Source organism: Trachypithecus francoisi, unplaced genomic scaffold (genome assembly GCF_009764315.1).
Source record: "Trachypithecus francoisi isolate TF-2019V2 unplaced genomic scaffold, Tfra_2.0 Lachesis_group7, whole genome shotgun sequence".
In the NCBI taxonomy this organism is placed as follows: Eukaryota; Metazoa; Chordata; class Mammalia; order Primates; family Cercopithecidae; genus Trachypithecus; species Trachypithecus francoisi.
The window spans coordinates 65,419,487-65,557,493 of NW_022681472.1; the positions used below are offsets into that span (position 1 = coordinate 65,419,487).

General features: G+C 36.7%; 2 protein-coding genes across 3 annotated transcripts; one reads left to right on the top strand and one right to left on the bottom strand.

Moving 5' to 3' along the window:
- Positions 1-17,505: 17,505 nt before the first annotated feature.
- NUDCD1 (NudC domain containing 1) lies at positions 17,506-112,058 on the bottom strand. The gene is made up of 10 exons (XM_033203680.1): positions 111,709-112,058; positions 99,772-99,926; positions 75,200-75,385; positions 72,206-72,386; positions 68,606-68,788; positions 59,551-59,755; positions 53,800-53,944; positions 49,514-49,639; positions 22,199-22,358; positions 17,506-19,888 (listed from the first exon to the last, which is right to left on the bottom strand). Exons 1-10 carry the CDS (start codon positions 111,824-111,826, stop codon positions 19,596-19,598), a joined length of 1,752 nt encoding a protein of 583 aa, XP_033059571.1. The 5' UTR covers positions 111,827-112,058; the 3' UTR covers positions 17,506-19,595.
- Positions 112,059-112,128: 70 nt separating this feature from the next.
- ENY2 (ENY2 transcription and export complex 2 subunit) lies at positions 112,129-121,398 on the top strand. 2 transcript variants are annotated; one of them, XM_033203682.1, is made up of 5 exons: positions 112,129-112,218; positions 113,937-114,013; positions 117,091-117,161; positions 118,290-118,364; positions 121,130-121,398. In XM_033203682.1, exons 2-5 carry the CDS (start codon positions 113,946-113,948, stop codon positions 121,204-121,206), a joined length of 291 nt encoding a protein of 96 aa, XP_033059573.1. In that variant the 5' UTR covers positions 112,129-112,218; positions 113,937-113,945; the 3' UTR covers positions 121,207-121,398. The 2 variants fall into 2 exon arrangements, with proteins under 2 accessions (XP_033059573.1, XP_033059572.1); XM_033203681.1 differs by having other exon boundaries at positions 112,139-112,290.
- The last annotated feature ends 16,609 nt before the right edge of the window (positions 121,399-138,007 follow it).

Genomic DNA, 138,007 nt, shown 5'->3' on the forward strand with positions numbered 1-138,007 from the left:
GAATCCCATCTTTAGCTAACTAAGAGGCCAGGGTTACACGCAGAAGTTGACATCATGGTGCACTTGGCCAGCAGTAACTGGGGCCACAAAGGAGACAGACTGCTGCAAGATATGCCACCTAAATTGGAGAAGACTGAGGATTGTGGAGATTTCTTGGCTTATCCTTCCCCTACACCCCTAATCCCCCACCAGTATCATTAATTGATGGAACCCAGCTAGGAGCTGGAAACCTGGGAAATGCAGCCTGCAAGGGGTCTCATTACTTGCAACAAAGAACAGAGAAAATGCATGGATCTGAGGTTGGAGATACTATAGCCTAGCAGAGTGGTTTACTCAGCATCTTACCGAATTTGTGCAACACTCAGTAAAGTCTTATCACCCATTATATACCTGAGGAAACTTAAGCTCATGGAGTTAGTTAAGTGACTTGTGCAAGGTCACAAAGTCCATAAGGGGCAGATCTAGAAGTTTTACCAAGTTCTATCCTGATCTAAAGCCCCTGCTGCTTCCTCAGTGGAGGCTTGAACATCACAGCTACGCTTTCTGGTTTATAAGTTTGGAAAAGCAACTCTAAGCAGGACTAGCATTCTCTTGGGAAACAAAATAGAAAGATGGTCTATGTAACAGAAAGATGCAAGTTTGCAAGAGCTCAGCATCTGGCTGCAGGCTGTGAACCTTTTTATTAAACAAAACAAAGATTCTGGTCTAACTTCTTACATAAATCATTATTGTTCTGCTTAATGGGGCTGCCATAAACCTAATAACCTGAGGATTTGCAAGCATTTTAATGAAAAATACACTGGTATTTCAGAGGAAAGTAATTGGACTCAGGGGGACAGAGTCTGGATATAAAGGAGATTTATCCTTGGTAGTCAACAATGAGCTCTTGTTACCTAGGAGATGTAACACATTAGCAGAGATGAATTTATGTGATAAGCTACTGCCAATGAAAAGCAGAGCCTGAAGACAAGTAGAAGGGCATAGGAGAAACAGTTTTTATGAAGGCTAATAAGAGGTGGTAGGTAAGGGTAAAGGAAGGAAGGTGAGTTGCCTTGCAAAGAGATAAAGGCTACCTCGAGAATGCTGGATTGACTAAGGAAGTGTATTGGATTTGCTGTTAGAAAACTGTTAATCTGTGACTAATATGTGTGGGTTTAAAAGGTTAAGTAACAAAATTCTTATTCTTTGGTGCTTGTAGAATAGGTATCCACACATTCTGATCTCCATAGCCTGACAGGTTAATAAAACCTCAGTTCAGCATTTTGGTTATTGTCCCTGGAGCCAAGTGAGAGTTTTTTAAATTCCTGATTTATGATTTTTTTGGTACTCTTTGTATTTGTGTTAGCTTTGGAGTTTGTACTGCTTGCTTGTTTGTGTTGTGGAGACAAGCTAGGCTCAGAATTCTCTGATGGGCTTTGTTTGGTCTCCTGTCATCTGGTAACAGGCCTAACCCCCACTCCACAGCTGAGTCATTGGAGAGCCTTGCTCCTTAAGGCACAATGACTGCAAAGATGGGCACACAAAGCAAATGCATCTGAGGGCTGTCACTAGGATTTTTCAGATTTAAGCAGATTATGAAGCTGTTACAAAGTAGCACTGTAGACTGTTGCTAGTCACATTACCAGCAGATAGAGATATCCAGTGAGCAGCAGGAGAGAATAAAGGTGATATACTAAGGAGAAAGGACCCAGTGACAATGGTGCTTAAGTTGTGGTTGAAACGTCGAGGTCCCAGACGGTCCACAGTTCATGCACCTCTGATCCTTTTAACAAGTGCTTCTGTCACTTATAACCCAATCCCTTAGTTTGTCATGCAGGTGTAACGCTGGTGATTCAAATATAGGGGAAACATCTTTAAACCCTCCTTCTCCAAATCCATTGCCTATAGAAATCAAAGCTGCACTCCTTCTCCTCACTTTCCACCTCTTCCGCCAAAGACGTTAGTTAACTCTTGGGAAGTTTGTGTTATCCTTGCCACTCTAGTGACTGGGACCCAGACTCTTTACATATTACCCGTATTACATGATGAACAGACCACACAACTGGACAACCTTGTCTGTGGATAGCCTACATAAAATTCACTCATTCAAGCACACAGGGTTTAGCAGGCTACGCCGAAGATTTGGTGGAGTCTTGCAATACAGCCATGCCACATACCACATGGCCTTTTCATTTTCTCCCATTCCCCCATAGCTTTTTCTCTCTCATATTTATGATTATATCAGCATTTTTTTCATTAAAAACCCAAGTAGTTTGTTGGGATTGCATTTCTTCCTCTGTGAGTACAATAGCTTGACCTAATGCCACTCAAAGGGAAAACTAAGGTTAACATGCTCAACTTCATGCTAGGTGCCCCCAAGCATGTACTGAACCATAGTTCATAGTACTGAACCATGCCTTTCTTCTCCAATAATTTCTTTCTCTCAGGGATTCTATCTGAAATTTATTCCTTTGCATTAATTTTATTTAGCATACTCTGAGTTTTTTATAAGCTCAAATATTGATTTTATTCTATAAAGTCTTCCTCTATCCTAAAGCTCTCCCTCTTAGAGCCCTCTGTACTTCTGTTCCTAACTGGACTGGTTGCTCTTTAATCCACTATACCACAATCTGCATGAGACACTTTTTACTTTTTGTTTGGGCTTACTGTTTTCAGTATTTCATGTGTGTCCCTCTCGTGGTTCATTTTCTCATTTTGTTGGACTATATCCTTATAATGATTCAACTTTCTGAAAATTTACATGTAGGAAAATATATGTATTCTGCCCCTACATTAAATTAATAATTTGTTGGAACAGAAATTTCTAGATTGGAAATAACTTTAAGACAGAATTTTGAATTTACTATGCCATTATTTTCCACTCTCCATTTGAAAAAATTTGTCAATATGATTCTTAATTCCTTGTAAATGACTTTTTGTCTTTGAACTTTTTAGAATCAGTATTTAATCTTGATATTGTGAAAGTTTATGACACTATCTAGGTGTGGTCTTTGACATAGTTTGGATGTGTGTCCCCTTCAAAGTTGACCTCCAATGTTGGACGCTGGCCTAGTGGGAGGTGTCTGGGCCATAAGGGTGGATCTCTTATGAATGGCTTGGTGCTGTCCCCATGATTATGAGTGAGTCCTTACTCTGGTAATTCACACCAAAGCTGTTTGTTTGAAGAAGGCCAGCACCTCCTCCTTTCTCTTGTTCCCTCTCTTGCCATGTGACAAGCCTGCTCCCCCTTCATCTTCTGTTACGAGTAAAAGCTTCATCAGAAGATGAGCAGATGTTGATGCCACGCTTGTACACCCTGCAGAACTGTGAGCCAAATAAACCTCTTTTCTTTATACATTACCCAGTTTCCAGTATTCCTTTACAGTAATGCAAAATGGACTAATATAATCTTTCTGTACTTATTTATGCTGGACTATAGGTGGGTCCTTTTAGCCTGAAGACTCTTCTTCAATTCTGGGAAATTCTTTTCTGTAATTGGTTGGCTAATCCTCACCACCACCTTCACTACCCCAAGTTATTCATTTTTGTTTAAAATAAATGGGAAGCTGCCACTGTTAATTTTCTGTGGTATAGGGTATCCTGGTCTTTCTTCTGACCAGGTCTCCCTCCAGCATAAAAAATTTGACCGGCAACTCCAGTGAGGAAATTCAGGGTATAGCCATTGGTATAATCTCCTTCATTATAAGCCAACAGAGAACCTATTGTGAAGCTACACATCTGCCCAAACTCTGGAACAAGAAATATTTTTCTTGGAAGCATCAAAATCTTTGGAAGCCTTAGTTGTCTGCAGATAGTCTTTTTTTTTTTTTTTAATTAATCATAAAGGCAACACAAGTCGTGCCTTGGAGAAATGCCATCTTCTTGTGATCCGTGAATAGGGTAGAGGAAAAAACGGGCACCCATATACAGGAGGTACAGCTGGCCCATATCGAGTTATTTAATCAATCCCTCTGATTTCAGCCTCATTAGCTTTCCCACCTGACTGAATCTGAGCCCAGAGTTTCCTTGAAGTTCCATTTTGGTAAATTGGCTCCTATCTCTTCAGTGGTCCTCTCCTAGTGTATTACAGCTATTTTTTTCTTTACTTGTTTCATCATCAACTGACTTCCAACTTCTGTCTTCCAGAAATTATTTTGAAAGATGCTTAATTTGCTATCTATTTATTTTGAGGGTGATCTTTAGGTTTTTACTGTCCATTTGTATGGTCATTTCATATTTGACTTTTTGTCATAATTGTAGCAAATATACATTTTTTATACATTGTCTTATTTCAAGCAGAATTTAAGGTAGAGAGTGCTTTTAAGATACATATACTTGGATAACAAAAATAATGAAATTAAGATGTATTTAAAAGCTCCATTCTATAACACTACTTTAGGAATCCATATATTCTAGATAGCAGGCAATCAGACAGCAGTAATAGACAGAATAATGCCTTCAATAAAGATGTTGACATCCTTATCTCCAGAATCTGTGAATAAGTTATATTACATGACAAAGAAACATTAAGGTTGGAGATGGAATTAAGGTTACTAATCTGATAACTTTAAGATACAGAGATTACCCTGGATTATCTGTGTGGGCCTAATGTCAGTGTAATCAAAATGGTCCTGAAAAGCAGACGATGGAGGCAGAAGAATCAGTGTCAGAAGAAAGATGCAGCATGAGAAAAATCTGACCAGCTAACTTTGAAGATGGAAGAGTGCCGTGACCCACATAAGCAACTTCTAGAAGCTGCAAAAGGCAAGGAAACAAATGCTCTTCTAGAGCTTCCCAAAGGAATGCTATCCTGCCAATACCTTGATTTTAGCCCAGTGAGGCTGATTTTCGACTTCTGACCTCCAGAATCTAAGATATTAAGTTTGTGTTGTTTAAAGTCATCAAGTTTGTGGTATATTGTTATTTCAGTAATTTGTTACATTCGGAAACTATCAATAAATATACCAAGTTAAAGAATCTCTCCAGGATTACTACTGAGATTAACATTCTGGAGTCTCGAATGTACAAAACCAGATATGGAGTACAATGTAGACAATGCTGTCTTTTGGCACTGGTGCTATCTTTAGATAGCACTTATTAACTTCGTCTGGGTGAAAACAGAAAAAAATGGCATCAATACATAATAGTTTTTATTTTTTAATGTGGTTTTTCAAATACAATTCTTGAAGAAAATTGAGAAGACAACTGCCAGAAGCTTCTCTTCAAGCAACCTTAAATGTGTATGGCAGTGTTGAGTTATCTCATTCGTTAAAAGTAACATTTCTAACCCAATCCATGGTATTTGGTGTGTGTCATGGACTACTGGAGTTTCTAATTCCACATAAGTTTGAAAAGCTTGCATCACTTGCCTTTAGACTGCTGCCAGACCTAGGATCAAAAATTGTTAACACCAAAGTGAGCACATTTGGTAGGAGACAGATGGCTTGCATTACTCCTTTCTCTAACTCTACACTGAGTCAATTCTTATGAATCATGATTCCAAAGTCCTAGCAGAACTGCAATGGAAAACACTGGTTAAACCCCTACTGGAGAAGTTCACTCATGTTTAAAAAAAAACAAAAAAACAAAAAAACAAAGTCTTCGCAACTGTCTCCACAGTAGGCAGACTCAGCAAATAGGTCAACAAACTTTCCTGCTTTGTTAATGACTCATGATGGACACCAGGTAGATCAGAGAGCTTAGCCCACTGCTATCTTTGTAAAACAAGATATTTGGGTAAGTAAACAAGTACTTTTAGCCTGGGATTGAACCAAAGTCAAAATGATACCTTAAGAAAAACACATTAAGGGAGGTTAAAACACACATTGCACCACTGCACTCCAGAGCCTGAGGGACAGAGCGACACTCCGTCTCAAAAAAAAAAAAAAAAATCACCAAGATACCAAGATTTGGAGAAAAGAGAGTAAAAAAAAATGAAAGAAGCGTAGTCTAAAGGAAGATTGCTCATGAACAGCTGAATGGCAGTTTTCCTTCTCTTTGTACCAAGTTATAATAACCCTTTTAGGCCTAATTAGGAATTATCACACAGCTGGGATGAGTCACTGTCGGTCAGGGGAAATTATTCAAAAGTATTCATTTGGAAGGAATTCAAAAACAGTGCCATGAAAATCACAGTAGAGATTATCTTGACCCACCCCACAAAGCACAGGTGAAAATCACCAGCTTCTAAAATCATACAAAGGTTTTCCTATTGATTTGAATATTTTTACTTATTTTCTTAAAACCTCTGTCTCTGAAGATACTAAATACTGACAATTGCAGAAAAAGTTAACCAAACAGCAAAAGAAAAGCAATAATTGAGAAATACATTTGTGCCCCAAACTCCATTTGCCTAAAATTCTAGAGACTTGGGACACATATTTAAGTCATCACCACTATTACCAAAAAGTACGTAAACAATTTACTACCTGTGTGTAAAGCAGATTTGTTTTTTTTGTTTTTTCTTTCGAGATGGGAGTCTTGCTCTGTCTCCCAGGCTGGAGTGCAGTGGTGCGATCTTCTCGGCTCATTTTAAGCTCCACCTCCCAGGTTCATGCCATTCTCCTGCCTCAGCCTCCAGAGCAGCTGGGACTACAGGCGCCTGCCACCACCCGGGGTAATTTTTGTATTTTTAGTAGAGACGGGGTTTCACCATGTTAGCCAAGATGGTCTCGATCTCCTGACCTCATGATCTACCCGCCTTGGCCTCCCAACAAAGCAGGTTTTAAAAGTGGCTGAGAGTTCAGCTGCCTTGGTTCAAATCCAGGTTCTGCCATTTACTGACTATGTAATTCAGACAGATCACTTAACTTCTCTGTGTCCCAATTTCCTCTTCTGTAAAATAGGGTTGGTTTGAAAAAATAGTTAATAAGTGCTAGAACAGTGGCTGATATATAGTAGCTACTATCCATGTATTAGCCGTAATTGTTATTAGGAAATAGAATTTTGAAGTATCTGTGGCTCTTTGCACATTAAGGCAAATATTTCAACCTGTCATTTAGATAAATGTGTAAATTTAAGATGGTATTGTCTATTTTATGTTTCAAGATCTCAAGGGTTTTTTGTTTTTGAAAGGAGAACTCTCTGTTCTTACCTTGCAGAAAATTTTCAAAGAAATTTGAAAGGCTGGAACTTTCAACACAAAATGTCCCAAATTAAAGAAAATGTTCCCCTTCTATAACTTGTTCCTAATCCTGAATGTATGATAAAAGATAAATCTGTACTGTATTTTCTTCCTTATTTTTGCTTATTTGCTACTATTGTCTATTTGTCCTCTTTTTGACTGTAAAGACTATTACCATGTTTCTTTTGTCTGCATACTTTTACAGATGAACACTTTTAAGCACCACTTTAATTTCACTACTCTCTAGCCCAAAACTTTCCACAGTTCCCTGTTGTCTTCAAGATAAACTCTGAGATCTTTAGCTTGTTTAAGGCTGTACTCAATACAGCCTCAATCTAATGTTCCAACCTTATTTTGTCCTACTCCTTTCTCATAAAGCCAATACGCTATTACAATGGGTTCTCAACTGTGGATGACTTTGCCTCCCAGGGAACATTTGGCAATGTCTGAAGACATTTCCTGGTTACAACTGAGGAAGTATGCTACTGGTATCTTGTAGGTAGAGGCCAGGATGCTGCTAAAGGTCATACAATGTCTAGGACAACCTCTGACAACCAAGAATTATCCAGTCAAAAATGTCAATAGGGCTGAGTGTGAGAAACCCTGCTCGAGCCAAATGTAAAAGCTATTTCATATACCTGCTTAAAATTTCCTGCTTCTGTGCTTTATTTTTCCGATGATACTCCTTCTGTCTGGAATTGATATATTCTTCAACATTACTTTATCATCTGTTCATTTATTGAGCATCTACCACATGACAGTCCCTGTAGATATAAAGGTGAACAAGCTATTCCCTATCCTAAAGCTCAGAATCTCAAAGACCCTAAATTACTCTTCTTGTACATGCATGTCCAAGTATTATAAATCTTTTTTTCAAGATTTATAATTATAATTTGATTAATAAGCTATCATTTGAGTGCTATGTGCCAAACATTGTTCCACGTATGAACTCATTTAGTTCCTACAATAATTCTATAGAGCAGGTACAATTATTACCTCCCTTTTACAGATGAGGAAACAAAGAGAAGCTACAAAGTCACCCAATCTTATGGTTAGTAAATGGCAAAGCTGGGACTTGAACCTATGCAGTAGCCTACGCAGTAGCTACGTGCTCAACCATTGTCAGTTTACTGCTGTCATCACTAACCCTTGATTACCTAGCTGCTTCATCCTGCCCTGCCTCATCCCTGAAACTTTCAGAATTGTGCTTTCTGCCTTTGACAGTTACCTTTGGGAGACTCAGCCACAAAGAGTAGCTTACTCCAATAGGGCAGCAACCTGCAGCTCCCCTCAGATGTAGTGCTTTATTCTTACACACTGTGGTGGCCCTTGGAGAGCCTCTGGCTCCAGTATCATCTACTGTCTTTATCCCCAACACTGGTACCTGTGGGCATGAAGAAAACCATCCCCATACCTCTCAGGCAAAAGGAACTCATTCCAGGTTCCTTACCCCACTTCCTCATTGTTGCCCCACTACCAAACCATCTGTCCACACTGCCCTTTACCCTGCTCCACTGGGTAGGTGGGAAAGCCTGACGGTTAAGCAGACATCCAACTAGGAAATAAATGCAGTCAACCCTTCTTAACATCCCCAAACTTTCTAAGAATCTCTCAGCATCTCTTGGCAGAAGAAAAATATTCAGGCACTTCCTCTCACCCTCATCAAATGGCAAATTCATCTCAGTCCTCTAAAATCATCTGGAGGGAGTAGGGGTATGAGTGATGTTACCATCACTGTAGGTTCCACTGAACAATGGCCTCTCAGCAAGCCCTGGTGCCTTCAATATCGGGTGGTTACCCAAGGCCACAGGGTAGTGTGCTTAGCAAACTTCTTTCTGTAAGCTTTAATGGTCAATTACAGGGCAAAAAACTCATTTAACACCCAGTATCATGCTGTTACAATTCACTGATCTAACACTTGTATATTCTTTAAGACATTATAAACTCCTCTGAGGAAACCACCATGTACTAAAAATTGGGCACACTATGTAACATATAACCCTCGTAACAACTATGAGGAATGTAGCTTTGTCCCCATTTTACATAGTCAGATTGGGAGAAGTCTGACTCCCTAAATCATGTTCATTTTAGAAAACAAAATTCCTTGAAGATTTGTGTTTACATTTTGATCCTCCTCTGCACTAGCAAAGTTACACAGGAGCATACAGTTGTTAAGAAGTAGTGATCATGAGCTGGGCATGGTAGCTCATGCCTGTAATCCCAGCACTTTGGGAGGCTGAGGCAGGCAGATCAGTTGAGCCCAAGAGTTCAAGACCAGCCTGGGCAACATCGCGAAACCTGTCTCTACAAAAAAATAAAAAAATTAGCCAGGAGTGGTGGCATGTGCCTGTAGTCCTAGATACTCAGGAGGCTGAGGTGGGAGGATAGATTGAGCCCTGGAGGTTGAGACTGCAGTGAGCCATGAAGCTGCGATTGTACCACTACACCACTGCACTCCAGCCTGGGTGACAGCAAGACCCTGTCTCCCCCTCCAGGGCACCCCCACCCCTCAAAAAAAAATAATGAAAGAAAAGAGAGAAAGAAAGAGTGATCACGGAGAAGGAACAGTTAGTGGATCAGTCGGAACATACACAGCCTTTATAGTTTAAATTCACTGTCTCATATGGGTGCAGTTCATGGTGTCCCAAAACAATTAGAATAGAAACATCAAAGACTGGGCTGGGCGTGGTGGCTCATGCCTATAATCCCAGCACTTTGCGAGGCCAAGGCGGGTGGATCATCTGAGATCAGGAGTTCAAGACCAGCCTGACCAAAATGGAGAAACTCCGTCTCTACTAAAAACACAAAAGTAGCCAGGTGTGGTGTCGCATGCCTGTAATCCCTGCTACTCGGGAGGCTGAGGCAGGAGAATTGCTTGAACCCAGGAGGCGGAGGTTGCAGTGAGCCAAGATCGTGCCATTACACTCCAGCCTGGGCAACAAGAGTGAAACTACGTCTCAAAAAAAAAAAGAGAAACATCAAAGATCACCAATCACTAGTCACTATAACATATAATGAAGTTTGAAATATCATGAGAACTACCAAAATATGACATAGAGACACAAAGTGAGTACATGCTATTGAAAAAATGGTTCCAAAGGACTTGCTTGACACAAGGTTGCCACAAACCTTCAATTTGCAAAAACTGCAATACCTGTGAAATGCAATACAAGGAAGCACTGCCTGTATTTTATTATTTTACTCTCTAATATGTTTTATACAAGGAGCTTAAAACACTTTGAGCTCTCCTTTGACCATGTAACATTCTGCTTTTCCTGTTTACAAAATCTGAAGTCTTTTTTTCTCTTCAAGATGTGTAAAATGTGCATACTGAAATCTAACAAAGCAATTCTTCAGCTAAAAAAAGAAATATGTAATCAAGGAAGGAACAGCCACTGTCTTTGAAGAAATTTTGGTTATTTTCCCACAAATAATAGCTATAATACTCAACATGACTCAGTTCCAGATTATATATATACACGTGTGTGTGTATATCTATATATATACATAGTTTATATATAGATACATATATAACTACATATAGTTATATAACTATAGTTATATATCTGTATAACTCCTACAAGGAGTTATACCACTCCTTGTATAGTTATATATACAAGGAGCCCAGGAGGTCTGAACTGCAGATTTTTGTTGTGCATAATTATGAATGTATATACATATATATGCACACACATACACATATGTACATAATTATGGATGTATATACACATATGTATGTGCATGTATATATACATCCATAATTATGCACAACAAGAATAATCTGAGTACAGTTTCCTCCCACACATACCGTAATACTGGCAATAAGGCCGACTAGGTAACTATGAGATCTGGCCCTTTGATGCCCAATCTCCTCTTTCAAACTGCTTCCCCATACTCTGCTCACATGTCAAGCATCTCTTATTATCTAAGACCTTCACCCTCAGTTACAGGAGTAACTTTTTTACAGTCGTTTTGCCATGTGATGTTGGTAACAAAGAATTCTCCCTGCTAACAATTCTCTATGCTAACACAAGTATGAACAGGTATATTTTGCCCTTTATGTAGTAAGGAGGTGATCTGAAAATATCAGCAGTCAAATGCATTCTCGTTACACTATTTTTCTGTTAGTGATGGTATCTTAGACCTTTCCTGGTAGGTATATGGCAGATGAGTGTCTGGGTTAAGGAAGGCGGAAAACTCTGCCAAGGCAGTAGCTGCCAGCGAGAAGTGGAGAGGAGAGAGAAAAAGGAGGAAGGGGAGAGATGAGAGTACAAAGGATGAAGAGGAGGAAGAGAGAGGGAGCAAAGAAGAGAAAGACAAAGAAAATTATAAGTTCTAGATCATGAGAAACTCGAGTACATGAATATTCTCGCTAATGCTTTCCCCCTATTCCAATGCCCTAACAGGCCTCATATCCTTAAGTATAATTTGTGATATTGCTCCCAGGCCCACTGCAATGATTTTCAACTAGACTGTGGACATTTAAGGACTCGTAATTTTTATTATTGGTTTAAATTATTCATTATGGAACATGTATAAATGATAAACTCAGAGGTGCTAATTTAAACTATAACATGTTCAGAAAAACTTTAAATATCAAAACGTACTCCAACACTAAAACCCCTTAGATGGCACATGTCTCATAGGGGTCCTGAAGTCAGTAGATACATTTTTCTAGGATCACTGCAATTTTGGTGAATGCGCTCCTAAACAAGATATGTAGAGTGTTTTCTGTGGTATTCATAGACTGTGCATGTTATCAAGAACAAAAATGCTGATAGCTTAAAATCATTTCCTACAGACTCACATAGTCTTAAATGACACATAAATATCAGAATAACAAAAACAAAAATCAAGAAAATGTTTTGCCCAAATAACTCCTCCTAATACTATAGGAAAAGTATTTCCTCTGAGAGTTTTTGGCAAGAGAGGGAATCACCACTTTATCTGGTTTCCCTAATAAAACCGTAGGAATAATTTCCTTACCATAAAATTCAAATTTCTTTAAAAATATGATGTTCCAACAGAGTTGAAGGCAAAAATACTAATACATTTTTAGAAACCCATTCATATTTAGCATGGAAGATGACCTACCTCAGTCTTTTTTTTTTTTAGCTCTTATCTCATGCTTTTGTTGTTTCTACATGGCTTCCTTGAAACAGAATCCACAAGTTAAACAACTTACCTATTGAAGCATATAATCCAAGCGTTTTTAATATAATCAGAGTTGTGCAGTCATCACCACAATCAATTTTTGTCACCCCCAAAATAAGCAGTCACTTTCCATTCCTCCCCCACTGTAGCCCCTAAGCCTTTGGCAAATACTAATCTACTTTGTCTCTACAGATATGGTTGGTTTTTTTTTTTTTTTTTTTAAGACAGTGTCTCACTTTGATACCCAGGCTGGAGTGCAGTGGTGCAATCACGGCTCACTTCAGCCTTGACCTCCTGGGGTCAGGTGATCCTCCCACCTCAGTTATGTGCCACCATACCTGGCTAATATTTGTTATTTTTGTGGTAGAAGTGGGGTTTTTGCCATGCTGCCCAGGCTGGTCTCTAATGATCTGCCCTCCTCAGCCTACCCAAGTGCTAGGATTATAGGTGTGAGCCACCATGCCCAGCGAGATCTGCCTTTTCATATAAATGGAATCCTACTATCTGTAGCCTATTATGATTGGCTTCTTTCACTCAGCATAATGTTTTCAAGGTTTATCCATGTTGTAGTATGTGTCAGTACTTCATTCATTTATTGCTATATAACATTCCACTGTACAGATATGCCACATTTTATTTATTCATTGGTCAGTTGATGGCTGTTTGGGTTGTTTATACTTTTTGGTTACTATGAATAATGTTACTATAAACATGTGTGTACAGGTTTTTATTACTCTTAGGTATATACCTAGGTGAGGAATTGCTGGGTTGTATTGTTAACTGTTAACCTTTCGAAAAACTGCCAGACTCTTACAAAGCAGCTTTCCATACTGTCTGAAATCTCAGTTATTTTTCCTCATACCTGATTTCAGCTGGGTTCCTGAGGCACCACTAATTAACTTCCTATTATATCAACCTACGTAGGGGTATGCTTTATGCTTATATTACCTTCTGCCTCCACTAAGATAATCTTCATCCTTCTCTTTTTCCTCTAAGTAAGCGTTTATTTGCAGATAAAAGAAAAACACAGAATGTTTATTTACTACTTAGTAAAGGACTTCAGAATAGTTTTTTGAGAGTTCTTCATTCCATAAATTTCAGCGACTGTACTAATTTTGTAGGTCAATCTACATTTTCTTTGTGAAAAACAGATGGCAGATAAGAGAACAATATTCTAATGTCAAGAGTATGTTTAATCTTCTTTAATATTCACCTGATATCATTTTTTCCTGCAGTAAGAGATTCATACTGGATATTTTGGCAAGCATTAAAAGTGAATCTCAAACACTTAAAAAAAGTCAGTTCAAGAAGTAGAAAAAATTTAAATGGCTTAAAAATGTAATATGTTACAGATTTTTTTTTCCTGTTTGGAGTAAAAAATTTGTAGACTGAATGCATGGAAAATACTGAAGTTAGAAAACACAGCTTCAGGATTGAAATATCTCATACATTTACTTTTATCTTCCCTCCCTGGTACCAAAAAAACAGATTCTAAATTTCTTTTCATTAATATACATTTTTGAGGAGTTGCTAAACTATTTTAAAGCGAAAAAGATTCCCCCATTTAAAAATCGTTTGTAACGTATCTATTGAACCCCTATGTGGATTAAAAATCAATAATTCTCATCCATAGACTGATATAAAAATCTAGAATAAAGTCTCAATGTGAAGAGTATAGTCATACATTAAAAGAATTTTCCACCATGGAATCAGGCCTTTTCTGAGAACAAGTAACAGAAAATCTGACCTAAACTGACTTAGGGAAAAAGAAAACTTAATGACTCCCATTATCCAAAATTCTAAGAACAGCTGGTTTTAAGAATTACTTGGTAGGACTAGATGACATTATCAAGGTCCATTTTCTCAGTCTCTTAGTGCCATCCTTTGCTGGCTCCCTATTTTGAGAAGCTCTCATCTTATTGCAGTGACAAATGTGGTTTTGTTTATATCCTTTTATTCTTACATCCAGTGGCAAGGCTTTGTCCCAGAAATCACTGCAAATTCTCACTCTGAATCACTGTTTCTAAATGGGTCAAGTGCCCATTTATGAACCAGTCACCATGACCAGTGATTCTGCATTCTCAGAAGTACTGATTGGTTTAGCCTTAATAATGTTCTCTGTACACGATGCCAAGGACGGAGTCAGTAACACACAAATATATGGGCTTAGAAAGAAATTATAGTACACTTCCAAAATAAGGGGAATGGGTATACTTCCAAGATAAAAGGGAAGGGATGCTGATCCCCATAATATAGGAAACATGCATTAAAATGCCATTGCAATACAAGAAAAAAAATTAAAAAGCAGAAATTAAATCAATAGGAAAATTTTGGTAAGATTCAATAATCTTTAAAAAAATTTAGAAAGCATTATTGAGGAGTTGATGTGCAAAACAGAATGCTTAAGGTATACTTTTTAATAAAATTTAACTTGTGTATACACTCATGAACTACGACAATTAACATAATGAAGGTATCTCTTTACCTAAAATGTTTCTCTGCCCATTTATAATCTTTCAAATCTCTCCCACTCAGGCAATCACTAATCTATTTTCTATGTGTTTGTACTTTCTAGAATTTTGAGTTGAAGCATACGGTATGTACTTTGGCTTCACTCGGCATAATTACTTTGCAATTCATCTATGTTGGTTATATTGATACTTTTTATTGCTGAGTAATAATCCATTGCATGGACATAGCACAATGTATTTAGCCCTTCATCTGTTGACGGATATTTGACTTATTCTGAGGTTTGACTGCTATGAATGCTGTTGCTCTGTTCAAATCTTTGAATAGACATATACTTCCATTTTTGTTAGGTAAAAGAATGGGTAAGTGGAACGGCTGGGTCACATGGAAGATGAATGTTTAACATTTAGAAAACCACTAAACTCTTTTCAAAAGTGATTCTACCATTTTACATTCCAAACAGCAGTGTTCGAGAGCTCCATTTGTTCCATATGTTTGCCAACATCTGGTATGGTCAGTCTTCAATTAAAGGATTTCAACAGCTATGTAGTGATATCGCATTGTGCTTTCAATCTGCACATTCCCAGTGACTAATAACGTTGAGTGCCTTTTCACATGCTTACTTGCCATTCATCTTGTATGATGTATCTGTTCAATATTTTGGCCCAATAAAAAATTTATGTATTTGATTATTTTATTATTGAGTTCTGAGGGTTCTTTATACATTCTGGATACTAGTCCTTTATCAAATAGTGATTTGTAAATGTTTTCTCCAAGTCTGTGGCTTTTCACTGTCACAACACTGCCTTTCTAAGAACATAATTTCTTAATTTTGATGAAGTATGATTTATCAGTTTTCTCTTTTGGTGTCACATGCAAGAAATCTTTGCCTAACCCAGCCTTACAAAATTTTTCCTTTATGTTATCTGCTAGAAGTTTCACAGTTTCAGGTTTTACATTTAGGTCCATGATCCATTTTAAGTGAATTCTGATACAAGGCTGTGTTAGTTTCCTATGGCTGCTGTAATGAAATTACCACAAATTTGGTGGTAATGCATTCTGTCACAGTTCTGAGGCCAGAAGACCAAACTCAAGGTGTCAGCAGGGCCATTCGCCATCCAGAGGCTCTGAGGGAGAACCTATTCTTTGCTTCTTCCAGCTTCTGGTGGCTGCCAGCATGCTCTAGCATTCCTCGGCTTGTGGCCTTTTAAACTCCATCTTCACATAAGCTTCTTCTCCTCTTTGTGCTTGTAACCGCACTCTGCCTCTCTCTTATAAGGGACACAGATTTAGGGTCCACCCCAGATAATTCAGGAAAATTTTTCCATGTAAAGATCCTCATTGTAATCACTTCTGCAAAGACTCTTTGTCTTCATAAGGTTATATTTTTATGTTCCAGGGACTGAAACTGGATATCTTTGGGTGGCCACTATTTAGGCTACCATAAAGGCAAAAATGAATACCCAACTGTTTTTGCTCCACTTGTTGAAAAGATATCTTTTCTCCATCAAATTATCTCTGCATTTTGTATTACCTCTTCATTGAAATATCTCTGACTAAAATTAACTGACCATATGTGTCTGAGTCTCTAACCGGACTCTTTATTCTGATCTATGGATCTATTTGTCAAAATTGGTGCCAATACCACATTGTCTTGATTACTGTAGCTTTACTGACCATCTTTCTTTTCTTTTCTGTGAATTAACTGTTCATATCTTTTGTCTGCTTTCCTTTTGTATAATTTGTTCGCTTTTTTATTAAATGATAGTTCTTTGTTCTAGATTTTAATATTCATGTATTATGCATGAGTCACATATCTTTTCTCCGTCTGTTGCTTTATCTTTTACCAAAAGTAGGTCATAAAGAAATTTCACATTTTGTAATGATCAAATTCATCGATCCTTTCTCTTATATTTCTGCCTTCTGGATCTTAAGAAGCCTTCTCAACCTTGAGAATATAGATATTTTCTTCTTGTAAGTATAGGATGATTAAATGTTTGTCTATTTTGTTTACTAATGCAATGATGCTACCTCTTTTTACTGCTTCATGATATATCTTGATATCCGGTTGGGTACCTTTTACCTTGGCTCTTTTTGTGCATTTATTCTTTCTTACCAATTCTAGAAGGTCTTCCTTCTCTTTATTACTTCTATACTTCCATCATTAGGCCTTTTTTTTTTTTTTTTTTTTACCAGCTCAACTATTATTACCTGTTCAGTAAGACACACTTACTACTAAGAAGTAACTAGAATATTCTTCCAATAATAATAATTGATGAGTAAAAGTTTTGCCTTCTTATATGACTTGCCATACATAAACTTACCATTTGTTCTTTCCTATAGTTAATAACACAAAATGTTTGAAATTCCTGTGTAATGATAGTTTAACTTGTTCTGTACAGTCATTCCCCTTTTATGTAGAAATGTGATGAATGTACTTTAAGAGTATTTTTTTTTAACACTGTTAACCATTCCTAATTTCTTGACACTGATTCTTTCTTCTAACTCTTCCCATTGGCAACTCCTCTACCTGACTCTTGTGGGTAGTCTCCAAGTTTCCAGCTTTGGTCAGACTTCTTTAGCAGGAAAGCAGCCACACTCTATGCTACCCTCTCTTCTTTTTTTCCCTAAAAAGAAATTTTACCTGAAAATAATTAGAATGTAAATTGTCTCTTTATCCTTAGTAATACATTATCCTTAATACTGAAACAATCATGCTAAGGTAAATAGTTGATGCTTAAATGTGTTAAAAGAGCAAATATTGTTAAATGACTCTTATATGCAAAACACATAAAATACTACTTTATTACTATCATACACATTTTATAAATTCCTATTTATAACATGATAAAAATCAACAAAAATACAAGGTACTACATTCTTAGCACTTGTAGTATATACCTCAATGTTCTAAGTATATGTACCTTAGAACACTGTTTAAGCTGAGTTAAATGTTTATGGAATCCCTGAAGCATTTCAAGAAAATGGCTTGAAATCACTGCTCTAGGCCTATTCATCTTTTAAAATACGTCAACATGCAACAATATTTAGGATTAATTATCCTGAGAGCTTTCAATTCAACATTAATCATGCAAAAAAATCACATGCACAAAGAATATTGATTACTAATATTTGCAATATATACATAGTCATGGTTAATTAAGCACCACATTTTTATTATACATTTTTCTTACATTCCCTAAGAAGATATTTATTATCTCTGGGGAAAATTTTAGAGAAAATTTAGATCTACTTTCCCATAATAAAGATTTTTAATAATTCACTATTTAAATGGTCTTTTGTTTCATGAAGTTTTACAACAATACTAAAAAGTTCTGGAAATACTACTGTTTGGTTTTTGGTTACTATACAGTTTTCTATGTCTATGATCTCATGACGTTTGGTACCTAGTCATAGAGTACTATTAGGACTCCAATTGTCAATACCAGTCCTCAGGACCTTTCCTAACTTTTTACCTAGCACCCCAATACTCTCTAGGAAACTGCACTCTGACAAAGGGTTTAGAACATGTATGTAATCCTCATCTCTTTTCCTCCTCTCGGTCTCTCAAACATTCATTCATTAAAATTTAGTTGAGTCAAATACTTGCCCAGACAGGCAAAAGATATGTTAGCAACAAATATTTTCTATCTTATATTTCTTATCTTAATCTTCTGCCTCTTAAATTAAGGTCTTAACTTCCTTACTAAAATATAAAATCCAACTGGAGGTTTATATAAGATACATATCTTGAAATGTTATAAAAAGTAATAAAACTTTCCAGGTACATACATACTAAAACAAACCTGGAAAGATAAGTTTGAAAAAACAAAATTTGTGGCAAAAAAGTGTAACATATAAACAGGATTATTTTGTTTAAATTGTTAGAAAAATAAAGAGAGCTACAAGGATAAATTATAATTTGTCCTTGTGTGGTAGATTGGTCCATCAATGGCCCTCAATGAATCATACCACCCGCTATCTGCCAGCTTGTGTAGTCCCCTCATACTGATTCTAGACTTGGCCATGTGATTTGCTTTGTCCAAGGGAACATTAGTAAATATGATAGATGTACAGGATCGATAAGCTCTTGCATATTGGAGCTTGCTCTCTTAGGATGTTTTCTCTACTATGGAAAGAACACCCGTCTAGCCTACTGGAGGCTGAGAGGCCCTGTAGAGCAGAGATAGCCAACTCACTGAATTGTGAAAAATAATAAATGTTCTTATTTTAAACCACTGAGTTTTGGTGTGGTTTGTTTCGCAGTGATGGACAATGTGAAATCTTATCACTCTCTGTCTATGTCTGTGGCAAAGCAACTGGCTGAAAGTTACATAAAGCTATACTTAATTTGAAAATAACAATTGACGTCTCTCAGTAAACTTAAAAAATATTAGGCCTGCTATCCTCTAACATTTCTCCCTCCATGTAGACTCAGTTATTCAATCCATTTAAATACATATGTACAATACTCAACATTTAACTATTATCCTGTACATTTTATAGGTATAAACTGTAGCAACTTATCAATGAACAGAGTACACAATAAATATTTTTATTTTTAAACACTGAATTGTACATCTTTCATATAAAACATGAGATCCTAGCCTATTTTAAAAAGTATACTTGCTAGTACTATCTTTACCTTTTTTTTTTTTACAGAAGCCAATGTTCTCTAAATCTGCAGTTTCATTCCATAGCTTTAGAGAATCATAATCTCTTGAATATATTTCCAATGTTATTTAAAAAATAAAAAATCATACAAGATATCTTTAGCACATTAAAACTTAAGAGGTTATAGTATATTGTCCAGACCTCCAGGTACCACTGAAAACTTTTCCAGTACAAAGAAGCCAGTATGTTAGAATAATTAATTCTCTGTATTGACTTTTATTAAAAAGAGGTTTCTGGTAGTAAGAACAAATAATCTCTCATTTGTTGCCTGAAATCCTAAAATAGGATCATTGGTTTCCAGGCTTGCTACTTGCTGCTTAGCAACCTGTCCTACTTGCCTGCCTTCCTTTCTGTTGTAAAGTACAGTGGACATGGGAGCAGGCTGACGATAGATGAATACTCGACGAAGGCACTCACAAAGGGCTGCATAGGAGTAATTTGGAGCACAGGCAAAAAATTTTTTGTCTCTCTTTGATGCTTGGACATAGCCTGCCAAGAATATGAGACAAACAAAAGAAAAACTATATATTAAACAGAAGGGGAAAAATCATGATTTAACATTTAATATTTTGCAATGTTTATTACAAATTAAAATGCCCAAGTAAAATAAGGTATATAATTCTGAATCATTAATGATTAGCCACAATCAGTCTCTCCCAACTGGTACAAAAATACAACTTTAATTCTTAAGGAACAAAACAGAGACGGCTTTCTCTCTTCAAGAAAAGCATAATATAGTTTCATTTAATTTCCATGAATTCGAACACCAAAATTCTAAAATCTAAAACACTAAATACACGACAAAATATCTTTAAGTGCCAATTTAATATTTAGCTTCATGAATTACGGATACGGCATCACAGAATCATTTTTTTCCTCTTAAATATATTGGAAAATGTGTATAGGATACCATCATAAAGGTATTTTAGGTTTCTGTTCATAATGTATCCCTGAATGTAGTAGTATTCATGATGCATTCTCTTATTATCCCTAAAATGTTAGTGATATTTTTAAATAACAATACCAACACTGTAACCGGATTTTGTTGTACTTTCAGCCCCCAGAAGTAGAATGTTGACCACTATAACCTAAAAAATAATTTCAAGTCTCTAAACTGAAAAAATCCTTAATCTTATCTTAATTCATGTACACATTTAAAAAGTATCTTTTTGGATTAAAATAACATTTATGTTCCGAAATATAAATTATGATTTTCAGATTGTGACATGGTTAGCACATGTTAGGTATTTAAGATCATGTAAAATAAAAATATAGGCCGGGCGCGGTGGCTCACGCCTGTAATCCCAGCACTTTGGGAGGCCGAGGCGGGCGGATCATAAGGTCAGGAGATCAAGACCATCCTGGCTAACACGGTGAAACCCCGTCTCTACTAAAAATACAAAAAAAATTAGCTGGGCGTGGTGGCGGGCATCTCTAGTCCCAGCTACTCCGGAGGCTGAGGCAGGAGAATGGTGTGAACCCGGAGGCAGAGCTTGCAGTGAGCGAAGATCGCGCCACTGCACTCCAGCCTGGGCGACAGAGCGAGACTCCGTCTCAAAAAATAAAATAAAATAAAAAAAAAACTAATTAAAATTGAGATCTCATCAAACAATGAATAAGCAAAGGAACTACTGAGCACATGCAGATCAATACTGTTTTTAATTAAGCAGGGTTTGAAGTGGGAAAAGTGAAGATTTAGATACCTATTTAAATAGTTTAAAGTAGCTATCCAGGCTAACCTTGACAGAATAATGTATATATTTCAAGAGTACATATCTAATGTAACGTTGATTTAACTTAGAATTAAGCATAGACTTCCTCTATAATAGGGGATCTGGGGATACAAATAGAAGATCTGAGCATCTAAAGATAATATGACAGAGCTTTCTTCTGACTAAAGGATAGATAATTAAAAAATAGCATTATAGTAGGGAGGCTAAAAATTATATGGTTAAATTAGTCAACCAAACTTTGTACTTCAGGTCATAAAAATCCATTTGGTGTCTGAACCAGTTTAGCAGCCTATATTATTAACTATAAGGGATAATTAATAAATTTCTTCTACTATTAGGGTTGTGCATATATAGCCATCAAAATACATACTTTCACTTCTTGGTGCCAGTTCAAAATAACCTTTCAATAAAGCAATAACTGTGGCTAATTCACATAAAAAATTTCTGTCACACACTACTAATGCATTTTGACAGAAAATCAATGATTGCATACATCTACAATTAAGTAGTTTAAACATTTTCAAGCCCTAATTTAAAAACTCATTCTTTTCCTTTTATCCTACCAAATAAATTTAATTTCTGCTTATCATTGCTTTCCATAAGTGTTTTCATTATAATGGCTCTCTTTTGTCTTAATTTTGACAAAAGATGTCTCCTAATGGGCATTACACCTTAGGGGAATTCTATGTTTTTGAAGATTACTCTGAAGAAACTTGAATACAAGTTCCATGTAGGGTATTACCAAGCTCCTTGTTCAGACTCCAGTATTATATGGCTTACAGAATTGGAAAAAGCAAATGACTTATTAGAATAATTCAAATGGTTAGATAACCACTTTCATTTCTATTCTGTGTTGATCTTCTGTATAAGCATAAAAACAGATTAGTCTAAATGTTCCAACAGTGCTAACACTCATCCACTAGTACAAGAAAACAAATCATAGCACAAATCAATCTAAATGTAATCAGGACAGCTCAAATTAAAAAGAAAAAAAAGAAATGAACTTTAAACGAATGATGACTGTAGTTTTGATTTCATGGAAAATGTCAAAGAGTTTGCTTTATACCTAAAGCATTGAAAGTTGCGATGTGCTCCCACATATCATCTTGTTTGCTGGAGTGTGGTTGCCAGAGTAGGGCATCAACATCATGGCGTAAACAGAAGCAGGGCATTTCTTTAGGATCCACTATGACAGAGAAAAGGTACTGGTTGCTTCCAAGATTCACCTAAAAAGTGATTTAAAAAAAAATTTTTTTACCCAACAACACTTTAATAATACAACAATAACAATGGCAGAAGCTGACAGCCAGCATTAAGTGTCAGCAACTGTTTCATACTTTTTATATACTTAATCTGATTGACTCCTCATAATATCCCTGAGATAAATTTGCTACTGTTATGTTCATTTTAAAGCTGAGGAAAGTGATGCACAAGGCATTTAGGTAACTTGTTGATGGTCAGCCTGGCAATAAGTCATGGAGCTGAAATTTGGATCCAGAGTCTAATATGTTCTTAATCACCATGTGATATACTACCTCTTACCTGTTAGTAAATAGTTTAAAACATGATATAAAGTAGGGGTCCCCAGCCACTGAGCCGCAGACTGGCACCAGTCAGTGGCCTTTTAGGAACTGGGCCACACAGCAGGAGATGAGCAGCAGGCAAGGGAGCATTACAGCCTGAGTCCCACCTCCTGTCAGATCAGCAGCAGAATTAGATTCTCATAGCAGCGTGAACACTATTGTGAAATGCACATGCAAGGGATCTAGGCTGTGTGCTCCTTATGAGAATCTAACTAATATCTGATGATCTGAGGTGGAACAGTTTCATCCTGAAACCATCCACCAAGCTCCCACAGGCCCATGGAAAAACTGTCTTCCACAAAACTGGTCCCTGGTGGCAAAAAGGTTGGGGATTGCTGATATAAAGCACCAATTTTATAAGCAGACTATTTTTAAACCATAGAATATACACATGAAGTTTACTAATGCTAACTTGTAATAATCACTAGGAATAATGACACTACCAGAATTTATAAGCACACTCTATATGCCAGGCATGTTATAAATATTAATCTTCTCAACAACACACAAGGCTATTATTATCTTCATTTAAGGGATGAAAGAACAGGCTTGGAGAGCTTGACTAACTTGTCCTAGGCTAAAGAGAAATATCACAATGCTGGAATTCACACTCACATCTGTTTATAAATTATTTACTTTAACATATTGCTTAATTAAGGTATCAATGTCAATATGTCAATAATGTCAACATTTGTTATTGTAACACATCAATAATTGTTATTGCAATATTGATGCCTACAGAAATTCATTTTAATACAAAATTATCAAATTGAAACTTACTGAATTTCATTTATAGAAATACTTTTTCTAAATGAAGATATGTTGTAAGGATAGTCTTCTTTATGAGAAATGTTATTATCAGAGTTGAAAATATGAAACAGAATACCAACGAAAATCACATCAAATGTAGAAAATATAAAATACGCGCAGTATTTAATAAATACTGAATTGATTCTAGGAGTTTGTAAGCGTACTGGAGAACAGTAAAATGTTGGGTTAAAGTAAAAGTGGACACCTGACCTGAATTCAATAGGGAAAGCTGTGAAGTGGCTCTCCAGCAAGAAGATCTATTATTGGTAAAGCTGTGACAACACAAGCTACTGATCACAGGAGAATACAGTGTCAGGGCAACCCACCTTCTGCTCCCCCAGCAACGCCAGGGAAATAGGGCTTTTGAGTAGAGACAGTGCTAGCTCTCTACAAAATAAGGGGAGAAGGCCAGCACACAGAGACCACAGACTATTTCTTTTCTTTCCTTACACCTGATGATCAGTGGATAGATGAGGTTTATTTTCAGAGTCACCACTACCTAACTGGCCTTTTGTTATTATAAGGTTTGATGGACCTTACACTGCTTCAGCTGTCTTCCCTGCACCCCAACTCTGACAGTCTTTTTTTTTTTTTTAACCAGGGGCTTTCACAGAAGAAAAATAACAGCTAAAATAAAAGTTGAAATAATATTTTCACAAAAACACATCTACTTTCATGAGCCAAGTGCCTAAAGAATGTACTGAATATTATGAGGATTGATATAATTGAATGATCTCTGGTCCATCCACACTTGAACAGACAGCAGTGAGAAAAGAACAGAGAACCTTGAGCCACCAAGTGAAAGTTGACCACCAAGAGAGATCAATCACGAAAATAAGAGGATGAGAATGAAGGTAGATGCCTTATTATGAGTCCCTTACTCTGACTTAGATGTTTGTTCACTTCAGCAGCCACTTACTTTACACGTATTTCCATTATGGCGATTGTGTCAAGTGATGTTAATTATGAAACTAGCAATTTCATATAGTTTGTCTTTGCCATACCTTTGACATGGCATTCTGTTTGGACTCCTTGTATTTTTTAACCTGATAAGATTCCCACTTATCCTCTAAGACTCAATTCAACCATCAGTTGCTCCCAGAATTCTCCCACTCTCATGGTTATATGAGCCGCTTGAATTCTGAGAACCTCAGCATCATGTATGTGACTCCTATCAAATTACTTATCATATTAGATTAGTATTTTTACATACCACCTGTGGCAGGCTGAATAATGTCCTCCAAAGATGTCCACATCTAAACCCCTTGGAACCTGTGAATAAGTTACCTATGGCAAAAGGGACTTTGTAGATGTGATTAAGTTCAAGGTCCTGGGAAGGAGAGATTATCCTGGAATATGTGGGTGGGCTCAATGTATTAAAAAGCGTTCTTAGGGAGGGAGGAGGGCCACAGACACACAAAATCAAGGAGATACACAGAGATTATAAGATGATATACTGCTGGTTTTGAAGATGGAGGATGGGGCCATAAGCCAAGTAATGGAGGCAGCCTCCAGAAGTTAGAAAAGGCAAGGAAATGGATTCTTCCCTAGAGCCTCCAGAATGAATGTAGTCCCTACAAATCATTTTAGGACTTCTGACCTCCTAAACTGTAAGAGAATAAATCTGTGTTGTTTTCAACCACTAAACTTGTAGCAATTTGTTGCAGCAACATCAGCAACCTAACATACCACCTATCTCACAACGCTAATTCTTGAGAACTTAGAAGTCTGCCTTTTTTTTCTCCATATTGTAGAGAAATTTTTTTTAATGAATGTTATGTAAAAAGTGATTATTTTTGTAATATATTCACCAAGGCTAATCTATCTTTAGATTTGGGACTTATCTATTTTATAGTTAGAATAATTGGCTGAAGATTCTGTAAGGCAAAAATCTCATAATTAGGTTCTTAACCTAACGGAGGGTAATTAGGGTCAAGAGCTTCTAGACTTAGTATATAGTTTTCTGTGCCTTTTAGTTCTCACTTACAGAAATCTTAGTTTCTCAACAATTTCCCCCTATACCTTTCCAATGTTTGAAAAAAAAAAAAGTCCAAATTGCCTTAAATGGCATTTTGAAAGCTTTTCAACAACTGACCCCAGCATACTTTTCAATATTCACTATTACTTTCCTTAAAACATAACATTTAGGAAAACTGGATCGCAATTTACAAAACTGTCTCCCTTATTTCCCCATTCCTTTATTCATGTTTTTTTTTAACCCGTTGCATATCCTGTCCATTATATACGTTATGCCATATGCGAATGGCATCTTCTCCTCCAAGAAGTTTTCCCTAATGCTAATAAAAAGAAATCATGTATTGCAACTAGTTATTTATACCTTTCCCATAGAGTCTGTCTCTTCATTTCACTTATATGCTCTTTGAGAATGATAGCTATCACTTTGGGTAGGATATTTAAACCATTTTATTCACCCTATAAATACAGTAATATTACTACTCACTTCACAATTGTTATGATGAGTAAACAATATATTTCAAAGCTTGGCACTTAGAAAGAACTTAGTAAGTGTTCATGTTGATTATTACCTGTCTAGGAAAGCCCTTAATAAGTATTAATGTTAATTACTACCCTTCCAGCATTCTTAAAATATTTTGTTTTGTATATTAATGGCATTTCAAATTTTAAGAATGAGATGAGTAACACTAACAGGAAAGCATAGCAGCTTTCAAGCAATATTCCTGTACCTTACAGTTCTTATACAATTTTATGTCTCAGAAATGTGTAAACAGCTATAAAAATAACATACAGTTATTCTGACTTAATCCCAGCATACTGGAGACAAATTTTTATACTCTTGCACCATTTCAAAAATGAGAAATACAGAATTCATTGTTCTACTTGTCATTTTGTCATATAAACTCTATTTTTATCAGTGGTTACAAATGTATGCTTATTGCTTTCAATTTTGTAACTTCCTATAATGCATATATTCCTCAGTAAATGGATCTGCCTCTGAAAAGTGACAAAGTTATGGTTCAAATAAGATTTGGATTTTTAACATATACTCAAAACCAAGCACCTTAAAGTTTAAAATCCAAAGTAAACAAACTAGTCAATTTTTTGATGGCGGTAACTACATATAATTTACAGTAAGACACAAGAATCCCATTAAAAAATGAGATATGTAAAGAATTGTTTTGGTTTTTTTTTGTTTTGAGACAGGGTCTCACTCTATCACCCAGGCTGGTGTCCAGTGGCACATTCATGGCTCACAGTAGCCTTGACCTCCTGGGCTCAAGCAATCCTCCACCCCCAGCCTCCTGAGTAGCTGGGACTATAGGCACACACCACCATGCCCAGGAAATTTTTTAATTTTTTTTTTTTTTGTAGAGATGAGAGGTCTTACTATGTTGCCCAGGTTGGTCCTGAACTCAACTCAAGCACTTCTCCTGCCTCAGCCTCCCAAACTGCTAGTATTACAGTGTGAGCCACTGGTGCCTGGCAAGAATTGCTGAATTCTTTACTTCTTTCTGTATGTAGTAAGAGACTATGTGATACTCACTTTACTTAATAAATTCTAGCTTCCCTATTTTTTACTTCAAAACTGAGTATTTCATACAGCTAAATAAAATAAAGATTATGCCACTGCCAGATGTTTGCTACTTCTTAAGTTGGACAGATGCCACAAAAGGAAAACAAGCTTACATTTCCGTTCAAAGAGTCCAAGCTAAGAGTGGATAAAGAAACTAAACATGAGCATTATTTTAAGACAATGCCTAAAAGGTATTTGGCTTCATTTTTTTCATGGTGGTATTAGAATCTCTTGATAACTGTTTATGCCTTTCACTACTATTTCCTGCCTCATTGCCTACCCGGGACTCCTAGCATGATGCTTAATAGGAGTACTGCGAGCAGACATCTTGGCCTGTCCCCAGTTGTTGCAGAAGCCTTCCGTCTTTTACCATGAAGTATGGTGTTAACTCCTGGGTTTCTGATGAGGCAGTTTCTTTCAATTCCTAGTTTGCAGAGCATTTTTATCATAAACGAACGATTTTTTTTTTTTCATATTCTTTTCCTGCAACTACTGGGATGATCAAATATTTTTCTTCAGTCTGTTGATACAGTGAATTATACTGATTGATATTTGAATAACAAAATCAGCTTTGAGTTCCCAGAATAAACCCTACCTGGTCATAATGTAACTTTCCTTTTTACTTATTGATGGATTTATTAAGAATTTTTGTGTCTGTATTCATGGAGGATATTAGTTTTTTTTTCTTCCTGTTTTCACATCTTTTAATGTCTTTGGTATCAGGGTAATGCTAGCCTCATAAAATAAGTTGGAAAGTGTTCGTTTCTAACTTTCTAGAAGTTTGTAGAGAATTGGTATTGTTTCTTCATTTGGTAAAATAAACCAGGGAAGCCATCTGGGGCTGGAGATTTCTTTGTTGGAAAGTTTTTAAAAATAAATTTAATCTTCTTCAACAGACATGACTAATAAGGTCTCACCTCTTTTTTTTTTGAGACGGAGTCTTGCTGTGTCGCCCAGGCTGGAGTGCAGTGGCACAATCTCAGCTCACTGCAACCTCCGCCTCCCAGGTTCAAGCAATTCTCTGCCTCAGCCTCCTGAGTAGCTGGGATTACAGGTGCCCACCACTATGCCTGGCTAATTTTTGTATTTTTAGTAGAGACGGGGTTTCACCATCTTGGCCAGGCTGGCTGGTCTTGAACCCCAGATCTCATGATCCACCCACTTCGGCCTCCCCTGGGATTACAGGCATGAGCCACCGCACCTGGCTAGGTCTCAACTATTTCTTAAGTGAACTTCAGTAATTTTGCAGTTTAAAAAATTTGTTCCATATAAATTGTCAAATACATGGAAACGCAGTTGTTCGTTAAGACTTCATGGGTTACACTTTAGTGTCTTTAGGATCTCTATTGACATTCTAAGTGCTATTCCTGATATTGATACTTTGTGTTTTCGTTTTCCTCAGTCTGGCTAGAGACTTATCAATCTTGATCTTTTCAGAGGACTAGCTTTTAGTTTATTAGTTTTCTCTATTATTTCCTGCTTTCAATTTAACTGGTTCCCACTTTTATCCTCACAGTGTCCTTCCTTCTGCTTGCTTTAGACTTAGTTTGCTCTTCTTTTCCTAGTTTCTTAATGTGAAAGCTTAAACTACTAAATTGGGGCACTTTTTTTGTTTTCTAGTATAATATGTAATGCTGTAAATATCCCCCTAAGCTTTAGCTGTACTCCACGTGTGCCATCACGTTTCATCTTCATTCAATACAAAATATGTTTTAACTTTCTTTTTGAGTTCCACTATAATTCATAGGTTACTCAGTTTTGCTTGAGTACTTTCCTCAATGGTATTGTTCCATCCCAAGCTTTAGGCCTTCACTGTGCATGTTCACCTCAGAGAGAGTCTATGCTCTTACTCCCTCTCTAGTGGTAGGCTGCGGTTACTTGTTGCTTGATGTGCTTCCTAGCCTGATGATGAGGGGGATGTGGGTTGGGGAGTCAAGGAAAAGCATTCTCTGCTGTCTGGTTCAGCCCCAGTACTCTGTGACCTCAGTTTCAGGGTTTGAGCTTTTTCAGTGATACTCCCCTCCCCTAGTGGTAGGAGACTTCTAATAACCAGAATGATTTTCTGCCCCTCCTCAAGGCATAGAGATGGTGTTTTGAGGTTTTTATTTTTTCCTCTAGCTGCAATGGGTCTTCTTCTGAACCCTTGGCAAGCTAAGATTTGATGCTCTTCCCTCAGCAGCTTAGGCTGCTGATATGTACAAAAAACAGTGCAGGCAAGACTTCATACTTTTCCCACAGCAGAGAACACTCCCCTCTAATCCAATTGTCCAATTGAACTAGCAAGATAGCTTTCTCTAATGTCCTTCCCTGTTTCAGTCTTTTTTGTTAGCACCTGGTCAAGGTCCATAAAGAAGATCCTGTAAGTGTGAGCAACATCCCTTATGTATGTGAATGCCAGGTGACTGTTACGAGTCACACCACGTCTCTGGCAACCTGTTAGTTGAATCCTTCTTATCCACTTACATGGCAGTCCTCCTGTCTCCCTCCAATGTTCAGGTGAACCAGTGTCCCTATCTCATCCCTCTTTGACGGCACTTACTTTTCCTTAGATTTTAAGCTGTTGGCTGCCCTGTAAGCTCAGCTTTCTGATGAGTCTTTAAAAAGTTACGATTTCATAGATAATCCAGCATTATTTTATTACAATGGACATGACAATCTTTCCAACTTTCTACATTCTAGGCAAAAGCAGGAATTTCCTTGATCACTATTTATTAACTTGCCTAAAACGCCTAGGATTTCAACTTATAATCAACAGACTGGTGACAATTCAATGTCTACAAGAGGTTCCAAATATACAAGTAGCCAACCCATGTACTATAGGAACCCACTTCCCTGGTTTCTGCTAACAGAATCAAGGGTTGGCATCTAATCCACAGTTAACCATTTTTAATCCACCGATTTATAAAATGGTTATGATGAAGTGTTTTCTCATACTGGATGGTGGTTACCCAAAACAATAAAGTCCTCTTGATCAGGAAGTTTAAATACCAAAAAATAAACAATTCAAGCTAAGAAGACAGGCAGACAACACAGCTAGGGAGTACAGTAAGCAGAAACCATGGTAAGATGTAGAAAGGAAGGGAGTGATCAATAAGTAGAAGTATGCTCAGCAGAAGCAAATGCAGAAGACAGCAATGTGATCATAATGGCACAGAACTGACTTAGAGAACAAGTTGATTATCAAGAGGCAAGTAGATCGCCTGGTCATCAGAACTTGTGCTATTTTCTAAACAATGTTTCACATCTCCTTTAGGCCTGACTTGCCAGTGCTTTGTTTCCAAAATGACCTTAGCTATCCATGAGATCTGAAGAGATTGTTTCCACTGTTCCTCATAGGCTCCATACATGCTCACATTGTGACTTGAGATAACCAAAGGCTTTCTCTGTTGCCTGCAACCTCTACAAGTTTAGGTAACAGGAATTCTTCCAAAACAACAGCAAAGTACAGTTAAGATTAAACAGTAAAGAGACTAAAATAACTACTTTTGCTAAGTGAATTAAGTGAATTAAAATGAAGTGTGATAAAAAGCACAATTAAAGTATACTTACTGCATAATCCTATAGACAGAAAATACCAATATGAGAAAAAGAAAAAACATATGAAGAACAAAAAGATATCGCATCATAATTTGAAGTGGATAAAACAGGGGAAGTAAAACATTATCCATTATCTAGCATGGGCCATTACCTGGAAGAAAAAAGTACAAGATGTTCAGAAGGTTCCTGAGTCAAGAACAGGTGAAACAAAACTCATTTTTCACTAGAGAACTATATATTCTGACTGTGAACAAAATTCCATCGAGTTTACAACTTGGTAGCCAAGAGCAAAACAGGACAGCAAATAAGAAAGAAAACGATGGTTGCTTTGGGTACATGCACTGCCAGAGGTGAGATGAAGCAGCCAATAGCTTATGAGCAGTGGAAACAAACACAAAAGACTTTTTTTTAAATGAAGTATGCAAAGACTCCCATTTAATTCAAATACCTCTAATGGTAATTACCTAGAAATACACAGTGTGGTAATTAATGTTCATCCTGATGATATGTAACCATCAACAAAATGTTACTTTCTCTTCAGAATGCTTTATGTAAGATGTTGGACAAATAATACATTTTAGTAAGATTTCAAGGGGAAAAAGAAGGCTTCAAATATTTTTGGTATTTGAACGGAAAAAAATAACTTATTTAGGCAATTTACTCATTTGGAAAATTCATTTCTTGTTAATACCAACTAAATATCTTATTGCATGAAAAAGAAAAACAGCTCTGAACTCCATAAATCCTTTGGGCAATAAAATATACTTCCACATTTCTTCTCTTATGTTTACTATAGAAAAGGTCATATTTACCTTTGAATTACCTTTGTAGTCTTTGAATGAAGACTACAATTAGAGTAAAATATTCTCTAGGGAAAATCTGACATGTATTTCAAATAGTCAATTCATTGTCTTATTATTCTCTTTGTAGAACACTTTGCAACTAAAGACTTCTGAAGATTAAATGTCAAAGTGAAGACATTTGGATGACTTTTAATCACTTCTAATACCAAATTAAATTAAAAATAATATTAATAAAAATGTTTTATCGACTCAGAAATAAAGTGTGTATTAGGATACCAGATTGAAACTTTAATTTCAAATTCATATTCTGTACATAGAATTGTTAGAATTATTTACTGCCTTCTTACTATGCATGAAGTATTTAGCTGATCTGTATTTACTACCTTATTTAATCTTCGTTACCTGAGAATTAAGAATATGATCCCATTTAACAGAAGAAGAAACTCAAACTTGAGAGGTTCAGAGATTTAAGTCAAGAAGCTAACAACTGGTAGCTAGAATTTAAATTCAGATGTATTTCCAAACTCATGTTCTTCACCACCACCTGCATGTTCTCACAAAGTCCTTTTTAAAGTGACTATTAACCACCAGAGTGTGTGTCCCTGGGTAGGCACTAGTTCAGATGTGGTAACTCACATACTATAAATATGCTTATAGTCTAGTTTCGTCAGTTAAGCTGTATAGATAAGTTTTCTGTGCATTTTGTGTATAAAAATTGATGTCTAAAAAAATATGGAAAAGAGGGCTTACAAAATCCTGGGTTGCATTTTTTTGTTTGAACACCCATTAAATTACCTATATACTTAAGTATCTCTTTACCTTGACTAGAGACTGAAGCATAGGAAGATGTCAGATCTTAGCTAGGTGGTATAAAACACAATTGGTGGAAATGCACTTAAATTTCTACTTTAAAAAGCCACAATAACTATTACTTAGAAATATTTTTACCTTGACTAGAGACTGAAGCATAGGAAGATGTCAGATCTTAGCTAAGTGGTATAAAATACAATTGGTGGAAATGCACTTAAATTTCTACTTTAAAAAGCCACAATAACTATTACTTACAAATATTTTTTAAAACCGATATTTTTCATTTTTTTTGAAAATTATCAAATTAGGTCTCAACTATGATGTATCATAACATTTTACTGACTACTCCAGTGGAGGATACATATAAATGTTACCAGATAAAAGAAATACACAGATACATATCAGAAAATAGAAAGTTCCATACAGAAAAAAAGAGAAAAAAAGCAGGTGAGAAGATAGATAATGTGGTTGTGTTTTAATAGGGGACAGAGGACAATGTAAGCAGAGGTAGATAAAGAGAATAAGAGGAATAAAGGAAACAGTGAGAAAAAAGTAGAACATTTCAGGCAAAGATAATAATAAATGCAAAGATTCTAAGGGAAAAGCATGTTTCAGTAGGAACAGCATAATGGCCAGTGCAGCTAAAGAAAAGTGAACTAGTTGCCGGGTGCTGTGACTCACACCTGTTATCCCAGCACTTGGGAGGTTGAAGTGGAAAGATCACTTGAAAGTTCAGGAGTTTGACACCAGCTTGGGCAACACAGTGAGACCCCATGTCTACAAAAAATCCAAAAACGAGCTAGGCATGGTGGGATGTGCCTGCGGTCCCAGCTACTCAGGAGGCTGGAAGTAGGAGGACTGCTTGAGTCTGGGAGGTCTAGGCTGCAGTGAGCATGCACTTCAGCCTTGTTGACACTTGTCTCAAAACACAAAGCAAAACACAATCCAGAAAAGTGAACTAGGAAAAAATGGTAAAAAATAAGATAATCGGGACTGGATGGCAGTGTTCTTTTAAACTATGTCTCCACACTGGTAGCAAAATCAAGTTGGAAGATCAAGAACTGGATTTTCTACTTGATTTCATTAAAATACCACAGAAGAATATTAGAGCGCATCTCATACAATAAGGATAGTACTGTTTTGTGAAACTTTCGCATCAGATGTGTGTGTGCATGTGTTGAGTCTCATTTAAACAAGCAGGAGTCGCAGAAACTTGGAAGGCTCTTTGTAGACCATGGTAAGGATACTGAAAATTATCCTAAATGTAACACATAGGAAGCCTACTATAGGGAGAACAAGAATAGAGAAATTACATAATCTACTAAATCCTTTAAAAAGATTACTTTGATCTTCACACAAAGTACTTATTAATTCAAAATGAAAGATAACTTTAGAATACAGAAACCTGGTAGACACCACATAATCACATATTCCACCACAAGAGTAGGAAAAAAATGACACCAAATTCCTCCTAATGTGATACACTAAAAGGGAAACATCTTTTATGTAGTATTCTTGACAAAACAAATGCAACATCTGAACCTGATGAGGATATATAATCCAATTCAAAGATAATCTATAAAAAAGGTACAAAATAAAGTAAAAAATGTTGGTTAACTTGCTATTCCAAATTACAGGAGATTAAAGACACACCATAACTAAGCACTTAAAAATTCAACACCTCTTCATGACAAAAAAATAAAACTCAGCAAACTAAGACGAAACATGACTCCTACTTAAATAAAAACTCCAGAACTAATGTCATATTTAATAATGGTAAACTACTCAATCTTTCTTCCTAAGATTATGAACAGGACAAGAATTCCTATTCTCACCAATGACATCTGCACTGCATCTAATATCCTAGCTAGTACAATACGGTAAGAAAAAGAAATAAAAGGTATGCAGATTGGAAAATAAGAAGTTATACTGTCTTTATTCGCAGATATTACCCTGTACGTTGAAATCTTGGAGTATCTACAAAAAAGTAACTGGAAAAAGATAATTTATTGAAGTTACAATATAAAGTCAAGTAACACTGTTGCTACATAACACACAAAATAAACTGGAAATTTAAAAAATACTCATTATATTAGAATCCCAAAATATAAAATATTGGGATTAAATATCACACTGAAAACTTCAAAAGGCTGCTAGGACACATTAAGGAAAATCTAAATAAATGAAGAGACAATGTTTATGGATCAGAAGATTCAATTATCATTAAAGTATCAATTCTCCTCAAGTGGACCTGCAGATCCAACACAATTCCAATTAAAAGCCCCACAGACATTTTTGTGCAAATTAAAAAGCTGATTGTAAAGTTTTTAGAAGAATTAAACTGATTTAGGAAAACAAAAATCTAACACCATCTGAAAGGAAACTCCCTGTAACACTACAGTAATCAAGCAAGTATAGTACTGTCTATAGAAGGAATCAGCAAACTTAAAGGGTCAGACAGTAAATATTTCAGGCTTAAAGGCCATAGTCTTTGTTAAAATCATTAAACTCTATTGTTGTAGTCTGTAAGTAGCTATAGAGAGCATATAAATACATGTCTATGACTGAGTTCTAACAAAACTTTACTTATAAAAACAGGTACCAATTCTCTCTCTCTATAGCTACTTACAGACTACAACAATAGAGTTTAATGATTTTAACAAAGACTATGGCCTTTAAGCCTGAAATATTTACTGTCTGACCCTTTAAGTTTGCTGATTCCTTAAAGTTCATATGGAACCAAAAAAGAGCCCGCATTGCCAAGACAATCCTAGGTCAAAAGGACAAAGCTGGAGGCGTCACGCTACCTGACTTCAAACTATACTACAAGGCTACAGTAACCAAAACAGCATGGTACTGGTACCACAACAGAGAAATAGACCAGTGGAACAGAACAGAGTCCTCAGAAATAATACCACACATCTACAGCCATCTGATCTTTGACAAACCTGACAAAAACAAGAAATGGGGAAAGGATTCCCTATTTAATAAATGGTGCTGGGAAAATTGGCCACAAGTAGAAAGCTGAAACTGGATCCTTTCCTTACCCCTTATACGAAAATTAATTCAAGATGGATTAGAGACTTAAATGTTAGACCTAATACCATAAAAACTCTAGAAGAAAATCTAGGTAGTACCATTCAGGACATAGGCATGGGCAAGGACTTCATGTCTAAAACACCAAAAGCAACGGCAGCAAAAGCCAAAATTGACAAATGGGATCTCATTAAACTAAAGAGCTTTTGCACAGCAAAAGAAACTACCATCAGAGTGAACAGGCAACCTACAGAATGGGAGAAAATTTTTGCAACCTACTCATCTGACAAAGGGCTAATATCCAGAATCTACAAAGAACTCAAACAATATACAAGAAAAAAACAAACAACCCCATCAAAAAGTGGGGAAAGGATATGAACAGACATTTCTCAAAAGAAGACATCCATACAGCCAACAGACACATGAAAAAATGCTCGTCATCACTCGCCATCAGAGAAATGCAAATCAAAACCACAATGAGATACCATCTCACACCAGTTAGAATGGCAATCATTAAGAAGTCAGGAAACAATAGATGTTGGAGAGGATGTGGAGAAATAGGAACACTTTTACACTGTTGGTGGGATTGTAAACTAGTTCAACCATTATGGAAAACAGTATGGCGATTCCTCAAGGATCTAGAACTAGATGTACCATATGACCCAGCCATCCCACTACTGGGTATATACCCAAAGGATTATAAATTACTCTACTACAAAGACACATGCACACGTATGTTTATTGCGGCACTATTCACAATAGCAAAGACTTGGAATCAACCCAAATGTCCATCTGTGACAGACTGGATTAAGAAAATGTGGCACATATACACCATGGAATACTATGCAGCCATCAAAAAGGATGAGTTTGCGTCCTTTGTAGGGACATGGATGCAGCTGGAAACCATCATTCTTAGCAAACTATCACAAGAAGAGAAAACCAAACACCGCATGTTCTCACTCATAGGTGGGAACTGAACAATGAGATCACTTGGACTCGGGAAGGGGAACATCACACACTGGGGCCTATCATGGGGAGGGGGGAGGAGGGAGGGATTGCATTGGGGAGTTATACATGATATAAACGTTATGCACATGTACCCTAGAACTTAAAGTATAAAAAAAAAAAAAAAAAAAGAAAAAAAAAAAAAAAAAAAAACAGGTACCTGGCCCACTGGGTCTTGCAGATACTGAATCATTTGTCAAACACATGTATTACAAATTCATTCCTCTCTCTGTAGCTTCTGTTTTACTCTCATAATGACATATTTTTGAAAAACAGATGTTAAATTTGATCCAATTGCTCACTTTGTTTTGGAGTGTTTTTACATGTCCTAATCAAGTAATCTTTGCCTACTCCAAGGCCACAAAGATGACTTTGTGTTTCCCTCTAAAAGCTTTATTAGTTTATTATTTCATGTTTATTATCATAGTTTATTATTTCATATGCAGCCCATGTGTAACTGATTTTTGCATATGGTGTGATGTAAAAGTCAAAATACTTTTTTTTCCTTACAGATACCTAACAGACGCAGTGCCATTTGTTGAAAAGACCATCCTTTTCCCACTGCACTGCTATGTCACTCTTGTCACAAATAAGGTAACTGTATTCATGTGTCAGGTTTACTATTTATATTACTGTCAAATCCACAAAATGTATAGCAAATGATAATAGTAATAAACAAACTGCATTTATTATCAACTATCTTTCAATCCCTCCAGCCAGGAACATAGAGCCTTCATCTCATCTAGTGTGTGATGGGCAGTCTCCCTAGGAAAAGGTTGGGGAAGAAAGAAAAGTTGTATGTTGATAAAAATTCTTCCAACTGGGATAGTAATTTATGATAGCTGGTAAAAATGGCTTTGCCCTTTAAGATTCTAGAAGGAAAATAATTAAGTATCCTAGCTAAAACAACAGCTTCTAGCAAGAGTATATTCCTGGAGAAAGGCTCAGTATTTATGAACACAGATTCTAAGAAAAAAACAAGTATCAGTTAAGCAAGCATTTCATTGCTATCCCAAGGAAAGGACTGAATTCTAGTGCACTGAGGGCTTGACACTGTACAGAATTTTAAGAATCAAAAAATACAAGATTTGCAACTAAAATTACATCTTTTCAGAGGAGAATGAAAGGTAAAAAAGGAATTGAAGACTTCTGCAAACAAGTCCATCATAGGTAATAATAACTGGCAACAAATAATTAACATTATTCATTATACTCTCACAATCCTGAAAGAGACTAAAATTCTCCAATAAAACTACACTCATTATGAGCTCAGCATTACTGTGGTACCTGAACTTTAAGGTGCTGGGAGACAATTATCCTAAACACTCACATTTTCTGCGTATCTCTGAAGCAGAGGCATGAAATATAAGTCCTTAATTCTGGACTACTATTTCAAGGATGTCTGTAAAGCAAATAACGCAAATAACCTAGGAAGATATAGTATCTCTTTCCAAAGTAAAAGACAGATTTGTTTAAAGTCCAGTAGAATAATGTCTCTTCTAAGCAAAGTACAGGAAGGCTTACTGGTCATCTCCATATTTCCCCGTGGAAATTGAGGGTCAGGGAATTGGTCCAATGCTGATACTCTGGGTTAATGATACTGCTGTCAGTGATAAACTATCCTTTGTGTCTGACACAGGAGTCTCATGTCTTTTTACCAGCATCTATGAAACTGTGATAGGCTAACTTGTTAGCTTGCAAGTAGGCTAAAAATCTCAGACCCACTGTCATTCTGGGGAAGAAGATGGAATGCTGACACAGAAAGGGCTCTCTGGAGGAGAAAAATGAGAGCTTTATAGGTTGATTAACAACATTAAAGATGTATCTGTGGGATTATCTGGTTAATGAGGCAATAAATGTCCTTCACTTCATGGCCTATTAATAAGGAGCTGGAAAGGTAGGCTGAGTACTGGGAAGATGGCTGACAGCTGCCTGAACAGTGCCCTGGTTGTTGCTCTTTTCCAGAAGAAAGTACCTTCTCACTGATTTGGTGGTAGTACTTTAATTAAAGCATAATGTGCTTTAATTTCTGTTTTGATATAAACTAAATATCACCATCTTTTTTTTAAAAGATTTTCATAAGTTTCACTTTCTCAAAAACAGGGGCAACACAAATTTACCTTATTTAATAAGTTTCTTCTGGGCAAATCAAGTACTTGCTAATTCATACTTTTAATAGTTTACTATTCAAAAGATTTTTCCATATACTAAAAGTAAACCTCAAAGAGTCACACAAAAGATTAGGACACAATAAAAATATCAAAAAACAGTATGAATATTTATCAGATTTTTATGAGGGCAATAATCTAAGTGCAAGAAGGCAAATATATAAACATTACTCAAAGATATAAACACTTAAGGCTGTCATTAAAGTGAGAAAAAGTAAGCAATATTAACCAAAAACAGTCAAAGTGAAATGTCCACAACAATTATGACCCAAAATCAAATCATATGCTATTTTTTCTTTTATTCGAGAGAAGGTCTCACTGTTATAGGTTGCCTAGGCTGGAGTGCAGGTACCATTATAGCTCACTGGAACCTCCAACTCCTGGGCTCAAGAGATCTTCGGGCCTCAGGCCCCCGAGTAGCTGGGACTAAATGTGTGCACCACCACGCCTCTTTTTTTTGTAGACAAGAGGTGTGGGTGGAGTCTCACTATGTTGCCCAGGCTGGTTCTAACCTCCTGACCTCAAGTGATCCTCCAGCCTTGGCCCCCTAAAGTCTGGGATTATTGGCATGAGCCACTGTGCCTGGCCCATATGTTATTCAAACAGCTAAAAAATAGATAATGGGTACAACAGGAGCAAACAGAATTTAAAACAAGCATAAAGAAATCAACTGCAATATGAGTCAAAGAAACTCAATGTATAATTTACATATCTCAGATATCAATTCATAACCATTAAGTTGGAAATAGTATTACGTAGTATTTTTACACATACACACACACACACACACACGTCTCTTTGAGACTCTATACTTCAGCAATGCTAAATTAGTGCTGATTCTTCAAAAGAGCCATCATCTCTGGGATATCACATAAACTGCAATATTTGTTTGATACAACTCTCTTTCCTCACTTTTGTACACTATAATTATTGTTATAAATACTTATTTACATGCTTGTTCCCCACTTGACTGTATGTTTTAAAAGTAGAGACTGTGTTGATTACCAATAGTCTCCAAAATTGAATGTAAGCACCGTATACATTTATTTGCTCAATGTTGGCATGGTTACATTAAAAGTGGTGACAGGTAACTTCTGCAATATTTGTAAAGCACTTTAATCCAAGCCCAAGACTCTAAGATAATGAAAAAAATACATGCAGGGGGGTATTTTAAATGATTGTATTTATATTTTTTAAAATCTAGGGGAAACAGAAATTCATTAGATAACTGATTAAATTGTGGTATAAGCCTATATGACAGCATGCAGCATATTAGTATTTCAAAAATATGGACTAATAGGTAAAATGCTTATGGCAATATTAATTTTTAAGCAGTAGGCTACAAATTGAAACTACAGTATTGTTATAGACCTAACAATTACACAAGGACAAGGTGAAAGTTTCAAAAAGGTTAACATTAGCACTGCTAGATCAAGAAAATGAAAAATCCACACTAGAATGAATAAATTACATATATATACATGATGAAAACTATGTAAGGGTCAAAACAAATGAAACTCAGCTATACATGACAATGTGGTTGACCCTCACAAACTTAAAGAAAAAAAGTCACAAAAGAATACCCAAGAGTATGATTCCATTCATAGAGTTCAAGAACATGAAATTAACCTATTATTGAGAGGTAAATGTGATAAGGGCTTTTAAACATATCAGTAATAAATATTAACAATGAAATATTAGACATTTAGGACAGCTCTCTTGGGCAAGAGGAAAAAGGCATAAGGAGAAGTAGTTAGGAGATGAGATCTAGAAAACATAAAACACAAAAACATGGATTGTTTATTTTGATTTACATTAATGCTATTTAAGCAATATGTATTTTTTATAAAAGACTTCTACTTAAATTTTATTACAATGATGCCTTCATACCAACATAATTTACATGGCTTAATTATTTTTCTAAATGTAAATTTTCTTCAAATAGGACTCACAGGCCTTCAGGATTCATAGGGCCTCACTATGTATGAGTGAGGGCTAGTACATACCATAAAGAAGTATAATATATACCTATACATACACATCTATACTAGTGCACATACACACACAGGTATGGAGCACTGCATTACATGGTGTTATGAACAGCAATTACTGTTGCAACAAGTATCTTTACAGTAAAAACTTCTTTCAGTTATCAAAATATAAGAGCAAGAAAATAGACTACTCACTTCCACCACTCTCTATGGGCCAAAGGAATCTACCAAGAAAAAAAAAATTCAAATATCTTTATATGTGGTTTTACTTCGTATTGTTGTAATTCTGCATGTCTCTTTAACTTCTGTATGTTTTGAAAGCAGACACACTGACTGCTCTTTACTCTCTACTACCTTTCCAAATGTTAATGCCCCCAGTTGACAGACAAATGGACTCCCATGGCTGAAGTGCTCAAAGTTAAAACAGAAGCAGGCAGCCATGGCTGGGTGAGGAAGTGGTCACCTATTGTGTTCTCAGAAAGACTTTGTAAAAGTATGACAGGACTTCCTTTTCTACAACCAAGCCAAACCAGTTCCTATTGTTGGTGCCAAAATAAACTGCAGCCAGAATCCCCTCACCCATCATTCACTATTAGAAAGAAACATTTGACAGAGACTTCTGGTTTTATGCTTGAAAACCAACCAATCAGAGCTCACCTGCCCCAGTCAATCAGGGCTCAGCTGTGGTTATTCAGCTCAAACTATGGTTACTAAGAATTGGGTATTTGGCAAACATTTTTCCAAAGTAAATCAATCAATCATGGCTCAGCTATATTGACCAAGGGGCTCAGCTGTGCTGATGGATCAGAACTAAGCTGCCATTCATTCATTTGCATAAACAGATCTGCTTGGGAACCTGGGCAGGAACTGTTGCTATAAAACCTGAACCCGGCCAGGTGCGGTAGCTCATGCCTGTAATCCCAGGACTTTGGGAGGCCAAGGTGGGCGAATCACGAGGTCACGAGTTTGGGACCAGCCTGGCCAACATGGTGACATCTTGTTCCTACTAAAAATACAAAAAATTAGCCGGGCATAGTGGTGGGCGCCTGTAATCCCAGCTACTTGGGAGGCTGAGGCAGGAGAATCGCTTGAATACGGGAGGCAAAGGTTGCAGTGAGCCGAGATCATGCCAACGCACTCTAGCCCGGGGGACAGAGTGAGACTCTGTCTCAAAGAAAAGAAACCCTGAACCCTCTCTTTGTTCTCTAGAACACACCTTCATTTTACACTGAAAGCTGCCTAAGGCTACATCTCCTTAGTCTGCAAACTGTTCGCTGGAATAGTCTCTTTCCTCCAAATTCCTTTTCAAAGAACTTTGTTCACACACGGATGTTTGCATAATGAATAGCCTTAGAAGATAGAGTGTCTCCCTCCAGTACTATGGGCAAAATGTTTATGACAATAAGCAGGTAGACATGCTAACTGATCATTATAGTAGACTCAAGTTCCCTAAGCTCAAGTATTCTCTCCTGTAATACAACCTATTGATGCAGGTGGGAATCCATCTGGACCCATCTGTTCTGTCCAGTGGGAATTTTAGACTTGAGAAATTGGTGTAAATATGCTAATACTTATGCTGTTTACTGTGCAAAGTAATAAAGTCTCCAATCCAGTAATTTCCTGTCTCCAACCAGAATCCATTAAACTGGCAGGTTAACTTGTTAGCCCGTAAATGGGGTAAAATCTCAGAACCTTCACAGTTCTTAAGTAACTTTCTAAGAATTAGTGCTGTTATTGTGTGAATGGCATATACACACAATCTCTGTTTTAGACAAGCCACTTTCAAAGTATGATATGCAGAACTCTATTGGGTTGGGGAAGGGGGTGCTGGGAGATACCTTCAGGGGGTCTATAGACTTAAAACTATGTTCATAATAATACTAGGAGGTAAATTGCTTTCTCCCTATTTTTAAATTTGTGTGGATGGTACAAAAGAAAAAGTTGGTAAAATTGCTGGAGTGATAGCATAAATTATTGCAAATAATAGCACCAGATACTAGTAATTACCTGAAGTTGCTACATTCTTCACTGCCATGTACTCACTGTAAAGAAAAGGCCAGTTTCACTTTAAAATGTCCTTGAGAGAGAAAAATGATTAATTTTATTACATCTTGACTCTTGAGTACATGTCTTTTTAGTATTCTGCATGATTAAATGGGAAGCACACATAAAGCAGTTCTGCTGCATACTAAAGTACCATGGTTGTCTCAAGGAAAAGCACTTGGGAATCGTTTGAGCTGCAAACACTGAAATGGCCATTTTTTCATGGAAGAGTATTTTTACCTGAAACAACAGTTGACAAACTATGGTTATTCTGAATTGAGATTCGGTAAACATTTTCCCAAAGTAAATGACTGAAGTCTATCACTTCAAGGAGAACACCCAAAAGTATTTGTTGCCAATGATAAAATTTCAGCTTTTGAACAAAACTTAGAATTTTGAAGAACTCGTATTTATCACCATGAGGATGACAGCCTGCCAATCCTTAAAACACTCTTCTGGTGAGATTAGTGGTATATTAACAAACGCTTATGTGTGTATCAGCTTATATTGAATAATGAAATAGATTAGCATTTGTAAAGTCTGAATAACTCAGAGAAGCAATATTTCCAAATTGTCGTCACGCGTAAAACATCCATTCAAAGTGTCTCAAAAACCAACTGATTTTAAAGTAACAGAGCATGAAAAGTTTACATTGAAACTAATATTTAAGAAATGGGCACGTCAAATTTTGGTGTAATATCAAAGGAAAAAAACTCACCATTAACTGCAAATGTTAATTAAATACCCCTCTCTTTCCAATTACATATCTATAGGAATCTGAATATATTTCAACCGCAGTATATTGCAAAAGACTGAATGCAGAAGCAGATGTAAGGATTCAACTATATTAATGCAGACATTAGAGAGAGCTGCAAAAATGTAAAACAACGACATTTCTTTTTTTTTATTATTCTGGAAAATGCCCTAATTTTCATTAGAAAATATTATTTATGTTAACAATAGGTTATTATTTTTAAATGAATATTTTTTAAATTTCTTAATTTTTAATGATACATTTTGATAAATATAATCCAAATATAAAAACTAAGTACACCAAAAAGCTGAAGGAGGTAAAGGTAGGCAAAGTAAACCCATCGCCAAAAAGCTGAAGGAGGTAAAGGTAGGCAAAGTAAACCCATTGGGTGGTTAAAAGGCTTGCTAAGAATACTAATTAATCAGTCAAACATAACTGCAAGGACAAAGTTTAACCTGATTAAAAAATAAATGTCAAATCCTCTAACATATTAATTTTAATTACAAATGAACTGTTTGTAATTAAACAATTTTGTTTCATAAAAATGCCGTTTACATGAAATTACTTGATTATTCATTACTTTGAATGACTTTTTTTGTAATAGATAATTCTGCTTTTTATAATAATTTAAAATTTCCATTTCCAAATAGTTTAATAAAATATGGAGGGGAAAAAAAGAATGTAAAGGGGTCCTGAGACCAAAAACCACTGGTTTAGATACTTTTTAAATGTTTTTTAAACTATTATAACTATTTACACTATTATAAAAGCTCTAATAACTTCTGATCCTATCCTTAATATCCTCTTGAAAGGATTAATAATATACAGCACTTGCTTTTCCTACTTCCTTTCATAATGACATTAACTTAAAAGAATTATTTTCTGTTTGTAACTCTTCTTCTTCCTGTCTTGATGAGTTTATTTAAAAGTTACAAATATTCTTTCAGGTGCTTCAATTTTATATCTTAAGCCAGTGGTCCCCAACTTTTTTAGCACCAGGGACTCGTTTCATGAAGACAAGTTTTTCACGGACAAAGGCGGGGGTGTGTGGGGGTTCCAGGATGAAACCTCAGATCATTGGACATTAGTCTCATAAGGACTGCATAACCTAGATCCTTTGCATGCACAGTTCACAATAGCACCACTATGAGAATCTAAGGCTGCTGCTGATCTGACAGGATGCGGAGCTCATCCACTGCTCACCTACTGCTGTGCAACTAGGTTCCTAACAGGCCAGGGACCTGTAAGGTCCATGGCCTGGGGGGTTGGGACCCCTGTCTTAAGCAATAGATGAATATCATCTGATCTAAGAAATTCACCATAATCTAATACTTAAAAATATCCTATCACCTTCTGGTCATTCAAGTCTATATAATTTGATTACTACAGATCAGTGTTGTCCAACAGAAATAAAATGGGAGCCACATACATAATTTTAAATTTTCTAGGAGCCATATTTAAGCATAAAAAGAAACTGGATAAATGAACTTGAATAATGTATTTTATTTAACCAAACATATCCAAATGATTATCATTTCAACATAAAAACTAATTAGTAATATTTTATGTTTTATGTATTTCATATTTTCAAAATCTGGTAGTGTATTTTACATTTATAGCACATTTCAATTCAGACTACCCACATTTCAATTGCTCAATAGTCACCATATGGCCAGAGGCTAACATTTTGACAGCTCTTAGATAGAAGTAAAAATAAATCATCTTCAATTCTATCTGAATTCTGATTTGCACTTTACACTTTAGTGACCAATTTAATATTTCAGAGAAATATTAAATACTCAGTTCTGATATTTAATATTTCTTTTATTGTGCTGCTTCATTTATTTATTTAACATTTTATTTTCCAAATGGTAATTCTAACCCTAATGTCCATGTCTTTAAAGGAAACATATTTTGGGATATTTGTCATTTAAAACATAGAGTTCTGACCTTTTTATTATAGCATTATTTTCTAAAACTCTTAGGGAATATACTAACCTTCCCATGTAAGGTAATTTCAAATTTCAAGCATTGTATGAGTATCCATTCTACATATATGTTTATGCATTTTTACTTCAGTGCATTTTTGTCTATATAAAAATTAATAATATAAAAATCAAAATGCCTATAATTTTTAACTTTTATGTTCGGGGTACATGTGCAAGTTTGCTACATAGGTAAATTGTGTGTCATGGGGGTTTGGTGTACAGATTATTTTGCCAACCAGGTAAAAAGCATAGTTCCCGACAGGTAGTTTTTCAATCCTCATCCTCCTCCCTCCCTCCACCCTCAAGTAGGCTCTGGTGTCTGTTGTTTTCATTTGTGCGTCCATATGTATTCAGTGTTTAGGATCTCACATGAGTCAGAATGGCCATTATTAAAAAGTAAAAAAAAAAAAACAGATGCTGGTGACATGGGGGAGAAAAGAGAATGCTTATACACTGCTAATGGGAATGTAAATTAGTTAGCTATTGTGGAAAGTAGTTCGGAGATTTCTCAAAGAACTCAGGGCAGAATTATCATTTGACTCAGCAATCCCATTATTGTGTATATACCCAAAGGAATAAAAATTGTTCCACCATAAAGGGCTTATACTTATAAAAAGAAAGTTTGGTTTCAAATCCAACTGAAACAAAGAATCTTTAGTTTAATTATACACTAATTGAAGTTAAACCAGCAATTAAACTTTGAAATGTGATTAGTTAAAAAGGTATGTACAAAATGCTGGAAATGTCTCATCAAATAAAAGCTATGGTACAATGAAGGATTGTTTGTTTATTTCTTAAGTTTCTGAGAATAGAAACTGCTTACCACAGAAATCTATTGTTCACATTCCTTAGGAACACAGAAGTAAGACTAACTGTATTTATTCAGAAGTAAGGACGAACTGTAATAGCTTAGGATCTCCAAAGAGAAATTTATGATCCTGTTGGTTTAGGGAAAATTATGGAAAGCATACTGGCAGCCCAAGAGATCTAGTTTCCACTACTGACTCTCTCTTTGATCCCATATAAACTCCATCTATCTCAGCTTGTCTTAATAAATCCGTAAAATGAAGAAGATGAAATATGGAATTTCTTTTTTTTTTTTTTGAGACAGAGTCTGGCTTTGTCTCCCAGGCTGGAGTGCAGTGGCCGGATCTCAGCTCACTGCAAGCTCCGCCTCCCGGGTTTACGCCATTCTCCTGCCTCAGCCTCCGGAGTAGCTGGGACTACAGGCGCCCGCCACCTCGCCCGGCTAGTTTTTTTTTTGTATCTTTTAGTAGAGACGGGGTTTCACCTTGTTAGCCAGGATGGTCTCGATCTCCTGACCTCGTGATCCGCCCATCTCGGCCTCCCAAAGTGCTGGGATTACAGGCTTGAGCCACCGCGCCCGGCCGAAATATGGAATTTCTTTGAAGTTGGAAAGATTGTCCCTGTTTATTATATATTAGACTTCTTCCCACTCTTGTTCTACGACACTGAGAAGATCCACTGCTATAACATTCTAGCTTTTATAAATTCCTGAGGAGTGAAGTCACATTTGATCATTAAATGTAAGAAAAATTGGTATATTTTTCTCAGTTCTATCACTTTTTCATATAAGGAGCTAGAGGACTCAGGAAATAAGAGTTTTCCACTGCCCCTCTAGGGGCAGCCAGAGCTGATTTAACATTGCCTGTGACTATAGTTAAATCTGCTAAATTCTAGGACTTAGTACGTAGATCCACTAAGCTTTTGTACTGTAATGTATCAGTAATAATGCTTTTATTTTGCCATTCCTTGGTTTTAATTAATATGCTCAAACATAAGAAATGAAGAAATGTATCATTAACTGGGGGTATCTCAGTGACCATCATTAAACTACTGATCAACACTATTTAGGAGTACTAAGATGAACCAAAATTTTCAGAGAAGCTAAGTTTAAACCACAGCATTTTATGACACCTAAGATACAGCTGCCTTCCCTGTAAAAGTTTGGCAGAAAACAGTATCTATCTAAGAGTTATAGCACCTAAAAGTATAACATTAAGAAGAACAACCAGATTCTTCATTATTAGAACAAATAATCTCCAGTTAGTCAAATTCAAGAGGCTTCTATCAGTCACACCTGAAACTGGTTCTTTGAAATTTAACCCAAGGTAACAAAGAGAAGAGTAGCTATGTGATGGCTCTTATTTATCACAAGTCAGGGAATCACCTATAAGATTATGTCAAAACTAAACAACAGCTAGGAAGTAAAACTCCTAAAAACTCGAAACAGCTCTGATAATCTGGGGTTTTGACCAGTACCCAGCCTGGATATAATAATCTGACTAAGAATACTGCTTACTCTTCAATTAGAAGATTAATTGAGGAGGAAGGGAAAAATGAAAGACAGTCATTTCTTGAGATCCAAGATGGACCTAAAACAATTTTTTTAAATTTAATGACTGTCACTAAAAGATAATTCTACAGAAATGTATTAAGCAACTATCATGAATCAGAACATTTGGTAGGTGTTGAGGACACTGGTAAAATGTCATCCATGTGCTTTTTAGAACTTACTAGTGTTAAAGCGTGGTAAAGAAGAGAGCAGTGAAGAGATAGAAATTAATTGTAAAAGCAAATATTTAATTTTGATACAGCTTCAAATGGTACTTCTGCCTAGCCATTGGTCCTATGCCATTCCACCTCGTTTATCCACATAGGTATAATCTAGAAATGTTCATTTTACAACTTCTTTGTGTGCTAATTAACATTCAGCCATTAAAGAAAGCTGGTAAGTATCCAAAAAGACCAGGAAGGGACAGCGAGTGAGAAGAACAGCTATATTTCCTTTCAGTCAGTAAGATGTTGGGCCAGAACTCAGACCTGGTAAACCAGCTTCCCATGACACTTTTAACTTCGGTTACTTGAATTCTGGTAGAATACACTTTCCCCCAAACCTCTACATAACAAAGAAACATCAGGGCAAACTTGGCAGAAATTTTTCAGGGTTTTCTTGAAAACAGAGCCTTTGAAACCTGTATCAAAGACTAACAAGTCTAAAAACAGAAACAAAAGACCAAGTTGTTCTCAATCTCCTCTGTTGCTTTTGCTTAGAATGAGTCTCCCAAATTTCCTTCTGGTTTCAGTAATAACACTAATTTCTATATGCACAGCTCTAAATTAGCCACCAACTGGCTGAGACACCCTGCTCACAGAAACAACTCCATGAAATACACACTTAGTAGTAATAACTAATGGTTAAGGATTCCCCTAAGAAGGAAGGTCTAATAAAGTTCTAAATTAAAAAAAAAAAAAAAAAAAAAATCTACATCTACTGCATCAAGTCACTCCAGGCAGTCTTCTCCAGTATCTTAATACAAATCTGTCAAAGCTTGTAAACACAGTGTAATTTTGGGGGTGGGGGGGCAGGGTGTGAAATATATATATGGCACACAAGAGAGAAAAGGAAAAACAAATTCCAGATGAATTAATGAGTTGAATAAAAATATTCCAAAATAGAAAAAGAAGAAAAAAATTAACTCACTTGATATAGAGGCATTATTCAAATTTAAAACATGTCATACCAATGGTAAGTAACACTAAGACAAATAAAAACTTCTTCACAAAAGAAATAGTTATTACATGAAACAGTTGACAGTAAAAAAAAAAAAAAAAAAAAGATTGCCACAAGTTTATTCTGCACACCAATTAGTAATGATCAAACAAAAAAGTGAAGGTGAAGATGCAGTGAATCAGGCAATAACTGCAATCATTACTAATAAAAATATAAGTGGTAATCAATTTGTCAGAGGCTTATGATTCATTAATTTGAATTCTGTAACTTGTTATTAGATAAATTTCCCTGGAAATAGAAAAGGCTTCAGATAACAGAGATTTTTAAAAATAGCATCATTATAATGTATTTTTAAAAAGCTATTACTTACCGTAATGGGTAGAATCACTACATGCAGACATGACCAACATCATAGTATAATCCAACCATTAAACCAGACATTTAAATAACATGAGGAAATGCTTAAGTTCATAATGTTGAATGAAAAAAAAAAAAAGTAAAGTTATTATACATTATAGGGTCACAATTATATATGAAAAACCCATCCAGAAAAGCGCAAATTGAAAGATATCAATATACAGTGATACCAAAACTATACAACACTGTTTTACTGAGTGTATGAAAAGATGCTACTTTATGGAGTGATGAGACTTATCAAAGCCAATAACTGCTAATCAAGTATCTTTGAAAAACATATACAGGCCAATCATCATCTGAGTTAACTATTGACAAAATTTTATAAAAATATTAATATCAGTAACTTACCACATGAGTAGTTTTTAATGTATTGCCATCAAATCTGCACAAACTGGAGCTCTCTTCAAAGAAAATATCACATTCTTCTAACTCTTGAGCATTGCAAGGTGGTTTTTCTTTATCTGGATTTGGATTCTTAGTCCAGAAAATAAAATAAGTGAATAAGTAAAACAAATAAGTAAAACAAATAAACAAGGGAATGGGTTTCTTCATCTTTAAAAATGTTAAGGTTACAGCAGTAATTAAAAATGAATTGCAAACCCATGACCAATAAAATCATAATCACACAAACAGAAGTAACAGAATGACGAAGTCAACAGAAAAGGATATGAAAACAGGTATTATAAAATGCTCCACATACTCAAAGATGTAAAGGAAAACATAAACATGAGAAAGTGAGAGATGAAAGAAAAGAACCATACTGAACTTCTAGATATAAAAACACAAATCTGAAATGAAAAGCAAAACAGATGTGACAGATAGCTGATTAGACACTGCAGGACAAAAGACCAGTGAGCTTGAAAAATAGTAACAGTGACTACAAAATGAAGCACAAAGACAAAACACAAAAACAGAGAAACTCAGTGATCTGTGGAACAATATCAAATGGTCTAGCATATGGGTAATTGGAGGAGGGCAAGAAGAATGGGGAAAAAATTGTGAATAAGTAATGGCCAACACTTTAGAATGTCAAAGAACTCCAAGCACAATGAAGATTTTTTTAAAAAATCAAAAACCACAGTAAGTCACATTATAAGTAAATTTCTGAAAAGCAGTAATAAACAAATTCCTAAAAGCAGACAGGGGAGGAAAAGATACATTATTTACAGAGGAACAAAGATGTCAAAGACAGCTGACTTCTCATCAGAAACTATGTAGGCCAGAATACAATGGTGTGTATTTGAAAGTGTAAGAGGAAAAAAAAAAAAAAAAAAACCTGTCAACGCTGAATTATATACATAACAAAAATAACTTTAGAAAAGAGAAGAAAAGAAAAATATTTTTGCAGAAAAAAGCTGAGAGAATTTACCACCAGCAAATCCACACTAGAAAAAAATGCTAAAAAAAGCTCTCCAGCCAGAAAAAAATAACATCAGATGAAAATGTCAATCAACACAAAGGAATACAGAATAGATGAAAAGGCAAATATAAGAGTAAATGAAAAACCTTTTTTTCATATTTTTCATCTCTTTTAAAAGAGAATTACTGACTATAGCTAAAATAGCAATGTAATATTAATTTTAATATAAAATGTAAGACAACAATAATACAAAGAACAGAAGAGAGGAAAATATAAATTTCTTAAATTATAGATGAAGTGATAAGTTTTTAAAGACAGTTGGTGATAAGTCAAAGATGTAACCTCTAGAATCACTAAAATACACACACACACACACACACACACACACACACACAAATATCTACCCAAACAGAAACACTGAAATATTGTTAATAAGCCTAAACTAGACATAAATAAATTCATAAAAGCAATTTTTAAATGTTCCCTTGTTTCAATGCAAGGGTCACTGTCTGGTCTTATATACCTCACAGAGTAACAGGATCACAATAATTAAGCAATAAATTATACAATATCTGCATATAGCAGAAATACAATTCTACAACTGACCAAATGTGTAAACATCTAGTTTGCTAAGATACAGAGTTATGTTAATTCTCATGTTATTAAACATTTAATGAAATGAACTGAGAGAATCTGAAACTAAATGGATGGAAGTTCTAGAAGATCTACACACTCAACGTGTGTCCATGTCCCAGCTGGAATATGGAATCGCCTAGTTGTGGCTGTTGCCTGTAGTCTAAATATCAATAGGAACAATCATGGTTGCTGTGACTGGTTGTAACAGCACCACCAGCAATCTCCTGGTCAGTTGATGCCATTCTGCACAGTGTCTCAAGGAGATAGCTATGTCCAACAGAATAGAGAAAGTACCCTACAGATTTCTCCTTCCCTTTACCTTCCAATTATCCATACTTTAGAAGCAGAAAAAATTAAAAGTTCAGGACGATCAAGATCACCAGTGCTTCACAGGACAAGATTAGAGAGAAAAGGAAATTGCAGAGAAAAGGGTCAAACTTCAACATAGCAAATGCTATGTTGCTTTCCAAGGACCATTTACTGATTTTTAAACTGAGTTGAAAAAGACAAGCGGAAAGCAGCAAATAAGGGGCTAAAAAGCTGAGTTTGGGGTATTAAAGTGCTCGGGAGTCAAAAATTAGACTTCAGAGTCCACACAGTAGGAGAAGCCCTGGTAAACATCCTAAGCTTTCAGTGGAGATAAAAGAAAAGTTTTGCCTTAGGTGTAAGAATAAACATGGAATAAATCAGCCATGTAAAAGACCGAAGCCCAGCATTGAATCAAATCAGTCCCTATGGAATTAAGGTAGGCTAAAAATTTAGAGAATGCAGTTACAGTAGTGCTTAGAAGGATGTGTACAACATTAAGTGCTCTCATTGGAACAGAAAGTTCAAAAATCAACTAAGCTATCACCTTCAAAAACAGAAAACAAAAAAGCAAAATAAATTCCTAGTAAACAAAAGGAAGAACGTAATACATGTAACATGGAAATTAAGAAATGGAAAACTGAAAAACAAAGGCAATGGAAACAGATGCTCACATGAGACCTATATCTGTTAAAAGAAATTAAAAACATTAAAAACTGAGGCACCATCATTAAGTGCCTTCCAAAAAAGCAAACTCAAGGTCCAGATTGTTTTACTGACAAATTCTACCCAACATTTTAAGACATAATACTAGTTCTATACATTCTCTTCTACAAATAGAACACGTCCCTAATCATTTTACAAAGTTATAACCCAGATATTCAAACTGGAAAAGGATGGTAAAAAACAACACAACACAAAACAAAAAACCTGACCAAAAAGGGCTTATCTCACCAATGCAGAAAATTCTATAATCATTCATGATAAAAACTCTCAGCACACTACAAACAGAAGAAAGTTTTTTCAATGTAATAAAAAGAATCTATTCTTCTTAATGATAAAATAGTCTATTATTTTCCCCAAGATCACAAATAAGGCAAGAATGTCTGCCTTTACCATATGAGAGTTCTATATAGCTGTGGAGAAGACATTCTAACCACTGCAGTAAGGCAAGTATGAATATTTGAAAAACAAAACTGCCTTCAGCTGCAGATAAGATTGTATGTTTGTCTTTTCAAAATGTAACAAACACACTGGTGTTCAGGCATAAATAACTTTCTCATAAACACTAATATTCAATTGAAACCATCAAGTTTAAAAAGTACTTAACTGCAATTATCTACAATCTCAAAACACATCTCCATTACTGTCACTGTTATATATCCCCAGAGCCTAACACAATAATACTTGCTTAATGAGTGAATATAAGGCAATGCAGTCTGTATGGTTTGTTGTACACAGGGCTATGAAATCAAAGTTTTGAAGTCCTATATATGAGTTTCAGTGATTCCTGAAATTTTCAATTACTACTGGCAAACATGAAACTTGGTTTCTCTATCTGGCCACGTTTCCTTTTGATAGAGACATTCACTTTCAATATTCTAATCCTTTTTTTCTATCTTAAGATGCAATTAACATTATAGTATAAACAATACTTTGTACAGTCTTCCTCATCTCTATAATTCAAGATGGCAATAAACCAGACATCTTTCATATGCTGATATCATTGTTAGAAAATGAACATATAATTTAAAATTCTGATGTACTGCTGTATTTGTTCACATTCCTAACATGATCATACACGTCATCAGAGTGGGAACATATTCAACCTCATGATTAAGTATTGTGGTGTCACTGTAATCATCACAATTAATTGCATTACAAAGAAAAAATTACTATATATGATACATATATCCTTGCAAAATTCTAAAATCACCTCAAAAATTTCAGTGATAAGTAGATTCTTAGTAAATAAATTTTAACATAATTTTTGTCCTACTAGCACTGGTCAGTTGATTCTTCTAAAGAATACATGGAGAGAGAGAGAGAGAGAGAGAGAGAGAGAGAAAGAACGCACAATATATACACACACATACACAGATGCAGGCAAACTCTCTATATAGTATGACCACACATATATGTATGTATTTACATAGTGTAAGAAATAAATATTAGAACTTAAGCCATATTCAAACATCACTCAGATCAGTAGTATCTGATATGTATCTTTTACATTAGGAAAAGCAAAATAATGTTTGAAAAGCATGGCATAATCTTCACATAACATATTTTTGGACCCTTGGAAAGTCACACTAGTATTTCAACTACTTACCAGTTCTTCAGAGGTCAAATGCATCAAACGTTCAGCTATTGCAGCACACTGGGCTGAATCTCTTATAAGTTCCCCTTGTTTATCTCCAACTACTAGCTCTGGCCAGGTTAGTCCTTCATTCTTCTTAATCAAGGAAATCTCCAAGCTAAAGTTTAAATGAGAAAAGTAAAGTTACATTAAGCAATTATACAAATTATACAATCAGTAACAAACATTGTTTGTTTCCATCTTCTATAGAAAAAACCCTCCAGTGTCCACAGGATGGTTTACCAAAAATCTTGCTCATTTAAATTCTGCATGTGATGGAAAACCTATAATCCAATGGCGAATAGTCCAGATTTTTTTTTTTTTTTTTTTTTTTTTTTTTGAGACGGAGTCTCGCACTGCTGCCCAGGCTGGAGTGCTGTGGCCTGATCTCAGCTCACTGCAAGCTCCGCCTCCCGGGTTCACGCCATTCTCCTGCCTCAGCCTCCCGAGTAGCTGGGACTACAGGCGCCCGCCACCTCGCCGGCTAGTTTTTTGTATTTTTTTTTTTTTTTAGTAGAGACGGGGTTTCACCGTGTTAGCCAGGATGGTCTCGATCTCCTGACCTCGTGATCCGCCTGTCTCGGCCTCCCAAAGTGCTGGGATTACAGGCTTGAGCCACCGCGCCCAGCCTAGTCCAGATTTAATAAACAAAGAAAGTACCACTGGAAATGGTACATCAAATGGCCTGAAGAGAGAACTGGCTGGAAAGAGTGAGGTCATCCAGAAAGTACTGGTGTGCAGTATGTTCCTGAACTTAATATTAACCTAAAGATCAAGCAGATTAAATGAATGCAAATCTTAATTTTAAAATACAGATGTTAAATAATTGAAAAGTAGAAATAAGGAAAAAAAATAACTTTGGTAATAGAGGGAAAAAAGATGTTAATGTGTTCTCTATTAACTTATGTAAAATCTAATTCTGTACATGTAAACAATTAAATAATTCCAAATGTACTAAAAATGGCCTGTCAGGGAACCCTGAGATCAAGGACTGATGCAGCAGGAAAGGGAAAGAGAGTAGAGTCAAGGCAGACTATGGACATAGGAGGAGAAGTAAGTTGGCCCATGTTCCTCTGGAATAGGAAGGAAAACACAAGTAAGATGCTTTGGGAGCACCCACTGCTATAACAGAAAAGGGGAGTGGTGATAGCTATTCCACAACAAAGCAACCTTTTCCATGTGCCATCTTTCATACATGTGTACCATATTAGCTCATGCCCTGGAACACAACTGCAAGAATACAATAATAACTATTATAATTATCAAATAGGACATGCAAACTTATCTGCCGTTCTTTTTCAAGACTGTTATAATCACTACCTTATGAATGACAGCATCTAACATTTTTCTGAAACTACCTATTTTAAGAGACTGTACAAAATAATAATATGAGTACTTATCATTAGCACTGAAAATTACTACCACAATAAAAGCCCAAATTTAGTTACATTTTTTTCTTTTTTTTGAGACAGAGTCTCACTCTCTTGCCCAAGCTGGAGTGCAGTGGCACAATCTCTCTTACTGCAACCTCCGACTCCCAGGTTCAAGTGACTCTTGTGCCTCAGCCTCCCAAGTAAGTAGCTGGGATTACAGGCCATGCCATCATGCCCACCTGGCTAATTTTTGTATTTTTAGTAGAGACAGGGTTTCGCCATGTTGGCCAGGCTGGTCTTGAACTCCTGGCCTCAAGTGAGCTGCCTGCCTTGGTCTCCCAAAGTGCTGGGATTACAGGTGTGAGCCACTGTGCCCGGTCCCGAGATTTAGTTACATTTTCTCAGGATAAAGGTAATCTTGATGATGATGATGACGATGATGATGATAGTAATAGTATTAATGACAATAGCTTATACTTACCTATATGTCAGGTGCTGTCTTAAGCACTTTACATGTTTTAACTCACTGGTTACAACAACCAAATAAAGTACTGGAAATATTTTTATCATCACCATTTTACAAGTAAGAAAAAAAAGTACTGAGGTTAAGCAACTTGCCAAGGTCACAAGCTATTTAAGCAGTCTGGCTCTAAGTCCATGTCCTTCACTACTGCACTATTCTGCAGTAGTGAAAAAATATATATAAATAACTATTAACATTTACCCAGTGAACTAGTTGCTACCTAAAGAGGTCTGAAAGAGTTGATACAATCTGTTATAATTTCCAAACCATCACTAATTTGCACAGCTAATCAGTGCACCCTTCTTGTAAGACTGCATTTATACGTTTTAAAACTAGTATTGTATGCTACCATCCAAGCAAAAAAAGTCCACACAATGCCAAACATAATAAATTACAGATTAGTTAAAAAGTGAGACAATAACTTTTGAAAATGAGAGGTACAAATAATTTACTCAAGTACAGAAAATCGTGTTTTTTAAACTAACGATACCACCTACACCACGTCGTAATTATCTTTTTTAAACACAAAGTAATAATCAAACACCTCAAATTTAATGGAAAAATAATACTGATCTATGTTGATGCACTGAATGCTGAACTACTTACATAAAGTCAAGCTATTCCCCTAGACCTTTGCTGGGTTACTGCGTGATGACTTACATTTAACAGTATGTTCTAGTTGGTTTGCCAATTTGTAAATGTGCTCACATACACATAAACATAATTAAATAGAGTATGTGGAGATACAAAATACTTTTAAAAGAACCTTTCAAGCAATTATTTTTGATGTATTAAAAAGTGTAACAAAATCACCAAATGTCTTCATTAATGAAAGATACTTGCTTTTACAACTCCAAACTTTCTATGAGCTAGATATATTTGTCTTAGACGCTCATGATTGAGACTTGTATCAGACTCACATGGATCATATACTACTAATTAAGAACTATACTTTGTGTAAAAACATCTAAGTTATCCTCTATGTAACATCAACTTAAAGCACAAGATTTAGGTCATATTTTAAATCAACCATTTCTCATTTCTGACCAAATCTGACGATTTAAAAAATTAACTGCCTAACTCTATTCATTAATCCATCACTGAATTTAATAATTACTAAGACTTGATTTAAATTAAAATAATTTTATTAATCCAAATAATTAGGGAATAAATTGCCTGGAATAGATTTGCAAAATGGCACAGTAATGGGGGGGCAAAGGGTTCTAGTTTTATAAGACACTTAACTTTATCTTTTTTAAAAAGATAGTTTTGCTCCTTTAATTGAGGTATAATTTATAAATAAAATTTACAGATTTTAAGTGTAGAATTTACTGAGTTTGACAAATGCATACACCTTTGTAATCCAGTGAGGATACTGAATTATTTCCACCATACGGGCAGTTCCCGTGACGTTTCTCCTGTCAATCTCCCTATACCCTAGAGATAACAAGTGTTTTGATTTGTATCACCATTGATTAGTTTTGCCAGTTCTAGAACTCCAGATGTGGAATCATACAGTACGATTTTTTGTCTTTGGTTTCTTTCACTCACATGTTTTTAATTCATTCATATTGCTTTTTACTTACTGCTAGCACTTTATGACAGAGTAGCATTTCATTGTATGAATATACCACACGTACTTATCCATTCACCTTTTCAGTAACACTAGAGATGTTTCCAGTTTCTGGCTTTTGAAAGTGTGCCTGCTCTGAATATATGTTTGCAAATTTGTTTTGGCTTTGTTTTGTTTTTTAATATATATTTTCAGCTGCGCATGGTGGCTCACACCTGCAATCCTAGCACTTTGGGAGGTCAAGGCAGGCAGATCCCTTGAGGTCAGGAGTTCGAGACCAGTCTGAGCAACATGGCAAAACCCCATCTCTACAAAACTCAAAAAAATTAGCTGAGTGACTGTGCCACTACACTCCAACCTGGACAACAGAGTGACACCCTGTCTCAGAAAAAACAAAAAATTATATACATTCATTTATTTTGGTTAAACATCAAGGAGTAGAATTGTTAGATTAAAAATCAGTATATGTTTAACTTGATAAGAAACTACTAAACAGTCTGCCAAAGTGATTGTATTATTATTTTACACTTGCACCAGATACGAATGAGTTGCTGGTGCCCCACATCCTTGCCAACGTTTGATACTGTCACTCTTCAAAGTTTTAGTTATGTATTGGTGTCTCACTCTAGTTTTAATTTTCCTAATGTCCAATGATAATTGCCTTTTGATGGGCTTACTAGCTGTTCAAGCTGTTCACATATCTTCTATTGTGACAGGTCTATTCAAATAATTTGACCATTAAAAAAAATTGGCTTCTTTTTATTATGAATTTGTAAGGCTTCCTTATACACTAAGAATGAAAACCCTTTGTTTAAGATGAGTACTGTTAATATTTTTTCCCAGTCCATGGCTTACCTTTTAGTTTTCTTAATGGTATCTTTAGAAGAACAAAAATTTTTAATTTTGCTATGCAGAAAATGCCTGTTTTGAGAAGTTTAACTTATGTATTTCTTTTTTTTTGAGATGGAGTTTCTCTCTTATTGCCCAGGATGGAGAGCAATGGCCCGGTCTCGGCAACCTCCGCCTCCCAAGTTCAAGCAATTCTCCTGTCTCAGCCTCTGAAGTAGTTGGGATTACAGGCACCCGCCACCACGCCCAGCTAACTTTTGTGTTTTTAGTAGAGACGGGGTTTCACCATGTTGGTCAGGCTGGTCTCGAATTCCTGACCTCAGGCAATCCACCTGTCTCAGCCTCCTAAAGTGCTGGGATTATAGGCATGAGCCACTGTGCCTGACCACTTATGTATTTCTTTTATGGCTTTGTGTACTGAACACACAATTCACAAAAGAAATGTAAATGGAGAATTTACATAAGAAAAAATTACAATTTACAAAGAAATATTAATTATTCCGCTTTTAGAAATTTATCCTTCATATATACTTCTACACATGTGAAATAATATGTATATACACAGACATTATTGAAAACAACCTAAATTAACACAATAGAGGATTCATTGTCTAAAATGATGGTGCAGTTGACAGAATAAAATACTATATCATAAAAGAGAATTTAATAATTTTTATATATTCATTATGGAAAGATCCCTAAGATTTATCATTGCAAATGAACAAAGCCAAGATGTTTAATTGTGTAAAATATGTGTTAAAAACTTTTTTGCTGTTGTTAGAGACAGGATTTTCTCTTTTTGCCTACGCTAGTCACAAACTCCTGGCCTCAAGCAATCCTCCTACCTCAGCATCCCAAATGTTGGGATTACAGGCATGAGCCACTGCAGCTAGCCGCCAAAAGTAGTTTTCCTTAAAGAAAAGAAAAACGTATGTGTGGTGCTTGAATGTATGCAAAAATGTAACAACACTGATTGTGAGTGGGAGGATGGGTGACCCATAGGCTTGTGTTGGAGGCAGACTTCTCACTCTATATCCTTTTGTATATTTTAAATTTTAAAGAATGGAAATATATTATCAAGCCAGCAAATTAAAGTTAAAAAAATTATTTCTATTAAAAAGTTTGAAAAAGTGCAATTTAAAATAAATAGCCATTTTCACCTATGATTATTATTGTTTCCAGAGCTGGTAAAACAAAGCACTACCATATTCTCCAAGTGATAATTATGCTGTTATCTTTAATTTCAATTAGAAACATGCTCTTTGACACAGTAATTATATTTTTAATATATCTTAAGAAAAGTAACCAGTAATACAGACAGAACTATTGTACTAATCTCTGATGTATCCAACTGTGGAAAGAGTAAAAAGAAAAAAGATAATAGAATATTAAAATTATAAAAATACCTATTACTCTCTTTAATTATCCATGTACTGCTTTCATGATCAATGGATGAATAGAGTTTTCCTTCTAAAAACTGGTGATCCTTCAGTACAATGTTGATGTGATCAGGCAAAAACTGTACTTGAATGTCCTCCTTAGTACTGTCTTCTGGAAGCCTTATCGTTACTGTCAAATCATCTTCAGTCTGTTGCCAGTAATACAGAGGTTCTATTCGGAAAAGAAAAATGCATCATGTAATAAGAAATTAGAGAAAACATACACACACACAAAACCCATCTAAAAGAATTTTAGTATATTTACTAGTCATTATCTCAAAAATGTAATTATAAACAAATATGCACAGATCTCTTTGAGGAATTTTCACTCACAGATTTGTAGTAATTAACATGGAAATTTCCCCTTCCAGACTTACCTAATGCTTCAGGAGATAAAGCACTCATAAAATACTAATGATAGCAACCCTTTATCCTCATTTCTTCCCTCTCTCCCTCCCTTCATCCCTCTTTCACTCCTTCCCTTAAACACACACACACACACACACACACACACACACACAGAGTGATTCCTTAGTTCAAAAGAACACAAAATATGTTACCCAGAAAAGCTAGCAAAGCAGTTACATAATAATATCTCAATGGATAGCTTCTGCCAGATCATGGGAATGGAAGGATGTGCAAAATCCCATGCACTTTTAGTATAAATTAAAGGCCATACTACCCCAACCCTTCCTGTGCATACATCACAGTGCAGCAGGGCCCTCTCCACTCCACATCTAAGTAGACCTCCAGACATTCAAAGCACCTCCTTGCCCAGATGGGCAGCCTGAACTGCCCCACATTTCCTATGCATAGATCTGGTGTAGGGGGGCCCTCTCTGCTTCACACTCAGGCAGACTTTCAGGCATTCAAAGCACCTGTTTGCCTGTTTCAACAGCCTGAGCTAACCTACATTTCCTGTGCAAAGATTTTCATACAGAGGGGCCCTCTCTGCTCCCTGCCCAGGCAGAGCTCCAGGCACCTGTAGCTCTCCTAGATTAGGAGTTCATGCCATCTCCCAAACTCTGTCCAGAGAATGTGGGGCTGGGGGTGTTTCTCAGCTCCACACTTAGGCACGTCTGTAGGCATTTAGTGGCTGCCAGGTAGATTCTCCCTCAGCGCTGGTGCCCACACCTGCCACAGGGGGATCTGTAGGCAGATCTGCCCAGTCTCATCCCGCCCATCTTGGCACCCAATCCCCAGGGCTGAGCAGGGAGCTCAGACAACTGTGCAATCCAAGAATCAGCCCATTGCCTGAGGCAACAGAGAGTTCTCCCAGTAAACAAGGACTAAGTATAAACCAGCTGCACTGGCTGCAACTGGCTGTTACTAATAAGCACCATCTACCGGTTTGTAGGTTAAACTGCATAGCCCAATATACAACCTGCCAACAGAAGTGCATAGGGCTATGGAAGCAAAGCCCAAAGACCCTACTCAGCATTCTCTACAGTCACACCCCCAAGAGAAGGAAAGAGAAAGAAAGAAAAAATATATATATATATATTATAAGCAAAGAAAGAAAAAAGAATCCTACCTGCACAAAAATATTATAAAAATTAGAAGTGCCAGGATCTCTAGATAAGAAACCAGAAAACCAAATACCACATGTTCTCACTCATAAGTGGGAGTTGAACAATGAGAACACATGGACACAGGGAGGGGAACATCACACACTGGTGTTGTCGGCGTGTGGGGGGCTAGGGGAGGGATAGCATTACAAGAAATACCTAATGTAGATGACGGGTTGATGAGTGCAGCAAATTACCATGGCAGGTGTATACCTATATAACAAACCTGCTCGTTCTGCACATGTATCCCAGAACTTAAAGTATAATTAAAAAAATTCAAAAAAAGAAACCTGTTCAAGAATTGTGGCACCATAAAAAAATCTGAATGTAATGACAGAACACAAAATATCACTAGCTCTCTAGAAATGGTCCTTAACCAAAATAGAAACTCAGAAATAAGAGACAAAGAATTCAAAGCATGGATTGCAAGGAAGCTCAACAAGATCTAAGACAAGGTTGAAAATCAATACAAAGAAACTTCTAAAGCAATCCAAGAAATGAAGGAAGAGATAAACATCTTTAAGATAAATCAATACAAACTTCTGGAATTGAAAAACTCACTATGGAATTTCCAAATACAATTGAAAGCTTTATCAACAGATTGGACCAAGCAGAAGAAAGAATTTCAGAACTTGAAGGCCAGTCTTTCAAACTAGCCTAGCTAGACAAAAATAAAGAAAAAAAGAATTTTAAAAAATGAACAAAGTCTCTTAGAAGTACGAAATTATGTAAAGTAACCAAACCTATGAACTACTGGCATTCCAGAGAATAAACACTAAACAAACTGAAAAACATATTTGAGGGGGTAATTCAGAAAATTTCCCTAATCCTGCTAGAGAGGTAGACATCCAGGTATAAGAAATCAAGAGAACACCTGAGAAATACTATACAAAATGAAGATCACCAAGGCATATAGCACGAGACTGTCCAAGGTCAACACTAAAGAAAAAACCTTAAAGTCACCTAGAGAAAAGAGATTACAAACAAGGGAACCCCATTAGGCTAACAGCAGACTTCTCAGCAGAAATCTCACAAGAGAGGAGAGATTGAGGGCCTATTTGCAGAATTTTAAAAGAAATTCCAACCAAGAATTTCATACTCACTAAACTAAGCTTCATGAGTGAAAGAGAAACAAAATCTTTTCCAGGCAAGCAAGCACTAAGAGAATTAGTTACCACTACACCAGCCTTAACAAGAGATCTTTAAGGAAGTTGTAAACAGGGAAACAGATGAACAATATCTGCTACCACAACAACACAAGGACAGAGCCACAGTCCCTGTAAAGCAACTGCATGATAGAAACTACGAAGCAACCAGTAACAACTTCATGATAGAATCAAAACTTCACATAAGAATATTAACCTTAAATGTAAATGTTCAAAACATCCTGCTTGAAAGGCACAGAGTAGAAAGTTGGATTTAAAAAAAAAAAAAAACAAGGCCCATCTGCATTCTACAAGAGACTTATCAGACACATAATGACACTCACAGGTTCAAAGTAAAGGGCTGGAGAAAAACCCGCTATGCAAATGGAAAACAAAAAGGGCAGGGGTCGCAATTCTTTTTTTTTTTTTTTTTTTTTTTTTGAGACGGAGTCTCGCTCTGTCACCCAGGCTGGAGTGCAGTGGCGCAATCTTGGCTCACTGCAAGCTCCGCCTCCAGGGTTCACGCCATTCTCCTGCCTCAGCCTCCTAAGTAGCTGGGACTACAGGCGCCCGCCGCCACGCCCGGCTAATTTTTTGCATTTTTAGCAGAGACGAGGTTTTACCGTGTTAGCCAGGATGGTCTGGATCTCCTGACCTCGTGATCCACCCGCCTCGGCCTCCCAAAGTGCTGGGATTACAGGCCTGAGTCACTGCGCCCGGCCGCAATTCGTACATCAGATAAAACATACTTTAAACCAACAAAGGTAAAAAAAGGACAAAGGGCATTACATAATAATAAAGGGTTTAATTCAATGAGAAGACTGAACTATCCCAAATATCTGGGTGCTCAACACTGGAGCACCCAGATACATAAAACAAGTACTTCTAGACCTATGGAAAGACTTAGCCACAAGACAATAGTGGGGAACTTCAACATAACCACTCACAGCATCCCACAGATCATCAAGGTAGAAAACTAAAGAAAAATTATGGACTTAAATTTGACATTTGATCTAACAGACATCTACAGAAGACCCCACCCATCAACCACAGAATATAAATCCTACTCATCTGTACACAGAACATACTCCAAGATCACTCACACGCTCAGCCATAAAGCAAGTCTCAATAAATTATAAAAAATGAAATCATACCAATCATACTCAAGATCACAGTGGAATAAAAATAGAAATCAATACCAAGAAGATCTCTCTAAAATCACACAATATCATGGAAATTATCTGGGATGCAGCAAAAGCAGTGTTAAGAGGAAAGTGCTATATATCTACTTCAAAAAGAAAAATCTCAAATTAATGATCTAGTATCACACCCAGAAGAATAAGAAAAAAACCAAATTAACACCAAAACTAGCAAAAGAAAAGAAATAACTAAAATCAAAGCAGAACAGGATGAAATTGAGACCCAAATATCCAAACAAAGAATCCATGAAACCAAAAGTTGTTTTTTTTTTTTGAAAGGATAAACAAGATCAATAGGCTATTAGCTAGATTAACAAAGAGAAGATGTAAATAAATGCAGTCAGAAATGAAAAGGTAATTATAACCAATTCCACAGAAATACAAAAAAAACCCAGAGACTATTATGAACCCCTGTATTACCCAAACTAGAAAATTCAGAGAAAATGGATAAATTCCTGGAAAACAATCTCCCAAGATTGAATCAGAAAGAAACTGAAACCTTGAACAGACCAATATCAAGTTCCAAAATTCAATCAGTCATAAAAAATCTATCAACCAAAGAAAGCCCTGGGCAGATGGATTCACATCCAAATTCTACGTTAGACATACAAGGAAAAGCCAGTACCAATTCAACTGACACTATTCCAAAAAAATCGAGGAGGAGGAACTCCTCCCTAACTCACTCTATGAAGGCAGCATCACCTTGATACCAAAACCAGGCAAAGACACACACAAATAAAAATTACAGGTCAATATCCCTGATGAACATAGATGCAAAAATGTTCATCAAAATACTAGCAAGCTGAATCCAACAGCACATCAAAAACTTAATTGACTATGATCAAGTAGGCTTCCTTCCTGGGGATGCAAGGTTAGTTTAACATATGCAAATCAATAAATGTGATTCACTACATAAACAGAATTAAAAACGAAAATCATAGGAACACTTCAATCGATGAAGAACAAGTGTTCAATAAAATCCAATATCCCTTCATTTTACAAATCCTCAAGAAACTAGGCATCAAAGGAACATACTTCAAAATAACAAGAGCCATCTACGACAAACTCACAGCCAACATCATACTGAAGAGGCGAAAACGAAGCATTCGTCTTGAGAACTGAATCAAAATAAGGACACCTACTCTCAACAGCTCTTATTCAACATAGTCCTGGAAGTACTAACCAGAGCAATCAGGCAAAAGAAATAAATAAAAGGTATCCAATTAGGAAAAGTCAAACTTTGCAGATGATATAATTCTATACCTAGAAAATCCTAAAGATTCCACCAAAAGCCTCCTGGAACTGACAAATGGCTTCAGTAAAGTTTCAGAATACAAAATCAATGTATGAAAACCAGTAGCATTTCTACAAACCAATAATGTTCAAGCTGAGAGCCAAATCAAGAACACAATCCCATTTACTGTAGCTGCCAATAATAATAATAATAATAATAATAATAATAAAATATCTAGGAATTCATCTAACAAGGAGATGAAAGATCTCTACAAGGAGAATTACAAAGCACTGCTGAAAGAAATAACCGATGATACAGATAACTGGAAAAACATTCCAAGTTAATGGGTTGGAAGAATCAATATCATTAAAATGTCCATACTGCTCAAAACAGTCTACAGATTAAATGCTATTCCTATCAAACTACCAATATTATTTCACAGAACTAGAAAAAACTATTCTGAAATTCACATGGATCCAAAAAAGAGCCCAAATAGCCAAAGCCATCCTAAGCAAAAAGAACAAATCCAGAGGCATCACACTAACTGACCTCAGAGTATACTACAGGGCTACAATAACCAAAAAAGGTACAAAAACAGATACACAGACCAGTGGACCAAGAAATAAAGCCACACACCTATACCCATCTGATAATCTCTGATAAAGGCAGCAAAAACAAGCAATAGGGAAAAGAGTCCCTATTCAATAAGGGTGCTGGGATAGCTGGCTAGCCATATGCAGAAAAATGAAACTGGTTCCCTACTTCTCACCATATACAAAAATTAACTCAAAATGAACTGAAGATTTAAATGTAAGACCTCAGACTGTAAGAATCTTAGAAGAAAACCTAGGAAACACCATTGTGGACACTGGCCTTGAAAATGAATTATGACTAAGTACTCAAAAGTAATTTCAACAGCAAAAAAACAGACAAATGGTACCTCATTAAATGAAAGACTTCCTCCACAGCAAAAAGAGTAAACAAACTATAGAATCACAGAAAACATTTGCAACTATGCACCCAACAAAAGTCTAGTATCAAGGTTCTATAAGGAACTTAAAAAACTTCACAAGCAAAAAACAAATAACTCCATTAAAAAATGGGCAAAAGACATGAACAGCACTTCACAAAACAAGACATACAAATGGCCAACATGCAAAAATACTCATCACTAATCATCAGCACTAATCAAAACTACAAGGACATCATCTCACACCAGTCAGAATGGTTATTAATAAAAAGTCAAAAAACAACACATGCTGATAAGGCTGTGGAGAAAAGGGAATGCTGATACACTATTGGTGGGAATGTCAATTAATTCAGCCCTTGTGGAAAGCAGTTTGAAGATCTCTCAAAGAACTTAAAACAGAACTACAATTCAACCCAGTAATCTCAACACTGGGTGTATATATATATAAATAAATAATTTTTTTGCCAAAAAGATACATGGGCTAGTATGTTCATCACAGCACTATTCACTACAGTAAAGACATGGAATCAACATAGGTGGCCATCAACAGTGGACTGAAAAAAACAATGTGGCACATATACACCACGGAATACTACACAGCCAGGTAAAAGAACAAAATCATGTCCTTTGCAGAAACATGAATATAGCAAGTTGCCGTAATCCTATGCAGATTAGTGCAGGAACAGAAAGCCAAATACCACATGATCTCACTTATAAGTGTGAGCTAAACACTGGGTACCCATGGACATAAAGATGGCAACAGCACACGCTATGGACTACTAGAGGGAGTAGAAAGGGTTGAAAAAATAACTGTTGGGTACTATGCTCAGTACCTGGGCAGAATCAATTGTACCCCAAATCTTAGCACCATGCAAATACACCCAGGTAAAACAACATTCACATGTACTCCCTGAATCTAAAATAAAAGTTGAAATTTTAAAAATGTATTAATTAAAGGCCATGGATGTAGACTAAAGGGAAAGTCACAATTTTTTAATCACCTCCCCATTGTATACATTGTTGAATGTATACAAACACCAAAATAATTTTCTCAATTATTGGTTTGAGTACCTTTCTATGCCTTTAGAGATTGTGTTTTAGGTCTTTAAAAACATATTATTAAAATGCCAAACAGCCAATAGATAATACTAGTCTTCCTGAAGTTAACAGAAAGGAAACCAGTATATATATTAATATTCAGAAAGTATTACACATGCCAATCAATGACCAAACAACCCATAATTTTTAGAAATTACAACACTTTTCCTTTATTACTGTGAAAATCCTATGACAAAATGAACAATGAATTTGGGGGGAAGTCAAGATATAGCATGAGATGTCATCAAGTAAAACAATACCTGTGGCAGTAATTTAAAGACATGATGTGTCCCACTTAGGCTTCAATCTCTCTGGGAACTACATGGTTCCAAGTTATCTGGGCAGAATGGCTCCAAAGATTAAGGCATTCATTCCACTCCCTCACAATTGCTTACCAAAGGAATTCTAAAGACACATGATCTAGTGAAATAAATAGCTATTCTGGCTAAGCTTTAGATGAGATTAGCATCCTAATTAGACAGAATAGTAACATTTATTCAAGAAAGGATCTTAGAGATAATCTAACAAAAAACGAATCCCATATGAGGAAACCAAGGTGTTAAAAGTCTAAAGGCCTACTAAGTTCAAGATTTGTATTCAAAGGTGCATATATTTATAAACTCTGTGGAAAATATTTTTCAATTATATACATTAATATTTTCAAATATTTTTCAAATAATTCATTTTTTAAGGCATCCAAAAATAGTAAACCTAGGTTGCTGTGCTTATGGAGTAGCCATTCTTTTATTTCCTTACTTTCTTAATCAACATGCTTTCACTTAAAAATAAAAAGGTAAAACTAATTTTTTAAAATAATTAACTTGTTTAACAAAAAAGGTAGATTCAAAGAAAAATATGTATAATTATTAAATATTGTAAAAATTTCTGTTAAGTAAAATACACTATTCTCTGGCTATGAACATCAGAAATATGAACAGTAATTATTACAGAGGAATGTTCTCTTGAACAGTTTTAAAAGAATGTCTGTTCTTTATTTACAAATATAAATTTCTTCTGAAATTTCTTGTTAGTCTTATCTTTTTTATTTTTTTGAGACAGAGTCTCACTGTCGCCCAAGCTGGAGTGCAGTGGCACAATCTCGGCTCACGGCAACCTCTGCCTCCTGGGTTCAAGCGATTCTCCTGCCTCAGCCTCCCAAGTAGCTGGCACTACAGTTGCCTGGGACCACGCCAGAATTTTTTTTTTTGTATTTTTAGTAGAGATGGGGTTTCATCGTATTAGCCAGAATGGTCTCGATCTCCCAACCTTGTGATCCGCCCGCCTAGGCCTCCCAAAGTGCTGGGATTACAGGCGTGAGCCACTGTGTATGGCCAGTCTTTTCATGCTAAAACATAACCTTCATTCATTCATTCAACATTGATAAAATTATGTGATTCTGCCCTCAAGGAACTTACTTTCAGTTTAGTATAAAAGGTAAGAACAGGTAGGTTAGCTTAATTTATTTTTAAAAATTAGTATCTTCTATATTACACTATTAATACCATCAATACTAATAGCAAATAGACATTATTTATTTATTTGATAACTATTTATTAAGCGTCTAATCAAGGAAGCTAACAAACGATTTTTAAAAGAAACATTTTGGTAATAACAAAATGATCAAATTAAACCAGTTCATTCACACTATTAGGGTGGTATACCTCACAAAAGACTTCTGGAAAATATATGAGAAAATAAAGAAAAAATTATGCATTTATCTTGCCCGTGTAGAACTATTAACTGGGAAAACAAAAGACAAATACATGTTTATGCAAATACAAACAAGCTCTTTTAAGAATAAAAATTACCTTTGATTTTCTCTGACATGTCTTCATCCATATTTTCTTCAAGATCTTGACCAGCCTGAACAAATGTGAAAGACTTGTAGGATACAATCATTAGACCATTTCCATCGGGCTCAATAGCAGCATAATGTGGCACTGACTTTCCACGGAGAATATCACGCTTAATAATTTCATATTTTTTCTTATCTGTAAGAAAAAGTATTTTAGAACAAAACATTACAAATAAAAACTATTATCAAAATATTCTGATACTTAAATATTGATTTTAATTATAATTAAATACTTTTAATGTACTATTAAAAGGTATACTATTAAGAGTCTTTTCATAAGGATAAACAATTTACAACCTAATTTTCTGTAAATAAGTCCCTATTTTAAAATGCTGGGTCTGGTGAAATTTCTTCATGATTGTCCTGTCCAATGTGGTAGTCACTGGCCACAAGTGGCTACTTAAAATTAAGTAAAATTTAAATTCCTCAGTCACACTAACCACATTTTAATTGCTCAGTAGCTACATATGGCTAGTAGTTACTGCAGTGAATGGTACACATATAAGACATGTCCATCTTGGAGAAATCTCTATTAGACAGCAGTGCCCCAGAACTCCAACATGACTGGCTTACTTGGAATAACAGCTTCTGTATGACCTACCTCTCCTTGACTAAAGCCTGTCTGCCTTCTCAGCAGGTATGTGATAAGCATCTTCTGAAAAGTCACAAATTGAGGACAAGGGGAAACATGCAGTGTGGACTATTTTTCTGCCTGCTCTAACTCCTGATAAGGGGCATTTTAACAATGAAATAAATTTATAGCAGAAATAATTTTTTTTACCCACTCAAGACATTTATCTATATGCTTATAATTAAACATAAATTAGTGCTACTTTTAAGATATAAACAATTAACTGTATTCCAAAAGTTTCTGACAAATTAAATTTATTTTCCTATAAAGACAGTAATTTTTTGCTTTAAAAAGTACTCAAATATTTTAGCTGACTCCATACTGTTACCTATACTGCTACTCTTCAAAGTGGGTTGTACTTGTAGGCTTCATACTGAGTAGCCAAAAATCACAACTCAATGTCATATTATTATGAGTTTTTACATAATACCATCTGTTCTAAAATATCTCATTGTTTTTACTCAAAATCCTCACCTACATTCACACATTCAATTCACACATATTTAAGGACAGGCTTGTAATTTAATGAATGAACAAAACTCCTTCACTTCCCCTACAGATACATGCAGGGCCAAAAGTCCTACTTGACTTTAAAGATCCAAACACAGACATTACATATTTCTAGGGTGGCCTTTCCCAACATGCATGGGACAGAAAGGAACAGGAAGTCTAAAAAACTGGATTCCATGGTTAAATATGTAGAGAAATGCTAGGTTAAAATTAAGTGTAAATTTTTTTGTTGTTTGAGATAGGGCCTTGCTCTGTTGCCCAAGCTAAAATGCAGTGGCACGATCACAGCTCACTGTAGCCTCAAACTCCCAGGCTCAAGCAATCCTCCCACCTCAGCATCCAGAGTAGCTGGGACTATAGGTGCACACCACCATGCCGAGCTAATGTTTTTGTAATTTTTGTACAGACAGAGCCTCACTATGTTGCCCAGACTGGTCTCAAACTCCTGGGCTCAAGTGATCCTCCTGCTTTGACCTCCCAAAGTGCTGAGATTACGGGTATGACCCACTGAATCTAGCCTAAATTTTTTTTACTCACAATTTTTAGAAACTTTAATATGCTTAATGTGTAATGGAGTTATTTTATGCCCATATTTTCAAACTTATGTGACCATAAATGTAATTTATGAAATGTTTCATTCAAAATAGTTTACAAAAACACAGTTCTGTTAATTAAAAAGAAAAAGAAAAAAATCATATTAGTAATAGTCTGGGAGAGAAGGAACAAGATATAAAAGAAAGATAAAGGAACAATAAAGAGAATTAATGATTCTACTACCACAATCTTGGGAGAAAAAAGGTTAGTCTCAATGTATCTGTCCAGTTGAGGCAAAGAAATGAAGACAAAGGGGATGGAGAAGATAGAGCTGGAGCAGAGTACTGCTATGTTCTGAGGCAATTTGATGAGTCACCACAGATTGAGAAAAAGATGTTACAGAAGCAAGTGTCTTGGAGAAAGGAGAAGGAATATGCATGACAGTGTCTCCTGTAAGATTTTGAATTATGTACCTTAAAAAAATTAAGGTTTCCATTATCTAAAGCAGGGGTTCTGCAAACTAGGACCCTTGAGTCAAAGCTAAATCTAGGTCTATTTTTGTATGGCCTGTGAGCTAAGCATGAAGTTTATATTTTTAAATTGTTAAAATGGTAATATTTAAAGCATATGTAAATATATGTCAAAAAAACATAAAATTCAAATTTCAATGTCCGTAAAGTATGACTGGAACACAGCTATACTCATTCATTTATATATTGTCTATGGCTGCTTTTGCACTGTGTCAGCATACTCAGATAGCTGTGACATAGATCTTACGGTTACCAACTGGGACTTCAAAAAAGTTTTCTAATATCTAATTTAAAGTTTAAAGTTACTGTGTTCCTCCAGAGATAAAACTACAACACCAAAAAGAACTAACAAATTATATTGAATATTTCAAAGAATAAATCTATGAGACTTATTCAGTTTATTTATAAACTATTTTGAGATATCTATTAGATAGATAGATGGACAGACAGACAGACAGTTGTTTGTTTTAGAATAAAAGGCAAAACTCTCTTAGGAAACAACTGCTAATGTCTTTATTGAATTGCAAACTAGTAGCTATGGTAAAGAAATATTTGCCTATAGTGATGAGTGATAATTTATATTAACTGACTCATAAATGAGTCAGTTAATAAAAACTACTGAGAAAAAGAGCATAGAGTCATTATGGAAACAAGCACTCTCAGTACTCAACTACAATTAAAAAGAAAACACTCGATGAGTCAGTAGGAACTAAGCAAAGGCAAAGAGCTTTCTTAATACCACTAAAGAAATCCTAATTAATTCATGAGATTGTAATTTTTAATGTCAAGTTAGAAGCTTGACAGACAGCTTCAAACAGACCAAGTTTCAGGACTATTCTAAACATGGGAGCAAAGTAACAGTTTTCTTAAATGTAGAAACAAATAATGAAGTTCAATTAGATTTGAAAGAAATCATACTTGTAATTTAATGAAATAAAGACATTCATTTCCAAGTAAGTATTTATATTTATTTACATTTAAATTATACTATAATTTATTAACCCACATTTAGTTTTAGGTATAAATTTTTGTGTATCACACATATATATGCATATATTTTTGTATATATTAAAAATATACCTGTTAAATTATTCAAAACTTATATAACAATGTCTTCTTTTATATAAAAGGCATAATTGGCTGTGGAAGCACACTGCATTTTTTTTTTCTATAAAATATACCTGAGGAAAAAACTACCTATACATATTCATTCCACCAGTGGTGGCAAGTGCCAGAATTGTAACACAATGCCCAAGAAAAAGCAAACAGCATTCACAGGGAGAGTTTTGCGTTTCAAAATCTACTAAATAATGGCAACCAGTAGAGAGAGATTCAGATTTTGTTTTACCTTTATTTTTCTTACTGATAGTGACCCACTCCAGAGAAACATAGAAACCACTTCCTTTCATATCCAATTCCTCTTTCTCTATTCGAAGAAGTAGGGTAGCTATAGAATGTTCTTCAGCATTTAGCAATGAGATACTGTGAATTATGATAAAAGGATCCCCAAGTTCTTCATTAAACATAATCTACAAAACAAAATTAGACACACAAAAATGTGTACATAATTACATGAACACAGATAGCATAGAGGGAATACATAAGATTCTGGTGATTCAACAGTTACTTTGGATACTATTTATTACAAGAAATTTAAAAAGAGAAAGGCCTTTACATAAAGACTGCGAGTTTAGATAATGTTCCCTGAGGACAGAACTTTTAAGAAAATACTTATTTGTGTAAGAAAAAAACTGATCATTAGTCTTGGCTACCTTGCTTCCTCTCAGTTTCCAGATACGGTATATGAGTGTGCCTGTTTGTTTATTCTCTAGAAGTTTACAAAGGCAAGAGTCAAAAACATTGAAGAATAAATCACCAAAACATGTTTTTTCTCAAAAAAAAAAAAGCCTATTAGCATTTAAGTTAATAAACTCTATTTAAAATATAATCCTAAAGTGTTTTTTGAAAAGCAAAAAAGCATCATATAAAAACACACAAAATCTTACCTAAGCATCATACAGAAACACACAAAATCTTATCAAATTCTTTCTTATACCACAAACAGAAGATCTCAACTACTATTATATTTTTAAGGGTAAATACAAAATAAAGAACGTTTTAAGGCTGCCTCCTAAACAAGATTTCCAAATAAAATATGGACAGTTGAGAAAAAGCCTAACTGAAAAAAAGGTTGCTTTAAAAAACAAAAACAAAAACAAAAAACCCTGTACCTGGAATCCCCACATATCTACTCCTACTTGAAAACTTACAAAGAAAAGTGTGCTTTAATGTCATCAACTTCCCTATGTATTTGAACATCTGCCAAAATCATTCAAGTAGTGGGTCTTCAGAATCCGTTCTTAAGATTTCCATAAACTGAAAAAGCAAAAACTTAAAAAAAAAATCCTTAAATACTCAAAACAGAGATGACAGATGAAGGTAGGTTTTTATTGGTTGATTGGATTTTGCTTTTGTTTGGGGAACAGTGGAAACAAAAGGGAAGAACAGAAAATAACAAGTTTTGGCAGGAACAAGTAGCTAGTTTATTGTTTCTTTTTTTCTTTCTAGTATGAGTGAAAGGAACTGGAATGAAACCAAAAGAGTAGATGGCATACTTTTAAAAATTGTTAGGCTGATGTTTCTAGTTTTCTGAACCAGCCCAGCATCTACATTGTGATACCGCAGATACACAGCGCTTCCATGGTATTAGAGGCAACACATTTGGAAAGCAAGCTGTCTCCTTTAATTTCTCTTTTTAAACTTCAGTAATCGCCACCACCACCCTTGGCCCCCTTACCCTTTACCATGCTCCATAATCACTTCCACTTTTAGCTTCTTCTCTTTTACACTAATTACCCTAAAGTTCTAAAACCCTCCTAAATTGTTTCTTAAAAGTGACCAATACAACACAGTATCCCTCTCACCTCCATTAATGCCCAAGTCTCCTCCCTCTCCTACCAGTACTTAGTCAAAATTATTATCAGCTGAAAACATCTCCTAAGGGAGCTTATTTCATTAGGGCAGTATACACTAAAGAAGCCACAGGTATATTTAAGTTTTTAATTTATTTAAAAGATATTATTGAAGGCCTAATACATGCCAAGGGGATATACAAAACAAAACCAAAAGAAGTATCAGTTTATATGAAATAATGTGTGGTATTATTTTTCAGTTGAAAGTGAGCCAAGTAGGTTTGTCTTGTTCAAAATCTACAGAATCCATACAGCTCAATACCATATAAATTCCCACTCTATCTCTCCTGTCCATTATTCTCAAAATACCTTCCAACTGTTTCAGGTAGCTGTGCTACATACCACATTACTTCTGTTTCTCAGAAAAATTAAAGTTGCTACTAAAGGCCAAAACAGAAATTGTCACAGTATCCAATGAATATTTGAAACTGTGAATGCAACAGGCTCTTGTAAATAGGCTACTGCTGTTCTGGTTATTTACTGTGTATTTTGAACATACTATAATTTGGTAGTATAACCTTTAGTATAACTTAGTAAGGTAGGTAAACTATTTGCTTCTAAGACCTCCCTGGTTTTTTTCAAGTAATTAAAGCCTAGTCTTTGCAGGCATCTATTGGTCAGATGAAATTATTTTGTAAGATATAAATATATTAAGCTGCATCTCTACCCAGAACTAAAGGCTACCTGCTGAGATTCAGACAGTAGCAATACTACAATACATTTATTAGCATAACTCAAAGGAGCTGAAGCAGTAAACTAAATCTTTTGATTATCTGCTTGGCATCATTTTCTTCTACTTTCAAAAACTGTAGTTCTAGAGAAATTAATTCCTTATTTATTACTATTAAAACCCCAACCTACCCTTTAGATTTATATCTAACTTTTTAAATTAAAGTAAAAATGTTGTCTTGGAAATTGGCATGTTAACTATGTATTTATATCATGTATTTTTCTAAATAGAGAATATTCTGGTAATTTGACCACTATTTGACCAATATAAACATCCCAGCAAATCTAACATAATGGTAGAGGAGAAAAACATCCTAACATAAGCTTTTGGTCAACTCTTCTTCAAAAAGGAAGAGGCAATGTCAACGCTTAGCGAAGTACTCTACGCATATAAAATATCTGCTGAAAAATGAATGCAATTCTTGACAACTGCACTGACTCCAGATCAAAACAGGAATGGTTAATGTAACAGTTTGTGAAAAATATACATTTTATAATTTAGTTAAAAAGAGATCCAAAACATTACATATCAAACAACAGATCACATGTAAACCATCCTTGAAAAGTGTCATTTTAAAATAAGTCGGGTGTAATTTACATATACTTTCTGGACTTTGCATAAGTCTCAAACAAACCCTCACCTCCCATTTTTCAGAAGCGCTATTTCCACGTTCACCTGTTCCAATGACATACAATCTTCCAGTTCCATCTGACAAGGTAACCCAGGTAGAAGATGTGAAATGGATAGATGCACAAAGACGGTTGTCACATGCTGTCAAATCTGTAGGAAGTCGAAACACCTCTCGTGGTTTTCCTAAGGCAGTGTCCTAAAAAGAAGACCAAACATTATACATTAATCTCTTCCTCTTCACTGATCCACACACACACAAATAAATACCTGCAGTGTGGTGGTTTCTCTCCTTTTTAAGAGTTGGAGTCTAATTCCTTTTCCTTTGAGTGTGAGCTGTCCTACTGATTCACTTTTAACAAAAATACATAGATGTGACAGATGGTATGTGACTTCAAGAACTAGGTCATAAAAGACTACATTTTCTACCTCCCTCTCTCTCTTGGATCGCACATTCTGAGGGAGGCTAGCTACCATGCTATGAATACGCTTAAGGTAGCCCCATGGACAGGCCCATATGGGGAGGAAATGACGGCTCTTGCCAACAATCAGCATTCCATGAGTTAATCATTTCGAAAATGTATGTTTTAGCCCTGGTCAAGGCTTCGGATGACTGCAGCCCTGGCTATCATTTTGGCTATAAACTCATGAAAAAAATCATGAGCCAGACCACCCACCTGAACTACTCCCTGATTTCTGACCATAGAAACTGATATGATAAGTGGTTATTGTTTCAAGTAACTAAGTTTTGAAGTTGTCGTATAATGACAGAAAACTAATACAATGCAGTAATCTAGTTTTCACTCTCTTTATTTTAGAGTTAAAGATCAGTATTTTTAACTTACTAGTTAGAAATACCACATCACGTTCAAAACAGCCAACAGTCTGCAGTATGAAAACACTACATTTAGCCTACTATGAATCTAGGTTTTTGTTAACAAATTTTAATTGGGTCTATGTACTTATAATGTAAAGCTATGATTGCTGCTAAGATTTGAATGTTGTATCCTCCCCAAAAGCTGAGTTAAAACCTAGTTACCAAAGTGACCTTACTAGAAGTTAGGGCCTCTAGTCATTAGGGCTCCACACTGGTAACTGGGAATAAGTAACCTTAGAGAAGGGACCGAAAGAGGGAGTTTGTCTCTTTTTCCCCCTCTGCCTTCTGTCATGTGAAGGCATATTATGCCTCCTTTCCGGAGAATGCAATGTTCAAGGCATCATCTTGGAAGCAGAGACTGAACCCTTACCAGATACCAAATCTGCCAGTACCCGGATCTTGGAATTCTCAGCTTCCAGAACTCAGAGAAATAAATTTCTGTTCTTTATAAATTACCAATTCTCAGGTATTTTGTTACAGCAGCACAAATGGACTACAACAGTTACATCATTAAAATGTTTCACAAGAGAATACATTTTTAAAGGTCTATAATTCAGAAAATAAACTTCCTCTCATATACCAAACTGCACTCAAATTCAACCATTTGTTTTTGTTGCTGAACTCTACAAGTTTTTCTATAGGAGAAAAGTAATCCTTTATATCCATATTCCATTCCCTGCTCCTAGAACTTAGATCTATATATGTTATAATATTTAAATAAACTGTATACAATGTCCTTACTAGCCACAAAATTTTTGGTGACTCATTTTTTCTTTCTAAAGCACCTAATTTAGCTTTCTCCAAAACACCACCTTTCCTTCCTTTCATATTTTACTGCTTTACATAAATTAAATTAATACACAATGGCAAGCAGAGTTCACAATGTTTGTAGAATGATCAAATTTGAGTATCAGTGATCTAAAACCACAAGCAAGAAACAGAATCATACCAGTATAGTACTAAGTAGCCTATTAGTAGTAAACATTAAGCTTACTGTGGTCTTCCATCAGTATGTTTGAGAGAGAGAACAGAGACTATCAATTAACCCATTCAGTATGTTAAGTGGAGGTCAATTAAGATAAATTTTACTGTAGGTCACACCATTTAGAGGATGATGGGGTATTCCCAGTTAGTGAAAAAAAAAAGAAAATAGACTAGTCCACAAATGCTACTGGGACACCAGAGAACTGGGAAAAATTAAACTTATTCTCTCCCTCATACCATAAACGAAAATACTCCATATTCCAGTAGATCAAGTGTCTAAATGTGGTAAAGGAAAAGGAAAATAATACTGTTTTTATAATCTCAGGATGGAAAAAGCCTTTCTACACATAAATAAAAGGCATGTAGAAGAAAGGGAGATAAATATAACTCAGGGCTAATATGTATAACATAAAAAGAGCCCTTAAAACTTAACAAGAAACATATGATTATTTAAAATGTTTAGGGGGATGGGCAGATCATGACAGACAGGAGGCAGGACTAGATTACAGCTCCAACTCTGATGGACAGAGCAGCCTGTGGAGCCTTGCATCATGATGTTTTACTCCAGAATGACTGCACGAATAAATCAGGAAAGCCGAGAGAACGCACAGACCCTCTGAAGGAAGTGGATTGCTCCTGCAGGACCCAAGAGACACCCCAAATACTGTTAGTACCCAAACTGTGGAAGTGGGAAACATAGATCCCTCAAACACACCGCCCCACTATGGAACCTGAAGGTCTAGGTTACGGGAGAAAATTCTGACCTTACCTGGAACTGAGTCAACTGAGAGAGCCGAGCAAAATACAGGGGTAGAGAAAGCAGCAGGGAAAGCCCTGTGAGCTTGCTGGGTTCCCTAATAAACCATTTCTGCTTGTCCTCACAGGGGTCCTTCGGGAGGGCGGCCAGAGGCACCGGGGAAAGGCCAACAGGGAAAAGGAATCGCCAACTGAATTTTGTAACATTTTGAACTGAAGGAGAAGTCTCCTGGAAAAGTATGCTTCCCAGAATTCAGGGAAAGGTGTGAATCTGGTGGGCAGACTCCACAGGCGGGTGAAGAAGGAAAGCCATATTTGCTTTAGCAGCTGGGAAACGGGTAGCCTGGAGCAAGTTCTCAGCCCTGCTTGCCCACTGCCTGGAAATAGACTTGATATTGTTGGTGGGGGCATGGTGGGAGTGAGACAGGCCCCTAGGATTGCATGGGAGTTTGGTGAGGCCTGTGACAGCCTGCTTTCCCCCACTTCCCTGACAATCTGCATGACTCAGCAGAGGCAGCCATAATCTTCCTAGGAGTGTAACTCCATTGACCTGGAAACCTCACCCCCTTTCCCCACTGGACACGCCCAAGAAGAGCCTGAGCTCAGACACACCTAGCCCTGCCCCCACCCAATGGTCCTTCCCTACAGGGAAGTTCTACAGTCCCCATCCACTGTTTGTTCCTCCTCATACTACCACAGCTGATGCTCTCTGGAAAGTACCACCTCCTGACAGGGAGTCAACCAGCACAAAAACAGTGCATTAAATAACCAAACCTAAGAACTCTCAGAGTCCATTTCACCCTGCTGACACCTCCAGGTGCTGGTATCCATGGCTGAGAGTCCCACAAATGGTACACAAAACAGGACTACGTGCAGACAACCCCAGTACCAGCCTGGAGCCTGGTAGACTTGCTGGGTGGCTAGAGCCAGAAGAGAGATAACCATCACTCCAGCTCAGCTCTCAGGAGGACACATCCATAGGAAAAGGGGGAGACTACTACATCAAGGGAACACCCCATGGGACAAAAGAATCTGACAACAGCCTTGAGCCCTTGACTTCCTTCTGATAGAGGCTACCAAAAGGAGAAGGAACCAGAAAATCAAGTCTGGTAATATGACAAAACAAGGTTCTTTCACACCCCCCGAAAATCACAGTAGGTCACCAGCAATGAATCCAAACCCAGAAGAAATCCCTGATTTACCTGAAAAAGAATTCAGGAGGTCAGTTATTAAGCTAATCAGGGAGGCACCAGAGAAAGGCAAAGCCCAACGTAAGGAAATAAAAAAAAAGATACAAGAAGTGAAAGGGGAAATATTGGATGAAATAGCATAAATAAAAAACAACCAAAACTTTAGGAAACAATGGACACACTTATAGAAATCCAAAATGCTCTAGAAAGTCTCAGCTATAGAATCAAACAAGTAGAAGAAATTAATTCAGAGCTCGAAGACAAGGTCTTTGAATTAACCCAATCCAACAAGGACAAAGGAAAAATAATAAGAAAATATGAACAAGGCCTCCAAGAAGTCTAGGATTATGTTAAATGACCAAACCTAAGAATAATTTGCATTCCTGTGAAAGAAGAGAAATCTGAAAGTCAGGTAAACATATTTGGGGGAATAATCAAGGAAAACTTCCCCGGCCTTGCTAGATACCTAGACATCCAAAAACAAGCAGCACAAAGAATATTTGGGAAATTCACTGCAAAAAGATCATTGCCTAGGCACACTGTCTTCAAGCTATCTAAAGCTAAGAGGAAGGAAAGAATTTTAAGAGCTGTGAGACAAAAGAACCAAGTAACCTATAAAGAAAAACCTGTCAGATTAACAGATTTGTCAGCAGAAGCCCTACAAGCTAGAAAGCATTAGCGCACTATCTTCAGTCTTCTCAAACAAAACAATTAACAGGCAAGAATTGTGTATCCAGCGAAACAAAGCTTCATATGTGAAGGAAAGATACAGTCTTTTTCAGACAAACAAATGCTGAGAGAATTCACCACTACCAAGCCACTGTCAGGCCTCTGACCCCAAGCCAAGCCATCATATCCCCAGTGACCTGCACGTATACATCCAGATGGCCTGAAGCAACTGAAGATCCACAAAAGAAGTGAAAATAGTCCTAACTGATGACCTTCCACCATTGTGATTTGTTCCTGCCCCACCCTAACTGATATTCTCCCCAGCCCTTAAGAAGGTACTTTGTAATATTCTCTCCGCCCTTAAGAATATACTTCCTATGCCTATCCCAAACTTACAAGAACTAATGATAATCCCACCACCCTTTGCTGACTCCTTTTTCGGACTCAGCCCGCCTGCACCCAGGTGAAATAAACACCTTTGTTGCTCACACAAAGCCTGTTTGGTGGTCTCTTTACAGATGCGTGTGACATTTGGTGTTGAAGACCCAGGACAGGAGGACTCCTTTGGGAGACGAGTCCCCTGTCCTCGCCCTCACTCCGTGAGGAGATCCACCTACGACCTCGGGTCCCCGGACCAATCAGCCCAAGGAATATCTCACCAATTTCAAATCAGGTAAGCGGTCTTTTCACTCTCTTCTCCAGTCTCTCTTGCCACCCGTCAATCTCCCTCTTTTGCTACCCTTCAATCTCCCTGTCCTTCCAATTCCAGCTCTTTTTCCTCTCTAGGAGAGACAAAGGAGACACATTTTATCCATGGACCCGAAACTCTGGCACCAGTCACAGACTCAGGAAGACAGCCTTCCCTTGGCGTTTAATCACTGCGGGACGCCTGCCTGATTATTCACCCACACTCCATTGGTGTCTGATCACTGCGGGGACACCTGCCTTGGTCATTCACACACATTCCCTTGGTGGCAAGTCAATTGCAGGGATGCCTGTGTTGGCTGCTCACCCACATTGCAGGCCAGGGCTGCTCACTCCCACCTCCCTTATCCGTGTCTCTACCTTCTCTTTTCTCTGGGCTTGCCTCCTTGACTATGGGCAACCTTCCACTCCCTCCTTCCCCCTTCTTCTCCCTTAGCCTGTGTTCTCAAAAACTTAAAACCTCTTCAACTCACACCTGACCTAAAACCTAAGCGTCTTATTTTCTTCTGCAACACCGCTTCGCCCCAGTACAAACTTGACAATGATTCTAAATAGCCAGAAAACAGTACTTTTGATTCCTCCATCCTACAAGATCTAGATAATTCTTGTCATAAAATGGGCAAATGGTCTGAGGTGCCTGACGTCCAGGGATTCTTTTACACATCGGTCCCTTCCTAATCTCTGCTGCCAATGAGACTCGCCCCAAATCTTTCTTCTTTCTCTCCTGTCTGTTCCTTCAGTCTCCACTCCAAGCTCTGAGTCCTGTGAATTCTTCTTTTCTACAGAGCCATCTGACCTCTCCCCTCCTTCCCAGGCTGCTCCTCGCCAGGCCGAGCCAGGTCCCAACTCTTCTTCAGTCTCTGCTCCCCTACCCTATAACCCTCCTATTACCTCCCCTCCTCACACCCAGTCTAGCTTACAGTTTCCTTCTGAGACTAGCCCTCCCCCACCTGCTCAACAATTTCCTCTTAGAGAGGTGGCTGGAGCCGAAGGCATAGCTAAGGTTAATAATGCTTCTCTTTCTTTATCAGAACTCTCCCAAATCAGTTAGCTTTTAGGCTCGTTTTCATCAAATATGAAAACTCAGTCCAGTCCATGGCCCGTCTGGCAACAACCCTTAGACGCTTTACCGCCCTGCGTCCAGAGGGGCCAGAGGGCTGTCTTATTCTCAATATGCATTTTATTACCCAACCCGCTCCCTACGTTAAAAAAAGCTCCAAAAATTAGATTCTGGCCATCAACCCCACAACAGGACTTAACTGACCTCGCTTTCAATGTGTACAATAATAGAGAAGAGTTGCAATTACTTGCCTCCGCTGTGAAGAAACCTCAGCCACATCTCCAGCACACAAGAACTTCAAAACACCTAAACCGCAGGGGCCAGGCATTCCTCCAGGATCGCCTCCCCAAGGATCTTGCTTCAAGTGCTGGAAATCTGGCCACTGGGCCAAGGAATGCCGGCAGCCTGGGATTACTCCTAAACCGTGTCCCATCTGTGCAGGACTCCACTGGAAATCGGACTGTCCAACTTGCCCAGCAGCCACTCCCAGAGCTTCCGGAACTCTGGACCAAGGCTCTCTGACTGACGGCTTCCCAGATCTTCTTGGCTTAGCGGCTGAAGACAGACACTGCCCGATCACCTTGGAAGCCTACAGGACCATCACAGATGCTTTGGGTAACTTTTACACTGGAGGGTAAGTCCGTCCCCTTCTTAATCAATACAGAGGGTACCCACTCCACATTACCTTCTTTTCAAGGGCATAAATTACCTCCATAACTGTTGTAGGTATTGATGGCCAGGCTTCTAAACCCCTTAAAACTCCCCAACTCTCATGCCAACTTGGACAACATTCTTTTATGCACTCCTTTTTAGTTATCCCCACCTGCTCAGCTCCCTTATTAGGTCGAGACATTTTAAGTAAATTATCTGCTTCCCTGACTATTCCTAGGCTACAGCCACACCTCATTGCTATCTTTTCCCCCAGTTCAAAGCCTCCTTCACATCCTCCCCTTGTATCTCCCCACCTCAATCCACAAGTATAGGACACCTCTACTCCCTCCTTGGCAACCGATCATGTACCCCTTACCATACCATTAAAATCTAATCACCCTTACCCGGCTCAATGCCAATATCCCATCCTACAGCACACTTTAAAAGGATTAAAGCCTGTTATCACTCGCCTGCTACAGCATGGCCTTTTAAAGCCTATAAACTCTCCTTACAATTCCCCCACTTTACCTGTCCAAAAACCAGACAAGTCTTACAGGTTAGTTCAGGATCTGCACCTTATCAACCTAATTGTCTTGCCTATCCACCCTATGGTGCCAAACTCATATACTCTCCTATCCTCAATACCTCCCTCCACAACCCATTATTCTGTTCTAGACAAACCTAGCTGACTCCATAAATCCTAAATCCTTTCCCCACTCCCCTTTCCATTCCTTAAAAAACAGCCCTAAAAGCTGCTCCGAAATTAGCTCTCCCTAACTCATCCCAACCTTTCTCATTACACACAGCTGAAGTGCAGGGCTGTGTGGTCAGAATGCTTACAAGAGAGCCAGGGCTGTACCACGTAGCCTTTCTTTTCAAACAACTTGACCTTACTGTTCTGGACTAGCCCCCACATTATTCCTGATACCACACCTGACCTCCATGACTGTATCTCTCTGATCCACCAGGCATTCACTCTGTTTCCTCATATTTCCTTCTTTTCTATTCCTCACTCTGATCACACTTGGTTTATTGATGACAGTTCCACCAGGCCTAATCGCCACTCACCAGCAAAGGCAGGCTATGCTATAGTATCTTCCACATCTATCCTTGAGGCTACCACTCTGCCCCACTCTACTACCTCTCAGCAAGCCAAACTCACTGCCTTAACTCAGACCCTCACTCTTGCAAAGGGACTACACGTCAATATTTATACTGACTCTAAATATGCCTTCCATCTCCTGCACCACCATGCTGTTATATGGGCTGAAAGAGGTTTCCTCTTTATGCAAGGGTCTTCCATCATTAATTCCTCTTTAATAAAAACTCTTCTCAAGGCTGCTTTACGTCCAAAGGAAGCTGGAGTCATTCACTGCAAGGGACATCAAAAGGCATCAGATCCCATCACTCAGGGCAACACTTATGCTGATAAGGTAGCTAAAGCAGCCAGCTTCCAACTTCTGTCCCTCAGCGTCAGTTTTTCTCCTTCTAATCGGTCACTCCCACCTACTCCCCCACTGAAACTTCCACCTATCAATCTCTTCCCACACAAGGCAAATGGGTCTTGGACCAAGGAAAATATCTCCTTCCAGCCTCACAGGCCCATTCTATTCTGTCGTCATTTCATAACCTCTTCCATGTAGGTTACCAGCCACCAGCCTGTCTCTTAGAACCTCTCATTTCCTTTCTATTGTGGAAATCTGTCCTCAAGGAAATCACTTCTCAGTGTTCCATCTGCTATTCTACTACTCCTCAGGGATTGTTCAGGCCCCCTCTCTTCCCTACACATCAAGCTCAGGGATTTGTCCCTGCCCAGGACTGGCAAATTGACTTCACTCACATGCTCCGAGTCAGGAAACTAAAATACCTTTTGATCTGGGTAGACACTTTCACCAGATGGGTAGAGGCCTTTCCTACAGGGTCTGAGAAGGCCACCGCGGTAATTTCTTCCCTTCTGTCAGACATAATTCCTTGGTTTGGCCTCCCTAGCTGTATACAGTCCGATAAGGGAATGGTCTTTATTAGTCAAATCACCCAAGCAGTTTCTCAGGCTCTTGGTAGTCGGTGGAACCTTCATACCCGTTACTGTCCTTAATCTTCAGGAAAAGTAGAATGGAATAATGGTCTTTTAAAGACACACCTCACCAAGCTCAGCCTCCAACTTAAAAAGGACTCGACAGTACTTTTACCTCTTGCCCTTCTTAAAATTAGAGCCTGCCCTCGAGATGCTACAGGGTACAATCCATTTGAACTTTTATAGGGACACACTTTCTTTTTCGGCGCCAACCTCACCCCAAACACTAGCCCTCTAGGCAACTATCTTCCAGTCCTCCAGCAGGCTAGACAGGAAATTCACCAGGCTGCAAATCTTATTAAAAAACTGACCCCTCAACCTCTACAACCTTGGTGGACCGGACCCCATTAGTCATCTATAGCATCCCAATGGCTGTTCATCTGCAGGACCCCCCCATTAGGTTCATAGTTCCAGAGTAAAACTGTGCCCATCAGACAGTCAGCCTGATTTCTCCTCTTCCTCCTGGAAGTCGCAAGTACTCTCCCCTACTTCCCTTAAACTCACTCGCATTTCTGAAGAACAGTAATAACCCTTATGAGCCTAATATATCCCTTCATTCTATTAGGTCTACTCGTCCTTACCCGACTTTTCGCAACAGGGCTTTACGGCTTTACGCAGTCACTCTCACTACTTGGACTGCACCCCGAAAACTTGTCATCCCTACTATCTTCTGTCCAGTCACACGCCTATTTACCATTCTCAACTACTCATAAATGCCCCGCCCTTGTTTACAATGCCAGTTTACACTTTTCTTCCAAACCATCATAGTGGACATCTTCTGGTACTATCCCCAATCCACCACTCTCAACTCCCTCTTGAAGTAGATGGATGATCTTTGCTGACAGGGTACACTCCAATACTTTCACCCTGATGAAGTCCTATTCTTTACTTTTATACTCACTCTTATTCTTCTTCCCGTTCTTATGCCACCATCTACCTCTCCCCCCAGCTATCTCCAGCACACTATCAATCTCACTCACTCTCTCCTAGCAGTTTCGAATCCTTCTTTAACAAACAATTGCTGGCTTTGCATTTCTCTTTCCTCCAAAATCTCCGAGGCCTCTATTTACTCACTGCTAAGAAGAGGAGACTCTGCACAATTTTTAAATGAAGAGTGTTGTTTTTACTTAAATCAATCTGGCCTGGTATATGACAACATAAAAAAAAAACTCAAGGATAGAGCCCAAAACCTCGCCAACCAAGAAAATAATTACATTGAACCCCCCACCAGACACTCTCTAATTGGATGTCCTGGGTCCTCCCAATTCTTAGTCCTTTAATACCTGTTTTCCTCCTTCTTTTATTCAGAGCTTGTGTCTTCCATTTAGTTTCTCAATTCCTACAAAACCACAACCAGGCCATTACCAATCATTCTATACGACAAATGCTCCTTCTGACAACCCCACAATATCACCCCTTACCCCAGGAAAATCTTTCTTCGGTTTAATCTCTCCCACTCTATGTTCCCACACTGCCCCTAACCCTGCTCGAAGCAGCCCTGAGAAACATCGCCCATTATCTCTCCATATCACCCCCCAAAAATTTCCACCACCCCAACACTTCACCACTATTATGTTTTGGTTTTCTTATTAATATAAAAAGACAGGAATGTCAGGCCTCTGAGCCCAAGTTAAGCCATCATATCCCCTGTGACCTGCATATACACATCCAGATGGCCTGAAACAACTGAAGATCCACAAAAGAATTGAAAATAGCCTTAACTGATGACACTCCACCATTGTGATTTGTTCCTGCCCCACCCTAACTGATAGGATATATTCTCCCCTGCCCTTAAGAAGGCATTTTGTAATATTCTTCCCATCCCCGCACTTAAATAGGTAATTTGTAATATTCTCTCCGTCCTTAAGAATATACTTTGTATGCCTATCTCAAACCTGTAAGACCTAATAATAATCCCACCACCCTTTGTTGACTCCTTTTTCGGACTCAGCCCAACTGCACCCAGGTAAAATAAACAGCATTGCTGCTCACACAAAGCCTGTTTGGTGGTCTCTTTACATGGATGCGTGTGACAGCCACCACTACAGAACTGCTAAAAGGAGCTCTACATCTTGAAACAAATCCTAGAAACACATCAAAACAGAACCTGTTTTAAGCATAAATCACTCACGACCTATAAAAAAAATACAATTAAAAAACAAAAACATGTATACAGGCAATAAAGAGCATGATGACTAGAATGGTACCTTACATCTCAATAGTAACATTGAATGTAAATGGTCTAAACGCTCCACTTAAAAGATACAGAATTGTAGAATGGGTAAGAATTCACCAACCATTTGCTGCCTTCAAGAGACTCACCTAATACATAAAGATTCACATACACTTAAGGTAAAAGGGTGGAAAAAGACATTTAATGCAAATAGCCCAAAAACGAGCAGGAGTAGCTATTCTTACATCAGACAAAACAAACTTTAAAGCAACAGCAGTTAAAAAAGGCAAAGAGGGACATTATACAATGATAAAAGGCCTTGTCCAATAGGAAACTATCATGATCCTAAACATATAACGACCTAACACTGGGGCTCCCAAATTTATAAAACAATTACTAATAGATCTAAGAAATGAGATAGACAGCAATGCAATAATAGTGGGGGACTTCAATACTCCTCTAATAGCCCTACACAGGTCAAGACACAAGGTCAACAAAGAAGCAATGGATTTAAACTATACCCTGGAACAAATGGACTTAACAGATATATACAGAACATTTCATCCAACAACCACAGAATATACATTCTATTCAAAACCATGTAAATACATGGAAATTAAAAACTTGCTCCTGAATTATCATTGGGTCAAAAAATGATATCAGGATGGAAATTAAAAAATTATTTGAACTGAAGACAACAGTGACACAACCTATCAAAACCTCTGGGACACAGCAAAGGCAGTACTAAGTGGAAAGTTCATAGCCCTGAACACCTATATCAGAAAGTCTGAAAGAGCACAAACAGACAGTCTCAGGTCACACCTCAAGGAACTGGAAAAACAAGAACAAACCAAACCCAAAACCAGCAGAAGAAAGGAAATAACCAAGATCAGAACAAAACTAAATGAAATTGAAACAAACAAAAAAATACAGAAGATAAAGGAAACAAAAAGTTGGTTCCTTGAAAAGATAAAAAAAAATGGATAGACCATTAGCAAGATTAATCAAGAAATGAAGAGAGAAAATCCAAATAAGATTAATAAGAAACAAAATGGGAGATGTTACAATTTAAAAATTACCAATAAAAAAAGCCCAGGACCAGGCCGGGCACGGTGGCTCAAGCCTGTAATCCCAGCACTTTGGGAGGCCAAGGCGGGCAAGTCACGAGATCAGGAGATTGAGAACATCCTGGCTAACAAGGTGAAACCCCGTCTCTACAAAAAATAAAAAAAATTAGCTGGGTGTGGTGGCTGACACCCATAGTCCCAGCTACTCGGGAGACTGAGGCAGGAGAATGGCGTGAACCCAGAAGGTGGAGCTTGCAACCAGCCGAGATAGCGCCACTGCACTCCAGCCTGGGTGACAGAGCGAGACTCCATCAAAAAAAAAAAAAAAATGTCCAGGACCAGACAGATTCACAGCAGAATTCTACCAGATGTTCAAAGAACTGGTACCAATCCTATTGACACTACTCCACAAGACAGAGAAAGAAGGAAGCCTCCCTAAATCATTCTATGAAGCCAGTATCACCCTAATACCAAAACCAGGAAAGGACATAACCAAAAAAAAAAAACTACAGATATCCTTGATGAACACAGATGCTAAAATCTTTAATAAAATACTAGCTAACCGAATCCAACAACATATCAAAAACATAATCCACCATGATCAAAAGGGTTTCATACCAGAGATGCAGAGATGGTTTAACATACACAAGTCAATAAATGTAATACACTGCATAAACAGAATTAAAAACAAAAATCACATGATCATCTCAATAGATGCAGAGAAAGCATTCAACAAAGTCCAGCATCGCTTTATGATTAACTCTCAGCAAAATCGGTATACAAGGGACATACCTCAATGTAATAAGAGCCATCTATGACAAACTCACAATCAACATAATACTGAATGGGGCAAAGTTGAAAGCATTCCCTCTGAAAATTGGAACAAGACAAGCACACCCACTCTTACTACTCCTCTTCCTGGCCAGAGCAATCAGACAAGAGAAAGAAATAAAGGGCATCCGAATCAGTAAAGAGAAAGTCAAAATGCCGCTGTCTGCTGATGATTATCTGTTTACCTAGAAAATCCCAAAGGATGCCCCCAGAAAGCTCCTAGAACTGATAAAAGAATTCAGCAAAAGTTTTCGAATACAAACTTAATGTACACAATTCAGTACCTCTTCTATATACCAATAGCCACCAAGCTGAGAACCAGATCAAGAACTCAACCCCTTTTACAATGGCTGCAAAAAACAAAAACAAAAAAAAAAAAAAACCACATAGGAATATACCTAAACAAAGGAGATGAAAGACCTATACAAGGAAAACAACAAAACACTGCTGAAAGAAATCAAAGATTACACAAACAAATGGAAACACATCCCACACTCATGGATGGGTAGAATTAATACTGTGAAAATGACTATACTGCCAAAACAATCTACAAATTCAAGGCAAAACCCATCAAAATACCACCATCATTCTTCACAGAATTAGAAAAAAAAAAAAAATGTAACCAAAAAACAGCCTGCATAACCCAAGCAAGACTAAGTTAAAAGAACAAATCTGGAGGCATCACATTACCTGATTTCAACCTATACTATAAGGCCATGTCATGGTACTGGTATAAAAACAGGCACACAGACCAATGGAAAAAAAGAGAGAATCCATAAACAAACCCAAATACTTATAGCCAATGAAGCAAACAAAAATATAAAGTGGGGAAATGATACCCTTTTCAACAAACAGTGCTGGAATAACTGGCCAGCCACATGTAGGAGAATGAAACGGGACCTTCATCTCTCACCTTATACAAAAATCAACTCAAGATGGATTAAGGACTTAAATCTAAGACCTGAAACTATACAAATTCCAGAAGATAACATTGGAAAAACCCTTCCAGACATTGGCTAAGGCAAGGATTTCATGACCAAGAACCCAAAAACAAATGAGATTAAAAACAAAGATAAATAGCTGGGACTTAATTAAACTATAAGAGCTTTTGCACAGCAAAAGGAACAGTCAGCAGAATAAACAGACAACCTACAGAGTGGGAAAAAATCTTCACAATCTATACATCCGATAAAGGACTAATATCCAGAATCTACAACGAACTCCAACAAATCAGCAAGGAAAAAAATCAACAATCTTATCAAAAAGTAGGCTAAGGACGTGAATAGACAATTATTCCTTTTTTTTTTTTTTGAGATGGAGCCTCGCTCTGTTGCCAGGCTGGAGTGCAATGGTGCGATCTTGACTCACTGAAACCTCTGCCTCCTGGGTTCAAGTGATTCCCCTGCCTCAGCCTCCCGAGTAGCTGGGACTACAGGCGTGTGTCACCATGCCCGGCTAATTTTTTATATTTTAGTAAAGATGGGGTTTCACCATGTTGGCCAGGATGGTCTCAATCTCCTGACCTTGTGATCCGCCCGCCTCGGCCTCCTTGCAATCCCAAAGTGCTGAGATTACAGGCGTGAGCCACAACACCTGGCCATGAATAGACAATTCTTAAAAGAAGATATACAAATAAATGGCCAAAACGCATATGAAAAAACACTCAACCTCACTAATGATCAGGGAAATGCAAATCAAAACTACAATATGATACCACCTTAGTCTTGCAAGAATGGCCATAATCAAAATATCAAAAATAGTAGATGTTGGTGTGAACAGGGAACACTTCCGTGCTGCTAGTGGGAATGTAAACTAGTACAACCACTATGCAAAACAGTATAAGGATTCCTTAAAGAACTAAAAGCAGAACCTCCGTTTGATCCAACAATCCCACTACTGGGTATCTACCCAGAAGAAAAGAAGTCATTATACAAAAAAGATACTTGCGCACGCATGTTTATAGCAGCACAATTTGCAACTCCAAAGAAGTGGAACCAACCCAAATGCCCATCAATCAACGAGTGGATAAAGAAACTGTGGTGTATATATATGTCAGAATACTGCTCAGCCATAAAAGGAATGAATTAATGGCATTCACAGTGACCTGGATGAGACTGGAGACTATTATTTTAAGTGAAGTAACTCAGGAATGAAAAACCAAACATTGTATGTTCTCACTCGTAAGTGGGAGCTAAGCTAGAGGATGCAAAACCATAAGAATGACACAACGGACTTTGAGGACTTGGGAAAAGAGTGGGAAGGGGTGAGGGATAAAATCCAACTACAAATAGGACTACAAATAGGGTATACTGTATACTGCTCAGGTGATGGCTGAACCAAAATCTCACAAATCACCATTAAAGAACTTACTCATGTAACCAAACGCCATCTGTTGTTCCCCAACAACCTAGGGAAATAAAAAAATTAAAAAGAAAAAATGAAAAAATGTTACATGGGGAAAATATTTGAACAGGAAAACTACAGTTTAAAAGAAGTAGGCGAGGCATGGTGGCTCATGCCTATAATCTCAGTATTTTGTGGGGCCAAGGCAGGTGAATCATCTGAGGCAAGAGTTCAAGACCAGCCTGGCCAACATGATGAAACCCCATCTCTACTAAAAATACAAAAATTAGACAGATGTGGTGGCAGGCACCTGTAATCCCAGCTACGCGGGAGGCTGAGGCAGGAGAATTGCTTGAACCCAGAGACAGAGTTTGCAGTGAGCTGAAATCGCAGCACTGCACTCTAGCCCAGGCAACAGAGCGAGACACTGTCAAAACAAAACAAAACAAAACAAAACAAAAAAAAACACCCAAATCACTATTATAAAATAACGGATTAATAGAATATGATTACCTCATTGACCAGAGAAAACAATCTTACACTAGTAATGACTATTCTTGGCTAAAGTGCCATGTCAGTGGGAGTAAAAATAACTATAGGCTTTTTGGAGATAATGTAAAGCTATGAGGTACTGCTATGTTTTTATTAAGTTTTATGTTTTATATGCCTTTTGACATGATTCCACTTACAGGAATTTATTCAATAAGAATACCTGCATATGTACATGAAGATCTATATAACAAAAATGTTTATTTTAATAACGAAAGGGAAAAACTGTGCCAATAAAAACTAGGAAAAACAACCTAGTTGTTTATCAATAAAGTAGGTAAGAAGAAAGCAGCCCCTGACATTAAGGAAAAGGCCTAGCAGTATCAGCCAGGCCTTCGTTTTGTTATGAGCTGGACTGGCACTAACAAGTGTTCTGTTGAACAGGAACAGTTTCACAAAACGTAAACATCAGATAGGGCCTCTGAATGACCGTGATGGAGCAGGACAAAAACAGCAGCACTTCACAGTGATATCTGAACACAGATACAACAGGAACACTGTCAAGGCTACAAACATGACCAGGCCAATATAAGCAGCTGCGGCTTCCTTACTAATTATAGTCTGAGCCTCAGTCTAGTCTTCTCTCCTTCTAGATAAGACTTATTAAGATACCCATTACATAAACAACCAGTTTCCTGACAGTATTCAATCCAGAATAAAGCCTCACTTTCTTTAACCCTTCCTCCAAAATCACCCAACAGAGAAGACCAACCTTATAACAGCATCCTGTTTCTAAATCCTTTTACTGAACAGTCTGTGGTTCCCATGGTATGTGTTCTCCCTTACTGCAAAAGTAACAAATCCAACTCATTCAACCACAGATGCTTGCCTGGTATCTTTGTCTGGAGAGCATTGGCAGGAATGGTTAACTATGGAACAGCCACCCTACAGAATACCAAGTAACTGTTAAACATACTGAGGTAGATTAATAATACTGACATAAAAAGATCTCCTAGATACTGATTTTTTTTTAAAGATGCAGAATACATACAATATGAATCCATATATGCCAAAACAAACATTATGATACGACAGCACAAAATATAGACAGACACATGCTGACCCGTTAAGAACGTTTACCATTAGGAAAATAAGACTGAAGTGTAGTGGTTGGGGAGATCAGGAGTATGAGAAAATTTTCCCTTTCTGCTTCAAATACATTACTTTTTTAAGACCAAGCAACTTGTGGGCGATAGACATAATTTTAAAGGTATTAGTAAGATAAAATGGGATGCTTTCCTCAAAACAGTTATTTCAAAGTAAAGGTTTCTAGTTGTCTCTACCACATGCCCCACACTGCATTTAATCTAATAAACCATTACTGGGAAGAATGTTGAGATAAACTTGTTAAATTACTATTCTTCATTTCATACACAATTATGAGCATTTTAAGCCATTTTCTTTAAAATACGTGGTTATACATGACGGAGGTTGCTAGAAGTCTAATTATCAACCAGATAAATGGGTACAATATCCAACAGAATGATTAAGATACTTGAGTATCTAAATGTGAAAATTAAATTAAAACACAAAAGGAAACACACAGTGGCTCTCTTACCTGCATTAATGACAGTTAAAGTAAAAGCAACCTAAATGTTTGATTGTTTAGATCTAATTTTTCAAAGTACAGATTAATTTTAACTGGACTATAAGCAATAAAATACCTTTTCCTGTAAATCCTAAAATATAGCATTTACTTATATCTGAATAACCTCTATTGACAATTTCACTACATGCCCTCATAACAACACTTTATAGGCTTACATCTATAATGTCCAGGTCTCACATAATCATTTTCTTTTTCCTCACAAAAAGTTAATGTAACTACGTTCAAGGGCTAACAATGAAAATCATTCTAAGGCAACATTTCACAGCTGATGCTGGATTAAAATTTCACTGATGAATGGAATACTTACTGAATCACTATAATATACAAGAATTGTATTAAATAAGTGCTTCGACTTTTTAACATGTCATGTATTTATCACCAAACTCTATGAGGTTAAAATTATTAACCACACTTAGAAGAGAGGTTCAAAAAGAATAAATAATTTGTCTGGAGCGCCACTGCTAGAAAATGACAGGACCAAGATTAAAATCCTGATAAACCCTACTCCAAAAGTTGGTTTTCTTTCCCCTACTCCACATTGCTTGAGAATAAACCACGTCTCAAGATTTTCTAAATAAATTAATACTTCAGCTCTCAATGCAATATCTAGTATACCCATCCACAACCCCCCAAACCAACCTTGAATGTAACTACTATATTCAGTTTTCTTCAGGCCTCTACACAGTATTTTTAATGCAGATCCCTGAGTCAATATAGATGTAAAATAAAAATTATAATGCCCATATATTATATATTATATATAATTATATATTATATATTATATATTATATATTATATATTATATATTATATATTATATATATATATATAATTATATAATATTATATATATAATTATATAAGCCTATATATAATATATATATAATACATGGGCATTATAATTTTTATATAGTTAATGTATTACTTGTTTACTGTAAACAGTAAACAAGTAATACATTAACTATATAAAAATTATAATATTAATTTAAAAAAATATTTATTAAAAAAATCTTTAAACAGATTTTGGGGCCCTCTTAGTTGCAGCTACAAGTAGAGAATCTTTGAAATAACAAAGTATTTTTCTAATAAATACAGATTTATAGAAAGGGCTACTCAAGTTTAAAGAAAGCAAGTGGGGATACCATTTACTAGTATTATTAGATACCATTTACTAGTATTATGAGACAATGACATTTAAAATTGCCCTTTTAAAAGGAAGTGATCTTTTTCTGGAGAAAGTCTTTTCATTATTAATAACCATTAACTTTATTTGGAAGAAAGAATATAAGTTCCTTTTTCCTTTTCTCTTTTTTTGTATTAAATGCACAACTCTAAGAATTGACCCCACTCTTTATTATTATTTTTTCTTTAATCAGGTATTGCAGCTCAGAAAATGTTACTCCGAAATAATGGCACTTCAATATGAAGCAGCCTCAAGGTCTTTCTGGCCTCCCCTCCCTTCCTGTCTCTCCCAAGCACAGGATGAAGTTATTCTCTGAAGTTCTTTCATCTACCTATAAACTGGACCTGCCAAAGAGAAACACAATTGCTTTCCCTGAAATTTCATTAACCAGAGAAGATTAAAACTTCTATCACAGAGGAAGAGGCTGAAAATTAAACACCCCACCTACAGCTCAGATGAACTGAACTTAGTCACAAACCATTGTCTGCTCTCCATCCCATTCAATTTCCAAAGAAAAGTATTAACTAATCATCGTCTGATCATTAGGCCCATTCATTCATTTCTTCCTAAAAATCATTTGCTATCCCGCATTTCCCCCATGTCCCTACTGATCAAGCACAAGAAGGGTATGGATAATGGTATATAAGCATCTGTACCCCACTGGGTTACAGGGTAGTCATTTTCCTGGATTCCGCCATGTATACATGTTAAAATATATTTATATATCTTTTTCTCATATTAATCTGCCTTTTGTCAAGAGATTTTCAGCAAACCTTCTAAGAATAAAGGGGACACTTTGCCTTTGTCTCTACACAGGTAAGTAAGCGGTCCCCTAATAATTAACTCAACTGTGAAAACAAGCTGACATTCAGGACTAGAGATGAACATACTGACATACAACTGCGTTCCTCTAACAAATGGTTGTAACCTGTCACTCCAAGATGCAGCCTCACACATACATTCTTACAAATGAAATCCAGTAACTGCCCCTTAGACCTTTAAGTACAAATTAAAGAGGCAATATAAGATGACACTCTTTTAGTAGCAGGAACAAATTAGCTTTTCAGGTAAATAGAAAACGAATTATGACATAATTTCCTAAATATTAAGAAACGTAACACATTACTTTAAAATGAGCCATAATATCATATAAAATAATGATATATTAAAAAACCAAATTTTAAACACTTTTTTGCTTTCCCAAGGCATTTTCTACTTCCTTAGCACACTTCCTCCCAAGGGACATTTCTCTAAAATTAACAACTGTAAACCTACAAGTTAAATTTTCTTGTAAGTAGTGTATTCTGTCTTTATAAACCAGTATGTAGACCTGCTGCCACCTGCTGGCTCCAGACAGTCTGAAGACCAAGCAACCCATGGTTTTCAAGTCTTGGGTCCCACAGCATTCACTTTGACTACAACAGTTCAGGTTTAACAAAGGTGGTCATTTGTACATCAGTTACAGAAAAGGAGCCTGTCTAGGATTTGTGCATGTGTGCCTCTGATGAAAACAAAAGAAAACAAAACAATGTATTAAACAATAAAATAGATATTGGAAGAGCTGTTTTCTGCTATAAGACAATAGTCTAGTCAGTGGTCAACATTCTCTACAGGCCTGCACCTGACAGAAACTCAGAGTAGGTTGATTTCATTTGTGCTGATGGGAAAAATAATAAGAAATAAGTGCAGTATTCTGTATCCCAGGCACAGAATTTCTTAATACCTGGTCATCCCTGGACCACAAGCAAAACCATCTGAGGTGCTTGATAAAATAATAAATTATAAAATACATACTACAAAATTACCCTAGAAACACACTTTGAGTAAATCCATTACTGCACAAAAAACTGAACATAGAGAACTAGCACTGAAAATGATAACAGAGGCCAGGAGCTGTTGCTCATGCCTGTAATCCTCCAGCACTTTGGGAGACTGAGGCAGGCGGATCTCTAGAGCCTAGGGGTTCAAAACTAGCTTGGGCAACATGGTGAAACTCTGTGTCTATTAACACATAATATCTGTCTCTATTAACAAGAAATAAGGAGAACTGGTAGAGCACTGTGGCATTCTGGAATAAATGAGTTTAAATCCAGACTCTTAGAAATATCCCTATGCGGCCGGGCGCGGTGGCTCAAGCCTGTAATCCCAGCACTTTGGGAGGCCGAGACGGGTGGATCACAAGGTCAGGAGATCGAGACCATCCTGGCTAACACGGTGAAACCCCGTCTCTACTAAAAAAATACAAAAAACTAGCCGGGCGAGGTGGCGGGCGCCTGTAGTCCCAGCTACTCGGGAGGCTGAGGCAGGAGAATGGCGTAAACCCGGGAGGCGGAGCTTGCAGTGAGCTGATATCCGGCCACTGCACTCCAGCCTGGGCGGCAGAGCAAGACTCCGTCTCAAAAAAAAAAAAAAAAAAAAAAAAGAAATATCCCTATGCCTCAGTTTCCTCAACTATAAGATAATAATAGTATCTTGTATATCAGGAAAATATGAGGATATTATTCTATGAGATAGGATCCACAGGATCCACGGTTCTGTTCATTAAACAGTATGTGTAAAGTGTTTAGAACTGTTCCTGATATGTAATAATCTCTACTCAATAAAAGTTACCTGACATTATGATTTATTCTTATCATACAGTTCTACTGCTCTCAAAGAAGGAATATGTGCAAAAAACCCAGCCAGTGTTTGTCTCCCATAAAGTGATACCCCAAGGCATATGCCAGTAATATCTCTTCATATTTGCATAATGCCTTCTACTTTTCAAAGCATTTTCACACATCTTGCTTTAACGTCTAAAAAACCTTATCGTTATTCTTATTTTCTACTAGAAAACTGAAGCCAAGGATATATGGAGACTGCTGTACCCTTTTTGTCAGCTATATATTACCATGTAATAGTTACCTGTACACTCATATTAGCACCTAAAAAGTATAACATGTAAGTTACCTGAACTTATATGTACAACTAAACATAACATATTAAAAGTAATGGCAAAACTATTATTTTTGCACCAACCTATACATTAGTGTCCTACACGGAGCAGGTTTTCAATAAACATGTTAAAATGAACTCATTTGGTAAGTCTGTCTTAAATGTCTACTTCCTTTTCAACTAACTACCCTACCTCCCTAACAAGTATTAGAGCTACATCACATGTGCCACAAGATACCTATGGAAAAGTAAAATAAATTATGAATATGGATGGTACTACAAAAATTAACACTTTCAGATCTACCATAATGTCATCCGACTTCTTGAGTCAGAAAATTGGGAGAATAAATGTTATTGGCAAACTTTATGGTACACCAAATGCTATGAACAAATGCCCTATTCATTAACACAAAAAGGATTAAGGAAAAACTTTCATACACATATACACAGAACCCTACATCAAAATCTATTTGATCATTAAAATCTATTTGATCAGAGAGATCAGAGCATAGCCACTCATAAAAATGCATGTCCTATCACTTTAGTTGGCATATACACATTGGGCCTAGATAGTAATTCTTGGTAGAACATGGGGCTAGCAAGAAAAAGCAACTAATACCTAAGAGAGTAAGAGGCCACACTGCATCTCCTCTGATCCAACAAGAAACAATCAGAATTTTATACTATCTGTTTTAGGAATCACCTGGAGGAAAATATTTATCATTACCAGGAAATGTCTAACTCCTTTCCGAACATTTTGAGATAAACACTACATTGCCAATACAGAACTCATATAAATACTTGGATTAGAAGTAACAGGAGGAAGGTCCTATTCAGAATGCAAAGCCAACTCCCAATAGTAATAACGAACTTCACACAGCTATTATCCATTCAACAAATATATTGATCAAGTCTTCTGCTGGGTGCTAGAACCCATGGCCTCGTCCAGGGGTTGGTAAACTACAGTCCACAAGCCAATTCTTGCCCATTTTGTTTTTGTAAATAAAGGTTAGTTAATTGGAACATGGCCACACTCATTTGCGTATGAACATCTATGGCTGATTTCACACTACAACAGCAAAAGCGAGCAACAAGAGACTGTCTGGCCCACAAAGCCTAAATTAGCTGGCCTTGTGCAAAAAAGCATATCAACCTCTAGACTAGATGAAATTCATAGCATATGTAGATTTGAGAGCCAATGGTGTGAATATTCCTAGGGGAATAGAGGTAAGATGTCAGGGCAAGCATGCTAGATGACAAAATGATTACAACCTGGGACTTAAGTAAAGATTGCAAAGTAGACTGACACTGAATTAAAAGTATGCTCCAGGTAGTTTATCGATGAGAAAAGGACCAGAAGAAATAGGATACAGCGCATGTCTCAGGAATTCCAAGAGTTTAGTATGGCTAGAATGCACTATACAAAGTGCTGTAAGGCAAGGTTGGAGAAAACTTGGCATATAAACGTATATGCAAAGATGAAAAGTTTATTTTAAGCATATATATCATTTTGTGTTTATACTTGCAAAAAACAACAAACAACCTACCACCTCTGGAAAGACACACAAAACCAGTCAAGAAATTGCAGGGGATAAAATGGACACTGGAGATAGGATAGATAAAAGATGGGATCAAGGAGGCGTCACTAAATACCTTTTAAAACTTTTTTGTTTTTTAAATTACATGAACATATTGCCTATTTTTAAATTACATATTAAAAACATGGATTTTGCCATGAAGGAAATATTAAAAGAATTTCAGCAAGTGATAGTATTAAACACGCAAATTAGACAGACTACTCTGTAGATGCAATGCACAGGAGGGCTAGACGGAACAGAGTACTTAGGAAGCTATTAACAGATTATTGGCTGTTTGAAGCAAATATATTAACAATGTACTGTGGAGTTTCCAACACATGAAGGTGTAAAACATACAATAAAATTAGCTCAAACAGTGAGAGGGTAAGTGAAAGGAATTATATTGTTGTAAGGTTTTCACATTGTTCTTAAAGTAAAAGAATACTAATTAGAGGCAGACTGTGGTAAGTCAAGGAAAACACTATAATCTCTGTATCAACCATTTAAAAAATAATAATACAAACAGGTTTAAATAAAAAGCCAAAGATATTAAATCGAATTCTAAAGACATTTTTTAAAAAAGAAAAACTGTGATTAATTCCTCCTGCAAAAAAGTAGGAACAGAGACACCAAGGAACAAAGAACAAACAGGGCATAATGAGAAGAGCAAGATGGTAATATCAACCCAAGAATATCAGGAACTAGATTAAATTAAGTATAAATGTAAGCCCTCCAATTAAGAGAGATTGTCATATGGAAAAAACAAGAGCCAACCAAATGCTCTTCATGATACATACTTTAAAAACAAGAGCACTGATAAATAGAAAAAGGATAGAAGAAAAATACTAACTTACAAAAAGCCAGAAATAACTGTATTAATACCAAAGAAGATTTCAAGACAAAAATTATTCACAGAACCTAGAGATAAACAGACACTTTATAATGCTAAAAGAATCAATTCAGTATAAACAAAACAATCCTAAATGTTTGTACAAATTAAGATAGTTAAAAATACATAAAGTAAAAACTAAAACAAAAGCAAATTCACCATTATAGTCGGGGACAATACCTCACATAGAAAAAGGAGACATGAACAGTTACATCAGTATTAATAATATATAAAATACATGACAGTCGTTGCCCAATGGTGAGAGTGGAGGTAAGTGTAAATAACAGGATCAAAGAGAAAAATTAAAATTGAAATAAGAAATGGAGTATTACATAGATAGGATTCCATATGCTACAACTATGTGCACCTCACTTCTCTGGATATTAGATTCAAAAGGGAAACTTCATTATCAAATTTGCTTGATATTACATACATATATTTATTATTACATACATGTTTCTCTTACCAGCATTACTGTTAAATTCATAATTCTTCCAAGGGTATCAATATAGTAGACACTGTCTTGATACCATGAATCACAGTGCAGGTAATTATACATTCCAAAAGCATGCATGTGTTCCAGTGTATATTGATCATCTCGAAGTTTTACCTCTGCCACAGCTGAAATACAAGGAAAGCAAACATAAACATCAAGAGTTTTGCCTCAGTTTCTTTCTGTAGAATGCCTACAAGGCAAAGAAACCACAGAATGCCAGTCACAAAGGCCTTCAGAACAATTCAGTATATGATTCTTTCAAAGATAATTTCTGGGTACTGTGTACAGAGGATAAACAGTAAGTAAAACTGATACGGTCCCACGTCCTTACAAGATTTACAATACAGTGGCCACAGGAAGTAGGGCATTTTATGTCATGACCCTCTTTTAGCACCTCTAATAATTATGAATAAAAAGAATAGAAATTCTAAAATGAAGAATCTCCCATTCCCAGGAAAATGTTAAGCCCAATTTATGAAATGTTTATATACTTTAAAAATGTTTTTATATACTATTATCTCATTCATTTTAATACACCTTAAGAAATTAACTTTTAAAATCTCATTTTACAGTTATATAAATAAATGTAAACACAAATAATGACTTCTCCAACATTATACTACATCTTTTCCAAGGGTACAGAGCAAAACAGTATCACAGTTGGACCAGAAACAAGATCTGCTTAGAGAACAGGGATTTCTTCACTTAAGCATTAGCTGCTTCCCTAAGTTTAAATCTAGCAAATGTGATCTCTTCCTCCCACTCCTCCTGCCCTTTCATGAAGATGGAAACTTTTATGGCTCAGAACTGCTCCTGATCGGGATTTAATTTCTGCCTCAACAGGAAACATATAAATGGATTATGCCGGGCCAATATCCTACCCTAATATAAAACTCATTTTACTGTATTCTGATTACAGCTGTTTTCTTCTTCTCTAATATAAAACTCATTTTACTGTATTCTGATTGCAACTGTTTTCTTCTTTCCCCAAATGCTCACCTGTTCCTACTTCCAATACCACTTTGAGTCCTGCCTGACTTATATTCATTTATATAGCAACTAATAAAAATTTAAAAATAATTAAATTTCAATAGACATTGATGACACAGTGATGAGCCAAGAATGGAATCTTGCCAATTAGCACTTATGATACAGTGAGGAAATGGGCATTAGTCAAATAATCATATAAATTGTATATATTTTTTATGAAATACATTTTATATAATTAAATTGTGATAAAGAATAATCACTGGGTAACATGAGAACACATAATGTAAGAGTTCTACTTGGGGAGATTAATGAAAGCTTTTCAAGGTTTGAGCCAAGATATAAAAGATAAGAAAGAATTAACTTAAGGAAAAGTATTTTAACCAAGAAAGTGGAAGACTTCTATAAGAAAACTACAAAACATTGATGAAAGAAATTGAAAAGGACACAAATAGACATCTCATGCTCATTGATTAGAAAAATTAGTATTGTTAAAATGACCATACTACTCGAAGCAATCTATACATTCAATGCAATCCCTATCAAAATACCAGTAACATTCTTCACAGGAAGGAGAAAAGCAATCCTAAAATTTGTATGGAACCACAAAAGACCCCAAATAGCCAAGGTAATACTGAGCAAAAAGAACAAATTTGGAGGCATCATACTAACTGATTTCAAAATATACTACAAAGCAATAATAACCAAAACAGCATAGTGCTGGTATAAAAACAAACATACAGGTCACTAGAACAGAATAGAGAATTCAGAAATAAATCCATGTACTTATAGCTAACTGATTTTTCCAAAGGTGCAAAGAACACACACTGGGAAAAGGATACCTTCTTCAATAAATGGTGTGAAAACTGGATATCCATAGCAGAAGAATAAAATTAAGACTCCTATCTCTCACCATATGCAAAAATCAACTCAAAAACTATAAAAATATCAAAAGAAAACAGAGAAGAAATGCTTCAGGATATAGGTCTATGCAGAGATTTTATGGTTAAGACCTCAAAAGCATAGGCAAGAAAAACAAAAAGACAAATGGGATTATACTTAACCAAAAAAATAAAACAAAACAAAAACCTTCGCACAGCAAAACAAACAACCTACCTAGTGAAGAGACAACCTATAGAATGGGAGAAAAGATTTGCAAACTATTCAATCATAAGGAATGAAAAACTTTTTTTGCTGTTGAAGCAAAAAAAAAAAAAACCGTCCCAGCATAAAGAGGGCAAAGATCTTAATAGACATTTCTCAAAAGAATATACGTGTGTGTGTGTGTATGTATATATATTATATATATATATATATATAGCCAACAGGTATACGCAAAAATGGTCAACATCACTAATTATTGAGGAAATGCAAATCGAAATCACAATGAGATATCATCTTCCTCTAGTTAGAATGGCTATTTTCAAAAAAATACAAAAAAAAAGTAACAAATGCTGGCAAGGACACAGAGAAAAGGGAATGCATAATCTGTCAGTGGGAATGTAAATTAGTACAGCAATTATGGAAAACAGTAAAGAGGTTTCTCAAAAAACTAAAACTATAACTACTATACCACAATTGGCACTCCCACAAATGAATATTTATCAAAACAAAAGATAGTGTATCAAAGGAATATCTGCACTTCCATGATTACTTCAGCACTATTTACAAAAGCCAAGACATGGAGGAAACCTAAGTGGCCATCAAAGGATGAAGAGAGAAAGAAAATGTAGTATATACGCACACTGAAATACCATTCAGCCATAAAAAAGAACGAAATTCTGTCATTTGCAGCAACACAGATGGAACTGGAAGTCATTAAATTAAATGAAATAAACCAGGCACAGGGCCAGGTGCCGTGGCTCAGGCCTGTAATCCCAGCACTTTGGGAGGTCAAGGCAGGTGGATCACGAGGTCAGGAGATCAAGACCATCCTGGCTAACATGGTGAAACCCCGTCTCTACTAAAATATGAAAAACATATTAGCTGGGTGTGACAGTGCATGCCTGTAATTCCAACTACTGGGGAGGCTGAGGCATGAGAATCGCTTGAACCTGGAAGGCGGAGATTCCAGTGAGCCGAGATCATGCCACTGCACTCCAGCCTGGGACACAGCGAGACTTCATCTCAAAAATAAATAAATAAATAAATAAATAAAATAAACCAGGTACAGAAAGGCATCATATACGCAGCTAAAAAAGTGGATTTCATGGATGGGGAGAGTAGAAAGATAGTCACCAGAGATTGGGAAAGATAGGGGTGGGGGGATGAAGGGAGGTTGCTTAATGGGTACGAACATACAATTAAAAGGATTAAGTTCTCACGTTTGACAGCTCAGTTGGGTGACTACAGTTAACAGCAATATATTGTATATTTCAAAACAGCGAGTACCAAAATAGCTAGAAGATTTCAAATGTTCCCAACACAAAGAAATGGTAAATACTGAAGGTGATGAACACCCTAAATACTGATTTGATCATTACACACTGTATGCATGTATCAAAATATAACACAAAATCCCATAATTATGTATCAATTTAACATATTTTTAAAATAAAAAATACGTGTATATACATGCACACCCACTACTCTACTTATTCCAGACAGAAGGAAAATCTGTAAAAAGTAGGAAGAAAAACTTGTGTTCAAAAAAAACAAAGAAGTCCACACTGTTCAAAGAAGGCCCCACTGGCTGAAATGCGGAGCAACAAGGGCACTTGTACAGGAAAGGTTGCAATAAACGAAAACTCGGCAAGAACTGGATTATGAACGGCCTGTATTTATTTTTGTTGACAAATTCAATTTAAAAGAATTCATTAATGGTTTTTAAGCAGGAGAGTAAAGTTCAGATTTGAGTTTATAAAGAAGTACTTATAACTATAATATGGAAAACAAAATGGAATAAAGCAGGGTAAATCCAGGAAGATCCACTAGAAAGCTACTGCAATCATCTGGTTGAGAGATGATGGAAACATTTCACAGGTAAAAATCCTAATTATGATAGATTTGGTAGAGGTTGAGGAAACATATAACACAACTCATTTACAAGGAACAGTTAGAAATATGTATTCTACTGATTAGAAGGAAAACAATGATCATTTCTTGGTTTTGTAGCACCACTGTGTGGATGAAACTAGATATTGCAGGAAATGTGCATGGTAACAAAAGGGCCTGAATAATATTAGACAATGATACAACAAATACATTTTCTTCATATCTGTGCAAAGACCTCTAGGCAATCCTGAACCACCTGGAGGCTTCTTAAACATCTGCCTTATTACACCACTTCATGATTGTTTCATTCCAACAAGATAATTTATATAAATTAAGACACAGATATGAGTCTAGGCCACATTACATGCTATTTTGTAAAAGCCCTGTAGGGTACAGAAAAAGGACACCTCTCTGGCCCCAAATGAGAAAGGAAAAGTTATCACATGATGATGACCATGTCAATTATCTTGCTTATAAAAGTTGGAGGCAAAGCAACTGAAAGTAGAAAAGCAGTCTTCAGAATGTGACAGTTCTTAGCTACTGGCAGAGCTCTTTTGCAGAGTTCTCCCCCAAAAAAAGAAGTAGTGCGCAGCGAGGCTTTAATCTCTGCATAGATCTTTGTAAGGGTTGAAGAAGAGGAACTTTTTACAGAGAAGCCAGTGTAGTAAATATTTTATTATTTAATGATATCTTGCATTGAAAATAAAAGAGCTGTGCTGAAAAATCCAATATAAATTAGTCTTCTAAAAAGAACTGAGGGCCTCACAACAAGAGCGTCTCCCTTAACATGTGCCCAAATCCTTACCGAACCTCAAAATCTAGTTTTTCACATGAAAACCACAAAGTCTCATGGGATCTCAAAGACCTATAGTTTTTCATTCATAAATTATTTATTGAATATCTACTACATGTATCAGGCACTGTGGTTGGCATTGGGCACACGCAAGTGAATAAAACAGATCTGTCTCCTGAATAAAACAGACCTGTCTCCTGCACTAATAGTGCTAACAATGATATTCATTACTGTTTCTTACTGTTTCTTGGATTCTCAAAATACTCTATTACTTGAACCACATGATATTGCTAATATTTAACTCTTTGACACCAATTAAATATGATGCAGTCTAATATTTACATAGGCAAAGTACAATAATTTTTAAAAAGGGAGAAGAGAGAGGCAAAGAACATTAACTTACAAAGGTCACTTCGTGGACCACTTATCTTCTAGAATCAATTCAATAAGTCTTCTTTTCACCTAGTTACTGAGCTTGCTATTTGTTTATGAAGGTGCAAAAAAGTAAAACTACAAGTCCACAAATTCTAAAGCGAGACTTAAAGAACACAGGAGGACTAGAGTTAAGAGCACTGCTCCCATAAAATTATTTTATGCAATACTTCTCTGATAACACATTCATGTGGCTATCTTCCCCATCTTTTCCTCCATAAGGGTAGAGATGAGTTTTATGGTCAACTCTACATAAATACAATGGTTACGTGGCTTTTCCCTCCCTTTACTCTAACTGTAATGCAAATCTTCACCAGCTTTTCTTCCCCCTGCTCTGAAGAAAGAAAAAGGCTAGAGTGACCACAAAGATCATTAGAAAAAGCATGAGCTTTAGGGTCAGCTTTGTCACTGATGAACAGCTTGGTTAAGTTAGCTCATCTTATTGCCCATTTCCTCATCTATAATAAAGGTTAGTAATCCTAATTGTACAAGAGCATTGACAAGCTTCAGTTGAAATATGCAAGGTATTTACTATCAATGCATGGCACATAAGATTAAGCATTGATTTCCCTGTTCCTTTTCTCCCATCCAAGGCTAATTCCCACACAGGTGTTTATGATTCAATTTCCTCCTGCCAGAAGTTATCTCCTCTCCACTGGTGTTTCCCTTCCACTTACATATGCTGAAACTTCCCCACTCACAAAATAAACGAATAAAAAAGGCTTCCTTTTCTCTGCCTGGCCACTAAAGCAGAGCTCTCCCCTACCCTGTTCTTCTCAAAGTTCTTTAAAAAGCCATCTATACATTCATTTTCTCACTATCCTCATCAGCCCTTTTCAATTGTTTCTAGCTCTATCATTCTACAGAAATCCTTATTTCACTTAAAAATATACATTGAACAACTTTTGTTCGCAGCCATGATGGAAGAATAGGAACCAGATTTATCTTTTCACCAGAAACATCCAATAAGATGAAATAAACCAAAGAAAGTTAAATGAAACAACAGTTTTCAAGACATAAGACATAAGCAACAACAGAGACTTAGGAGGTTAGCCCTACCACCAACCTAGTTCACTGCCTTGAGGAGTTTCCAGACCACAGCACAAAGAAGGGAAAGTGACGTATAGTCAACCTTACATAAATACAATGGTTACATGGCTTTCCCTGCCTTTAACTGTAGTGTAAATCTTCACTAGCTTTTCCTCCCACTTCTCTGAAGAAAGAAAAAGGACAGAGTACTTGTATGTAGAGTTGACTTCAACCTCCCTGAGTTTAAGAAACTGGGCTGCCTGGGGAGATCAAGGCAGCTATAGTTCATGAGACAGTGTAGCAGAGAAAAGACAGACGCAGAGAGAAGCCCAGAGATCTGAGAGTCTGCCTCAAGTACTCAAGAGTACTAATGGCATGTGTTTGAGGCGACTACCCCAGGCTAGAGAAAGAACCATCTGAAAGGGTTGATGAGAAATCCTGGGCACTCACACAAGGCTAGGAACCATAACTGCTCCCAATAAGCAGAATGGAGAAAACCCTTAATTTCTGTACACAGGAAAGTCTTGCCTCGGTAGTGGGAAATAACCCTAGACTGAGCACTGCTCCTGACCGGACTAACAAATCCTAAAGGCAAGAGCCAATGGAATTAATCTGTTTCCAAGTAACTCAACTACATCCCAGAAAAAAAAATCTCAAGAACATTGAAGAGAATTACCAACCAATAGAAGCCAATAAAAAACTGACATGGAAGCTACAATTCACAGAACAAGATGTAAAAATAATTACTGCCAAATGTACTCCATGTATGTTCAAAATAAATAAGTAGAAGCAAAAAAGATGCAAAAGATTTAAGTCAAACTTCTAGATGTGAATATCGCAACGTCCACAATGAAAAATATACCAGATGGGATTAACAAGAGATTAATATTGCAAAAAAAAAAAAAAAAAGATAAACTAAAAGCATGAAAATGGAAACTATTGGCAATAAAACAGAAAAAAAGTATAAAGAAAAAATGAAACGGGCATTTGTGAGCTGAGGCCAACTTCTGTGATCTAAAAATGTGTAACTGGAGTCTTCAAAGGAGAGAACAGGGGGAAAAAAATTGGAAGAAATAATGGCCAAAATATTGCCATTGATCTTGATAAAAACTATATGTTCACGGTTTATAGCCCAACAAACCCCAAACGTAAGAATCATAAAGAAAACCACAGCTGGAAACAATATTATCAAACTGCTAAAAACCAATGTAAAAGAGAAAAATCTTAAAACAGAAGAAAACAGGCATGTTATGTATAGAGCAACAAAGATAGGGTAATGTGAGATTTCTCATCAGAAACAATACAAGCAAGAAGACTGAGGCTATTAACTTTAAAGCACTGAAAGAAAAAACTGTCAACCTAGAATGCAGAAGGAGCAGAGGGATGTTTCCAGAAGGGTACGAGGAAACTTTGGGGATGACAACTAAATTTAGTATCTTTATTGTGGTGATGATTTCACGGGTGTATACATATATCACAATTTGTTAAGTTGTACACTTTAAATTTGTAGTTTATTGCCAATTATGTCTTCATAAAGCTGTTTAATCTGTGAGACAAATTTATCTCCTACTAATCAGGTATGCTCCAACCCTGGAGATAAAGCATTGAAAATGATGGGCACGGGACCCTTCAACACAAAATCAATAATCTTAGCAAAGAAAACATACTGGATGCTATGAAGTAGATAAAGTCTATGAAGTACTGGTTACTATGGCAACATATAGTACAGATTCCATAGTGTAGATTCTAACTAGTCAAGAAAGGAATCCCTGAGGAAGTAATATGTAAGCCAACATGAAAGAATGAAATACGAATTAGCTAGAAATATAGGTGGGAAACATATAAAAACATATAAAAAGACATGTACTAAATGAAGGTTCTAGGAAAAGGATACTTATAAATGCCTCGGAAGGGACTTGCCAGATCAAAAGGCAATTACAATTTGATTGAAAATAAGTTTTTTGTTTAGTTCTTTGGAACAGAAAGACAGTGACATTTACTGTTTAGGTAGCAAAGGAAATTTTGCTACAACTTAATAACATTATTTAAGACAAGAGAATAAGCTTCATTGCATCAAGTTCTTGACACCAGAGGCCACGTTATCTTTACATCTTAAATGCAGTGTTTGTTGTAGCCAAGGTGCCCATCAAAGGTTTGCAGAACTAAAGTGAACTCCTTCAGTTAGAATAAAAGAAATCAAATTATCAGGAGCTCCTCAATTATGCTTCACTATCTCTAGAAATGACAGTTTTTAAAAGAAATAATCTCTTTTTCATCATCCTCAAGTAATTCTTAACGAAAAACTCCCATGTGAACTATTGCAAAAGCCTGCTATTTGCTGTCTGCAGTACTCTCATCTTCCAAACTCAATCTCCACAGAGTCTGAGGTAAGCTTCTCAACTCCCAAATCTTAAAGGCCCTTTTACTTAAAATATGGTACACATATACCATGGAATACTATGCAGCCATAAAAAGGAAAACAATCATATCCTACACAGGCACATAGATGGAGCTGGAAGCCACTGTCCTCAGCAAACTAGTGAAAGAACAGAAAACAAAACACCACATGTTCTCACTTGTAAGTGAGAGCCGAACAATCAGATCACATGGACACAGGGAGGGGAACAACATACACTGGGGCCTGTCAGAGGATGTGGTAGGGGGAGGGAGAGCATTAGGAATAATAGCTAATGCATGCTGGGCTTAATACCTAGGTGATGGTATTAGGTGCAGCACACCACTTACCTATGTACCAAACCTGCACATCCTGCACATGTACCCCGGAACTTCAAAGAGAAAAAAAAAAAATCAGTCAGGAGCAGTGGCTCAGGCCTGTAATCCCAGCACTTTGGGAGGCCGAGGTAGGTGGATCGCAAGGTCTGGAGTTCAAGACCCGCTTGGCCAAGGTGGTAAAACTCTGTCTCTACTAAAAATACAAAAATTAGCTTGGCTAATTAGCACTTGTAATCCCAGCTAATTAGCACTTGTAATCCCAGCTACTCCAGAGGCTGAGGCAAAGGACTGCTTGAACCCGGAAAGCAGAGTTTACAGTGAGCTGAGATCACACCACTGCACTCCAGCCTGGGCGACACAGTGAGTCTCCATCTCAAAAAACAAAACAAAAACAAAAACAAACAAAAAAATTAGCTGGGCATGGTGGCAGGAGCCTGTAATCCCAACTACTCGGGAGGGTGAGGCAGGAGAATCGCCTGAACCTGGGAGGCAGAGGTTGCAGTGAGCCGAGATCACACCACTGCAGTCCAGCCTGGGCAAGAGAGCAAGACTCAGCCTCAAAAAAAAAAAAAAAAATCTTCAAATGGCACCTGATATCCTCCAGTTGTACATCCCAAACACAGAATCTAAGATTAACGCTGATGAAATGAGTACAGAATAAGGACAACTTTGTGAGTTTTTTCTAAAGTTAAAGTATTCAATGGATTGTTTATTGTGAGATTTTGCTTCCTGCTTTTTTGGTGTTAAAGTATCCTTGTGTTTATGAAAAGATGGGTGAGTACACGAGAGTTTTTAAGAAACATCTCCACCTAGTAAACAGAAAAGTTGACAGAATTATGGCAGCTGAGTTTTATATTATAATGGCTCAATACAAAGATGTCAGGGAAACACTGAATGACCGGAAATAAAAAGGCAAACAGTGCTGTCACTGATCTATCTCCTCTCACTTTCCCAGACGTTTTGCTCCAGCAATATAAGAGTGCAAGGATATCCAGCATACAACCTATTATTTCCCTTTCCTCATACTTTCCCATGAATGGAATGCCCTCAACAATTTCTTCTCTTCTTCATATACTCAATGTATTGAGTAACCTACTATGTGCCAAGCACTAGATATAGGGTAGTGAGCAAAAGGAAAACATCACTGTTTTCAAGGAACTCATAGTCTAGTGGAGGAAACAGACAACAAATCAAGATAGAATTTAAAAGGCCAATAAATACTGTCTTATGGAGAATGCAATGACGAAATCCAAAAGTGAAGGCAGGAAGGCTAGTCAGGAAGCTACTACAGTTCAGGTGAAGAGATAACTCTGAATTGGACTAGGGTGGAGGCCTGGAGATATCAAAATGTGGAGTTGACCAGGCTTGCTACCAAGTAGACAGTGGCTAAAAGAGAGAAACCCCAAATGACTCCAGCACAAGTATCTCTTGGAACCAAGCTGGGCTAGTCGGCTACAGGATAAGAGACCACAAAGAGAAGAGTCAAGAAGAGACCATGTGAAAGAATCTTAAACCAGCCTATAGTCTGAGACCCTACCCCCACTCTCCAAACATATGAGGAAATCCAGCCAAATGAGCAGAGCTTCCTAGCAGATCCATTACTGAACAAAGATGCATCAATGAGCCCAACTGGGACTAGAAGAACCACTCAGCTGACAGACCCGTAGACTTCTGAGCAATAATATCGGCTTCTTGTTTTGAGACACTGAGTTTTGGCTTCACTTTCCAATGCACTAGCTAACTAAACATGGTGATACCATCTACTGACACATGGGGTGACTGGAAGAAACACGGTGGCAAAGAGGAAAAGGAAGCAAATAAAAAGAAAAATCAAGCTTCTCCTCTCTCATCCTACTCAACTCTTACCTACCCTTCAAAGTTCAACTTAGATATTAACTCCTCCAAGAAGCCTTCCCAGATCCCCAAGCTAGTTTAGGAAAGATATTCAAGTACTACCATTGTATTTTGTACATATCCCTATTACTGCCTTCCCATATTGTTTTACAATATCTGTTTACAATTTTCTTCCTAACGAGTTAATAGTCTCTTATGGAAGGTGTCTTGCTCATGTTGATATCATCAGCACGTAACACAAAACATGCACTCAGTAAATATTTCCGAATTTAATAGCAAAAACTTGTTTTACACTTAAATGTTTGTTATTATAATTAACTCTAGATCACTATTTCTCAAAGCGTGACCTCTGAAAACATGCATCAGAATCAACAGGAGTGTGTATTTTAAAATGCAAATCTCTGGGTTCTATCATAACGAAAACACCGTTAAGTTGTAAAAACAAGAGTAAGGATATTCTACCCCGCTACAGATAAAACAAGGAGTAGCAGCGTGGGAGTAAATCGACTTTTCCTCACTATCTTCTAGAGATGTTCTCTGCCACAGAGTTCTTAATGTGCCAGGAACTGAGTAATTAAAAATGCTATGACTGGAATGTAGTTTCTCTTCTAAGAAACGGCTCTCGGTCAGAGGAAACAGGTCCTCCAAGGAGGTGTGGTTTCTCAACACACACGTTCACAAGGGAAGCTCCAGGAGGAAGGAATGTTCTCAGCGTCCCCCGAAACAGGAGCCAGGCTGTGAACACACAGCGGCCAGGGCCCCAGGCAGCACCCGCACGCCAGCCGCCAGCCGCCAGCCCTCAGCCCTCAGCCCTCAGTCCTCAGAGGCTGGGCTGCTGAGCGGAGGGGGCCCAGGGTCCCGTTACCGAAGAGCGCGCAAAGGCGGCTCCCACCAGGTTCTGGGATGGGCATCATTCCCCAGAAGCAGCGGCCTCCGTGAGTCCACCCAAGCCGGACCGGCCGTGAGGAAGGCCACGGTGGCTTCGCTTGCCCGTCAGAAAGAAAGAAATTGCGGGAAGGGTCCCCGGGCCGGAGGCAGCCGAAAGGGGAAAGGAACTGAGTACTAAAGGCGCCGCCGCTTCCCACCTGCGTCAAGCTCCAGCTGGTAACAAGGCAGCGGCTCAAGAGAGAGCTTGTAACCCTCGAAGCGGGGATCCAACAGAGGTCTCTTCACTCGTAGGGAGCAATTAGCCGCCACCTCCATCGCTTTCCAGGGTCGCAGCGTGAGAATTAATAAAGCCCTTGTTGAAAGGTCCGCGCTTCACGCCTCGCACAGAGACTGGGAAGCAGCGTGGTTCCCATCCCAGAAAACACTGCGGTGCGAATTTCCTTCTGGGAAATGTAGTGTCCGTGAAAAAGTTGAGGTTGTTGCATGCTGGGCTATGTAGTTCTCCTGGTACTTACCGCCCGCGCGACAGCAAGGTCTGAACTATCTTACCCAGAGGCCCTAGCGACCAGGAGGCGGCCCGCGCTGGTTAAATTCTCACATTATAGGCAGGGTGGCGAGACCCCGCCCCGGAAATGCGTGTTCTAGCTTTCTGTGTGCTTAGGTGCCCGAGCTACTGAGGGTCTAAGTCCGGGCAGCCGAAGAGTGTGGTAGGTAACGGTCGTCAGCGCAAGGGTCATTTCGTCGCTGGGAAGGGACGGCCCTCGCCCGCGGTGATGGTGGTGAGCTATGCCTGTGGTCCTCAGGGCCGGGACCCGGGCCCAGCCCAGGCTCCTTTCGATGTACTGTCTTTCGTTAGCGTCCCCGACCCGCGCTCGCGGGCCTGTAGGGCTCTCCGACAGGGCGTGCTACCGGAGTTGGCCTGAAGCCAGTCCTCGCTTTGTTTTCTGGCTCCTCCCCTCCCGCCTCTCCCGCTGTCTCCGCCCTGTTCTATTTTCCCTAAGAATGTCTGAACTGGGAGGGATACCCTAGCGCCCTTGTTTTACCAGTGAGAAAACTGAGGCCTTTAAGAATTAAGTGACTTGTCCAAGGTCACTATCCGTATTTTAGGGGCCAAGAGGAGATCAAGTTCAATATTCCAGGAGTGGTACTGACTAGACCTTGTAGTTATTTTGAAAATGTTAACCTCCAGTTACAAAAGCAAGCATTTCTTAGTTCTTACTCAACTTTTCCTTTTCCCTGTTCCTCTCAAAAAAGAAAAAAAAATCAACTCTGAAAACTCATTGCCAGTCTGAATTTTCAGTAGGCCAGATGGAAGACAACAAAAGTAATCTCAAGTTAGTGACAGATTAGGTGGGAAAACGTTAGTTTACGCCAAGTTTTATTTAATTTAAACTTTTAAGTGGCTTGAATGCTTTCAAAACCTAACTTTCCTCTCCTTTTAACATCATTTTGGTTTGGGTTGTCTCTTTTCACTGAAAATTGAGGACTTTGTAAGTTAAGAATTAGATTGAGATTTGTTTTCTTCTTACCCCACCAGTAATGTGTGTGTAAACAAACACATCCACACAGTTACATTTACCACTTGTAATTGTGGGTTCATCCTAGTGAAGAGTAAAGCAAAGCACTTAGAGCCTTATCTAGTAATTTTATTTTTTAATTAATTAATTTTTTTTTTTTTTTTGAGATGGAGTCTTGCCCTGTCACCCAGGCTAGAGTGCAGCGGCGCGATCTCGGCTCACTGCAACCTCTGCCTCCCGAGTTCAAGCGATTCTCCTGCCTCAGCTGCCTGAGTAGCTGGGATTACAGACGCCTGCCACCAAGCCCGGCTAATTTTTCTGTTTTTAGTAGAGACAGGGTTTCACCGTCTTGGTCAGGCTGGTCTTGAACTGACCTCATGATCCACCCGCCTGGGCCTCCCAAAGTGCTGGGATTACAGGCGTGAGCCACCGCGCCCGGCCTGGTAATTTTATTTTTTTTTACTAATAGTGTTTAATCTTTTTGGTATTTAGTTTATATGACTTCTCCCAATTTTTGGATGCAGTCTGTGCAGAAGTGTTCTGCAGTTATGTTCAGTTTTGGAGCTCCTAGGGTCAAAGTACTTGAGTTCAAAATCTGCCTTTCCACTTTCTATCTCTGTGCCTCAGTTTCCTCATCAGTAAAATACAGATTATGTTATTAATATAAATATGTAACAATACATTCTGGGAATTAAATGTGATGTTTAAAAAAAAGCAAACCCCCACAGCATTAGCCCAGTGCCAAGCACATAAGTGTTTAATGAAGAGTAATGATATTGTTCACACACTTGAAATGTATCACCCCTTCAGTTGATAGAATGGTAAACATGTTAGGATGCCTGCCTAGAGGATTTAGAAGAAAATGCTTTGTAAATGTTCTGTATCTGAAAATACATGTTGATGTCCAGGTTAGCAAGATGAACAAAGATGCGCAGATGAGAGCAGCGATTAACCAAAAGTTGATAGAAACTGGAGAAAGAGAACGGTAAGTAATAGATTGTGTTAGTAAATTACATTTTACCATCTTTAATAGTTACGTTATAAGAATCTAAACAAGAAATGAAACGTCACTGCAAAGAATTACAATTGACAGCATTATAAAAAGTTTCTATTCCGAATATCTGGAAAAAATAATTTAGGTGTGTTAAGTATTGCAGGACTTGGAGGGAAATGTTGATGTAGAAAGATGAGCAAGAAATAGCTCTTAATTTGACAGAGAAGAAAAAGTACCTGAAATACAATTGGAGACATAATGTTACCTGGGTTTTAACAGGGAGACAATGTTGTGGAACCAGCTTCATTTACCAGGCTCTCAACCTTGGAGCAGCAAGGGCTGTTTCCACTCTCTAAAACACTCTTCCTTCTCTTCCTTTTGAGCTAATTCTAGCTCATCTATCAGGTCTCATTTATATATTGTGTCTTCAAGGAATGTTTTTAAGTCCCAAATACCTTGTTCCATGATAGCATTTAATCAACATTGTATTCTAACAATCTACTTGGCTTGTTTGTATCCTCCAGTATAATCTAAGTTAACACCAAAAACACTGTATACCCAATATCTAATTTTTTGTGTGGTTCGTAATTGGCCAAGTAAATATTTGCAGAATGAACAGGTTTAGAAGTACAAAGAAGGGGCTGAGGAATCAAGAAAGGCTCCCAGAGCCAGGGTTATAAAGTGAGTAAGACAAATATGTATAAGGAAGAGTGGGAATCTTTCAACTGGACCTGGGCATTAAGGTGATCAGGTAAGAGCTCACACAATAATAAGAAGTACATCTGTTGCTGACTTTATTTTTGGATCATGGGAGTCATTAAAAGGTTTTAAGAAAGGGAATAACTAGATCACGTTTACTCTTTAGGAATCTTACTCTGTTGGTATGGAACTTGGACTTGAAGGGGACAAGATAGATGGCAGAAAAATGAGATAGAAGATTATATAGGGTTGAAAATGGAGAACTCCAAAAATGGGAAGGAGATCTTAGAATTTTAGTAAAATGTAGAAACAGCAACCCTCAAAGTGAGGAAAGAGGCATCTATAACTGCCTTGGGTAGCTTTAGAGGACAGTACTGCTTTTAAGGAGTACGGATTGTGTGTTGTTGTTTTGTTTGTTTTTTCATTCATGCAACTTCAAGTTACTGAGTTTCTATCATATGCCTTGTCCTGTTAAGGTGTTGGAGGTAACAGTAGTGGACAGAAATGGAGTCTGTGTTTTCATGGAGCTTGCATTCCAATGGGAGGAGACAGATAAAAATGTGTAGTATGTCAGATGGTGATGAGCACTAGAGGAACAATAAAGCAGAAAATAAAGAGGTGTAATATTTTAGATAGAAAAAAACAAAGAAGAAATCAGAAGGAGGCCGGGTGCAGTGGTTCATGCCTATAATCCCAGCACTTTGGGAAGCTGAGGCTGGTGAATCACGAGGTCAGGAGATTGAGACCATCCTGGCTAACGTGGTGAAACCCCATCTCTACTAAAAATACAAAAATTAGCCGTGCATGATGGTAGGCTGTAGTCCCAGCTACTCGGGAGGCTGAGGCAGACGAATCGCTTGAACTTGGAGGCAGAGGTTGCAGTGAGCTGAGATCGTGCCACTTCACTCCAGCCTGGGCCACGAGAGTGAAACTCTTGTCTCAAAAAAAAAGAAGAAATCAGAAGGATATGAGGGAGAGCAGGGACTCTTAAGTTCCTGAGATAAGAACTTGCCTTTCATTTTTGAGGAGCACAGGGTTGCTAGGGAGACTGAGTAAATTGGGTGAGGGAGAGTGGAGATAAAGTCAGTGGCATAGCTGAGGAGAAGGCACATGATGAAGGACCATGTAGGCTGTAATAAAGTCTCAGAGTTTTATTCTGAGTATATTGGGAAGGCACTGAAGGTTTTTGAGCAGCAGGAGAACTAAGTGTACAAGGGAAGAAGCAGGGAGACAACCTAGAATGCTATGGTAATATTCTAGAGAAGAGATGATGCCTTTAACTAGGGTAGTAATGGCAGAGATAGTGAGAAAGGTGAATTCTAGTTGTATGTTTTAGATTGAACCCAATAAGATTTGCTTATAGATAGGATGTGTAGTGTCAACAAGGCAGCTGAGCAGAAGGATACTACAGAGATTGCTAGTCTGAGAAACCAGAAGAATGGAATTGCCATTCTCAGAAGAAGAACAAACAGGATGAAGTGGTAGAGAATCAAAAGTTGGATTTTGGCCCTATTAGGTTGAAAGACCTAATTAAATATGAAGATGAGAATGTCACATAGTGGATGTCTAGGGATAGTGAAAGTGGTTTGCAGGGAAAGAGAATTTGTTTGGGATGTGACATTCTTAAGCTGAGAAGTTAAATGATTTAGGTTGAGGATTGAAGATTTGTAAAAGTGGGTATGGCAAAAGAATAAGAAAATATTTTATTGCACCTGTGATGCCATTAGTTGCATATACACTGCCACTTTTTTGCCATTGAGAAAAAGAAAACACTGCCAATTAAATTATGAGGGGCATGCCAATTACTGAATCATTAAAATGTGGGTGGAACAACAGTCTTACAGTCAATGAAATACCATTGTCATTTTGTAGTTTAGAAGGGCCTGATAGACAGGGATCAAAGAAGGGGGTAGCCTGTGAAGTTAAAGGGGGAAATAGGAGAGCTAAAGGATAAGAAGTTGAGGTTAAAGAATTGATTTTGGAATTTGAAGATTTCAGAGGTGCAGCTGCTCCAAGTTCAGTTAATACTCTCTAGATGTTGTACAAGACCCATGATATTCCTGTTGGTAGAGTACAGTAGAAAGTATGTAACGTGGCCAAAGAATAGAGCTTCTTGAAAAGTATTTTAGCCCCTCCACTTCGTTTAATTTTACTCATTAAATGAGACCCAGATGAAATGAAAGGCCCAGAATTTAAGTACTTGCATAAGATCAAAGAACTATTTAGCAGTAGACCCAAGATTAGGCCACAGTTAAAGTTTTGTAACTGGAAGGCAGGGAATTTTTAGTTGAACACTGAACCTTTGTTTTATGCATTGTTGTCTAAGATGTTATACATTGTTCAATTTGAAAACATTTCTTTTTCAACAGCCTCAAAGAGTTGCTGAGAGCTAAATTAATTGAATGTGGCTGGAAGGATCAGTTGAAGGCACACTGTAAAGGTAATCAGTTTCATTTGGAAGATAAACTAATCCCATTTTTTCTGATCAGGATTGGTTTGGGGGTTGCTTATTTTAAGGTATATTGAGTACTCAAGCATGATTTTAAACAAATACGAAATTTAATCCTGTACTGGTTTCCTCTTCTCGGTGGCATATGTAGACCTAATTCCCAATTTTTAGAATTTTTTTCTGTTTCTGTTAAAACAAGTGAAGAGTGAGCACTTAAGATTTTCTCTAGTATCAGAATATGGAATCTCATGTCTTTCAGCTACTTTGTTGTTTCTTATGTTTTAACTTAACAAATGGAACACTTTAGAGTTGGCAGACTTACAGAAATTAGCTCTCTCCTGTCTTTAACAGTGAAAATTTGAAAAATACATCTATGAAACCTCTTAGAATGCACTTAAAAAAAAGTAGAAGGGAAGCTTATTAAATTACTGGGTATTGTTGATGATACCATTTGATAGATTACACATGTCACTAAGGGGAGCCTCCTTTCTGTCTCAGGTTTTGATATAATGGAATTGGATATTTTTAATGAATCCCCATTGTAATAGTTTCTACAAATAAAAATAATAAACTATTTATATGTTAACTGTAAGAAGGCAATGCGACAAATTAGTAAAAGCATAGACCTTAAGGTCATATAGATTTTCATCACTGGAAGAATAGAGCTGGATTTCAACTCAGGGCTGGATGACTTATTTAATCTTTAAGCCTCAGTTGCCTCACATGTGAAGTGGGAAAATACCTAGCCCATTCGATCATTGTGAATATTAAATGCTGTAAAGCACCTAGTAGAGATCTAGTAAATATTAATTATAACACCTACAAGTTTTCAGCATTTTACAGATGTTAGATTTGAATATTACAGTTTAAATTTATTTTAAGTGTCACAATTACTTATTAAGTTGCAGGTTATTTAGCCCAGACTTATGAACAGACTTTTATCTTTTAGATCTAAAGAATACTTGATATGTTTGTAAGGTTGAACTAAATTTTCAGTGTCCTTTTTTTAAAAGAACCAGTCTACACTCTAAAAACATGATCTTAACCCTTCCTCTATGAAAATCTTTCTTACAGATAATGATTTTAAATGATATGATTTGTTTTTTGCTTTTGCATAAGAGGTAATTAAAGAAAAAGGACTAGAACACGTTACTGTTGATGACTTGGTGGCTGAAATCACTCCAAAAGGCAGAGGTAAGGAATACAGAGTATTTTAAAGGAAACATGCTACAGACGTGATTTTTTTAAATCTCTTGCTGATTCAGATTTTCTTTCTGTTTTTAAGGAAAAGCACTACCTACGTTGCCTCTTGTAAAGAGTTAAAATTGCCTGCCTGCCCGCTAGCATAGTCTGGGAGTAACAAGTGAGATACTAGATTTCAGTGTCCTTGCACTCTAGAATGGGGCACCAATGCAAGTTGATACAGTTGTTCAAACAAATAATTTTTAAAATACGGGATTCTGTAGCATCAAATATTACATGAAGCTAGGATTTATAAACTTTATCAGATGTGGCATGACTCCACTTAAATATTTAATAATTCAAAGTCTTATTCCAACCCCTGAGTCATTGCTCCTCTATCTCCTTATTAAAAATTAACGAAGGTCTGTCTTCTTAATTTCAACCTTTAATGCCTTGTTTACGGAAGGCAAAGTTAAGATAGGAAATATTATATTAAAACTGATGATGTGTAGTGAATGTCAGGAGCTACATCATTGTTATCTTAGATATAACTGCATTATTTTCATTTACTTTGATAAAGTTGGAGTTGTAACTGGAAGGTAAATTAGATGGTCCAAGTTGTTTTGTCACACAGAAATTGTGAAAAGAATTTAAGTGTAAAAAGTAAATAAGTTTGAAAATTATTACTATAGAACATGAATTTTTGAACTCTTCTCTGCTGGGAATAAGCTACAGAATCCCATGGTCCTTTTCAGCCATCTCTTTAGGCCTGTTTACAACTGGAAAACATGACTTTTTCTTCAAGTATGTCTCAGGGAAAGGAAAAAATAATTATTGTTCCCCTTGTGAATTTATATTTTTAAATTTCTCAATTCTTTTTTTTTGTTTGTTTTCTTCTGTGACTTACACTTAGTCTGTTAACATCATTTAGGAAACAGCTATACAAGTTAGAAACTACCCTTTGCTTCTCCTTTAATACTTAAACCTTGGCTATTTCAATGTCTTGTAGCTCCCCTGCTAGATAATGAGCAAATAAAGAAAAGAGAAGTAAAAATAGATGTTTTAATTTATGTTCTTAGTCTTCTTACTATTAAGAGGAAACATTTTTTAATACAGTAAAATTGCCGTTTTTATAGTGCACAGTTCTGTGAACTTTATACATATGTATAGGTTCATGTAGCTATCAGTCAAGATACAGAACAAATAGTTCCCTCACCACCAAAACCTCCCTCATGGTATTCCTTTATAGTCCCATCTTATTTCAAGGCAACTAACTGATCCTGTTCTCAATCACCGTAATTTTTATTAAAATTATTTTTAGTATACATATTGATTACATTTCCAGTGGACTTGAATTAATTATGTAGTCTTGATTTGTGGGTTGGCTTAAACTAAACAGTTTATAAAGAAGAATATCTGCCTTATTTGATTTGTATAATTTTTTTATGGAGATACTGAACTGTATCTGAAGTTTTCCATTTCTCCGGAACACAAGTAAATACATTAGAAGTTGTAGTTAACTGCCCCCCCCCCCCTTTTTTTTTTTTGCATTTATGGTTTAATATTCTGAATAGATAATAGTCAAATGGGTCAAAAGTATAGCATATAATAGTTGTAATTTTTTGGATTTTTACTAGCTTGGAGTGTATATAAATGTATTATTTCAGTAAAATACAGATTGCCTTCTAAAACATATACCAGTTTATACTCCAGCTAATATAAGAGCGCTCCCTTAGTCTTGCCAACACAGTATTGCCAACACAGTGTGTATGTATACATATATATTTTTTACTTATGTATATACTTATATGTTTGTATATTTTATGTATATATATACTTAAATATTATGTATGTTTTTATATATGTATAAATATATATACCTTTTTTTTTTTTTTTTTGAGATAGGATCTTGCTCTGTCACCCAGGATGGAGTGCAGTGGCATGATCATGGCTTACTAGCCCCGACCTCCCAGGCTTAAGTGATCCTTCTGCCTCAGCCTCCCAAGTAGCTGAGACCACAGACACACACCACCATGCTCCACTAATTTTATTTTTTGTGGAGACAGGTTTTGTCATGTTGCCCAGGCTGGTCTTGAACTCCTGTACTCAGGCAGTCCTCCTGCCTCAACCTACCAGACTGCTGGGATTACAGGCATAAGCCATCGTACCCAACCAACACAGTATATTATTGACCTTTGTGTTTTTTCCTGTGATTGGTAAAATATGCTATATGAATGTGGTTTTAATTTCATTTCTCTTCTGAGATTCAGATACTTGTGTTCAAGAACTCTCCTTTTCTTCATCTCTTTTGCTCATGTTTCTATTAGCCTTTTGAGCTTTTCCTTGTTGGTGTGAAGCAACTGTACAGTAGAAAGATCAGCCCTTTTCTGTAAGAACATTTCCTCAGTTTTTATCTTTTGGCCTTGCTTATGGTGATTTTTCATTAAGCATAAGTTGTTTCTGTGTTTTAATCAAATTCATCCATCTGTTAATAGCCTCTATTTAAAAATGGTCTTCTTTACTCCTAGTTTAAAGAATTTTCTCCTGTTTTCTTTCATCAACATGCAGTGCATTTAGGCATTGGATAGTTCATTTAAAATAATGAATTGCAAGAAGACACTTTTCTTTGTCAGACAACTTTACCTACTTTTTAAATTGACCATGAGGGTTATTTATGAAATTCTTATGTTGTTTACTCTGAGCAAAGTGTCAGATCTTAAAGTGACATGTATTAATTGGAACCTTCTTACTCTTATTTTTTTATTTTTGTTTTTCAGCCCTGGTACCTGACAGTGTAAAGAAGGAGCTCCTACAAAGAATAAGAACATTCCTTGCTCAGCATGCCAGCCTTTAAGATTGAATTAGATTGTGTTGTTGTGGTTTTATTTCTGAAAGTAAAACTTGCCATAAATTAGAAAACAATTTCCCAAAATAAAATCCTTTTTTGTATGATGGTATACAGTTTTCAGTAATGATGTATACATTGTATTGATTTTTTTCCCTAAATGTGTTATTTTAATAAATATCTCATGAATGAGTTTGAAGTTTGCTTGGATTTTGAAATGAATGGGACTTTGTCTTTATTACTAATTCACCAAATTTGTTGAGAGCGAGAGCAATTAATGTAGTTTAAGTATTTAGTATGTACAGTTCTCTATGTTAACAGCTGAGAAGTAAGCAACCTTTTCTGACTGCATATGGTGTATTCCTCTTTTGAGTGCCCATAATATTTTATAAATTGTAATGCCCCATCTTGTAATACAGTTGTCTTATTCGTATTGTTTATAAACTCTGAGGGTTAGGACTGGGTTGTACTCATCTTTATGTGCCTTCCTTATGCTTCAAAGAATTTACCATCTAATGGAAGAGAACATTTGCAAGTTGACTCCATATCAAGCTCCTTCCACATACTCTACTCATCCGAACTTTGAATGCAGAATCTTTAAATTGCATCCCCACATACTAAGGCCAAGAAAGAACTTAATGGGAAGTAATCTCCACCCATTAGCTTTACCCTGACATCAGGATTGCCAAATCCAATGGACTCTTGTCTGTTCTTATGTGACTTCTGCTGGAAAATGCGAATGTTGACCATCCTGCCACTTGGAACTCTCTTCCCACTCCTCACATTGCTTTTTCTACCACTGGAAGTTCCTTCTGTTTCTTGTGGAGTACCTTTTGCTGTCTGGAACTTGCAGATAATGGTGTTTCCTAGGGCTCCCTCCAGGGCCCTCTGCCTCACTAACTGGATATACTTTTCCTGGGCAAATCCCAGGAAACTTGCGTCAGACCGTGACTTCAAATACAGGTTGATAAATGCTAAGTTGTGTCTCCAAACCAAACTTCATCCTAGACTCCAGACCCAGAGACCCAACTGCTATGGACCAGCTTTTTAGGATATCCTCACTTCAAACCGACCTTACCTAAAATAATGACTTTTTCCCGCAATAACTGCCCCTGCTGTATTCCATATTTCTGAATGGTACCTCCTCCCTATGTAGATTATCTGAGGAGCTTACCGAAATGCTGATTCTGAAGGTGAGGGGCATGACTTAAGATTCTGTATTTCTGCCTAGTACCCAACTGGTGCTCATGCTGCTGATTGAGAACCACTTTTGAGTATAGCAAGGCTCTAAATTACCCACTGCGTGCCCTCGTAATTAAGTCCAGATTATTGCAGTAGACTTAGTATTTCTTTGCCTTAGTTGATTTGTGCCCCCTCCAGTGTCTGTTCCACCCTGTTGGCTAAGTGGCCTTAGTAAAATTCAAGTCTGGTTATTTTATTCCCCTGCTTGGAATTTCTCAATGTAGAATGAAACTCATTCAGCATTAACACCTAGGCCCTTCTTGATCTGACATCTTGTTTCTCTAGTTAGACTAAAGAATCCCCACTATAAAGTTGTTTCATCCCTAAGTACCTTTGAAAATCCGTCAACCTAGAAGCCTCCTTTCTCATTTGTTTCTCATTCCTGTTTGTCCTTCAAAGTTCAGCTTTAGTTGCTAAAACATTCAGACATTCCTCTATCTGACTTAGACGCTCACGCCCCCCCGCCACGGTTTTTTTTTTTTTTTTAATAGGAAGCAGCTATGCGTAATTCCTCTTCAACACAGTAGTTCTTGAACTTCTGCAGGCCTCTCCTGGAGGGGAGGAAATGGCTTCTCTGACTTTGTATGATGCTTATTTGTGGATGAATGGGCAAGGGAACAAATGAACAAACAAGTGAATGAACAGTATGGGAGTATGAGAAAAGGTATAACTCAGAAAAGGATTCAAATTGATCTTTGGTTCACTGTTCCAAACACAATTTCATCTTTCTGATGAATTTAAGTGTAGTCTTTGAACCAACTGGGTTTAATTATGTAAAGTTTTGAGCCTGAGACAAGCACACGATCACAAAACTCACCCAAATGAGTTTTTTGTTTCACTTCATCTCTTGTAAAACAATGTTCTAAAATAAGTGATAGGGATGCTCATCATTCTGCTACCTGTCATCACAATGAAAACAATCAAATAGTACACAGGAAAGGTGAGAAATAGAGGATAGTTCTTATTTCATAGTACTGTATATGGAAATAAACCAAATTTGCTCAGAGATGCTATTTTATTACCTGAAAAATATATAAAAATGAAAACATTATGAAAATATTTTAAAATGAGATTTTAAAATAACTGAATTGAGAACATCACAGCAATTTAGAATACTAAAGAGCATAGCTTTAAAATGATAGTGCTGAGAACTCCCCACCGCTACCCCACCACCTATAGACTACTTTGACATCTTACAAATGTTCTCTAGTTTGTATCTAGAATCACTTATATCTTTCAAATAAACCAACTTTGTGAACATCTTGACTCACATGATTGATTTCTGCAAGCTAGGAATATATTCTTTAAATTCTTGCACCCTTTCATGCTTAGTATTGGAAATTCAATAGGATTACTGTTGAATAACTGTACCAGGTGAGTAAAATACTAATTAGGATTACTGTAAGCTTCTCGTATAGGATTAAAGAAGACCCAACTAAATTATTTATGTAATCACTTTGCTTTGGCATTATAAGTGTATCATTTGGTTGAGCCGTGCCAAACTAGGAAATGGGTGATACTGGGGATTGGTAATTGGATATGGGACTTTTCATAACTTGATCAAAAGCTCCATCCAGCTGAAGAGAGCTATGACAGCTGTTGAGTAGCTGATGTTGGAAATGATCCTGTGTGTGTCTGCGTGTGTGTGTGTAAAACCCATCTTGTAAATGACTCATGTTAATGACTTCATAAAACCCCTCATATTTACCATTAGAAATCACACGAAAGTCATTGGATGAATCTGCCAAGGAAACTAATGGGTGCAATTAATGCAGGTTCTAGTCTCATCTCTGGTATTGAATTACTAGGTAAGACTGATCCTTCTGCCTCAGTTTCCTTATCTGCATAATACGTCTGATAGTGCTTACCTGAAAGGAATGCAAATAATAAAACAAATATTATTAATAGAATAAACAAAAAGTAATACGGATTCAAGTTATTTTATAAATAATTTAAAAATATAAGATTATTTACAATGTGTTTTCTAGTTGTGCAGAGATACAGTACGTGAATTACACTTGTGTGGAAAATAGCTACTTTTATTTTTTAGGAATGTCAAATATTAACGTAAGAATATCTACAAAAATGAAGATGAACAATAACTTGATTGAAATAGAATAAATATCACTATAGTAGAGCACTTAGTCATCTTTGCCTTTGTTCTGTTATGAAGTTCTCTATGACATGGACTGTATCTTATTTATCTTTGAATTTGCAATGCCTAATAAATTACTGATAAGTAAGTGTGCAAAAGAGAAAAATTTGGCATGTTCCAGTTTATTCCAGGCTTCAAATTATATTTGATTATACTGTCATCAGCCACAAGAGGGCACTTGAAGCCAGTATTTTGGTCCTCCCTGGCGTTCTAACTGAATTGTGTATTCTTTCAAACAGATCCACTTCCAATTCAGTCCAGCCAGCCAGCCAGCTTTTTCAAGATGAAAGTGTTACTGAATTAAAACTTACTGTGAGGACTTCAGAAAGTGCTTCTTGTATAAATTAAGATGAAGCTACTGTGTGATGTAGATATTGTTTAGCTGGGATCGTTTTCTGAAGTCAATTCAGCAATTCAAGCAAGAAGATGATTTAAATAGCATACACTGCTACTGAAATAGTCTATTTCACTTACTTTATCAATAATAATAAAAAGCACAGTAAATTCTCAATAAAAATGAAAGAAAAATAATTTTCAGTGTTTATTTTCCTTGCTGTACCTTTCTCATAGCCTTTTTTAAAGGTAATAATATTCATATTTTCCTTTTTAAATCTGTATCACTTTATCAAAACACACACACACACACACACACACACACACACACAATGAATAGAGCCTTATATTATGCCAAAACCCTGTGGCCACTGAATGAATGTTGACTTTTGATTACAATGGTAAAAAAACGTCAATAAACAAAGGCATGTAGAACCTGCAGTCCTGGTGCTGCGTTGTTCATTAAGTAATTTTGAGTACAGGAGTTGGTGTCAGTGCTAATCACATCCATTAATGCCTTGGCTTTGTGCCTGGGATCACTAGAATTAAATGATAAAAAATGGCTTTCAGTTGCCGTATAACTTTTTACCTTAAAATATTGTGTTGTGGGCACACCCTTGATAATTTATTCCTCCTAAACAGCTACATATATCAAAGTTGGGCTTTTGCTGAGCTAAGAGCCACAGAGTAGAATACTGGAAATAGAAAAGGTTATTAAACCATACCTGCCTGATATGCAGGTAATTTAAGTAATGATATACATTGTCTGATTTGAGGAGCATTCAGCTGAGCTGAGTTACTGACAGTATGTGAGTAAGTGCTCTGGTTCTCTTCTCAGTTCTACCATTAAGGTGGTTAATAATTTCATTACTCATTTGGGAGTTCATGTGACAATTGCCTTTCAACAATGTATCTCAGATTTGCTAGGGATACTGGCAATATAATCAAGTAAAAGAATTATGGGTGCTTCTTTCGAAGGTGTGACCTAAAGTCAAAGTTATAGTAAAGAACTTTACAAATCCGTGTGTATATACACACATACGCACACACGTGGATTTGTGTATATGCTGTACTATTCTTCTAGTAATGGTACTCATAAAATAATTTTGTATGTGGAGTCTATCACCCATATTTCACCTCCAACATAAAAATTGGACTTCCAGGTAGACAAATTTAGTAAAATAGAACACACATATTTGCTGATTAGTTGCATTTCCCGTGTTTTTGATCTAATTATTTCATTTTATAAAGACTTTTTGAGACCTCCATTGAACCCCCCCTTTATCATTATCATTGCTCCCTGCATGCTTTCACTTCCCTCCTTACCAGCTTAAATTTGGTCATTATTAAGCTTAAAATTGATCGGTTTATCATTAGAACCTCCTCACTATTAACCTTAACTTCTCTCTGTTTTCTAATCACACACAATCCTGTCTAAACCTCGCTACTCTGAAAGCTTAGTCCATGCATACACGTTTATCTGAACTTTGTTGAAGAAAATTACACAACCCTTCTGATAAGTCTCATTTTAAAATAAAAATCACTACATTGTGAAAAAACAATTGGCATGGATTTCTCAAAAAGAAGTCAATGTCATGAAGGAATGAAACACTAAAAAAAAAGAAAAGTAAAAGCAAAGGCAGGGTCTGTGCTAGATTAAAAGAAAGATATATTAAAGTTTAAAACAATGTGTCACCCTTGATAAATAAACAAAATGCAACTATCTAAAATGTTATTTGGACATTTGGAAAACTGTAAGCATGGACTGTAGTTTCAGTGTTAAATTTCTTGAGTCTTACGCTTATATTTGTGAAGAATAATCCTGTTCCATCTTGAAGTATTTAAGGATGAAGTGCCACATTGTAACTAACTCTCAAATGTTTTAATAGCAAAAATTGGTACTATATGAATAGACTATGAATAGAAAAATGAACAGAAAAAAATTATATTATATATGGAGATAAAGATTTAAAATGTGAATCCAATAGAAGTTTATATACCTACTTATTGTAAATAAGTTTAAAATTTTTCAAAATACAAGTGTGATTTTTTGCTTAATTTTAAAAATGAATAAAATATTACATAAAAATATTTTCTGTTTTGGGTACGTTTAATATGTATGGAACAATAACACTATATGTCAGCATTCCTTTTATATTTTTGGATAAATGTTTTATATTATCTATGTAACTTGCCTTTATTTTCTATGTTTTCAAAAACCACTTTATTGAAGTATGATTGACATGTAAAAAGCTATACTTATTTAATGCATATGTCTCAATGAGTATATACCTGTGAAACCATCACTACGATCAAGGTCATAGACATATGCAGCACCTCCCAGCCTTTCCTCCCCCCACCCTTCGTTATTGTTTGTGTGTGTGTGTTTGCATGTGTGTGTGCGTGCTTGTATGTAGTAAGAACACTTAACATAAGATCTATCCGCTTAGAAAATTTTCAGTATACAATACGGTATCGTTAGCTACAGGCACTGTGCTGCATAATCTCTAGAATTTACATAACTGAAACTTTGTATGCTTTAACCATCATCTTCTTGTTCCCAATCACCCCAGCCCCTGACAATCATTCTAATGTCTGCTTCTATCAGTTTGACTATTTTAGATTCCACATATAGGTGAGATCATACAGTATTTGTCTTTCTGTGTTTGGCTTTTTTCCACTTAAACATTGTATCCTTCAGGTCCATTCATGTTTTCACAAATGGCATGATTTCTCTTGTTTCTCATACTGAATAGTTCTCATGTGGAGGAGGGTGGATAGATGAATGTGGAGGTGTGTATTACATTTTCTTTATTCATTTATCCATCAATGGACACTTAGGGTAATTCCATGTCTTGGTTATAGTGAATGATGCTTTAATGGACAGGAGGGGCAGACACATATTGAAGATCCTGGCCGGGTGCAGTGGCTAAGGCCTGTAATCCCAGCACTTTGCGAGGCGAAGGTGGGCAGAACGCTTGAGCCCAGGAGTTCTAGACTAGCCTAGGCAATATAACAAAATCCCATCTCTACAAGAAATTCAAAAACTAGCTGGGTGTGGTGGCACATGCCTATAGTCCCAACTACTTGGGAGGCTGAGGTGGGAGGATTGCTTGAGCTCATGAGGTCAAGACTGCAGTGAGCCATGATTGCATCACTACACTCAAGCATGGGTGACAGATGAGACCTTGTCTCAAAAAAATAAAATTCTGATTTCAATTCCTTTGGATATATACCCAGAGGTGGAATTGCTGGATTATATGATGGTTCTATTTTTTAACATTTTGAAGAATCTTTATATACAGTTTTTCATCATGGCTCTCCTAATTTACATATAAACCAACAATGTATCAGGGTTTCCTTTTCTCCACATTCTGCCAACACTTATCTTTTGACTGTTTGATAATAGTCATTCTAAAAGTTGTGAGGTGAAATGGTGATTTTGATTTGCATATCCCCGATTGGTGATGTTGAGCACCTCATCACATAGCTTTTAGCCACTCGTATGTCTTCTTCTTTAAAGAAATATTTATTGGGTCCTTTGTCTATTTTTTAATTGGATTCATTTGTTGTTTGTTTTTTGCTATTGAGTTGTAGGAGTTCCTAATATTGTGGATATTAATCTCTTATCAAATACATGGTTTGAAAATTTTTTTTTTTTTGAGACGTAGTCTCACTCTATCGCCCAGGCTGAGTGCAGTGGACTGCAAGCTCCACCTCCTGGGTTCACGCCATTCTCCAGCCTCAGTCTCCTGAGTAGCTAGGACTACAGGCCCCCACCACCATATCCGGCTACTTTTTTGTGTTTTTAGTAAAGACGGGGTTTCACTGTGTTAGCCAGGATGGTCTCGATCTCTTGACCTCATGATCTGCCTGCCTCAGCCTCCCAAAGGGCTGGGATTATAGGCGTGAGCCACCGCGCCTGGCAAAAACATATTCTTTCATTCTATAGATTGCCATTTCACTCGGGATTGCTTTCTTTGCTGCAAGAAAGTTTTTTAATTTGATGTAATCTTGCTTGTTTATTTTTGTCTGTGTTTTGGCATCATATCCAAAAACTCATTGCCAAGACCAATGTCAAGGAGACTTTTCCCTGTTTTCTTCTAGTTTTACTGTTTCATGTCTTTGAGTGTTTAATCAGTTTTTGAGTTGATTTCCTGGTACATATGATATATGGATTAAACAGTTTTTTTCTTTTTTTCATGTGAACGTCTAGTTTGCCTAACATAATTTATTGAAAAGACTGTTATTTCCCATTTTATATTCTTGGCATTTTTGTCAAAAATTAGTTGACTGTACATGCATGGGTTTATTTTGGGGCCTCTATTCTGTTCCATTGGCTCAGGTCTTTTTATGCCAGAATGACACTTTTTTTTTTTTTTTGAGACAGGATCTACCTCTGTCACCCAGACTGGAGTGCAGTGACATGATCATGGTTTACTGCAGCCTTAACCTCTCAGGCTCAAGCGATCCTCCCACCTCAGCCTCACAAGTAGCTGGGACTACAGGCATGTGGCACTACACCTGGTTAATTTACAAAAAAACTTTTTTTGTAGAGTTGGGATCTCAGGTCTCAATATGTTGCTCAGGCTGATCTCAAACTCCTGGGCTCAAGTGTTCCTTCCACCTTAGCCTCCCAAAGTATGATGCTTTTTTGATTACTCTATTTGTTATAGCTTTATAAAATTATTTGAAACCAGGAAAACTTATGACTTCTGCTTTGTTCTTTTTGGTCAAGATTGCTTTGGCTTCTCAGGTCTTCTGTGATACCTTTTGAATTTAAGTATTGCTTTTTCTGTTTCTGTGAAAAATATTATTGACATTTTAGTGGGATTGTGTGAAATATGTATATTCCTTTGAGTAGTATGGACAGTTTAACAGTATTAGGTAATCTAAGCCATGAACATGGTTTGAAAAGACATAATGGTCAAAAACTCAAAAGAACACTTTTTTCCTGACCAAGAACTCCAGTACACTTTCCTAGGGTATACACTTTCCAACTCACCAAAATGCCTGTTTCGCACTTCTGCCCAGCCTCATGCTTATCAAGGAAACAGCAGCAATCAGACAAGAACCTGGCATCATCCCATCACCAAATTTACCAGCCTTCCTGAATCTGGACCCATACATTTAACCTTGCCTCCACTTGTCCCCTGGATTCCAGCACCTCTCTTCTTCTCAATGATCTCTCTCTGACAGTTGTCCCTCCCTCTCTTTCATTGGTATTTTACCCCTCTGCCACATCAGCCATAGCAGCATAGTCACTTGGCCTGGTAACTACAATCTTTTGTAAAAACCATGTCTTGACCACATATCTTCCTCTAGGAACAGCCCTATTCCTCTGCTTCCATTTTAAGCAAAACTTTTTAATTGGATTGTCTCTACTTCTTCACCTCCCTCTCAACTCACTCAATTTGGGCTTATGGAAATCACCATTTCACTGAATGTATGTCCAGAGAGATTACCACCCTCTTCAACCTCCCAAAAGCATTTATAACAAGTGATGATTCTACATCTTCAGGTGTGTGCTCCTCTTAATTTCTGTACTGCAACAGTGTTCTACTTTCCCTCTCACCCATGGCTGCTGTCTCTCAGTCTTATTTGCTAACCTCTCTTCTGCTAGACGTCTAACTGTTGGAGTTTCCAAAATCCTAATCTTGTGACCCATTTTCTTTTGTAAATCCTTACCCTCTGCCTAAATCAGGTGTTCGTAACCTTTTCTGAGTCCCTTTGGAAGTCAAGTGAAGGCTATGAACTCTTTCTCAGAATATTAAGTTTAAGTACACAAAATAAAATTTGTAGAATTATATAGGAAACAAATTATATTAAAATTATAGTTATCAAATATTTCAAAATAAATGCATGATATCCATTTTTATCAACACAAAAATAAGACAATATATTTTATATACAAGTAACTTTAAAATTTTATGTTATTTTTAAAAATCAGGGTAAAGTTGTTTCTTAACTTGGATAAGAACATTACACTGTGGGGTTGTGATTGACAGGACAACATGCTTGTTATTGTTATGCAGGATATGTTGTCAATTTCAAATTTTTGTTTTAAGGTTTATAAGTATTGAAACTCTTGATTAGTTAAGATGTGTGTGTGTGTGTAGCTAAAAGGATGTCTTAGTTCATTTGGGCTGCTATAACAAAATAGCACAGGATGAGTGGTTTATAAACAACAGAAATTTATTGCTTACAAACAGGAATTTGTTTCTTACAGTTCTGAAGGCTGGGAAGTTGGTGATCAAGATGCCAGCGATTTAGTGTCTGATGAATGCCATCTTCTGGTTCATAGAAAGAGTCTTTCTACTGCATCCTCACATGGTGGCAGGCGTGAATGAGTTCCTTTGGGCCTATTTCATAAGAACACTAATCCCATTCATGAGGGCTTTCCATGACCTAATCACCTTTCAAGAGCCCCCACCTCCTAACAGCATAACTTTGGTATACCATCACTCTCAACACACAAATTTTGGGAGGATACAAACATTTAAATCATAGCATTAAATTAAAGTTTTTAAAGCTTATTTTACAAGGCCAAGATGAGCTTGCGTCAAAAGATGTTAGAATCCTCAAAGATTTTTTGAGTTAAATCCTACCTATAATGTTTTTGAGCCTAAGAGCAAAGATTATAGACTAGGACAATGCTTTCAATACAGTTTATATCAGAAAGGAAAGGATTCTGGATCCATGGTTCAACTTTAATACAATTAAGATAGAAGTAACTTCCAAAAGGGTACTAAACAGTTTCCAGATATTTATAGATGTCTCTTTTCAAAGAAATGGATGATTAGCTAGGGGTAAAACATTTCAAAGTTTGGCAAGGATGTCAGTTTCTATTTTGATCTTCCAAATCAGCTACATATTCTGGAAAGATTATAATATTATTTAAAGTAGAAAGCCTAATGAACTTGAAAATTTTAGCCCACCCATGTGGCTAAAAATAATTGCCAGATAAGCCAACCCATGCATCAGTAGTTTTTTTTTTTTTTTTTGAAGTATTCTGAATGCAGAATTTCTTTTCTTTAAGAAAAATTAAGTAGTTGCCCTTAAACAAGCTCTTAAATCTTACCCCTCACCCCCAAAATGAATTCACATATTTATGGTCAATAGATTTTCAACAAAAATGCCAAGAACACATGATGAGAAAGGGCAGTGTCTTCCAAAAATAGGGCTGGGAAAACTGGATATCCACAAGCAGGAGAATCCAATTAGGCCTTCATCTCATACCATAAACCAAAATCGACTAAAATAAAGATTTAAATGTAAGACCTGAAACCATAAAACCACTAGAAAAATAATATTGGGGAAAAGCTTCATGATATTGGTGTGGGCAATACTTTTTTTTTTTTTTTTGGATATAATTCTAACAGCACAGGCAACAGAAAAAAAAATAGACAAATGGGCTAACATCAAGCTGAAAAGCTTCTTTACAGCAAAGGAAACATCAACAGAGTGGAGAGACTGTCTATTAAGTTGAAGAATATATTTGCAAACCGTATATCTGATAAGGGGTTAATATCCAAAATATATATGGAACTCTTATAACTCAACAGTAAGAAAACAAATAACCAGATTAAAAATAACAAAGGACTTAAGTGGACATTTCCGTAAAGAAGACATACAAATGGCTAACAGGTATACAGCAAGGTGGTCAACATTGAGCCAGTATAGGAAAGAAACTCAGTGCTGGGAGTTAAGAGACATAGTAACCAAGAACCCCTCACCGCCACTCCATAGACCTCAAATGTCCAGGCATTTCCCTGCCCTACCTTCTTGCCTCCCTTAACAAGCTGACCCAAGTCAGGGAGTAGAAAGCTGCCTCCTCCTAACTTAGCTGTCCTGGCTGAATCCCTAACTATAAAAAGAAGAAACTGACCATTTATAGCTTTGAGCGATGTCTTCCAAGGTTACTGAAGTGAGACTCTGGCATTCCCAATAATAAACAGACCAGATTCAGCCAACCGAAGACAAGATGAATGAATTCCAGCATTGACCTTTCATGAAGTTTTTCCTTGTTATAATCTCATTATAATACTGAAAATCACACTCAGGTGTGGGGATTTGACATGCTAATGAGACATACGCCACATGAAGAAATATGTTATCAAACTGCGCAGGTGCTAAAAGTTTCCTGCCTCTATATACCTACACACAGCTCCTTTTCTCACCTTAGCTCCCTTAAAATGACAAGAACCAAGCCCTTTGGGGAGCTGGCACTGAGATCCATTTTCTGTACATTTCTCCCTTGCTTTGTGTGAGCTGGAAGCCTATTAAAACCTCGCCTAAGAAAAATTTCTGTTTGGCCTGGTGTTCATTTCTACTTACTTGAGAGCCAAGAACTCAGAGTCTGAGCTGCAGTAAAAACATCACTAATCATCAGGGAAATGCAAATAAAACCACAATCACATATTACCTCACACTTGTGAGAATGGCTATTATAAAAAAGACAAAAGATAACAACTGTTAACAAGAATCTGGAGTAAAAGGAATCCTGGTGCACTGTTAGTAGCAATGTAATTCAGTACAGCCATTAAGGAAAATGGTATGGAAGTTCCTCAAAAAAATTAAAAATGGAACTATCATATGATCTAGAAATCCCACTTCTGGATAAGTATTCAAAGGAATTGAAATACGGATTTCTAAGACACATCTGAACTCCCATGTGCATTGCAGCATTATTCACAATAGCCAAGATATGGAATTAATGTAAGTGTACATCAATAAATGAATGAAGAAAATATGGTATGTATACACAAGAGAATACTATTCAGCCATTAAAAATAGTAAAAAAAAAAACCCTGTGATTTGCAACAACAGGGATGAACGTGGAGGACATTATGTTAAGTGAAATAAGCCAAGCACAGAAAGAGAAATACTGCATGATCTCACTTATATGTGGAACATAAAAAAGTCAAACTCATGGAAACAGAGAATAGAATGTTGGTTACCAGAAGTTGGAGGTGAGGGGCTTTGAGAGGTGTTGGTCAATAGATATGACATTTCAGTTAGACCAGAGGAATAATTTCAAGAGATCTATTGTACAACATGGTGACTACAGTTCATAACAACATATTGTATACTTGGAAATCGATAAGAAAGAAGATTTCAAGTGTTCTCACCACACACACACACACACACACACACACACACAAGTAATAAATAAATAACTCCTGCCTCCTTAGAAATCAGTGAACTTCTATTTGATAAAATGTACTTTATATTTTGGTTGCCCTATTTCTTGATCATTTTTTAAAACACGCAATAATTCAGAGGGTACTTTAAGTAATGTCAATGACTTTTATGTTTGGTGACAAAGCTTCTCTCAGGATTGTAAAAACAGCCTTTATTCCTATTGCACGTCTGTGTAAAAAACAAGTAATGACAGCATGAGGTGCTTTCATTATTACTAAGGTAACAATAGCAGATGTATTGAAAAGCATTGTTAGAACCAATAAGTAAAGAGTATCTAATGCTTTAATTTTTCCAATCAATGTTTTATTTGGAAAAAGAATATAAAACAAAGCAGAACAATAAAAGAATTGTTTACCTTTCCCAAAATGTCACCAGCCTTGTTAGTCTCCAAAAGAGACTCACAAAATCAGAATTTTGCCAGATGCAATACTGAAGGGCAATGGTGAGAGCATCAATCCTTTGATGGCTCATTTTAATGTTAAGGTATTTCAATAATTCTAGAATGTATCAACACACTGTATGAAGCACTTCTTCTAGATTTCTCTTCTATTCCTGGGCAAAAACCAGCTTGAGCATCTCCAGTGCACATGACTGAACCGAAGTCTCTGCAACTTTATAGGATCTTAAGTAAAAGAATTTTACTAAATGGAGAATTCATGTTTTCAAAGTGTCCTAGCTTTTACACCTTGAGATTGTTCTTGCATAACAAAAATCTACTATTGGCAAGACATTTTATAAATAAAGACATTGTGGCCTTGGTGTCCCACCACATTTATGCAAGTGAAGCTGTAATCTAGTCTTCATCATCACTCTTCTCTTCAATGTAGACTGAAATAGGTTCTGTAAAAAGCATAAGAAATAATGATAAAATAAAACATTTGATTCAAGTGACATTTTGAAAATCTATATTACAAGCCTTAGGGCTTTTAAGCAATTTGATAAATATCATAGAAACAAGTAATTTGGCTGTCAAGCAAATTATAGGATATTCAAGAAATTTGTAATACAAGTGAAATAAGACAAGTTTTTTTTCAATTTGTGCATTTCTTTTTAGCACTTTTTATTACTTTAACCCTCAGGTAGATACAAGGATTCAGCAGGAGTTCAGAAGCCATGCCCTTCTAAGAGTTTTGAGCATGGATTTCATGACTTTTTGTGTCTGTGCCTTAGTACAAATTATCATTCTCATTTCTGATATTCACAATTTTCTCACAGTTTTTTTAAAATACACACTATATTCATGAAGGAGTAATCACAAATACTCATTTTACAACACACCAAATACAAAAAGGAATTTGAAGGAAATGAAAAAGTAAATGAAAGAAATATTGACGCTGAGATCCGGCCACTGCACTCCAGCCTGGGTGACAGAGCGAGACTCCGTCTCAACAAAAAAAAAAAAAAAAAAAATATTGACACTCACAGAAGGTACCAAACTTTGTAAAACCTTTGTTACTGCACAACGTGTTAGCAGTAATGAATGACTTTAACACGCTTCAGTAATTGTCTCAAAAGTCAAATATGTTCGACATTACCTGGGCCATGTAGCTCCATACAAATTTGTCAATGGAGAGTTAATGATTTTTATTTGAACCGTCCCGTATTTGCACACTTAAGCAATTAAAAACCTTCCATCTCCTTCCAGGCATTAAGCAACAAGGTTACATTGTTTGTTGTCTTCCTTGCGTTAGTATTTTCTGTCTAGCATCTATTAGTTTTGAACATGTTATATATTTCACTAATTTTTGTGTTTATTGTCTATCTCCACCAAGAATGTAAGCTCCACGAGGACAGGGTGTTTTCTTAATCACTGTTATTTTCTTAATGCCTAGAATTCTGAATATATGTTAAAGGCAAACTGTTGTTTTCCAAGTACCTCATTTTGTTCATCATCTTTCACTAATAGGTCTAGTTTTGAAATTAGGCCCTGAATTGAGTGATGCATTCACAATTCAATTCCTTATTCCCTCTAGTTCTGCAAGAGTTTCTATCAATCCCTTATCATTTTCTTATTGTTTTTAAGTCAAGGGACCAATACGTTTAAAAACAGTCTCTTTTTTCACCATATGAGCCAGTAGAACAGGCTACATAATTTGTGAGGTCTCACGCAAAATGATAAGGGGAAGTCCCTTGTTCAAAAAATGTTAAGGATCTCAAGATGACAGCAAAGTATTAAACTGAGTATGGGCCCTATGACATGGCACAGGTCACACCCACTATCCTAGCCCTTTAGGCAGGGTTTTGTTAGAGCTAGATTTTTGAAAACTTACAAAAGAAACACGAGGTTTAATGATTAGATTCTACTTTCATGTTTTCTCATGTCCATGATGAGTCTGTGTTGCAAGACAGGTTTGAAGACTGTAAAAATGAACACTATTTAAATCACAAATTACATCAACTCCATAACTGCTTTTTCTGGTTCCAAGTTGACCTTTTGGTTATATGAATTTCCATCTAGTTACAATTATTTATTGGGACACTATCCCATCCAATTATTTTAATAATTCAAGACCAAAATTCTCACTGGTGTGATCTTTTTAGGACATTTATTTATCATATAAATAAGCACTACTTAAAGGGAAAAATCAATTAAAGATATTCATTCATTCAACAAAAGTTTATTAAAAATTTATATATGGAAATTATGGGGCTTTTTAAAAAAGACATTATAAGACAAGAAAGAAGGCTAATTTACCAGAAATCAACTTTCCTGAAGCTAATTAGTCCAATGATCATTTTGCTGAATGAATAATCTGCTAAATTTGCCAACTTGGATGACTGTGGTTTAATAGCAGTATTTATCAGCTTTAATATGATTGTTTAATATGAGTGACTAATGGTAATACATATAGAAAAAATTACATATTCATATAATATTGAATACACACGTATGCGTATAATATGTATACCTAATACATATTTTATATATACTTAACTTATTCTAAGAAGACTAAGTGTGAAAGAAAGTGAAACTATCTGAAAGAAACTAGTATAATGAACCATGCAATTAGTATGTGTTAAGTCAAAAAATAAAATAGGACACAATAGAAGTAGCCATATTATATTTTGAATGTTGCATGCCATTTGCTGGTTGATATACTATCTAAAAATTTGGTGAAAAAAATCTTTTAAAAGTTTGGCAAAACGGAAGTCAACATAAAAAATCTGAAGCGCTTTATTGGTACACTCAATATTTAGACAAGTTTTCCTCTTTGTTATAAATTATATGAATTCTATCTACAGGAAAGTCTGTCTAATTTAATGGTTTCTCATTAAAAATTACAAACAACTCCAGTATATAATATGGTAAGGATTCCCGACCACCAGGCCATGGACTGTTACTGTGGTGAAGTATATACTGTTACATACTTTACCTTTATAGGCACAATTTTCAGTAGCTGATGATATGGAGAGAGATTCCAAAAATTTATGAGATGAATATAATTAGATAACAAAATTAATTACTTTTATTTTTCGGCTCTTTTTTTCTTTCTTTCTTTCTTTTTTTTTTTTTTGGACACAAAGTCAGGCTTTGTCTCCCAAGCTGAAGTGCAATGGCGCCACCATGGCTCAGTGCAGCCTCGACCTCCCAGACTCAAGTGATCTGCTCACCTCAGCCTCTTGAGTTTCTGGGACTACAGGCGTGCACCACCATGCATGACTAATTTTTAAAAATCATTTATTTATTTTTAATTTTTTTAGAGATGGGGGTCTCACCTTGTTGCCCAGGCTGAAAATTATTTTCTTAACCCCACTAGACAGATATAAACTCCTCAAGAATAAGAGCCTAACTTTACTTATTTTAGGATTCTTTCTTCTATTTCTTCTCTCTTCCTTCCCAGTTAGAGTTGTCAGATTTAGTAAACAAAAACATGG

What these genes read in the sequence shown, in the direction of transcription:
- NUDCD1 (XM_033203680.1), bottom strand. Translation starts at nt 111,826, where the DNA reads ATGGAGGTGGCGGCTAATTGCTCCCTACGAGTGAAGAGACCTCTGTTG. An exon ending in CATTAAAAACTACTCATGTG is followed by an intron (nt 22,359 to 49,513) that starts GTAAGTTACTGA and finishes ATCACTTTTTAG; the next exon opens with GTGAATCTTGGAAGCAACCA. An exon ending in CGCAACTTTCAATGCTTTAG is followed by an intron (nt 19,889 to 22,198) that starts GTATAAAGCAAA and finishes TATTCTTGGCAG; the next exon opens with GCTATGTCCAAGCATCAAAG.
- ENY2 (XM_033203681.1), top strand. An exon ending in GTTGAAGGCACACTGTAAAG is followed by an intron (nt 117,162 to 118,289) that starts GTAATCAGTTTC and finishes CTTTTGCATAAG; the next exon opens with AGGTAATTAAAGAAAAAGGA. An exon ending in AATCACTCCAAAAGGCAGAG is followed by an intron (nt 118,365 to 121,129) that starts GTAAGGAATACA and finishes TTTGTTTTTCAG; the next exon opens with CCCTGGTACCTGACAGTGTA.